The sequence below is a fragment of the Amblyomma mixtum genome, chromosome 2, assembly GCF_055824585.1.
Source record: "Amblyomma mixtum isolate Tamu chromosome 2, ASM5582458v1, whole genome shotgun sequence".
Taxonomy (NCBI): Eukaryota; Metazoa; Arthropoda; class Arachnida; order Ixodida; family Ixodidae; genus Amblyomma; species Amblyomma mixtum.
This window is the reverse complement of record NC_143013.1, coordinates 242,277,860-242,420,031: the sequence shown is the minus strand read 5'-3', so window position 1 is coordinate 242,420,031 and position 142,172 is coordinate 242,277,860. Positions and strand designations below refer to the sequence as shown.

General features: G+C 48.0%; 5 protein-coding genes and 3 non-coding genes across 13 annotated transcripts; 5 read left to right on the top strand and 3 right to left on the bottom strand.

The window, feature by feature from the left end:
- The first annotated feature begins 22,489 nt into the window (after positions 1-22,489).
- On the top strand, positions 22,490-35,807 carry LOC149363210 (protein-tyrosine sulfotransferase 1-like). The gene is made up of 4 exons (XM_089573387.1): positions 22,490-22,777; positions 23,776-24,210; positions 25,960-26,210; positions 28,925-35,807. Exons 1-4 carry the CDS (start codon positions 22,634-22,636, stop codon positions 29,250-29,252), a joined length of 1,158 nt encoding a protein of 385 aa, XP_089429513.1. The 5' UTR covers positions 22,490-22,633; the 3' UTR covers positions 29,253-35,807.
- Positions 35,551-83,174, bottom strand: LOC149363209 (argininosuccinate lyase-like). Of its 2 annotated transcripts, XM_089573385.1 has the most exons (17): positions 82,616-83,174; positions 82,382-82,486; positions 82,046-82,132; positions 80,885-80,968; positions 77,355-77,414; positions 63,424-63,521; positions 62,409-62,486; positions 60,347-60,424; positions 58,843-58,895; positions 58,653-58,715; positions 58,466-58,580; positions 56,161-56,245; positions 53,328-53,387; positions 51,420-51,503; positions 51,246-51,326; positions 43,578-43,684; positions 35,551-38,077 (listed from the first exon to the last, which is right to left on the bottom strand). In XM_089573385.1, exons 1-17 carry the CDS (start codon positions 82,622-82,624, stop codon positions 37,936-37,938), a joined length of 1,389 nt encoding a protein of 462 aa, XP_089429511.1. In that variant the 5' UTR covers positions 82,625-83,174; the 3' UTR covers positions 35,551-37,935. The 2 variants fall into 2 exon arrangements, with proteins under 2 accessions (XP_089429511.1, XP_089429512.1); XM_089573386.1 differs by lacking the exon at positions 53,328-53,387.
- LOC149363206 (histone-lysine N-methyltransferase SETD1-like) lies at positions 69,051-125,538 on the top strand. 5 transcript variants are annotated; one of them, XM_089573384.1, is made up of 17 exons: positions 69,051-69,507; positions 89,851-90,030; positions 91,770-91,864; positions 91,965-92,042; positions 92,580-92,716; positions 93,251-93,355; positions 94,819-95,089; positions 95,567-97,347; positions 98,904-99,080; positions 100,067-100,133; positions 101,449-101,568; positions 112,125-112,392; positions 113,238-114,241; positions 116,099-116,256; positions 118,578-118,706; positions 122,815-123,072; positions 124,770-125,538. In XM_089573384.1, exons 5-17 carry the CDS (start codon positions 92,582-92,584, stop codon positions 124,941-124,943), a joined length of 4,647 nt encoding a protein of 1,548 aa, XP_089429510.1. In that variant the 5' UTR covers positions 69,051-69,507; positions 89,851-90,030; positions 91,770-91,864; positions 91,965-92,042; positions 92,580-92,581; the 3' UTR covers positions 124,944-125,538. The 5 variants fall into 5 exon arrangements, with proteins under 5 accessions (XP_089429510.1, XP_089429508.1, XP_089429506.1 ...); XM_089573382.1 differs by having other exon boundaries at positions 89,718-91,864; XM_089573381.1 differs by lacking the exon at positions 69,051-69,507 and having other exon boundaries at positions 89,399-91,864.
- On the top strand, positions 80,372-86,473 carry LOC149363208 (DNA repair protein RAD51 homolog 3-like). Its single transcript, XM_089573389.1, has one exon. It carries the CDS (start codon positions 82,906-82,908, stop codon positions 83,830-83,832), a length of 927 nt encoding a protein of 308 aa, XP_089429515.1. The 5' UTR covers positions 80,372-82,905; the 3' UTR covers positions 83,833-86,473.
- LOC149363207 (uncharacterized) lies at positions 89,112-91,990 on the bottom strand. The gene has a single exon (XM_089573388.1). The coding sequence runs from the start codon at positions 90,277-90,279 to the stop codon at positions 89,341-89,343; it is 939 nt and encodes a 312-aa protein (XP_089429514.1). The 5' UTR covers positions 90,280-91,990; the 3' UTR covers positions 89,112-89,340.
- An 8,594-nt stretch (positions 125,539-134,132) lies between the features above and the next one.
- On the bottom strand, positions 134,133-134,223 carry TRNAY-GUA (transfer RNA tyrosine (anticodon GUA)). The gene is given in 2 exon segments: positions 134,133-134,168; positions 134,187-134,223. It is a non-coding gene; the product is annotated as a tRNA-Tyr (tRNA).
- Positions 134,224-136,003: 1,780 nt separating this feature from the next.
- TRNAY-GUA (transfer RNA tyrosine (anticodon GUA)) lies at positions 136,004-136,094 on the top strand. The gene is given in 2 exon segments: positions 136,004-136,040; positions 136,059-136,094. It is a non-coding gene; the product is annotated as a tRNA-Tyr (tRNA).
- A 4,218-nt stretch (positions 136,095-140,312) lies between these two features.
- TRNAK-CUU (transfer RNA lysine (anticodon CUU)) lies at positions 140,313-140,385 on the top strand. The gene has a single exon. It is a non-coding gene; the product is annotated as a tRNA-Lys (tRNA).
- The last annotated feature ends 1,787 nt before the right edge of the window (positions 140,386-142,172 follow it).

The window sequence follows — 142,172 nt, the reverse complement described above, 5'->3', positions numbered from 1 at the left end:
CCAGAGGACACCCAAGCAAGCCCGTTCTGTGCTTAAGTCTATTCATGTCACGCTGACTGATAATTTGGTTTTGAGGGAATGAAAGGCGCTGTAACTGTTTCACTTGTGGATGGTAGACCTCAACGGCGCCTTGGGGGAAGGGAGGAGTGAAGGAAGAAAAAGGTGCGTTATTGGAGAGATCCGGAATAACTTCGACCATGCCGACTGATTTATTCTTACCCTTTCCTCGGTTGAGTGAGAGCGTTTGGAGTAAAAGAAAACCGTGGTAGCTTTCTCAGGGCGGACACCGGTGCTATTACGGAAATTACAAATGGTGGAGGCGCATGATAGCCTTAGTCGCTTATGCGCCATTAAACTCAACTCAGCTCAGATCAGATCAGATCAGGTCAGATCAGGTCAGATCAGATCAACAAATGGTGGATAGAGGGTGGGAGAGAGCACACTCTGATTAAACAGCACTGGCACATCAATGCGCGCATTGACCAGTGTGGTTTGATGAACGTGTTGATCTGTAGATCGATGATCAGTGGATCAGTAGCGATGCTGGGTCTGTGGTTTTGTCGTTCACCTTCTGAGTCCAAGGTGACGAGGTCGAATCCGAGCGGTAGTGGCCGCATTTCGACGGAGGCGAAGCGCAGGCACGCCCCCAAGTGAGCGAAATTAATCCGGAGCCCTCCGCTGCAGCGTCCCCGCTTATTCCATGCGCAGCTGCTGGACTTCCTACGTCACCTGTTCCTCTCGCCCTCCGTATCGCCTTGTGATGCTGTGGGCCATTTACAGCCACCTTCATGTGAAGATATATGTGTACCCTAACTCTGAGTGGCCCGCATTATGGCGACGCTTCTATAAGCATTCATGCTGAAACGCGATCCTTCTGCACCAAGTACAAGTTAATCCAGCTCCAGGGATTAATCCAGCTCCAAGTTAATCCAGGAAAGTGAGTGCGATTCACTGCGGTGTGCTGTTGCGAACGGCGTCGCAACGTCCGATCGCAGCTCGTCGCCTGCGTGCAACTTGCTAGATGCCAACGACGAGCCGCGCGCGGCAGACGCAACGACGGGAAGCGGGAGCGAAAGCGAGCACGGAGAGCGGCAGCGTCGTGATGACGTGCAGCGCGCTCCTCAGGGCGCTCGGGGCCGAGCCACACCGGGCCGGCCTGCCAGCCTTGACGCCGGCCGCCGGCGAGTGAAAAACGCGCTAGTATTGTTTGTCACGTTTACAGCAAGCCCTGGGATAGATGCATGTCAAAAATGCATCACTTCTGACGGTCGTTGGCCAATACCGAGCTGATCGTACAAGTGATGAATGCGATACTAGCAAATTTTATCCCATAGCCGCTTTGGCGCTGCTGCGGCGCTTCGCCTGCCGCCTGCTAGCTCCGTTGCTGAAGGCGTCGTGGAAATCGAATATATATTCTATTATGGGACGAGTTCGCAGTAAAGCGATGTGAAGAGTAGGCCTTTTGATATAGCGCAAGCGACTTCCGAAGCGCCGTCAGCGATGCGAAACCATTAGGCCTAGCGACGACTAGGGCAGCCTGGGACCAGCGCGCAGTTCGTCGCCCGGCGTTGCCGCAGTCGGTGTCGTTGCCGAAAGATCCACTTTTTAACAGACATGTTGTCGTTGCTCGAATCTAGAAAGCATAATCTCTGGTAGAATGGCTGTTTTGTATTTCCTTGTGCGAATGTCAAGTACGCCGAGCATGCCGGCCGGCCGACCGGCCTGGATCAGGTCTGCCGGCGTCATAAAAAAATGAGCTAAAGAGTGTTCTTGACGTAAATAATAAACCCTAGGCCAAGAAATGCGAAAAATGTGTCATTTTTGAGGATCGCTGACCAATACTGAGCTGCTGGTAAAGGTAACAACTGTGATACGAGCAAATTTCTGGCCACAACCGCCTTGCAGCTGCCGCTGGCCTGACGTTGGGGTCCGGCTCGCCTGGCGCCCGCTCGCTTCGCGTCTGAAGGCGTCGCGGAAAGTGACCATACTATTACTTTATTGTGAGATGATGCTGTTGACTGTAAAGCGATGTGTAGAGTAAGCCTTTTATTATAGCTCAGGCGACTTCCGAAGCGCCGGCCGCTGCCTCTTCGACGCGAAACGAGCTATAGGCCTAGCGACGACCACGACAGCCAGGCAGCAGCAGAGCTCGTCGCTCGGAGAGCCCGCGAGCGGTGCCGTTGCCGAAAGCTCCCAACATAAGCAGGCATGCTTTGTCGCTGCTCGAGTATAGCTGGCAGTCTTTCTGATGACGGTCGGTGCCGCGCCGTCCAAGTTTTCGCACATCTGTCTCCTGATTGCTGCTCGAACAGCATGGATCCGGAGCTCGAAGCGCGGCTGCGTGCAGCCACCGCTGAGATGGGCTTCGAGCCTTTCAGTACACGCCATACCGAGACCCACAGGGCGACGACTGCAGCGATATATATAATTCTAGTACACTATAGCAGCGACTCGTCGGCGCAGCTAGGAAACTCGCAAAGGCGGGCGCCGAGATTTGACGAAAACACATGCTTTTGTGAGCAGACGGATTTCCTTCTTTACCGGAAGTACCACATTAATTTCAAGAAATGCGCTGGATTCTTACCTCTGTATACGTATGTTTTTAAAAAATAATAAGCAATCAATAAAATAATATTTCAAGGAGCATCAGTGCTCAGTTTCAAATGAAATGTTGCAAAAATTGTGTGTGACGTCAATTGGCAGAGCCAATGAGAAGGGTCGCCCAGTCCATGGCCAAGGCTGCCCAGTTTACGTCAAGTGGTAGGGGCGGGTAAAAACGCGCGGTGAGGTGTCGCCCTGATCGGCTGTGAGCGGCAAGTTTGAAAAATTGTTTGTAAATTATTGGTTTCACGCGCAGCTTTCTGAATCAGACTAGAACACTCGCAGAGACCACCTCTACAGAGTTGTTGCAATAAAATATGATTGAAGAAACCATTTCAGGGTCCCTTTAAAAGTCTCGCATGACGTTAGGCTTCTAAAGCCCCACGAGAGGTTCGCGTTAAGTCCGAGAATCGAGAATGGCCGCTTATAACGCTGCCGAGGCTCTCGACACCACCGCTTGGGCATGGACGCTGTGCGGAGCCGTGAAGCCGTAGTCGCTGTTGATGCACGACCGACGGGCGCGCGTCGTTATGCAACACGGACGGAAGGGAGAGAAAGCGACATAGAACGCCGTCTCGACTGGCGTCTTTAAAAACGCGTCGGCGTAGGCGACGACATCGTTAGGCGAATAGCTTCTCGCGCCCGTGGCCCATATAGCGGGCATAGTGTATGCGAGCTGGGAGCCGGGACGCGATTTCGGTCGTTGAGCGAGCGCGCCGCCGTGCGCGGGGACTCCTCATTTGCATAGCGCCTTTCTCCGGTCACCTCGCCTCCGCGCGTTCCCCGGATCGCTCTCCGCCTGGCTCCATCCCATTCCACTTCAGTACATACCGTATTACGCATCTTTTCCCTTTTTTATCGTATAGCCGTCGTCGCTCCTGCGCTTTTTGTTTGCTGGCGTTATATGCAGTGGCGCCGTTTGTTCGTCTTTGTTCTGCTTTCTGCACTTGCCCTATAGTGCTTCGTTCTTGTATTTTCTCCGTCCTTTTTTTCTCCTTGGCCTTATATAGCCTGCTTCTCTCGGTTATGTGCCGTGCTCCATCACCGCTAAACTTGTTGGTACTTTACCTCCCCCTCCCCCCTTCCTCCCCTCACCCTCATTTTGCGCTTTCTCCTCCTCCTCCATCTCTTTCGAGCAGCGAGGTTTATCATTTCCCATTTAAACCAATTTGCCTCTCGCGTTTCTTCTCCCAGACTTCCTGGGGCACGTTTTTGTTCCATCACTCTTCCGTGTGCCTGCAGCGTCCTCCAAAAATTACGTGCCACCGCGTCGTCTTCTTTACTTCGCTCTTATCAATCTAAACGCTTCCCTCACCTTTTTTTTTGTTCTCGCGCAGAAAGGAGAAAAAAAAAAAGTAATAGGAGGATGGCGTAGACGTATCGTATAGCTGAATTTCGACGCCAGCGGTTTGCGTTATGCACCGTTCAGCACTGTTTCATTTCTTTATTTCTTACTGCTCTCCCGTCTACATTTCTTCATCTTGTCTGTTTGTTCTGGCTCGCGAAAGTTATGAAAAACTTTCTTTCCCGACGCATGTCGCTTCTCTGATGTCGCGAGCTGCTCACCTGGTATGTGACGCGCATGCCATCTACTAGGCGCATGAAAAAACTAAATTCTTAAATTCATCACGGACTTTTATCGAATGGTGGAATTTTATGCAAGCTATTTCCTGCGCCGTTTTTTTTTTTCAGTTTTTACTTTCCTCCATTTTTATTTACGCCCTGTACCCGGGGCGCGCCGACGAAAGGGGGACATATTTCCAGCGAAATGGGAGAAGCTGTTCTTTTCTTTTTTCTTTCTTTCTTCTATTTTTTGACGGCTGACGTACCAGCCATTTCTCTCGTAACGGCCGCTCAGCTAACGGCGCGCCATATGCGACCCACGGCACGGATGGAGTGAAGAGAGGGGAGGCGCGGCGGCACATTTTGCTCCGTCAAAAAACGTGCGTAGCTTTACACAGCGTCGTCGTTGGTCGCTTTTCATTTGGCCGAGTAATGGGCGCGGGCAATTAGAGAACGGCGCCGGCACCGCCACCGCGGCCGTCATTCCGAGATAACGACGCGGTAATGGAATTCGCGCGCTCCACTGCTGGCCAGCGCCGCCCTCTTCTTCCTTTCACGCTCCCGTTTCGGGAATGTGGGTGGCATTGCACGAATCGCTCTGCCCCCCACCCCCCCCCTTCCCCTGTTCTATATCTCTATCTCCCCTTCTCCTGGCCCCCTCTCTCTTCGTCGCAGTCGCTATGTCTCTATCTCTACCTCATTCCTTTCTGCTTCGTCTCATGCTGTTTTCTTCCCCTCTGCTTCACTTTAACCCTTTGCGGTGACATGCTTGCTTCTGGTACTTATCGTTCATTGTTTCCTTATTCATATCCCTTGCTGCCTTTCTTCTCTCTCTCTCGTTCGTTTTATCTTTCCTCGCTCTCACTTCTTTCTTTTTTCTTGCCCTCTCATTTCGCTCCTTGTGCGTGCACCAGTCCTTCCCACTGTCGCAATATCCTCCGCGATCATCTCGGCCGGTCGCACAGCGGGCCACGCCCGTACTGCTCATCGCGAGGGGCACCGTAATACGCGTGTAGTCGATATCGCGGTCCCGATTCGAGTGTATATATTTAGTTTCCTTTGAAAAAAAAAATATATATATATACACGAATGAAGTCGTCGAAAAGGCGGAATGAGTGAAGCAGCGAACCAGCTAAAAGGAGAGGTAGAGAGGGGCCCGTTGAAACTGAAATCGTTTGTGGAACGTGCCGTCCGCGTGTGGATCGGCCCTGGTCGGAGAAGGAGAGGACGTGCGGGGGACCCGCTTGCGTGACATATGGGCGACCGGAGCAGCGCTTGTCGGCGGCGGTTTTTGCCGCGGGCGCCTCGTGGTCGCTGTTCCCGCCCTCGACCGTTTGAAACGTGCTCCTCCTTATCCTTGCCGATCCTTTCAGTTCGTTTCCCTTTTTTCTTTTTTTCGGACCGCGAGCTTCGATCCTCGCGACGAATGTGTCGCGGACGTCGGCTGGGGAGGGAGATGCTCGTGCAAGCAGCCACAGCCTAGCGTACAGTGATTGAGGACATGCGCTATGACGGGCCTGCTGCATGATTGCAACTGTCTGTGGTCAGGTGAAGCAGCTGGCGTACGCGAGAATATATTATTTCGTTCTATAATAATCTACGAATATTGTACGGTTGAGAACGACGGCTCCTCGTATGGCCTGGATGGCGTGAAAACAGAAGAAAGATAAAAAGTTTCAAGACCTTTCGTTTACTCTCGATGTAGGAGTGTCGCATCGATACCGTGCCGCGTCACACCATTGCCCGGCCTTTTCCGGGACCCATTGCTGGAATGGTCACGTGGTCTAGAGCGCCCACTGTCAGGAGTGGTCCAGCCCGCCTTGATGAAACATTCTCATCAACCGCAGTCTCTCCAAAGGCTGTTGCTGTAAAAACAAAACAATCAAAAACATAGAAGGCCATGTGCGCATATAGTGTTGTGTACCGTGCCGCCTCGCAGTCGCCGAACACGTGCGCTGGACACACGCCGCTTTGCTAGAACTCGCCGAAATTGCTTCTCGCGCACCTGGCTAACAGGCGACTCTTCAGTTTTGTTTCTCGTATGAGCCGTTGTTGTTTTTTGTTTCTGTGTTTCTTTGACAGGTGTGCCGAGGGATAGTAACATATTGCCACGCGCCTAACGCGCCGCGCGGCCTCCGCGCTGAGTCGAAGACGACGACGAAGCGGCGGTGGGCTCTCGTGGCGCGCTGTTCTGTTCTGTGTCGTGGAAGCTGGCTCCATAATTAAAAGAAGGGCTCCCGGTCTTGGGTTCTCCTCGACGTCTACCTTCACGGCTCCTCTGGTCATGACACTGGTGGAGGTGCGGGGTATGCTCCCTACTCCTGAGGACGACTCGACACGCCCGCCTCTTGTGACCACCCCTGTCCGTCGTGCCAGCCGGAGGATCCGAGGCTTGTCCCCCGAGGCCCTCCCTTTTGTCGGTGAGCCCTCGACTACCCCTACACTCATGGCGACGCCAATACCCGCCCTGCCTCCGACTGTTCCTGCAGCCAGCCCTAGCTATCTCACTCTTCAGACCCCACGAACGCCTAAGCCCTTTCACGGTGACCTGTTTGAAGATGCAGAAGATTGGTTGGCGCACTACGAACGGGTTGCGACCTTCAACTGCTGGGACGCCGCTACAAAGCTGCGTAACGTGTACTTTAGCCTTGAGGACTCTGCACGCACCTGGTTCGAAAACCGTGAGGCTACTTTCTCGACGTGGCAGGACTTTCGACGTCAGCTCCTGAGTACGTACGCCAACAGCGACCGCCGGGAGAGCGCGGAGCGTACCCTGTCCTCTAGAATTCAGCTTCCCAATGAGGGTGTTGCCATGTACGTCGAGGATGTGACGCGTCTTTGCCATCGCGCCGATCCGGCCATGCCTGAAGAAAAAAAGCTGCGGCACCTCATGCGCGGCGTGAAAGACCAGCTCTTTTCCGGCCTCGTGCGGAACCCGCCCAACACCGTCGCGGAGTTTCTGGCCGAGGCCGTCCACATGGAGAAATTGCTGCAGCAGAGATCGCAACAGTACGCCCGGCAACTGCGTCCGTCGTCGACACTGTCAACGTTGGACCGATTCGACCATGATCCCAGGACGAATCCGGACTCCCTTCGCGAACTCATCCGTTCAGTGGTCCGCGAGGAGCTGCAGCACCTTCAAGGAACCTTTGCCCCTCGCGTCGATTGCGTCACCAGCGTCATCCGCGAGGAAGTCCGGCAGGCCCTCAGAGCACCAGACGCTGCAGTTGTGCCGGCGCCGCAACCGACTCCATACGATCCCGCGCCGTACCCGACTCCTGTCCAGCCAGTCACGTACGCGGACGTCGTGCGCCGCGCGGCCCCATCTCCTGGGCCTTCGCCTTACACCGCACCATTGGTCGCGGTGCACTCTGCCCAGCCGACTCCTTACTGGGCGGATCGGCGCCAGGCACCGCGGAAGACTGACCTCTGGCGCACTCCGGATCAACGCCCATCCTGGCACATTTCGACGAAGATGCCGATACGGAGGTGCACACGGATGCGAGCAACGTCGGTCTTGGCGCCGTTCTCGTTCAGCGGCAAAACGGTGTCGACAAAGTAATTGCCTACGCCAGCCGCGCGCTGTCGCGTGCTGAGTTGAACTACTCTACCACGGAAAAAGACTGTTTAGCGGTAGTCTGGGCCGCCGCCAAGTTCCGCCCATACCTCTATGGCAGACCGTTTCGTATCGTCACCGACCACCACTCGCTGTGCTGGCTGAAAAATTTAAAGGACCCTTGCGGCCGCCTAGCACGTTGGGCATTACGCCTGCAGGAATTCGATTTCACCGTCACCTACAAGTCAGGCCGGAAACACACCGACGCTGATACCTTGTCACGCGCTCCCGTCGAATCTCCTCCGCAAGACACCACCGACGATGATAGCTTCCTTGGAGCGGTCAGCACATCTGAGCTCGTTTCCAGACAGCGTGCCGACGCCGAGCTCCGTCTGCTCATCGAACATCTCGAAGGTGGGTGCCCTGAGATACCACGAAACCTAGCTCGTGGACTATCGTCGTTCTGCCTGCGGAGAGGGGTGCTTTATAAAAAGAACTCTACTTCAAGTCCGACAACTTACCTGCTCGTCATACCGTCTGATCTGCGGGATGAAGTCCTCCTTGCCTGCCATGATGAACCGACTTCCGGCCACCTTGGAGTTACCCGCACCTTATCCCGAATCCGGCAGAACTATTACTGGCCCAACCTAACTTCAAGTGTCAAGCATTATGTCCGGACATGCCGGCAATGCCAGCGGCGAAAAAAACCCGCGCTCAAGCCTCCTGGACTGCTTCAGTGCATCGAGCCGCCACAAATACCATTCGACAGAGTCGGCATGGACCTTCTGGGGCCATTTCCTCTCTCGTATTCCGGCCACAAGTGGATCGTAGTCGCCACAGACTACTTGACCCGCTACGCTGAAACGAAGGCCCTGGCGCGAGGTACTGCCGCCGAAGTTGTCCACTTCTTTATGCACGACATCGTGCTTAGACACGGCGCCCCATCGGCCGTCATTACTGACCGAGGCAAGGCGTTTACAGCCCGACTCCTACGTGACATCTTAGCGCTTAGCCATACTGCTCATCGACCGACAACAGCGTATCATCCCCAAACTAATGGTCTAACGGAACGGCTCAACAAAACATTGGCGGACATGATCTCGATGTACGTCGACGTTGAACACAAAGCCTGGGATGAGGTCTTGCCGTACGTCACCTTCGCATATAATACCGCGACGCAGGAAACCACCCAGTTCACCCCGTTCCGTCTCGTGTATGGCAGGGAGGTCCGCATGATGCTAGACGCCATGCTGCCGTACGGCGACGCAGAGCTTCCCCCTGAAGCTGGCCACTTCGTGGAGCAAGCAGAGCAGGCCCGTCAGCTGGCCCGCTTGCACATCAAGGACCAGCAATCCGCCGATGCCCGACACTACAACCTTCGGCACAGGGACGTGCACTACGAGCCGGGCGACCACGTGTGGGTGTGGACACCAGTGCGCCGCAAGGGATTGTGCGAAAAGCTTTTAAATAGGTATTTTGGCCCGTACAGAGTCCTGCGCCGCCTGAACAGCGTCAACTACGAAGTTGTCCCCCATGGAACTGTGGTCGCCGGCCCTCAGCGTCAACGGCCTGAAATCGTGCATGTAGTGCGCTTAAAGCCGTACTTTTCGCGTGACTGAGCGCTGTGTTCACGCTGTTTCGTACCTTTTCCCCTTACCCCACGTGTGAACTTGACTCTCCCTGCATGTCATCTAGCGCGCACTGTATAGTTCACCTCACCCCCAGTCTTTTTTTTTTTGTTCCTCCTCCCCTCACTGTACATACCCCATTCCACATCGAGACGATGTTTGCTTTCGCGGGGGGGAATAATGCCACGCGCCTAACGCGCCGCGCGGCCTCCGCGCTGAGTCGAAGACGACGACGAAGCGGCGGTGGGCTCTCGTGGCGCGCTGTTCTGTTCTGTGTCGTGGAAGCTGGCTCCATAATTAAAAGAAGGGCTCCCGGTCTTGGGTTCTTCTCGACGTCTACCTTCACGGCTCCTCTGGTCGTGACAATATAGAGCTCAAGTTTTGGGCTTCGTATACTTGACTACAGTGCAGCACGGTCGGCGATGTCATAATTTCGCTCTAGCCTTAATTTCGTTCTCTTTTGATGACTGCTACGGCAAAGTGGATTTTCATGTCAGCAGTAATTATTTGCCACGAAAAAAAAAAAAGGGTGAGGGGGAACCTGAGGAGAAAGAGGGCAGAAACGAGAAAGCCGGCTCCATTACTTTTTGTTTTCTTCACTCCTTTAACGACGTTTTGTGTGGGGTAACGGTGTGTTCTGTGCTGTTCGCAGGGTAGATAATTAAGGCACGACATAGTTATTTTGTGTTTCTTGGAAGGAGTAGCTTTTTCGTTTCTTCTCTCTTTTTTTTTTTTGAGGAAAGGAGGGAAAGACGAGCGCAGAAAAAAACGATAGTCATATTTTTTATCTTTTAATTAATTTCTGTCCTGTTTATTTGCAAGCGAGCTTTGTTTTTGACACTAAAGCCGGCGACAGTGATTGCTTGCCGTCAGCTGTGATGTCGCAGGCTGTGCTGACAAAGAGTCCCGGGGAAATATGAGGAATAGCAGAAGGAACCGTCGGGAATCGTGAGAGAACACTCTGTCGTGGTCATCTTTGCGCGTTCTATTTGCAAGCTCCTTACCTTCTTAAATGTTCTACGTTTCCAAAGTCATATCGTTGTCAGGGTCATCTCTGGCTTCGGCTTCGCCACTTATTGAGAAAGCCGTGCGGCGAAGCCTGGACACTGATTGAGGGCCGCAGATGTGGTCAAATCGCCAGGAGACGCGTTGGGTGTGAGAAAGATGGAGAGTGGGTTTAATGAGGATGGCGTAGCCATATCTGAATTTGTCGACTGTCTTGTTAAACATGTGTGCGTGGTCGATCCAGGTGCTGGCCTTCGGCGCTGCTTTGACGTACAGTAGTGGTGCGGGAGAGGCCGATTTTCTTACTCATTTATTATGCCTCGATCTACCATTTGTCCGCGGGAAGCAGTATTTATACTTTTTTATTTTACTCCTACCTTGCAAACGCTTCGGCGACCGTTTTTTTTTTTTTAATTGTGAAGCCGTTGGAGGGGTCTATCGAACTTGGAATGGCATTGTTCCATGAAATCGCGTGATATGTAAACAGGAAGAGAAAATAAGCGCACAAATGCGGTGCTACTTTCTACAAAGTAACGCTGTTCGCGGAAGGAGGCGATCAAATGGCAGATGTAGAAGAAGAAAGTAAGAGCAGTGCGGTACCCACAGTAAGCGCTCTCTAAGAAAGCCTGACTCCCAGGAAGTACTTGCTTGTTTGCACTGTTTATGGGTTAAGTTTAACTCCTCGTTTTCACAGCGACTGTGTTTGGATAGTCTTAAAACAGGCTGTCTTTGTTGCCTTAGACCCGGTGGCTACGTCGTGATGTTGTAAGCAGTGTACACTTTGGGCTTCACAACAATGTAGCGCATGCTGGGTGCTTTTTGCCGATTTCCGCGCTTCCGCTCCATTATTGAGGTGAGGCTTATATATTTTCACACTTCGCCGACACTTTTAGTTCTCTGAGCTAAGTTTTGTTTTAAAGCCTTGCTTTACACGTACTTTTCCTCTCTTATCGTTAGTTGCGAGGTTTAAAGAAATTGATGAGAATTCGAAGAAGAAAAGAAAGATGATGCGGGAAACGAAAGATGGGAAAGGATGGAGGGGGGGGGGGGGGGGGAAGCACAACCGGAAAAGGCTGTTTTAATCGGAGCTAACGATTAGCGGTTTTTATGCGGTGCGAGTATTCGCCAACAAAAGTAAAATTGAAAGGCAGAAAGATAAGCCCCCTTAAGCTGCATGCAGCAGGCCAACCCCCCCCCCCAAAAAAAAAAAGAGCAAGAAGAGAAAAAAAAAACGTTTTGCGGAAATATATTAGGCGCGTCGGGCTTTGGAGGGAAATGCCGCGTATCTTATTTGTTTTGTTTCTGTGCTTTTGGCACCGTATATATATCTATAATAGCGCGTACGACGAGCCTGGGCCTTCACCTGCTTTTATAACCACGGTCGTTATAAGATAATTAGGGTGTCTGCGCTGCTGCCGCCTACTTCGCAACGGCCGCGGAACCAGCCGTGCTTTTCTTTCTTTTTTCACATTTTCTTTCGCTCGTTTCATCATCGGTGTTCAACACGTGCTTCTACGGTTCGGAAATAAAGAAAGAAAGGAGTCCAAGGGAGAATTACGGAAAAAAAAAAAGACCGCGGAAAGAGAGACAGAGGGCGAGAGCGGGAAAACAACGGCCCGGACATTATGGAAGAACGCCCCGGAGCTGTTTGGCAGCCATGTTCGCTCGTCGCTGGAAACTGCTCGGAATGGCCACATTAGGCGAGCTCTTAACCGCCTCCCCCCTCCCTCCCCCCCTTCCGCCCGCTTTAATCCCGAAGGCAGCTCACGTCTGGGTGTGCCACTAGCTGACTGTCATCGTTTCTAGCTCCTGGATCCCCGGTCTCGCTCCCGCTTCGGTATTACTTCATTTCCCCGTTTTATTTCTATTTATATTATTTTTTTTGCCTTTGGGGCTCATGTCCGAAGGTTTTTAGGACCTGAGGAGCGCCCACTAATTAAATGAGCGAAAGATGGAAAGCAGAAGGAGGCGATGGGATGTAGAAGAGCCGGAACGCTTCCCCCGTTGCGAGTACGCCCACGTGTACTACTTATGCGCCCCCTATATATTTGCACTCGGCGCGAGGCGGCGCTGCTGCGACGACGTTGACGTGCGGAGCTGGAGAGACGCACGTTCCTGGGACGCGTGATGAATGCGAAGGCGGGAATTAAGCGAAAGTGGTGTAAACTGGGCTAATTTACGAGGCTGTTTGCAGAAGATTGGAAGGGGAAGAACGACGTTGTAGAGGACGGCGAAGCTGTACTGCCGTACATGCGGGAGCGGCCCCGGGCTGTTTCGCAGGCGAATAATGTACATACGAGATGTTCGCAGGCGACTCGAAGAGCTGTTTGCAGACGGCTAGGAGTTGTTAGCAGACGACACTAATCCTTCGCGCGTGTCTTCTACACCCTCCGGTCTTCAACATTTTTTTTTTTGTTTTTGAAGAATTTAGACGAGTCGACTACCAAGCAGAAATATCTCACCTTGAGTTTCACATAGCTGTACGCACTTGGCGTTCGCTAGTTGGTAGGTGGAATGTCATTGACGGCTGGAAGGCGAATTTCGCCCGTACTTGGCTGAAACGGAGAATTTGTGCGCTGTGGCGCAAAGGTTAGGGGTACGACGAAAGGACTCGCTCATGAAGTGAAGGCATGATCTCGGAATATATGAGAGGCTGACCCATTGCAGGAGAATGAAAAGTGGACCATGTTTCACTGAAACGCACCGCAGTATTGAAGAAGTAGTCCTCGTCGCCATCATCTTCTTCATCGTGATTGTCATTATCGGTCATGTTCTGCGCTCCCTACCGCGGCGAATTTCCCGACCACCCTCCAAGAGTCTGTGTCCGCATCGACTTGTACCTTCCGTACTTAACAGAGCATTAACTAACTGTCTGTGTCCCTCATAAAAGGAATTTTGACAAATGATTTTTAATTTCTTGTTTTTTTTTTCTTTGTAATGATGTGTAATGCAGTACTATACATTGATAACCACGTGGTATCCGCCTGCGACCTCTGAATAATTTATAATCGAATTTTCTCTTTCATCTGTTTCGATTTAAACAGCCGAGCGATGGCCATGACGTCAAATGTCAGTATTGGTCAGTTTAGGCCTGAATAAAAATGCAATGTAATCGCTTCTTCGCTTAATTCACTACAATGATACAGCCAGCCCGCCTCAAGATCTGGACGCAGCGATTATATCACAGTTTTCTTCATACTTCGCGTGAGCCGCACTGACCTCTGACGTCATAAACATCGCTCGGCTTTGAAAACCGAAGCAGGTGAGAGAAGAAATTCAATTATTAATTATTTGGCGGACGTTGCCGAATACCAGGTGTTGATCATGTATAGGAATGTCTAACGCATCATTACAAGAAAGAAAACATGTAACCTAAATAGGGTGTCCATAATCCCTTGTTTTCATCATGTCGAATTTTTACGCACAAGTTCACCTGTAATATTACTGCGCATGTATTCTTTATGTAATGTGAAACCATTGTAAGTACAGCCTATGAATGGAGAGATGTGTTTTGCCTTTCCGTGTCGCGCGTTAAAAGTGAGCTCATCTAGTTTTTCCGGGCTCATCTGGTGAACAGCAGCACATCATTATCACGTCTACAATATCAGTTGAAGGGTTGATCAAGCTGTTCGTGATCACGTTGAACATGTCCGTACTTGTACACACGCCCTTAAAATCTTTAAAGAAACAGTGACCCATGAAAGCGCCCGTCGTACTTCTGCCACTGACTTCTCTTTAAGTCGACGGGCTTAGGATGGGGTTTTGTTGAGCCGCCTTAACACGCGGTCCTCTCGAAGCGTTTCGCTAAACGATCTGAAGGCAGCCCATTACAGACTCGCGTAAAATTTCGAAGTACTTTGAAGAGAGTTAGCGATAAACCCGCGAACGAGACGCCAGTAAGCCGGACAGCTATATAAATGTAGCCAGCCTGTTACTCTGTTGCTTGCTTGAACGAGCCTAAGCAAGCAGTTGATTACCCATGGTTCCGCTCTCGAGAGGTTGAAAGCCAAACAAGGGAAACGCTCACTTTCCGGAGCGAAATCTGTCTCGGAACCCGTGCCAGAAACGGAATTAAAACGCGGCCGCTTTACTGCCGTCCATTTGTCAGGGCCGGCAGCGGAGAAGCTTAAGTGACTCTCCTTTCTCTCAGTAAATTCGAAGGAGAAGTAAACAGGAGCGGCGACCGATGAGGCGAGGGAAGAAGGAAAAAAAAAAGAGAAAGTCTCGGTCCTTGGCTTACAGATGATGAGACGGGACGGGGAGTGAGTGCTTCGCGCGGAGGATGGAGTTCATCCCAGCACTTTGCGCCTGGTGCGCTTGCTGTTGGCTGTCTTGCTTGCGCAAGGGGCGAAGCCGAATCGGAGAGCTTCCTCTGGCCGGCACGGGACGCGCAGAGCGGTGGCCGTCCGGCTGCCGGCCGAGATTACTGTCATTAGGGACGCATTCTCCGTCCCCGCGTGGGCGCGCGCGTGGCCGGCTTGTTTGTCCAACCGAATTCCCTGGGTCGCCCGCCGCGCTTATGCGTACGCGTTATTATTGCTTTCCATTTGCTGCGCTTTCGCTACGCTCGCGCTCAATCTGTTGCCTCGTTGCACTCGGGAGGACCGGGCTTGGTTCGGCGGTGGATTGGAGGGGAGCCACGCTTTCCATTAGCGCTAGTGCGAGCGGGTTCCGGTGGCTTGTCGCGATTCGTGTTCGTCACATTCATACGTCGAGTATCTCTCTCCCTTCCTCCTGTCTCTCTTTTCTCTCTTGTCCCCTTCTTGTGTTTCACTGTCCCGTGTTCCTCGGTGTTCCGTGTTCCCCGTGCGTACGTGTTCTCCTCCGGTCGTGTACACGAATCATGGGCGGAGCCGTGGAGCGCAAAGCGTGGGTGGTCTTATAGGGAGCACTGCCTGTTGCTGGGCTCGTTGGTTCGTGCTTCGGGAAGAGGAACGGCAGTGTCCGTCCCCGTCTTCTCTCCACGTCCCTGTCCTAGGCGTTCGCCGCTGTTTTCATTTTTACCCCGATGTCTTTGGGAGGATGCTTAAGGTAAACCCTGTTTGTACAGACAGTTTGGTAGTCTGCCGCTTCCCGTTCTTCTGGCGCCCTTTTCCCCGTGCTGGAGATTTGCCCGATTACCCCGGCCGCCCCTCCCGTCCGCGGGGCGTCGGGGGAGATATGGTTGACTTCGGAAGCACTGCACGTGGCATCTGTATACAGCTACGCGGACGACAACTCTCGGCGCTCGTCCACGTGGCGAACGGGTGCCCTGAATTCGCGGCTGAATAATCCGCCACTGAATTCACAAATGAATTCCTGTCGTTTGCTAATAAGCTTTGCGAGAAGCAGGAACTTGAAAAACAGAAAGTGCCATGGGCTGGCCTTGTGAGTAGAGCTGTCTCTGTGCGTCCTTGACGAGCACAGCCGGAATACGACGGGCTGTTCTGATCAGTTCGCGCACGTGATTGATTGATTGATTGATTGATTGATTTACTTATTTATTGATTGATTGATTTGGCGGTTCATTGTGTGATCTTAGCGACGACAGCGCGCCAAAGCAAACATCATTCGCTCGTTCACTAACGCGCTGTTTGCGATGATGCCTGGATTTTGGTGGCGTCGGCGGGTGCGTTTACTATGCGTTGCTTTATGTCTCCCAGGCCGCGGGCAAAGCCAGGGCCGCGCACGTGCTCCCGCTGCTGAGCCGCCGTCGGCTGCTCTTTTACGATGCGCGCAAGGCTTCCAAGGCGGCAGTAAAAAAAAAAGAGGGGGAGAGGGAAGCACGTCGAACTTCTTCCGCGCAACTCTCTCTCTCTTCTGCCTCGTCTTCGGACGAAACAACCTGCAACGGAGCGTTATAGGAGCGGGAGCGGCGGTGCGCGGAAAGCTCGTCCACGCCTGGGTTGTGCTTCTCCGACCGCGAACGCGCGCCGCGTCCGGCCGCACGCTGGTCCCAGAGACGAACGGGCGTCTGTCTGTCTGCCCCGCCTCGCTGGCTGGACCCGAGAAAATAAGACAAAAAAAATAAAGACAAAACCCGGGCTGATTTCGGAGGCTCGAGCTGCGGCGGCCGCTGTTCGTCGTCGTAAGAGGGCGTGAAGGGAGCAAACCGCGCTAGGCCCGCAGGAACCCGTTTTTGCAATTCAATAAGCTCGGCACCGCGAACAAATCAGTTTCGTTGTAGTGCCACTTTTCTTTCTCTTCCTCCCCCCCCCCCCCCCCCCCCACTGTTGTACTATACGCCTATAATGTATATTTCGCTGATACGTTGCCGAAACGTCTTTGTTTTTGCGTTTCCTTTTTCTTTTCCTCGCCTCCTTGGCGCCACTCGTCTCGGGCTCCCTTCATGCCTCGTTTCGCCCGCTTCTGCATGCGTGCTTCTGTGCGGGCTGCTGTAGTCGCTTTCTCTGTATGTATACAGTGGCCGGTGTGTTCTCGTTTCTGCTTGGCCTCGTCTCTGCGCACTTTATTACCCCACTGTGCGAATTCCGGCCGCTCCTTTCTCGAAATAAACGCCGTTCTTCTCTCTGCTGATTTTTCGATTTCTTTTTTCCCCCTCTTGTCCGCCTTACTTTTCGGTGATTCGAGTCAGTGTCTCGGGTTTCCGACTATGCTAATTTCTCCGCTCAGCTGATGGAATAAATTTCATCCGCAAGCTAATTTCATTTTGCGCTAATGCGCGCTATTCTATGCACAGCTTGGAGGAAACGGAGTGTTCACCCTGCCAGGCCTATGGCCATCTTCCCTCTTCTTTAAACCTCTCATGTTCGGAAGCCCGTACGCGATTTCAGGCGTTTTAGCGCTGCAGCGCCGATGACAATGAAATGCACATATTTCGGCCAGGATTGAGGGGTGTGTTGCACGTGTTCTTAATGGTTCTGTGCACTCCGTTCCCTTTCTCTCTCTCTCTCTCTCTCTTTGAAACCATTTCATTCTTCTTTACGTTCTGATCGACTTAATGCGCCCACCAAAACTTCCGGCAATGAGTTCATCCTTCTCCGGATAAATGGAGCTCTCATTCTATATAGAGGGAAGTAGCATTGTTCTCCTTAGGATTTTCATGAGTAGATTTCCTGCGTCCTGTGTGTGTGCTTCTTTAACACGCGATATATATTACACCACGAAGCTATACGGCCGGGCTAAGAGGTGGGCGTATTCGACCACTTCGCATTCATTACGACAGCGCGAACGTTTTAAAAAGCGTGCATCCGAAATTTCATTACTCGGGCGTTTCCGTATATCAAACCGGCGACGTCATGTTCAGCGGCAGAGAGCTACAGCCGCTGAGCTTCGCAGTCGGTGTGCCGCACGAATTTGTGACTGCTGTGATTTCGTTCCGGAGAGGGTAGATAACTGGCAAGGCTTTCTGCCATGAAATCCGTGAGTTCATTCGTTGGAAAACTGAGTCTGAAGCACTGGTCCATCCGCGTCCTCTTGGAGGAACGCAGTTATCAAACGACAAAACCGTAAGAAGGAGGAGAAAACTGCTCGAGGATGTGAACGGCGAAGCCCCCAAAAGGAACCCCGCAGCGAGGGGAGGGGGGACAGGGGTTCATCGTCGTGGCGTAGAGTTAGATATACTTGCAGGGTTTTCGCGGAAGCCGGTGAAGCGCGTCGGTTCGTAGGGCTTCGGAAGCTCCTCGCCTCGCGCTTCGCGCCATCCTCCCGGCTCGTCTCGCTCCGCGGCTCCACGACTGGATTGTGTCCCGCTCTGTGTGACGGGCCCTTCTCGGGCTTCTCGGTTGCGCGGGCTACAACTCCTATGTCATGATCTTGACGGCCACCCACGCCGGATCTTCTCATCAGTGTGCCGCATTGCTGGGGCGTCGCCGGTGCGTCGCCAAGATTGGTGTGTACCGTGTTTACGCGCACAGAGCCATTACCCCCCGCCCCTTTTCCACCGTCTTCACCAATGGCTACCGCTCGAGGAATAGGAGTCCTCCAGCAACCGGCCAAGTCACGATGTCATTCAGCTCGGCTCGGTCACCAGACGCCTTTATCAGGCCCATTCAATGAACGCAGATGGGCTACGATCAGGAGCCGGAGCCGTCTCCCACAGTTGTTTATTTGCGCTCTAAAACAACAACAACAACAACAACAAACGTGCAGTTGAATTCGCTTGCTGTGAAAATGTCTACTGCTGAATGCATCTGGGGCCCAGGGCTCTTGTGTCGTCGCCCCGTCACATTAGATAATCTGGCCTTTGCGTAAAGGAGGTCGAAAGAAGCATTTGTTGCTGCTGCCACCTAGCGTTAAGTTTGACTCGTATTGCCACTCAGTCCCGTGGCGTGACTACTCCCGCATGCAGGGACGGTTGGGGCACTTCAACACCAGCGGCACGTTGTCGGTGTCCGCATGCTCTCGATTCTAACCGGGACACCGCCAGTTCGGCCAACCTGGCCAGGCTATCGCGTCATGCTGATCGTTTCTGTGCCCCCGTCTTAATCACTCGGCATCGCACACGGCTTGCGATTTCTACGCTTTTAGGTTAATGCCAGTGTGCAGAAATCCTCAGTGAGCAGGACTTAAATGCACTCTATACTAAGGGTATTAGTAAGGGTGTCACAGCGACCCCATGTGTCCCTCCCGGGTGTGGAAGTAGTCACCGGGCTGGGTGGTAATAGTGGCCAAACGTAACACTACATTTTAAGCAGAAAAGGATAAAAAGAGTAAGCTGTCCTCTATACCGTACTCCCTTTTATAATGGGAAGGACATCATATACTCCCTTTTAACCCCCATATTGGCGTATTCGTGTTTAGAGTGTCGGTGGCATTAACAAAATGCACCGTCAAAATACGCGGCCGTTGGCTGCCCCGACATAGCAACAATTGCATGCAAGCTTCCTCTGCATGTGCGCTAGGCGCGGTTCTGATTGGTGGCGCCCAATCCAAGTTCCGGGTGAGGGAAATGGATGAGTGAAACCCGTGTTTTCGTCTCATTTTTTCATTTCGAATTTTCAAAGTGCAATAGCTTTTGTTTGCGTGCTCCCATTTCAATGATTCTTTTTGCACTGGTCTCAGGAACGCATGATAAATCGATTTAAGGATATCAATTGGTACCGAGGAAAACATCGCAGTGCCCTTTTAAAATCGAAATTTCTCAATAACAAATTAGGGGCACTGTCGATCTAAAGTGCGCGAGGCGAAAGCCTGTTGCTGCTGACGAACTACTAATTAATAACTAATTACCAGTAAATACGTAATTACTATTTAACGACTAATTACTGATTAATGATCAGTAACTAATTAATTGTTACGACATACTATGCCACGATAATTCAATGATTTTGGTTACGGCGCCTTACACCACTGATGACGTCATCAGGGTGATTGACGGCTATAGTGTGACAGTTTTCACATACGGACGGACGGACAACGATTCGCCTGATTAAAATGCGTCTTTTTTCTCCGGAGTGTACATCACTGTAGCTGCAAAGAGCCAGACGATCGATTTTGACTAAGCAGGACTGGACTGAGTTGTCTCCAGTGTTCGGTTAACAATGCGGCGTCTTCCCCCTCGAAACGTTTGTAGTGGCTAGGCCGGTGTAGCGTCTAGGCCGGTGTAGCGTCTAGGCCAGGACGAGCTGGCCTAGATCGAACCTAACGACGGCGTGACCGCAATTAAATGGCGCTGGTTAAGCAGTGCCTATTTCTAACCGCGTCTGTTCGTGTTTGTCTTGATTAGTTCGTCTTCTTGCTTGTTCCTTTTCATTTCATCTCCTGTTTTTCGTTTGGCCTCCACCTAGACATGCAGCGGTAGTGTGCGTACAAACTACCGCTGCATTGAGATGCACGGCTCTTCGCTCTTGGAACACTTCCAATAGTTGTTTGTTTGCGGGGGCGAACTCGCTTCCAATCGCTTTTCGTGTCTACTGGCATTCTGGTTCTCAGCTGATGACGTCGGGGTTATTGCACTGTATAAGCCGAGTTTTCAGCTCCATTATGAAGAAAAGAAAAACGTTATTTTATTTAAGAAGTTGTCTCGTGTTTAATTTTTCTCAATCAACCCATGCCTCACCCTATTTTCGTTCACCACATTGCATACCTTCACGGGCTTTCTACTGCTGTAACGCTCGACCGGCCGTACAGCTGGAAGACAGACGTTTTTAAATATTCTTTTGTTTTTCTTTTGTTCGGACCGTCAGCGAAATGAACTCACTATCAGAGGAAGAGGTGAATGGAAACAGTGTCAGCAGCAATACCGTGGTTGTTTCTTTATATGCCCCCCCCCCCCCCCCCCCCCCCCCCCACTCTTCCACACGCACACCATTTCTTCCGGTTCCCGCAGTGATGTCTGACAGGCCTTGCCCAGTTTTCTTTGAGTGCGGATTTGAAAAATGAGTACTTGAGTTTTTTGTTGCCGTGCTTGCGGCGTAAAGTTAATCGAAACGTACGAAGGAAGACAAGTCTTTGCAACCGAAGGAAAATGTGGGACAATGTTTGTTAATCTATTTTGTTTGTTTTCCAAAGGGAAAATGAAATGAGTTTTTTTTTTTTTTAATGGTTATACCATGTTGTATTGTATGATCACTCATTATTTCCCCCTCTGATAGATGAACTCAATCACTGAAACTTTCTTCGTATACATTCCTTGGTCTTAAAGAATATCCCTTATATCCCCGATGCTCGCGGCTCGTTACTCGAAACATGTGGCTTATGTCGTCGCAGTCGGCACGATCTACAACGTCAGTGCGGCAGATTCGACGCGCTGTGCTGCATCTTGTAACGGCGTGCTGCTGGGCGTCGGGGAGCGTCGTTCAACGGCGAGCGCAGAACCTTGCAACTTTAGTGCTTTTCTGCATGCGGCAGCGAGCAGCGTTCTGCCGCTAAGCATTGCGATTGATGCTCTGTCGAAAAGAGCTGTACCGTGATTATGAGTAGTCATTACCTTCTGTCTTTTTGTAACCGCGATAGGCGTGTGCATTACATCATTAGCGCTAATTCGTGCTTTCTGGGCGCAAGTAGAACCGCGAAGAGAGCACGTGTCTGTGTGGTTGTTTTCTTTTCCCCGTCTTTCGGAGAGTAGCGCCACATAGGGCCGATCCTATGGACCGCCACCATCTGTATCTGCGCACTGGGTTGTTGAGATTTGTTGCTTGTCTAGTCCTCCGTGCTACGATTCTGCCTCATAGCGCACAGTGTCCTTTTTGTCCACGTAAAAGGCATCAAAATGTTTCAGCATTGTCATCAGTTATAAATGCTCGCTTCATGCACTCGAACACTGACAACCTTGTCTGCGCTTAAATCAAACGTGTGCAGCTTTCCGCTCTCGAAAAGTCTTGCTGAAAACGGCGTTGTAAAGCTGCTGCGGAAACTATTTCATGCGGCTGGGCTGTAAAAGCTACGAGCTCTGGACGACGACTTTTAGATCCATGTACCGTCCGTTGCAAAAGTTTACAGTGGGGTGGAGTGTAAACTTTTGCAAAAGATGGTAAAGATGGTAATGGTACCGGGCCAAGAAATTGTTTCCTGGCTTGATGATAACTTAGTTCGCATCTGACATGACGGTGCAGAATACAGGGATCCTTCGGCTAACTAAGCTTCCGTATTCGCTGCATCGTTCTTGGAAAATAAACCTTGTTAGAACAGGTTAATCCAAGTAGGTTAAGGCTGATGTGATAACCTTTAAATCACGTTAGTCTGTACAGGGTCGTACGTCCCCTCTTAGTTAGAATACGCTAGCGCATGGCCGTGCTCTTTGGAGGGTCACTGCGTCCGAAACGGATGCGCATCGAAGCTAAGCGGAAGATGACGCGAAGCACCACGTCCAGGTACACCTTCTCCGGCGCCACTTTGCTGCGATGAGCGACTGTGTCGCTCGCGGTGGCCCTCTGAAGAGTGCGGCCATGCGCTAGCGGGTTCTAACTAAAAGTGGACGACCCTGTACATGACTCGTGAGCGCGTGAGAGCAGGGAACTAGCCAGCGCACTAGAGCAGCGCATCGCTCGAGGCCTTTGCTTTGAGCTCGTAGCCATGGTACAGCTCGTAGCATTCACCGCGTAGCCACAGCATGTTGGTTTCGAGCATAAGAAGACACTTTGATGTAGGAAGTGACGCTGTCTTGCGATCTTGGTTTAGCTCGAAAGTGGGCCACCAAAGAGAGTCATTGCTGGAGCTGACCATATGATGTTTCTCTCTATCTCTGTGCAGCGGGACTTCGAGGCAGCGGCTGCGCAGCAAGCAGCCCGTGTGCCGCGCCCGCTGGAGCTTGGTAGCATGAGGTAGCAGCGCGCGGCCCGGTCGGAGCCAGCTCTCCTCTCTCCTCCCCCTCCTCCTCCTCCTCATCCAGGCCAAACACATGCGCAGCGCCGCGCTGCTGCCCAGGCCCACCCGGCGGTGGGTGGTGCTGTGCGCCGCCTGCCTCCTCGCGGGCTTCCTCTGCTACTCCATCCTCGGATCGTGCCGCTCCGGAAACCTCAACATCTCCTACGTGGCGCCCGAGGTCAGTCCTGCCCCTCTCCACACGCTTGCAGCGAGTACGCGAAGCGGTGTCTACGGCACTGCAAGCTGTTTACGATAGCTGCAGTGAGGCATTGGAGGTTATTAAGAGAGTACGCGCTTATCCGGGGCTAGCGGTGTCCTCATATCCGGGCAGCGTATTCGCCAACTGCAGCCTGTACAGCCACAAGGCTTGAAACCACGGTGAACTGATCACGGTGACTGAAGATTGTCACAATGGCTTACCTAAAAGGGATAATAACTCCTCTTAAATGGCGTTATATGCCACTAAGCATCACGATTTGCGACCTAAAAGGGAAAGAATGGAAAAAAATGAAATTAAAAAAACAATAAAATTACAGTACAGAGAGCGGAGTCGAACGGCCGACCTTCCATACGCAACACGTGCCTCTAATCCACTGCGCCATAGCGGCGATGTCAAGCCGTCGTTCTGAATGAATATTTATAACCAGCCTTAATGTGGCTGCTACCTGCCGGTGGGCGGCGCTGTCATCGCTGGCTGTACCGGCTGCATTTTGGCGAACACGCATCCGGGCAGTAATATAGCTAGGATGATGAGAATGGGTTTGACTGTACTTTTCAGGGCAATGTAAGGCTAGGAACAGTAGTTTAGCTTCGTCCCTCACGAGTAAAGCGTATAATAGTCGCACCTTGCCAGTACTCGCCTTTACGATGGAAACTTGGAGGCCAGCAAGAAGGCTTGAAACTAAATTGAGGGTAGCCTAACGAAAGGAGACTGATTGGGGTAACAGTGAAGAAACAGACGCCAGGGTCGGTTAATGGAACAAACAAGAATTAGTGTACCCTAGGTGATATAAAAAGGAGCAAATCGAATTGAGCGGGACATTTAATACGGAGAGCCGATAACCGGTGATTATTCATGGTAAAGGAGCGAACTATACGGACCCGTATTGATGATTTGGGGGCGTTGAGAGCCTCTTTGCAAGTCTTTACACACTGGCTTCTCTTTTTCTTTCGCAGCGGTTCGTGTGGGGCCGCAACGCGCAGAAGGTGCCCTACGACCGCAACATGCCGCTCATCTTCATCGGCGGCATGCCCCGCAGCGGCACGACGCTGGTGCGCGTGCTGCTGGACGCGCACCCGGACGTGCGCTGCGGCGAGGAGACGCGCATCATCCCGCGGCTGCTGTCGCTCAAGCAGCAGTGGTCCAAGAGCCCCACCGAGGTGCAGCGGCTCATCGAGGGCGGCATCACGGACGAGGTGCTCGACGCCGCCGTGACGGCCTTCATCCTCGAGGTGATCGTGCGCCACGGCAAGCCCGCCCCGCGGCTCTGCAACAAGGACCCGTTCACGCTGCGCGCCGCCGTCTACCTGCACAACCTGTTCCCGCACGCAAAGTTCCTCCTCATGATCCGTGACGGCCGCGCGGTCGTGCATTCCATCATAACGCGAAAGGTATGCGCCCCCCCCCCCCCTCCCCTTCTTTATTGCGAAAGCAATACTACTTGCACTTTCGCGCCTTTGCCGTGCCGCGGCGGTGACCACCATCGTGCCGCGGCGGTGACGACCATTGGCCTTCATTTGACCTTGATTGCATTAGATTAGATTGGATTGGACTGGATTAGATTAGATTACATTACATTACATTAGATTAGATTAGATTACGTTGGATTGCATTGGATTGGATTGCAATGGATTGTATTGGTTTGGTTTGGATTATATAACCGATGCATCGGCACAAGTCTAACCCCAAGCACCACCACCAGCTACACTACCAGCTGAACCATGGCGTAGGTACGGATATTGCTTTCGCAATTACCGGGCTTAACCAAGCTAAGCCCGTGTACTTTTTGGGAGGAGAAATTCTAGAGGCCCGTGTACTGTGCGATGTCAGTGCACGTTAAAGAACCCCAGGTGGTCGAAATTTCAGGAGCCCTTCACTACGGCGTCTCTCAAAGCCTTAGTCGCTTTGGGACGTTAAACCCCATAAACCAAACCAAACCAACCTTTCTTTTTGCTTTGATCTTAGTTGTGTTTCTGCAAACACCCTTTCTTTTCTCGTTTCGTTCTTCGAATCACGGCAAGTGGGCTGGGGAATTCTGCATTGCGCAGACGAGAACTGTATTGAGGATGTCAGTATGAGGATGAAAAGCGGAAATTCTTACCTCTCCGTCATGTCGGACAGGCTGTGTTTGAAATGATCCCTATTTGTTTACGTCCGCAAAGTGATGGGGATTCCAAAGGACTAAGCTGTGTTGCAGGATTGGGTGGATCGGGGTGTTTATATGTAGGTAACTTTTCATCTGGTGGGGCAACATACTAAGTGTAACGCTAGTGCAACGTTGGGGCGCTTATTTAGGAATGAGATCTACTTACTTGGACCATGACATATCTGGTGTATATTTTTACTTGTATTCCAGGCGCATTTTTAGGTAAATGTCTGAGTAAATGTGTGAACTAGAAACTATATGTGCACATAAAACAGTTTTTGAGAAATTGATGTTTGTTCTTTTGCCATGTAGTACACCTCTTAGAAAAGTTCCGGAAATGCTAAGGAGGTCATGGTCGATGGGTTGAAGGAATACTGTCAGTGAGCGCGATTAATTTCTGGCGGACACGCACAGAGTCCTAGGCATGATATGGTATGTTTTTATTGGCCGCGCTTCGCGCGGCTTCAATGTGTGCCAGGAAGAACGTGCAATCGTCTGCTGTGGACACAATTTATCGTTAAGATGCTGACATTTTTCTGCGCTCATCAACTCACACGCGGGGGATGCTTCTCCGCATTGAGGGTGTGTTAGCAGTGAAGCCAGCTTGCCGGTGAAGAGCGTACGCATGTGGCTGTCTCGTAAGCCACTATGCTCGGTGTTTGATTTTGCCCCCTGAAATGAGGAAGGAGCTATAAGCACAAGTATAAATGTGCCTTGTCATGTTTTGTGCTCTATATTTAAGTTTTATTTTCTGTTCTTGTGCTTGCCAGACAGTTTGACTAGGCATTTCTGTGATGTTAGAGTTCAGTGCTGAGAGCCATGCCTTGTGCCCGGGTAACTACTTAAGGCTTTTAGGAAGTGAACTCGTCTTGAAGCTGTTAGCAGTTGGTTCGTGCGGGCTTCTGCGGCTTATCGAGGCCAAGGCAAAGAACAAGCCATTGCCACTGGACCAAGCTGACAGGTTCTCTCCTCTCTTATGCCTCGCCGTGCGCAGGTTACGATCACGGGCTACGACCTCACCGACTACCGGCAGTGCCTGAAGCGCTGGAACGCCGCCATGTACTCCATGTACATGCAGTGCCAGCAGCTGGGGCCTAGTGTGTGCATGCCAGTCTACTACGAGCAGCTGGTACTACACCCCAAGCCCTGGCTGCAGCGCATCCTCGCCTTCCTCGACGTGCCCTGGAACGACTCGGTGCTCCACCACGAGCAGGTCATCAACCAGTCGGGCATATCCCTGTCCAAGTGAGCCGCCTTTTCCCCATTGCACGCCTTTTGCAGCACATTTTATTTTTTTATTGAAGGAATAGCTGCATACAGACCTTTTCTCTGGGGTTTATGGCATTATGGACATTGGAGGTTGTTGTAGTGTTATCGCAGACAACACGTTCCCTGCCTGGACAATGAAAATGTGGTGCTCATGGGCCTGGGAGTGGCGCTCTTGTGTGTAGGGCGAGGAATGGTGTTGCATGCGGCGCACATTAGCATTCTCAATTTTTCACACCAAAGGGGGGACAAAAACTTGCAAAGATGAATTTTCATAAAAAGATGTCACAGACGTAATCTCCAAAAAATGGCGAATTATGATTTTCCTCGTCTATTAAACTGCTTACTGCTTGCTGTAAGTATTAGTTCTGGTGTCCCGTTTCTGTAACCTTACAAGGCTCGTGCATATGCAGAAAATGCTTTGCCTCGCTTATGTTTTAGTAGCAAAGCCAGCCTGCTGGCTCTGTGCAGGACTCGCATCGCCGCTGTGTTTGGCATCTCGTTTTACCCCCGGTAACGAGAGAAGGATGGGTGCATTCTGTCTGTGCTCGGTGTCGTTTTCTCTGGAGTTATTGCCCATTCCACCTCTAAATCAGACAATCCTCTGGCTTGCCAACCCGAATGCACATCAAAGCATAAGTGCTTTCCTCTTCTTCTTCTTGAACCAATCTTGAGTAAATTTATGAAGTATTGGACAGAAACCTTAGTTCTAGTGCTTGTTGAAAGCAGAATTTGTTTACTTGCTCTGAATTTCACGTAAGCTAGTACAGAAAACTATAAAAAATGTTTTTGGAAAGTTGTCCAGTTTATGATGTTTTAGCTTTTGCAGCACAACCAAAAAATTTTGTGAATTGTAGCTTCTTAACTTTTATGCTAGGAATCTTAAGGCTCCATTTTGCACTTTGATAGTAGACAATATAAAGTGTGAAAGAGCTTCATTATTAAAGCTACACTTAACTGTGGTACAGTTAGCAACTTTAATGTGTTACAAAGATGAATTTCTAAACAATGAAAAATCTTTGACTTGTAACTTGTCATCAGGGACACAACTTCTGTCAATGTTTTGCAATGTTTAAAAACCCCATGCATAGATTAGCCATCATGCAGCTGCCTAATGGCTATTGTTTAGCATGCATACTGGTCTCTATTTTTCATATTCCCGCATTATTTCTCTGAAGTTTGACTTTATGGACCCGCTGCTTCATTCGAGCTTTCGCCTGAATTCACCTGTGGGAACATTCGACCGAACAGCGTGCTCTTTGCATCATGTTGGGCCAGTCCAACAGTATCAACAGTGTCTAAATTGAACTTCTATTTCCATGAAATGGAACTTTTTATAAATGCTTTTATGGGCCATCAATATTTAAAAAAATATGCATCAGTTATTTGACTGATGACTGTATGACTGTGCCATCTCAGAAGCAGGCTATCTTGTAGAAGTGCAATTTTCTTACTATGGCCATGCAGCCTGATTTTACACAGTTTTGTGGTGTTGGATATTTCTTAGTATTTTATGAACATGTCAAGGCATAGACCAAACTTGTACTTTGTTCATGCAGTATAATGTGGCTTCTTTTATTGAAACAAGACTTATATGGTGGTTGCCTGTGAGTGTTCTGATGTCATATTAATGTACTGTGGTTGTAAGATTCCATTGTTGTCTGTGGTAGAGCTTGTACTTATCTACTGCCATGGGAAGAGTTTAAAGGTTGGCATGTAAATAGCAGCAAAAACTTGATGAAAGGCGTAGTAAGGTCAACCTTGTTGTAAAGGCGAAGCCAGAGAAGAAATATTTTGCTATGGTTCATCATAGAAAGTAAAGTTTTGCATTGCACCATTACATTGCCTGCAACTCTGCCGTACAGTCATTCTTTTCTAATTACAGCGTGCGAGCAGGGCTCACATTAGCTTCATTGTTTCAGCCAGTGGCGTTTTAACGAGGTTGCATTCTAATACCTCAGTTATATTTAATTGAGAATGCCTTTTTTTATCTCCCAAGCAGCAAAATAGAATACCAGCAGTGAGCAGAAACAACAAAGAGAGGGTTTCAAAAAGCAAAAGTTTTGGGTGGCTCTTGAATGTTTAGTAAAGCTGAGATCTGGGTGAGTTGGTATGCATTCATACTGGTGAACAGCGCAAAAAGGCGGGACAACGACAAGACAAGCGTTGACTATCAACTGGGTTTATTGAAGGACGGAAGGGTACATATACGAAAACATAACACAAAGAAGTAAGAAGATAGCGTGAAAAGGGCCGTGAAAATCAAAAACTATATCACATGGGAAGTGATGTATGCTAATTCCTTGTTGCTAATGGAGGCGCATCACATCCACAGGCAAGGTGACGAATGCATCAGCTATCCTTCCGTGACACTTAGCAATAAGGAATTAGCATACATCACTTCCCATGTGACATATACTGCATCAGCTATCCTTCCGTGACACTTAGCAACAAGGAATTAGCATACATCACTTCCCATGTGACACAGTTTTTGATTTTCACGGCCCTTTTCACACTATCTTCTTACTTCTATGTGTTATGTTTTCGTATATATACCCTTCCATCCTTCAATAAACCCAGTTGGTAGTCAGCGCTTGTCTTGTTGTTGTCCCGCCTTTTTGCGCTGTTCACCAGTATCCTGAATGTTTGTTGTTTGGGGTTCCTTAATCCTCTCACATGTTTTCTTCATGCAGGCTGGAGCGTTCCACAGACCAGGTGATTAAGCCCATCAACCTGGAGGCACTGAGCAAGTGGGTCGGTCAGATCCCGGAGGATGTGGTGCGTGACATGGACAAGGTGGCCCCCATGCTGCTCGAGCTGGGCTACGATCCCAAGGCCAACCCGCCAAACTACGGCCGGCCCGACTCGTTCGTGCTGAACAACACGCTGCAGATCAAGCGCGACACGGCCGAGTGGCGCGCTCGGGAGCTCGAGCTGGCACAGCACCGGGACGCAATTCGTCGAGGCGCCATCAGGCGCAAGGCCGAGGAGGACGCCCGGTCTAGGACGCCAACGCCGTAGGAAGAAAACTGCGGGACTTGGAAGCGTTGTTGAACTGTGTGACTCAAAGTGTGCGGAACTGTGACAGCCCATAGCAGTTAGTCACTTCAGTGCAAAAAAAAAAGAGAGAGTCTTGAGGAGGCGAGAGCCTGCTGCAGTCACTTAGGCAGGAGTCGATTGTGGCTGGCATTTTCAGCATATGCCATATGGTGGTGTGTGTGTGTGTGGCTGCCATGTGGTGTTTTTCTCTTCTTTTTCAGTTTGTTTTTGTTGTGGGTGCCCTCAAGAGAAAGATGATGTTTTTATGGTTAAGGTAATAAGAGGTTTTGACTTTTCTGCACAGGCATGCTTGTTAGGAGTGTTAGCAGTTCATGGAGATTTTCTGTAGTTTTTCAAGGACTTTGGAGCTGCTGTCACTAACGTTTTTTCTTTTGTTCATGACACTCATTTGTGAAGGAATGATTAGTGACAGACTGCACAAGCATTGTCTCCTGGATGTTTAGTCATGGATCTTTTTTTGTCATGGCAAATGTGTCCAGAAAAGCGCAGCTTACAATATCTTGTTTGTTGAAATTTATATTTACTTGCTGAGGAAATCCCCTTTATGAATCTCATGCATGAAGAAGGAAGTCTCGCTTACAATGGCACTGGTTATACCGGGGTTTTCAATTTTGGAGTCTATTGACAGATACAGTCAGATACACATTTAGAAGGCATATGTTGTGGCAAAAAAATTACTTGCGCAAATTTTACTGGATGGCATTAGTCATTTGGTAACTTTCAAGGGGCATTTCAAAGATTTGTCATCATCTGACTGTCTGCCTACAAGATACTAGAATAGTACATTCCTCGTGATTTGTTAACTTCGCAGAAAATACATGCATCTTTTTTTACATACATTTGCTACAAATTATGAAATCATAAAAGATTTTTCAGCTATGTCAGATAATGATGAAGGATATCTGAATAAAACGGGACACTTAAATTTTCAAAAGAGCTGTACATGAGCATTTGCACATTGAAAATGATTTTTTTCTGATCAAGGGAGTGCCTAAATTTATTTATATACAGACGTAAACACTTCACTTCCGTTTGCATTTTTGGCTGTAAGGTCCCTATTGAATACTATAATGCTTCTGCCAATTATGAGGATTTGGAGGAGGTTATCTCACTTACAGATGAACTTGTAAAGCTCAAAAAGATTGAATTTTATTTGTACCTCATTTATTTTTCTGTACTTTATGTAGCATGTTTCTGCCTAGGAATGTTTTGACCATTAATAGTGCCTGATTCTTTTGCATTGTTAAGTATTCTGTGAAGCTAAATAACTGCTGGATGATATTATTTAATGTGAGTTGCAGATATGAATTTGTTTAATGTTAAACATATGATGCTATCAATGCTAATTTTCATTAGAGAGAGTTTTGCTGAAATAAATTTCAATCAATAGTTCAAACTGAAAATAAAAGCTAACTGACAATGCTGAAATGCATTGCCTTATTGCTATGACAGATTAGAAACCTGCTTCTAACAATGGCAACTAATGTAATTCCAAAATCTTCATTTTTACCAAAATTTAGCTCAATGAATGTGATTAAGTACCCCATTCTTCATGAGCAAATGTCTAATGAAAGGTGCATGCAGTGTGCATCTTCTTGTTTACTCTTGCATCCTTCACTGACTGCCTGGATTTCATCTCAGTGATGCAGCTTTGCTTGTTCCACGAGCTCTGCATGTGCTCCAGATTTCTTAGAAAATATTGGCTCTTGCTTGCACGTTCCAAGTGTAAGCACTTTTTTCTTTTGATAATTGGTCAATGGGATGACAGTTTTTACAGGGATACATGTTTTGACATATGTTATCGATTTCCATGTGCATTTCCTTGGGCATACTGGCATGCTCTCACTGCAATATGTTGTTCTGCATTTATGAACTTGCTTGATATTTTGTCATTTGACGTGATTTCTCAAAGTATGCATGCTTCAGCGGAGGGTTGAGTTAGGGTTTTGTAAAGAGGTCCAGTACATTTCCGAACAGTGTATTGCGTGGTAGAACAGCCAATAACGGCACAAATTGTAAGCTGTTCATAGTGTGAGACAGCTACTCTAATGTGTACTTTCGAGCTCTTACAGTTTTGTTAGTTTTTCCATCTGGTTCGTTTGGTGCTGCTGTGCGGACGGTGAATGGGTCTAGAGTTGCCATTCCTATTCTTGGTGTCTTTTCGGCCTGTGATCTTTCTTCCTATATTTTTCTTGGGAGTCTTTGCCTTTTGTTGCTGTAGTTGCACTATGGACAGGGCATTCTTTGTGGGCATACACAAATCAATCACCACCATCACTTCTGGCAGCAGCTTTGAGGCATATGTCCTCTTCTGACCTAGCGAGGCAAAAGGATACAATTCTTTATTTTTTCACATCTTCTGAAAATGGCATGGCGCACTCGATAGTATCTGAGGCTTTTGTAGACTTCCCTACTGGCTGTCGTTAGGGTGGCATTCTTCCATTCCATACAACTCTATACTGCTGAAGAGGGCTCATGTTTGAAATGAAAGTCAGCATTTTATTTTATTTGCAAAACCTGTGATTTTGCGTGCACCTTGGTGACCTTCTATTCGTTGAGCAGTCTTGTTCTTGAGCTCGGAAAGTTAATGATGGTTTATTTTGGCTGGAAGAGGTACTTGTCTGTATTATTTTTTTCTGGTCTATAGCAGCTGCATCTTAATGCCACACTCCAAAGATGTTTGAAATCACGGGGTACCTATGACAAGTGATACGCATCAGTCTTTTCTACACTCTGTAAAAATAGGTGTTTGTGTGTACGTGTACAGAAGTGTGGATGTTCATCATCTTTTTGTGCTCAGTGTTTGTGGACACTGAAAATATTTTTTCTTTTCCTTGTTTCTTTCTCCAGCATAACGGTCGTGAGTGGGCCTTGAGAAGTGAGAGGCCAGAATCGGCTGCATTCAGACAGCTGCTGACTTCGTAAAAATGGTGGTGGGCCAATCTCTATGGGTCCTTATGTGTAGTGTGTACAGTGGTACATGCAGCTGTGTGGATGGTTTGGTGTGGTGAAGTGCACAAAGCTTTCTTCTTACACAATTTTTTTTCGGGCAGAAAATGCTCATGGGTAAGTGAACTTTAGTGTGTAAACTTGGTGTGTGATTTGTGTTGTTTAAAAAAAAAGCGCGTTCATTAATGCTAAACAGAGAAAAGAAAAGTAGCGGAGACAACATGTTGAAGCATAGTGTCCATAGCCATGTTGTTGAGGCTTAGAACATTGGCTTTGTACTTGTGGATGTACTATGGCCTGAGGACTCCTCGGAATGTGTTTTATGCATACTGAGTATGCCACCGAATATCGAATGTGTAGAAGAAGTATGTGGATGTTGCAGAAACAAGTGCAAGTGTGTTCTTAGTTATGCCTGAAATGAAGGTAATGTAGCTCTATTAATCAATCTAGAAAAAATATAAGCTAAAGGTATAGGTACCCAAGTGCATGTACCTAAGTGGACAGTAGCTAAAAAGGTCATACTGTAATGCCAGTGCTGCGTTGGAAAGCAGTGTACATTCAAAGTACAGAGTTCCCAGTAGCTTACTGATGGTGGTCTAGCATGTGTTGTAGCTAAAATTACATGATATGTTCATTTGAAAGCTTGTGTGTAGAGTCTTGCGACTTGCAGTTGCTTAGCGTATACACATCATTTTTAACCAGCATAGCACACACGGTAGTCTTTTTTTTTATGTGTGTTTTCGTGGATATATTTGCCAGCATGCTTGGCAAGTGCAGGGATTAATAACAAATTTTTCTCCTTATGAACCTTTTGTAGACATTCTGTTCATTTTATGGGCATGTAGCAATTGAGAGTGTGCACTGTGGCCCAGTAATTAAAAGTCAGCTAATATAGGCCGGATCTGGGGTTGTTTTTCGGAGAAAATTCAATTGAGTGTCTTATAACTCTGGCCAAAATTTACTTTCTATTCCAACCTATTTTGCAGCCTTCAGCTTGGTTTCAATGTATCCACGAGAGCACTAGACAAAAATTTAAGGGCTTCTTGTTTGCAGTTGGCTTGATGGACAGCTTTGTCGTAGTATCAAAAAGGGCTAGCTGGGAGGTTACGTCACTTAGCATGGAGCTTAGAAACGAAATCCTTTGTAAATCAATGTAATTGAAGGATGCCATGTACTTTGAACCTCACCTCTCAGTCCTATCCGCTGTGAAGGCAGGGGGTGATCTGTGTGCGGGTGCCGACGTGAGCAAGTGCCTTTGTTCCGCCAATCCACATATCGTGTGTGCCAACTATTCTCCACAGTGCTGCGTGTGCTTTGCTCGTTTCCTTGCACAATTGAATGGGTGCATTCCGCCATCCGTTCTCTGTGCTGCTGCAAGTCTGGCTCAAGACGCACAATACAAATGCATGTGGTGAAAATGAAGAGGCACTGTAGAAGGACATTCTTGGCAAGACCTACTGAACTACAGACCTGCACATATGGCGGGGTCCTATGGAGCAGCGTGCGCCAACTTTCGTTAGCTTATTGGCCGTTGAGGGCGCTCGGTTGACCTGTTCGTCTGCTGTCATCATAATCATTGTTTGCCAATTTGAGCAAGATATTTAATACATTTGTTTCGTCTTCTTCTGCTATCTTAACATCAACGATAAAAATATCCACAATAACGACTTTTTTCGCTCTCGATGAGTACAAAAAACGTCTTTCTTTTCATCCGCTTTCTTTTCGTCAGCACCACCGTGCCTAGCATAGATAAATGGATGTTAATGATTACGTGGACAAATGACGAAACTGCCTTGTTTGAATTAAAATGATGGAGGAGGCCATCTTGTTCAACAGGTATAATGTAGCGCCACGCTTCCCGTAGGTGCCTTTTCCTAGCGGCAAAAGGCATGAACTAGAACATGCGCGCTGGAGCAGTGCCAAATGTGCAGGTCTGTAGTTCAGTAGGTCTTGGTTCTTGGGACCCAGGGTGCTGTATTTAACCATTGGTGTCACTAGTGTATTAAGCACAATGTAGTGGCGCAATATGACAGAAAACTTTATCTGCCCAGAGGACTGATGACCACACAGTCGCTGGTGCACTCCGCTTTTGTTTTTTTACATTTAGTCTACAGAAATCTGAAGCTTTCGTGGGTTCAGTAATTTGTGATGTTTAGGTCGTTGGGCTGTTTTAACAGCTATCAGGTTTTATTTCTGGAGCAAGAGAAGTGTTTTAAAGGCATGTGGTCTGTATTGGCACAGCAAGGATGGTATGTGGTGTGAGACACATCACAGTGCAGAGTCTGTCGGTGCAGAGCTTTAGCCAAGATGTGCTCTTGCTAGCCAGACTTCAGGTGGTGCAGGGGATGGTTTTTGACAAAGGGCACGCCATCGAGTAAAATGACAGAGCCGCTCCACTGATCTGGTGTATTTAACTGCTTCATTCATAAGTTCCCATGGAAAATTCACGAATTTTTAGCAGTGAAGTCCAGCATCTTGACCAGTACTAATTTGTGCTTTCTGCAAGCCACATAGTTGATGAGACTTGGTAGTAGCATTGGAAATGCCGTAGAGTGGTGCGTGCAAAATTAGGCAGAATTGTTCGCAAAACTGTGACAACTTTGCTGCTGCTTGAAGCCCTGGCTTACCACAAAGGATGACTTGCATGTTGCATGTGGAGTGAAGCTCGGTGTACTGGTGTCCCATCCCATGTTTTTTTGGTTATTCGCCTCTATTAGAAGAAAACATGTTTTCTTTAGCATTCGATATTCAGTGCTGCCAAATGCCCGGATTCTCATGGCAGGGTAAAACCTTTTCTTGCATACATGCTTCACCTGCTCATTCATTTTGTACTTTTGCTCTTTCTGTGATTTTCGCTTTCAGAGAAGTTGCACAAAGTTTAATGTAACTTGTGCCGACTGTTCATGGCTTGTATTATGCATCAATCAGACATTGGGCATCGGCCAAAGACTTTGCTATCTTAGTTTGAACCATCGTGGAGTGCTCTGTCAACCCTGTCTCCTTGGTTGTGCCTTTCTCAGCAGCGTTCCATCTGTGGGACCAAAAAAACGCAGCCACTGTTTTCCACAATTCACTTAGATGGCGGCAGGACCCTCCGTTAGCATCACTTATGAGGCGGAGGGCATATATGCTACCTGTGCATTGCATAGTCAAGCCCACTTATATCGAACGTCAGTGATTTGCATTATTTTTTGAATCAAACGAGTCTTACAACTTTGCCATGCGTGGTGTGTTGACTTGTTTCAATGTTCATTTAAATACCATTGCTTGGCTGTGTCTATCTAGCAGGTGCATTCTTTTCCAGAGTTCGATGTAAATGGGTGCGATTGTGGTGCGCTTGTTTGCGGTGAAAAATCAAATGACAATACCGATTCGATCGGCATGTGTGTCTGTGAGGATGGCGGTGGCGTGTGGAATTTCTCCGGAGCTTCTTTGTCGGCAGCTGAACAGATTGGCGCACATTTCACGATGCCATGTTATATAATATATACAAACATACACGTATATATTTTGTTGATCGTGATGTGGAGTAATTTATTGAAGAAAAAAAATGGCGACATCCACGCACCTCTCCGTGTTTGTGTCATTTCTTTCCACCAACAAACATCTTTGTACTTTCCTTTTAGCTTCAAGTTGTCATTGTGCAATTGTTTTTTGGCGCAATCTTCTAGTGCTTAGTGAGAACCGGAACTACCTATATTTTTAGGACCTATGTTGTCAGCAGCTGGCTTTGGGAACCGTTCATCAGCTCACGTGATTGACCGGCTCCTGATGGCAACCAGTACAAGATGGCGGAATCAAGTGCAGTTTCTGAATTGGGGGCCTTATTCTGCCGTTGCAGAAGCGAACTTCCCTGCTAGTTAGCTGTCATAAATAAGTGCGAATTGGTGGCACGAAGAAATAATGAACGCTGTGCAATAAATAAGTTGAGCTGTGACATTTCTAACACATTCTGTAACTATCCCCACCTTGCATTGAGGCACTTGCTCATTGCAAATTATACCGGGTATTTTGGAAAGCCTGCCACTAATTTTCAAAAATAGGCTTTTTGAGGTGACAGTATGGCTTTTGCGACCTGTGCTGTAATACACCACAAATCTCGTGAATTGCTCTAATTAGTAAGCTGCTTAACTGAATTCTAATAGTTGCCGTTTAACTATTAGAGTTGAGCATCTGGTTGCAATTAGAGATTTGTTGCTGGCTGTTAGTAACAGCCATGTCAGTCTTTGATTTCAAAAATGTGATTTCCGATGATGCTGTGGCTCAACAAACTGGTCATTGGATTTGATGGATGTCGCTGAAAGCTCACCACGTGCACGGGAATTTTGAATTGTGCCAGAAATGCCCAAAAGTCTTTAAAGGGACACTGAGGAGAAATTGAAGTTGACTTGCATCGACAGAATACCAGCTCCTGATTACAAAAACGCCATTCATACTGACACCAAAGCTCCTGTAACATAGAAAAGAGCAAGAACCAAAATACAGGTATCGCCGCCACAGGCCAAACTCGCAAGTACAAGCTTCATGGCGTCATAGAACAAAACAGTGTTGCTAGAACCAATAGTTCTAGCAACACTAGGACACGAGAAGCTACGAATCACTGAGGCGCAGCAAATGCATGTGCAAATCTTCTTGACGTCGCCAGATGGCGCCACGTACCCGATAGCTACGCGCGCTCCTGCAGCGCCGGGACCAATCAGCGCTTGCTCTCAGCGGTATGGGGGCTCCTGGTATTCCGCTAACGGTAACAAGGTACACGGTATGCTAAAGGCGTCTATTTGCGAGAACTTCGTTGACGACTTCGAGAACGGGATCCATTGTAACGCTGGCAAAACGCCGGTGCAAATGTAAACGAAGCGACGGCCGCAATAGCCGATAGATGCCTTCAACGTGCGGCCGGCGGTAGCTTTCTTTTCGGCTGCTGCTGGGCCGCACTGCTGGCCGTCAGAAATCACGGAGTCTGTGTTACGTCATGTGAATGTCATGTTTCACGTCACTTAGTTCTGTGTCGTCATAGCAGAATCCCAAGTTTGAATCAGAGCGGTGGGAAAAACTATTTCAACTTCGAATCCAAATTTCTTAGAAATAAATGCATCTTTCGCTGCCGGCCAAGTGGCAACAAAGCCATGAAATGCCAAACTATCGGATTTTGCTATAAAAAAAATATTAATAGAGCTCTCCTCAGTGTCCCTTTAAAGCCACAGCACCATCAGAAATTGCGCTTGTTTGTTTTGAAAGGCTTGCGCACTAAAACAATGAAATGGGCATTGTGTCAACGTGACTGTTGAAAATGGAAGAAATATTCTACGGGACGGAGAGATCTATTGAAGGTTCTTTCTGTTGAAGCCGCCATAGATTTATTCGATTCACTTCCATAACACACTTGTCTTTTTGTCAACCTTTTGTGTCCCACGACGCAAGAATTCACTCGAAAAACGAGGCAATCCAGAGGAAGCTGCTAGCAGCTTTAGCCCCCTTCATAAACTGATCTGGGATACTCGATGACTGTACATGAGTGGCATTGTGTTAACCATTGTGCATTAGCGTGATCATGTCTGTCAATTACTAAACGCTGGCTTACTGGAAGAGCAGGGGCTCTCGCCGAACATGCTTGTGGTATAGCTTTGCAGCTCTGTTACGAGGGACACAAAGGGCTCGCTTAACCTCAGGTGCCACTGCGACGTCAGCGTCAAACCTAGTGCCCCGATGTCAGCCATTCCCTGAGAGAGGCGATCTGTGCCTGGACGCTCTCCCTAGCGGTGCCACCAGTTGCCTTGTACTGTTCCACGGAGTGCTCGTAGTTCCATACTTCGGCCAAGTCTTCATCAAAGAGGTCCCTGCGACATTGAAGGGACGTGAGCCTAGCAGTTAGTGCAAAATTAGTGAGAGAGAAACAAATGACATTGAAAGACATGCTTGTTGGCGGGGGATGGAGGGGAGGGAGGAGGAGAGGCTCTTTAGGGGAAAGAATATTTTAGCAGGTGATTAAAAAGAGCTACAATGATACTCTGTTGGGGGCCGTTGTTGCGCATTATCCATAGCACTGCATGCTGTTAGCGCGACTTAGGGCCGTTTCACATGCTGCGACTAGAACAAAAATAGCCGGCCTAGTTGGTGACGCCGCAGTGCGATTTTCGCTCATTTCTTTCACATGCAGCGCGTACCCAGTGAATTCGGTCGGAGGGACCCGCAAGGTTGCTCGATGTTCGCATAGGCAACCCACGATTAAACGCGACAGAAACGCTGCACGGAACGTGTTGATGATGTTATGACGTGTGTGTTTTTAGATGCAAGGCAATATTTCGTATGTTTTCATTAGAATAAACAGTTTTGCTTACGCCGCGGCAACAGCTCTCACGTGACTCCACGTCACGCGCCGTCTCGGCGCTGCTCATTGGTACAGTATAAAGCAACGTTGGTAGTTCCAGTGACCTTAGTACAGTACCATTGGTCAGGCCGTCTGCGGCAAGACTGACGGCCCTCCCCATTCGCAGACCTGTCGGTCTGCGACTGGGGAGCGTTGCAGCCACGACAACGGGCGCCCCCGCCCTCCACAAATCATCCCCTGCCTTCCCCTAAATCCGCCCTGCATGGTATATGTCCCCCAACCAAAACATCTGCCACCAACGAGCGAATAAAGACTGAACTCCATGTACGCGAAAAAGTAAGCGACGCGACGAGGCGGCGACGACGGCTGGCTGTCGCTCCTTCGCCCACCGGCCAAGCTCCATGCATAGCGACAACGCGAACGCGAAAACGGAGACGACAATCAGTGTTGCTGGCATAATACACCGCAAAGCTGTTTGCGTTTATAACAAGAGTCACATTATTTGCAAGGATTAAAATTTTGGGCAGAAAAATGTCAAACAAAACGTGTTTACAGCTTTGTCATCGTATGTCATTGCATGTCATTTTATGTTATTGTCACGGGCGCCGCCATGTTGCCTGAACGTGGGGCGCACACCTGTTTGAACCTCGCGCGCTTTCTGACCTCAAACGACGCATACTCGCTAAGCCTAGCAGCACAGTAAACACAAGCAATCGGAAAATCTGGGGTGTTTTATCGCTAAAATTTTGTGGTTGACGCAAGTTCAGAGAAAGCGAAAGCTTCGTGAGCATTTAGTTTGCCGTGAACGTGGGGCACAGCGTAGCGACAACGACGAATCGGTGGTGAAGCAAGATTCCCGGCCAGAGCCAGCGCCATCTTTGCCAGAGCCGGCAAGAGGCAAGAGGCTCGGTAGTGACGTAAGCTGCCAGGTTAGCTGCTATTGGCTAATCGCGTTGGCAACTTCCGGGCGACGAGCGAAATTTTCTGTGAGTGCAGATCCGAGCGACACGACAAGCGAGTCGGGTATTTCGCTTCGCGCGACGGTGCCGCTCGTCGCTTGCCGCTGTCGCGTTCGCGTGAGTTTTCGCGTACATGGAGTTCAGCCTTAAAGGGTCAGTCTACTCACCGAGATGAGTGCATAAATAATGGCATATTCTGGTAGTTGGCACCCTATAACATCAATAACGAGGGGTCTGCGCCCGGTTTAGGCAGAAATTTATATTTTATTTCGGCGTTAAAAGTCGCGTAAAAAAGCATGGTGGCGACCCCAAACGTTCATTTTGTTCAAGAAAGTGGTAGTCTTTTTTTGTAGAAGCATAAGTGAATATACTACGTACCATTTGTATGCCCCAATGTCAGAGAAACGCACGTTTTGTTCTAGTAAACTGTAGAAGGCGTACCGCTCGCTTTTTCTGTAAATCACATGAATATTTATAGTTACACGTACGCAAAACGCAGGCACATTCCCACTTTTAGTTCAGCGTATGCTAGCAGAGACGCAAAAATAAACTCAGCCTATAGTGGCGCCATCTGGTCGTCAGGACGGGAACCATTGCTGTCATGGAGTTTTTTCTTCCTCCATGATTGCTGTAAACAAACCGACTCTCCACTTAAGCCTAGGAGTGGCAGAATCGTCACTCTAATTATTGAAATAAAGCAAATTTATCTCTTATATGTTTTATTATAGGCGAGATGATACGAAGCGAAAGACAGGTGCCCCATTTATGGCCAGTGAACGCACTGAAAAAGGCAGCAACAACGAGAATTCAGTCCGAAGCGAGAGGTCCGGCTTCGACGGGCGCCGCCATGTTTGTCACCGCGCGGCGGAAATCCAGATGGTTGCCAGATGAGACTACCATCTCATACAGATCTGTTCCCACATTAATAAATTCTATTTTAAAATGTTCTACCGCACACCTTGGCACCACAGCTGGCTAAACGGTAATTTGAGTAAAGAGCTATCGGTTGCCGCAAAGAAAATATGGTCGATAAAATTCAGTAGACTGACCCTTTAAGGTGGCTGGCGCTTCATACCGCTGGTACAGCGGCGCCGAGAGAATTTCGTCACTGGGGACAGGGCAGTTCTAGCACCAAGTGCTGGCGCTGGTTACCTGGAAGAAAGTTTCCTATGCAGGTGTCCTTTCAAGGTCATCATTATAGCTCGCCCCGGTTTGCTGGGATTGAGTGGCCGCGCCTGGCGAAGGAGAGGGTCAACTGGGGATGTTTTAAAAAATTATTTCTCCTGCTGTTCTACTCGCCTGCCTGAAGATGAAACTGATGGAGATTAGCACCAGTAACGGAAGGATTTCACACTCGGCAAGTGTCTACATCTCGTCGCTACCGCTAGAAAACGGTAGTTTGTCACGTGCAGTAAAACCTTCGATCCATGCATGCATATATAGCCCCCGATACCCGTCGTCTACCACCAGAATCATGACCGAGCGCGTAGAGGCGTAGAGATCCGCCCCTCACTGTTCCTTTCTACATTCTAAGGCGCCCCACGCCCTGGCTCCTGTGCTTCACTGCAGGGCCCCCGACCAGCTACCACGTGGTCTGGGAATGCGCGAGCGCCCTCCACCTGCACATCCGCCACCCAAGAAGAGCTTGTGCACGGGAATACCGGCTGTCCCTCATATTGCGCGGCCAGCAGCTTCTGTCGGTCCTCTATGCGCGGGAGATCGTAGATGCACACCCTCGATGGCCGATTTATAGTCTTATTCCTCTCTCTATGTTTCGTGCTGCCTTAAACCTGTTGTACGTATGTGGTGCAGCCAGGGGCTTTTTATTTTTATTTCTTTTTCGGTTGCCCCAACCTAATACATGTCTCGTGCTGCCGCTCTTTGGCGCGGATGCGAGCATAACATGGAAAGGCTGACTCCATGAGCGGAGTCAGCTGTCTCAAAAGCTGGCACTAGCAAATGAATGAAACGATGTTTCATGAAAGAATTAGGTGAACTTAAAAGAAAGAAAAGAGTGAATTGAGATTTCGCAGCTGATAATACAGAAAATCAGTGCTAACTGGCATGCGGTAATGATTACGCGCAGAAATATGCAGCCCTTGCGGGGTCCCTTGCCTCGGTGAAGCTCGGCTGCACGGACGAGAAATGACTACGAACATAAAAACACGCCTTTGCCAGGAATCTTCGCTATGTATGTATTGGGGAGGCTAGCACGGGCTATGTGCATGGGGTGGTCACGTGACCGCGTCCCCGTGGGGTGACACTCCTGCCTCTCCCTCCTTCCGGTAACGCTCGGCTGCACGGATGCTTTTTGACTCCTGCCACTACTACGACAACGACGACAAACATGCTTTGCCCGGTAACCACCGCATTAACAGCTAGCGCTGTAAAAAGAAAACGAAAAGTCTGCAATAAGGAATACTGCATGTGTAGGTTCACCAACCAAAGAGCAACGACATTCTTAACCTTGTAGTCACCTTCCGCCGCACAGCACAAGCCGATTGTTAGATTAAAGACTGGCTGGCATATCGCGGGTATCAGCCTGACGCCGTCTCACGTGTCACTTCCCAACTGAATCTGCTTAATTTATCGACTGCAGTGCTAAGTTTTTCCGTGATTGCATTAAAGGTTGGTAAAGACAGAGTACTGCGCAACGTATCACGCATACATGCAGCTGATTCTAAAAAAATAGCTTAAATCATTGTAAGAAGTTAAATTGTACACCTATTCCCCTGGGCGACGTCTTATCAGGTTATGTAATCGTAGCTCAAGGAGCCGGTCGGATCCACCCGTGCTGATGGCGACAGGTTTGAATGACTGATAGTGTCATTGTTGATGAAAAGTAGCTTTGCGGAAGGGGTGTACTAGCTGTTTCACTTCTCGGTGAACGCCTCAACCGCGCCGTGAAGGAATGAAGAAAAGAGGGAAAGAAGAAATAGAGAAAGAGGTGCCATAATGGAGGAGTTCAGAATAATTTCAATGCCTCTTCAACTCCAGAATAATTTCAAACCTCTTCTCAATGCAAGCGCGGCGCACAAGCGGTGTGAACAGCGTTTGTACGCCGCATGAAGGGAAGCCTTGAGGAAGGTGGGAGTGAAAGAATAGAGAAAGAGATGCCGTAGTGGAGGTCTCCGGAATAATTTCGACCACCTGTGGATCTTTAACATGCATTGACGTCGCACAGCACAAGGGCGCCTTGTTGTTCCAACACGACATTACAGCAGAGTAATGTAAGGCATCGTAGACACCAGGATGCACTGTGCCCTAGCGCTCTGTGTACCAAGCCACTGCTCAGTTTAAGGATTTACGCAGCGTAAACATTGCGTCACTATTTTAACGAACAGTAAAGACAAAATAAAACAACGTAAAGACGCCTAGCACTACACATGCAGTATGTGCACATTCCAGAGTCACTTGTTGAAGGCAATGCACGAGACACTGTGTGCAGTCCAGTTAACGCTGAGAGTTCTTTTCTGGCGCAAAGCGAAGCGCTGAGACGTGTAAAACGTTGCCAGCGTTGGAGTACCCTTTGTGTCCCTTGCGATCTCTCTTGAATAAGCAGATAAGCATCGAAAGGCACTATCTCTCTACTTATCCTTCGGACACATGGGATATCATGACAATCATTAGAATAAGCAGTCTTTCCTGTAAGCAACTATTCATTGCCTGCTATGCCTGAGCTGATTTACAAGCATTCGACTTTCTTATCTCATCTTCACTTCACGATGACGAGTACTGGGTGGAATCGATAAAGCGCATTGTCTATAAGACATGTGTGTGTTTTCAAATATGTTTGTAGGCGTTGTGTGCTACAACATATCCCGCTGCTGCTATCACCTCCGCTGCTGCTATCACCTCCGCTACAACTCAGCTGCTGCTATCACCTGCCCGTCACTCTTCAACGCCAACATTGAACTTCATATGTCACCGTGAAAAAATGTACCAATTTTTGATTAACCCACCCCTTATGTAATACCCCGAAAGGGGCCTTTAAGGTAAATAAATGAAATGAAATGAAATGAAATATAGATACCAAGAAACGACACTTACGATACAGACTTTGCATCGGAGCATGAGAGCGCCGTCATGGGTACCCTCTTCTGCTCGGCCAGCGCCACCAGCTTTCCGGCAATGTGGTGTGCGTCACGGAATGGCGTCTGCAGAGGAAAAGAAAAAAAAAATGACAGGATGATTACTACTGTGTAACGTGAGATTCGGCGGCAGCTGTTAAGGTATTTATATTTTACGCTAAGTTGAGGTAGAGAATATGAGGGCGACTTCATACCTGCGTAGTTCTAGACCGCTCTTTTTAGTTTTAGAAACATCCTGTTTTTCTACTATATCGCTCTTCTCCAGTCCATCGCTCTATAGGAGCGCGGCGCAACCGATGAACCTCTCCTTGGGCGGCACGTTTCATAACTGCGGTCGCATATTGATCGGTCTCAACGCTGTGCTTTAAATGGCAGTTTCTCACCGATGGTCCTTCCAGCCTGCTCCCGGCGTGGCTATCCCAATTCCTCTTCGCGCCCGGCTCTGTTTCGAAAACTTTAACGGTCGATGTTTAGGTTTCTGCAGATTGTGTCTGCACAGAGCCTATGATAGTCCGAACCTATCCAAATGTCTAATTTGTTTTATGATGCCTCATTAATTACTGAATTAAAAGCGATTAAACATAGTCACGTGACTAGTTAATATGACGTCACAAAATCACTGACGTTACCAATCATTAATTCGATATTTTAATGACGTCAGCAATTAATCACCAATTAGGTTGCTATATCGATTTACTATGGGGGTCGCCATCTTGAATCCCTCGGTCTTAGAAAATTTCACGCCGAAGGAAGGTGGTAGCAGACCCAGTTGGACTCGGGTTCAGGTCTTCCTCTTTTGTGGTGGTGGAGATGGGGGTCCGTTTGGGCGCGACACGTTGCAGGAGGGAGATGAGACGTAGACGAACTTCTTTGCGGAAATGTACAAGCTGGGTTTATTTACAACTATTTACACATATACACATCGACCAGGGTGGTCGCTAGCATTCAGGACGATCGGGAGCGCCAGGCCAGAGCTCGCCCCTACGAAACCCTGTCCTGCCTGGCCGACTGAACTCGCGCTACGCGTAGCGGCTCCTCGTCCTCCGGAACGTGGCCAGCGCAAAGCTAGACCCTGTCCGTCTCGCGATTCCGACTCTCCACCAAGAGTCCCTGCCCAAGTCTCTCCCTTTGGCGCCAAAACGCCTCCTTAAATAAGTTTCCCCAGCATTCTGGGGACCAACTTAGTGACCAATGAGAGATGGGCTTCTTACAACCAATCAGAGACACGCCGGTACCCACGAGCTTGTTTGCTCGCGAGGGCCGCATGCCTTTGAAGAAGCCGATAGCGCTTTTGCGCTTTTCCACACACAGTGAAACACTTTGACAATACCACAAAAGCACGCAAGCACCACTTCCATCAGCTGTGGCTCCAAACACTACAGGGTGCATCTGAGCCCTCTGGCCAGAGGCAGAGTAATCACAACTCGTTACCCGAATGACCACTTCCATCCGGCCTCACGACCATTCGTAATTACACTCAGCTGCCTCCTACGCAAGCTTCCCCCTCAAGTGTCCCTGAAGTTTTCTTTCGCACTGTTCGACGCCGCGGTCGAAGGGTCATTGAACTTAACCCCGACAATAGCCGGGGTACGCGACTCGTACGCACTGTCCGCGGAACGGATCCCCTTCCGGCACCCCTCGCTGCCATTGCTGCTTTTACCTTTTGGGGCGGCAGCCCTTTGACCCCAGCGTTTCCTCTGTCTGCTTAAAAGCTACGCCGCCTAAAACATCTTAAGATAAGGACCAAGTCGGCGGCGCCCGGGGGGGATATGGAGATGGCCCGCTGCCCGGCGGCCCGCAAACTCAACTCCTCCCAACCAAGATTGTTGTGGGTACACTTGCTGTACGCACAACAAATTCCATGCACTGCCATCAGCTGACGCCTCGAGGGTAAACAGTGAATAAAAGTGGCCAACCCACAGCAAAATAACACACACGTACGTCGGCTGTCCGGTCAGTCCACACACACGGACACGTGCGCCGGCTGTCCAGTCAGTCCACAAACACGCGCACACGTGCGCGCACACAGCGGATATTTCAACCCGCACACACAAGGCTGGAAACCAATCTGCACATTCCAGAATTCACCATGTCAGATCGGTGCCCAAAACTGGCATAAATAAATTCTAGCCACCTACATCTCGAAACAACAAATGTTTCTCTAGAGCTTTGTCCAGAAGATTGGACAAAAATTCCGGATTATACGCCACAGCGCCAGTTGCAAAGGCTGCCGCCGCTATTCGGTTAGTAGAGCTGACTGGCTCCCCGCGGGCTACGAAGATTGCTGCTGGCCTCGCGTCTGCATTCTCCACTTCTTTCAATTTTACATTTCGTTCAGGCCTCTCATCGGCTACTTCACATGCAGTTTTGCATCGAGATTCAAGTAGCGCTAGCTCTTCGTACAATTGCCCACCGATGTACGCTTCAAAGAAAATCGTTCCTTCGAGCCTTCTTTTCTCACAATTGACTCCATCAGCTTGCTTGCGCACTTCTGGCAATGAAACACACTGTCTCTCCTTCACGCTGATACCCACAGGGACAGATGCATTATCCCAATCCTGCAGTTCCTTATCAGCTTCGAAAACCATTGCAGTGATCAAACGCGCGTTCCTTCCTTCCTTGGCATCAAATGCAGCCTCATCGCTCGTTGTTAACTCACAATCTGCTGCCAAAACTTCTGCAGCTATCGGACTGGCCTCAAGCTCTACCGGCGTTTTAGGTTCGTCTCGAATTTTGAAATGTTCTTCAAAATCAGCTCTCTCATTTTCATCATGTAGCCGCTCTCTTTCTGTCTGCTCTAACAGCGAGTGCGTCTCAAGTGTTACCAACTTCGCTACACCATCAGCTACATCTGCTGTCACTGCGCAAAGTGTCAGCTCCGGCTGGCTAACCGATTCATCTTTGGCAGCCAGCTGACCTTCGCCTGCAAAGAGTGTTGCCTCTATTCGCGCCTGCTCTACCTCTTCGTCGAGCATTACAGCTGCCCCAGAGTTTGCGTCAACCTGTTCTGGCCCAGTGCTGAACACCTGTTGACACACAATGCACTCATGTGCCTTCTGGGTCTGCTCTATCTCAGTTTGCTCTGACAGGCAGAGCTTCACAGGCGTGAACAACGCCCCTATGCCCTCAGCCATCTCTTCTGGCACGGCACACTCGATTGGGCCCTGCTGCCTAACCGCTATTTCGGTCCCTGAGGCGACACAGATTTCAGAACGCTCACCTTTGGTACGCAAATCGCCGCATGCCTGGTCCTCTGCCTTATCTGATTGCATCTGTGCAAGCTTTGTTTTTTTCTTGCTGAATTAGAAGCTTCAACTTCTCAATCTCCAAACGTCGCATCATGACCTCCCGATCATACCGCACGGCAGCCATCTCGATTTTCCGTGCTATCATTTATAGCACGAAACCCCTACACCGACATGGTGAATTCGGAGGAAGCAGAAAGGTCTCCTACCTCGAAGGTTGCTTTCCTCTGCCACGGTAATCTCGTCGCCCTGAGTGACGACAGCGGGCTCCTTGATGCGGATGAGTTGAGTTGAGCCCCGGCTCTCACAGCAGCTCGCTGACTTGAACCTCCAGCCTCGCTCGCTTGAAGGTGCAGATCCTGGAGCCTCTTCGTAGATGTTGGTCCAGCTTAAAATCTTCTGTACAGTGCAGTTGAAGTCGCTCACCCTCCGCAGAAAGCCGCTGCCCAATCCTGTCGACTGCGCCAGTTGGACTCGGGTTCAGGTCTTCCTCTTTTGTGGTGGTGGAGATGGGGGTCCGTTTGGGCGCGACACGTTGCAGGAGGGAGATGAGACGTAGACGAACTTCTTTGCGGAAATGTACAAGCTGGGTTTATTTACAACTATTTACACATATACACATCGACCAGGGTGGTCGCTAGCATTCAGGACGATCGGGAGCGCCAGGCCAGAGCTCGCCCCTACGAAACCCTGTCCTGCCTGGCCGACTGAACTCGCGCTACGCGTAGCGGCTCCTCGTCCTCCGGAACGTGGCCAGCGCAAAGCTAGACCCTGTCCGTCTCGCGATTCCGACTCTCCACCAAGAGTCCCTGCCCAAGTCTCTCCCTTTGGCGCCAAAACGCCTCCTTAAATAAGTTTCCCCAGCATTCTGGGGACCAACTTAGTGACCAATGAGAGATGGGCTTCTTACAACCAATCAGAGACACGCCGGTACCCACGAGCTTGTTTGCTCGCGAGGGCCGCATGCCTTTGAAGAAGCCGATAGCGCTTTTGCGCTTTTCCACACACAGTGAAACACTTTGACAATACCACAAAAGCACGCAAGCACCACTTCCATCAGCTGTGGCTCCAAACACTACAGGGTGCATCTGAGCCCTCTGGCCAGAGGCAGAGTAATCACAACTCGTTACCCGAATGACCACTTCCATCCGGCCTCACGACCATTCGTAATTACACTCAGCTGCCTCCTACGCAAGCTTCCCCCTCAAGTGTCCCTGAAGTTTTCTTTCGCACTGTTCGACGCCGCGGTCGAAGGGTCATTGAACTTAACCCCGACAATAGCCGGGGTACGCGACTCGTACGCACTGTCCGCGGAACGGATCCCCTTCCGGCACCCCTCGCTGCCATTGCTGCTTTTACCTTTTGGGGCGGCAGCCCTTTGACCCCAGCGTTTCCTCTGTCTGCTTAAAAGCTACGCCGCCTAAAACATCTTAAGATAAGGACCAAGTCGGCGGCGCCCGGGGGGGATATGGAGATGGCCCGCTGCCCGGCGGCCCGCAAACTCAACTGACCCTAAGAAATCGAGAAACGTGATGAATAAGAGCTAACGCTCTTAAAAAGCGCTTCCAAGATGGCGGCGCGCGTCGAAGCCGTACGTCTCGCTTCGCACTGAATAGTCGTTGTTATTGGTTTTTTCAGTGCGTTCACTGGCCATAATTGGAGCATCTGACTTTCATTTTGGCTCATCTCACCTACAGCAAGCCGCCGCGGTGGCTCAGTGGCTATGGTGCTCGGCTGCTGACCCGAAAGACGCGGGTTCGATCCCGGCCGCGGCGGCTGGAATTTCTTTGGAGGAGAAATTCTAGACGCCCGTCTACTGTGCGATGTCAGTGCACGTTAAAGAACCCCAGGTGGTCGAAATTTCCGGAGCCCTCCACTACGGCGTCTCTCATAGCCTTAGACGCTTTGGGACGTTAAACCTCATAAACCATAAACCATCACCTACAGCAAAAACCATGAGTGATAAATTTGCTTTTATTTTTTATTCCTAGTGACGATTCTGCCGCTCCTAGGCCTAAAGACGAATGTCGGTTTATTGTCAAAAATTGTTTCCCTCCTAAAAGCCAGATGGTACCGCTAAGCTGAAGTTATCGTACGCCTCAGTTTGCATATGTAACAAACAGCGTAACAACCCGCAAAATGCTTGAGTTTAGCTTCAGAAGACGTGCATATGCTTTTCTAAAGCTGCCGAATGCTCCTTCAGTGTTCGGTGCGTTGACAGCGTCTGTTTACACTCTATTTTCCAACTATATTTGCATACGCCGCGAGCAGGCCACAAGCAGACAAGGCGCGCAGGAACACGTCTAACGCATTCTTCTGATTGGCTGAGGAGGTCTCTAGCTCTCATGCATAGTGCTGCAAGGAACTTAGGACTTATGAGATAGATTTATGTCAAACGTGCAACATGTCTAGGGCAGCCATACGGTCTTCCCACTATCCTGAGATGTGTAGTTCGGCGGAGAATATGGAACAGGTTTGGTTTCCGTGAAAAAGCAAGCTCAGCGAGGAAAACAATACAGCGTTCGTACTTAGGCTTAAACCCTTCGACGCAGGCCTTTTCGCATAGCTTTTCGACTAGTGTGGGTTAAAGTATACGCCAACTGGTTTTCGAGTTAAAACTTTGGTGACGCTGGAATAGGTTGCTGTATATTGTGGGTTTCTAAGTGGACACAGGCCACCACCCACCGCGGGTTCGAGCTTCGCGCGAGCCAAGGGCCCCGATCAGCCGTCACCACACACACACTGGGACACCGATGCAGCGCACTCAACCTCCGCTGGGAGGAGAGCGATTCGCCGCAAAGAAATAAGCCTCCAAGTTCACAAAGGAGACGTTTATTCACGTCGTCCTTCAGCTGATACACACACACTCAATCGTCACCCCGTCCCGGGGGCGCGCGAGGAGCAAGGCTCCGCTGCGCGCACGAAGCGACTCGAGTAATGCGCACCGCTAGCACGCCGCTGCAGGAGAATGTCCCCGCGGCAGTGCTGTGATCTCTCTCTCGTGTCGACCGTTGGGCCGGTTGCGAGAGAGAGTGGGCATTCAACGCAAGGTACGCCTGTGAGAGGTCGCTGGACCCCGCTGGACAGGCTCGAGCCGCTGCAGGTCAGAGGACACGTGCGGGCGAGCTCGAGTAAGCACTGGTCCGAACGGCAAAGGCCGGCACGGACAAACAGTAACGTACGCACCTTACGCTGTCTCGGAGGGATCTCTCTCTCTGGGCCCCGCTCGGACGGTCGCGCGGCGCGCGGCCGCCCAAAGCGGGGTCCCGAATTCCCGCCAAAAGGCGCCAATGGCAAAGGCCCTTGGGGAGCCGGGGCGGAGCTGTGGCTAAATGACAGTGATTAGTCACCCAGCCGCCTCTCCACCGCCTGAGGCGGGGGCAAGGGAAAGAGGAGAAACAACGCGGGAGGCCGGCTAGCCGCGCAAAGGCGACGGCGGAAAGCCAGATTCCCACATCCCCCTCTCCTTAAATGCCCTCCTACCCATCGGCAAAGCACGCGGCCAAAAAGGACACGTGCGGGCGAGCTCGAGTAAGCACTGGTCCGAACGGCAAAGGCCGGCACGGACAAACAGTAACGTACGCACCTTACGCTGTCTCGGAGGGATCTCTCTCTCTGGGCCCCGCTCGGACGGTCGCGCGGCGCGCGGCCGCCCAAAGCGGGGTCCCGAATTCCCGCCAAAAGGCGCCAATGGCAAAGGCCCTTGGGGAGCCGGGGCGGAGCTGTGGCTAAATGACAGTGATTAGTCACCCAGCCGCCTCTCCACCGCCTGAGGCGGGGGCAAGGGAAAGAGGAGAAACAACGCGGGAGGCCGGCTAGCCGCGCAAAGGCGACGGCGGAAAGCCAGATTCCCACAATATGCACTGTGACATGGGTACCGTGGTCAAGCGGTTGACCTGCGCTCGTCATGTGTTGTCTTTTCTTCAGTCTGTGTTTTTTCGCGCTGCTTGTTCGAAAGGTTGACCTGCGGCAATATGGTGCAGCTACTCGAAGGATTAAAAGCGCAAAAAAAAAAACAGAAAAGCAGCAGGCAAGACTGCCAAACAAAGCGCAATAAAGACGGGCACAACGAGATGAAGGGAGACGGCGCAACACGACGAACATGCCGCGCTTTCATAATGCCTCTCACAGATGTTAAGAAGGCAATGCTCCAGGGGCAGCTTTTAATGATTCTTCCGCGAGATCCGAGGTGGTGCAACCCAGATCATATTAACTTATGCGCAAGATGCTTCTGATCCGTTCTGCCTTGCCGCACAGAGCAGGTCAGAGCAAGTTTGCTGCAACACTCTGGAGCTATAGCAACATGACTGCGGTATAGCAATAATGTATAATGTGTGCAATCATTCGCTCTCTATGATTGGATCAGCTTCGCTGCGTCTCACCCCTTTGCGGACAAGGTAATAGGCCACATCGGTCGCCAGCATGTCGGGGCTCAGCGCAGCCTCGCAGCCAGCCTTCTTCACCTGGAGAGGGAAATCAAAGCTCGTCAGTAATCACACATCGCTCGTTTAATCACGAGAGGGATTGCGTGAGCAAGTTATTCTTGCTTTCCTTACCTTCATAGTTTCCACGTTGCCAGCTGCTATCTCTAGCGCCGCGGCTAATGTATCGTAGGCATCAAATATGGCTTCTTTGTCCTCCTTTCATGGGAAAATGGTGCAAAAAAAAAAAAACGATGTAACCGTGAATGCGTTTGAGCTGTGGCTTGTGCTCATAGGATAATCTGTGAAGAGCAAGCAACGCGTGTGCTACAGCATTTGCGGAACCTGCGTGCTAACCTTAGCTAAGCCAGGTAGGAGTCCACGAAGCTAATTCCCATGTAGTAGTGTACCGAATGACCATGAAGATTTGTTTAACAACTACGCTAATTGATGACGTCAGTTGTTTCTTAATTAACATGATTGAATATCGCAATAGAGGATATTCAAAATTCCGCAAGTGCGCTTTCTCGCATAACAATGTTGTCTCAAACAAGATGGCTGACCATGAGTTTCCAGCTGAAACAAAGCAAGAAAGACTGGTTTTTTTGTTTGATTCTTCCAAAATACGTTTCTTACATTCTATCCACACCTTTAGCGCCTGTCCTGTAGCCCACGTAGTTCCTTTATAGCGAAGTCGGCCATCTTGTTTGGGGCAACATTGTTATGTGGGAAAGCGCACTTGCGGAATTTTGAATATCCCCTGTTGAGTATGCGGGGAGTTCCGAACGGGTGAGACGTGCGCCTTTATCGCTTGAAAGGAACACTGCAAGTCATGATGCATTCTCCGTCTATAATGAATGCATTTTTATTTTTACAGTCTAAAATCATAAAAAAATATGCATTTCCTGAGAATGCACGAAATTTGGGTCGTACGAGTTTTTTTTTTATCGATACATTAATAATCCTGCTTCTTAATTTACACGGGGACGTTTGAGTCTCTGAGCAAGTCAAGGACAAAGAAATTCGACGTTTCGGATTCCATATGGAACCCGTGTTCGCAATAAGACATCTGCGGAAAGAGCTAATCCGATAGCCTTCCGGTCCAATTAAAAACGTTTAGCATAGACGTGAGATGTGTCTTGAGTCCTGCTTAATTAATGTCTCGGGCGTCGTCTGGATGTTTGAAGACTCTATAGACGTAGTCATGCGAAAGCATTCCTTCCTATACACTACCACGGTCGCTTGATCTGTGACACTACAATCGTTGCCTCATCCAAGCTTGTCCTGTGATCGGTTTGTCTGCACATGTTCCGTGATCACATTTTTTGTTGCATAGTGCCTGCTACCGTGGTTTAGTATTTTATGCACTGATAAATGCTTCCAATTTCCCCAATATAAACGTATTGGCAATCGCTGCACAGAATATTATAGATCACACCGGGAAATTTCAAGCCTGGCAGACGAAACCAAGTTCGATACAATGAAGAGGAGATAAATAAGGCAACCTTGATCACATGTGATGCTGCAAGCTACATAAGCAAGGTTTTCCTGTGGCAGTTTGGCTGTAAACAGTGCAACGACACCCGAAATATGAGGTTCATTTGCCTTTGACTTGCTCAGTGACCAAAACTTCGCCCCGTAAGAATGCTTCATCAAACCAGACGGTATTTCGTCGAAAATTAATCCACGTTTCTATCTTTTGGTTGCCAAAAATTACATCACGACCTTTTGTCCGACAGGGGCCAAAATCGCAGAATTTCGAATATGTGGATGGCGCTGCGTGGCTGGTAGCCACTCGAGAGCAGGATAATTATAACCAACAGTGAAAAAATTGCCGGCAGATTAAATCGAAAAGCTTGGCAACGTTATAAAGTCTTTTTGAATACGGGTCATGTAACTATTTACAGGCAGCACCTGTTTCACGCCTTTGTTCTAAGAGGTTCGATGTCACAGCTACAGATGTCTCGCGAGGCGCGCCTGCCAATCAAGAGTTGGCATCTCAGCCTGACGTAATATAAGCCATGACGGCATAGTCGCAAGTACCTGTATGTCCTTGTTGTAGGTGCTCGGAAGGCCTTTCAGAACCATGAGAAAGCCGACCAGCTGCGGGGTGGAGAGAAAGAAATTCCTCGACTGACTACTACGCCTGCCACGCACGCGATTTTGAGCATAAAGTTAATTATGCTTAGGGAATGTTTTTCCTCATTTGTCATGCAAAAGTAAAACTGTATGGCTGGACAAACAATTTTTATTAGTTTTCTTTGCAAAACCTCTTCTTAGCCCTCCTTTTCTATGACGACAGTTGTATGAGGGACTTCAGGTTTCAAGGGGTACAGGCCACATTTTCGGTTGCGTTTTTTCGGCTTTGCAATGCTGCTTAAGATATTAGTATACTTTGATACATACGTAAAAACTAAACTACCTAGACCCGGTAAATGATTTACGATTTAATTCTTCGTTTCATGCTGCATCAGTTTCGATTTACATGTCCGAACAGATGTTATGACGTCAAATTTGACTTCAGGTCACGTGGTTCTTTAAAAAGCTGAGGTATAGTAGCTACTTCGTTTTTAATTCATTCCAACTCTCCCCCAGAGTTGCCTCAAGAACCAGAATGACAACGAATGAATAAAATGTTTAATAACGCATAATGCATAATTGCAATAGTGACACACAACTGTTGGTAAACAACAAAGTCAGTTGGTAAACAATGAGCCATGCTCCGCTGCATCCTTTATTACGCCAATAACCAACCGCAGCAATAAACGAGATCAGCTGTTTGATGACTGAATATATCAAATAAGCCAGAGGCATCGAAATTCTTGAGCTTATAATTTCCTTTCGTGGATAGCTCTTTGTTTAGGAAAGAAGAAAAACTTTAAAAGCGGACTAATTTTTGTCACGGAGGAAATCTGCGTGCTGTTCGCTGCAGGCTTAATTTGTACCCTACTATAGGGTGACAGAACATGGACCAAGAACTAGGAAAAACGACACGACGAAAACTGGACATCAACTATCTTTACTCGCGGAAACACACGTGATATTATAAACACGTGCGCACCGGCTTTTAACTTCGCTTCAAAGATTGTACTTGCTTTGAAGCAAGAGGTAGGGAGGTTTCGGCAGTCGCAACCGAAACAGCATGAGAGAATAATTTGAATTATAAATCGTTTACCAGGCGTAGGCGACTTCCATGTGGCGATTTATGCTCACGAGGGCTTTGCGCATCAATGAAAGGAAATAACAGAAAGGCGAAGTTCAATGGCATCGCATTCGGAGTCGTAGTATGTAGAAACCGAAACCTCCCGCTTCCACCGGCTGCTCAAAGAAAATGCTGGCCTCCTGCTGTTCGAGCCTCAAGGGGCTTTACGGCAGGAAAGTGTATTGGGAGCGCGCCATTATGTAAGCCAGGCGGGCACATAGTAACCTCTGCACTTCTGCTTTGCTAACGACTAGGAATGGCATGGACAGGGTATGATAATCGATGGTACTTTGAGTGATGGAATGGATTCCAAGTGAAGACAAACACAGTGGGGGCGACAGAGAGAGATAGAGTTAGGTGGGCGGATCGAATGAGAAAGTCTGCGGGGATAAGGTGTCCGTAGCTGGCACAGGACAGGGTTAACTGGAGGGATACCGGGGGAGGAGGCCTTGTTGTGCAGTGGACGCAGTTAAGCTGATGATGGTGAGTCTAGGTGAACGCGGGAATGGGCGCACCGGCAAAGGCTATGTGTGGGATACTGTAAAGCTTTCCTTGTCACTTCTAAGTACAGCGTATGGGGAATGCCTGGCGTCATTTATTTATTATCGTTTTTGTCGCGTGAGTTTGCTGTAACGACATCCTACAACGCCAATGCCGTTTTTCACTAGTCTCTCACACACTGCTCTCGCTATGAAAAAAAGCCCACAGAGGGAAATCACTTTGCATTACTGGGCGAAAATGGTAGGAGTCTAGACAGCTCTTTTTTTTTTCTCTTGTACTTACTATTTTTGCAGCTTATCTCTTCTTCGCGTTTACAGCTACTCAGATAAGATCATATTTACACAGCGCACTCTGCTGCACTTATCTGCATACTCGTGGGGCAAACAGCAGTTTCACCTTGAGCGGCCATGGGGTGTCGCAGTGTGCTTCTATTTGAGTGCTGGGTATTTGAGCTATACTAGAACATTATTTAATTCTACCACTATAGACCTTTTCACCATCCCCGAAAAAACTGGTTTTCTGGACTGTGGGGAGATCGTGGGGGAGCTTAATCCTCATCTCTTCCTGTACTGCCGCCGCGGTGGCTCAGTGGTTACGGCGCTCGGCTGCTGAGCCGAAAGATGCGGGTTCGATCCCGGCCGCGGCGGCCGAATTTCGATGGAGGTGAAATTCTAAAGGGCCTTGTACTGTGCGATGTCAGTGCACGTTAAAGAACCCCAGGTGGTCGAAATTTCCGGAGCCTTTCACTACGGGGTCCCTCATAGCCTAAGTCGGTTTGGGACGTTAAACCCTAATAAACCAAAATAAACCAATCTTCCTGTACTACGAGCGCAGTCCAGTGTCCAAAATGGCGGCACCCGTCCACCTGTTTATGAAAAAGTCTATCAGCTTCGGTTTGCTTGTGCGTCATCAAAACTTTTCTGTCAGGGCGTCTCGAGTAAATCGCCGTAAATAAAACGCGAGGAAAGGCATTTTACTTTTTTTTCTTGCAGCCCTAGTCCCTTTTCTGAACTTCAAGTACCACATATTTTGCGACTACGACGCATGCCCATTTGGAGAGTTTTCACTGCACTCGCGAGTTTCAACGGCACTCCGAAACACACCGCAGAACATAGCAGTCATTAAATGAATGATGCGATGGTGATTAAAAGAGAATCAAAGGACAAATCTGACATCTCCGGAAATCCTCCCGGTTTTCCCGCGGACGAGTTCCAGCCCGTCGGGGTTCTTCTTCTGGGGCATCAGGCTGCTGCCGGTGCTGGAAAATGGCGACAGAGGACGAAAGCGAGAATACGTCGGCCGTCCGGTAGGTTTTGCATGCTTCACATTCAAACAGAGCATGTTCTGCCCATGCACCCATGCAGGTGGCGGAAACATATGGACACTGCCAGCTGTTCATATAACTCCGACATTACACGCCAGAAACAACGTTTACTCATTCTCGTTGAGCGCAACGTTCACATAAATCTTGTACCTTTAGGTACGCACCTGACAACACGTGCGCCGCGTGCTCGGTCGATCGGACAAAAATTTTGAGAAGTGAAAATTGTACGACACTTTAACTAAAATATTGAAGGTAATGGCCCATTCGTCTGATATGTAGCAAAATCTTTCCTTTAAAGTGTTTCCATTGAACACATCGAACAGTTAAGACTCCCACAGAAAATCAATGGGGAACGCTTTTGACGATAGATAAAACGTTAATAAAAAGGAATCCACGGCGGTTGAGCTGCTGATATATTGATTGTTAAAGTGAAATCTTACGTTATATGAAAAAATTGCGTTCATAAAAGGTTTCCCGCTCAAAAATTCTTGTGCGCTAAAAAATTATTTTGTCCAGAATTGTTGGGTATGTTGATCTGGGAGGGCTCTATATGGTCTGTTATTATGACAGGGTGTGGGGTGGGATGCCATCGTCACCGTTATGCCGGTTACATTAAATCTTGTTAAGATATTAAATCATGAGTGTGCCAGATATATATCCTAGCTATGTGCTTGAAGTGAACGCTTGGAAAGAAGCCTTCCAGGACAACCTTTCCCTTATAAAAATGGTCTATATACAGTCTATAGACTTCTTATTGACTCTATTGACTTCCTATAGATATTACTTTTTGTCTATTAATGATCTATAGACTGTATGTAGACAAAAGTCTACCAAAGTGTATGGCCATAAATCTATAAACTGTCTATGGACTGTCTATGACATTTGTATTACCTATAGACTGTTCTCTAGGATTTGTCTATGGACAGTCTATAGACTTTATAGGCAGAAGTCTATAGACACTCTATAGACTGTCTAAAACATTTTTTGTAAGGGTTGACGCTACTGCAGCAGCTCTAAATTACTTTGCCAGCTTTCTACAGCGTTCCTTCCAACCCTCGCCGTCCTAAACAATATTAGCCCGTCGTTGCACAATGTCTCAGAAATAGAACAGCGCCGTTAGCCGGCTCCTATGCGGAGCAAGAGCTAAGAGCGTGTCCGAGGGGCGGGTAGTGAAAAATACGACAGAGAAAAAAAAAGTGTACGGAGTAGCGCAGAGAACAGCGCATGTGTTGCTCCGTCGTCAACTAGAGACTACTGTCGACTTCGCCTGAAGACGGCGTTTATAAAAAAACAAACTGACAAGCCAGAAATGTTCCAGATGGATATTTCACTGCAATGCCCGGCATGTACAGAAGTAATGGAGAAGGTTAGCCTAGCATCTGAAACACTGCTGGTTGTACTGGATTCCTTTCCCTGCTCTTTGAAGCAGGAACAAGCTTGCACTTTTTGTTTTTTGTTGTCTCATATATACATGACCCTTGATTACTCAATAAGCTTTCAAAATATGTTATTTTTGCAATACTAAATGTCCCTGCTATGACTATCGCGGCCATTTGTTTGTCTTTTGTGGTTGTTCTCTTTTTTTCTGCCCCTTTCCTCCCTCGTCCCGGGGTCTTTTTGTTCCTCAGAGCTCTCCTCAGTAAAGATATTTCCTTTTCTCTTGTTTAGACCGGACGCACTGCAGCCTCTAGCATGAAGTGCCGAGTTAGTGCCGAGCACAAAGCAACAATGACAGAGGCGGTCAAGACGCATGTCAATTAAGGCACCTTTGAGCGTCTCAGGGATAACACAAGTGTAAGCGTACGCTTGTTTAAATCTATCCCTGTAGGCTAAGGGGGATATACGCGTTCATAACAAAAAGAAAGATTAAACAACCACTTTGTGTAATTTCATAAATAAATTAGGTTTCCAATTCGAGGTTGTTCTCCTAAGTCACGACGCTTTCTAAAAACGAAGCCATCTCGGTATATTAAAAATCAATCAAATGCCATAAAAATCAAACCATCTCACCATCACCATGGCCTAGATTACGCGTGACAGAATTCATGGGGTGACCTCAAGACCCGTGATCTACAAGCGTTAGCCGTATCCATCGAGCAGGGCAGCGCTGATGTTCAGGTGCATTTTGGGTGCACACGTTCGCTATATAGTCACCTGTAGGCGTCGTCAATGGTGATGTATCCGAACTCTGCCGAGGAGTAGAGGATCAGGTCTTCAGCCAGCTTGCTGAGGTGAACAGCGGTGAGCGAGCAGACGAACAGGAACTCAGCTGCACCAACCCAGGACAGGAGAAAGCACGGCTTTAGAGACACGCCTTCTCGTAAGCAGCAGTCTTACCTACCGACAAAGTCCCTGTCGCTCACAGCCGTGATGCTGTTCTGGATCACGCCGTCAAACTGGAGATCTGCATCATTAAATGATACAGGAGATTCCTTTTGTTGGCTCCCAGAAGTTGTAGCTCTTTGGCAAGCCAACAGCGTGTTCGACGCGAAAGAGGCACTAAACCGGCACCAGCAGAAATAGGGACTCACCCGACGCCAGTCCTTCCTTGTCGATTGGAAACGGATTCCCGGCAAGGGCACCGCTAATGAAAGAAAAACAATTGTGTTAGCACTGCGCTACGGACACCTTTGTAATACAGGGCTCTTGGTTGTAATATATTTGCCCCCTGTCCAAACGAGAACTTCAAGCTATGTGAACGTGCTGCTTCGGCCAGCATTGCCGTGAAAGATGGCGTCGGTAAGCGCAAACTAATAAACACGTACAAAGTGCAAGACTGGGAAAATAATATGTAGTTCGATGCGCTGTCGCAAAATTCTTTTTTTTTTTTTTTGCTGCAGGATACATGTCCCAAACAGCCCGATCGAGGTGAAAGGGAAAGAAGGACAGCAGCGAGACGCAGTTGGGAAGCCTACGTGTGCAAAGCGGCACATGTAGGCTCCCTATAGACCACCGTACCTTATAGACACAGTGCGCGCTCAGCGCCTCCTAAGCGGTCGCTTCAAGAAACGCTTAGTGAAAACAAACGGAGAGGTGGACAGGAATCGAGAAACCAAGTGAGTCCCTTAATTTCGCTAATGCAATCGGCTTAAATACGCCGTTCCAGGATGCGACGCTAAGGGCATCTATACCTCTGCACCACTAGCCCTTCAGAGCATTCGATATTCACTCTGCTAGACATTCGAACTACCACATTTTTCAACCTACTAGCTGCATTACTCTCCCCTTTTATAAGGATCTGTATTTTCTATATATTCACCGTATATGCCGCTGCTTCATATATAGCAGGCTAACGTTTCGCCATGCTGCCAGGAACAGGGAGTGCAAAAAGCATGCAAGAGGTGTTGGCCATTAATGAGTTTCGCACAAGTCCGGAATTCTGGATGAAAGGTGGTGTAACGCGTGACCCTTAATTTATTTTACAGCCATGCAGCATCGCCTTTCACTTGTGTGAGCTTCAACCGATGCAGCGAACAGCTGTAATATGGCTAAAGATGCGGATAATGGCGTTACTTTCTTCCATGGCTAAGTGGCGCCAGTTTACTTCTATAGAGGCCGCTGCTACTTAACAAGTGGATGACGACCGTATTTGTGGATTATTACACAGACTTGTTTAGTGCTTCACCTGATGAGCATAATTAGGAAATTTTGGCGCATTTCAGCGACTTAGTGAGCCCTTAATCAGAAGACGATTGTTCTGTTATTAGCGGCTCTTTCACGCACGAAGAGGTGGAACATGCAATTGATCAGTTACCTGTCTCAAAAACGCCTGGTCCTGACGGCATTTCAGGCGAATTTTACAAGGCTTTTAAATCTATTCTCCCTCCTGTCCTGCTGCGTGTCTTCACGGTGGGGTTCGATATAGGAGCCCTTCCTCAGTCTTTTACAAAAAGCCGCACAGTGCTAATTCCGAAAACTACTGATGTAGGAAAACTGCGCTCCGTAGAAGGTTACATGGCAGGAGATGCGACCCTCCGAATCATATACTGAAAAAAAAAAAGAAAGAAAAAGAGTGGAGGAGGCCTCACACCTCACCTTCCGAGAGGGCACACGTTCAGCCTCTGCGAGAGGTCGCGGAATCGCTCCGCATCTTGTTTGAGGAACCAGGCGTAGCTGCACACATGAACACTATTATCAGTATGCATTCCGGAGCGAACAATTCATTTCATTTTTTTTTTCTCAGAAAAGTGAGAAAATATGCGCTCAAGAAATGTGACTATATGCTACTGCTTCTGAAAGGCAGGCGGCTCTTCTGAAAGCTGCAGATTCGACCTCTCTGCGTTGTCATCGGCAGACTCATGCCATGTTCTTTAGCGAACGGCGGAAAACAAGAGGAAGGGTTTTGCATTGTTGCTCGAAATTTCTGCATGCAAGGTAGCATTTCGTCGTTTGGTAATAAAGAAAAAAAAAACAATACACTGTGCAACTCCGGATCAATTGTTCATTCGTACAAGGTTGCAGGTTAAACCTTCGCTTCTGCTGCCGTGAAGTACGCATGTGAACAAAGATAAGCCTGTTGCCAACCCGACGGAGCGCGTCTTTGGCACCGTGCTATAGTCGGATACAATTCAAGAACGAAGCGACAAATGTCCCTCAAAGGAGCCCCCCCCCCCCCCCACAGTCCAGAAAATGGAATCGACCGATTCTCGTGACTCTCGTAGTTAATCAGTCTGACATCGCAGGAGGTGGCAGATAAGAGGGGTTTAACCACGGTCTAATCAGATTTACCGAGGCCTCATTAAAAAGGGTTACCGGCCGCTTCGTTTCAGAGTTGTATCCGACTACAGTTCGTCACAATATGTTTCATGGTTAGAACAAAAGAAAATATTAGTCGTCTGTATGATTTTTTTTTGTATATATATGTTCGAAATTTATCTTTTCACAGTAATGCAGGTCATTTATCTTGGCCAAGTACGAGCGGATGCATACAGAGTAAAAACAGTATTAAAAATAGCGCAAAACGTACAATGATTAGCACTAAGAGAACAGATTTTCCAATTGCGGAACAGAATCGCGAAAAAAAAAACGCTTGGGTGGGAAAATTTTCAATATTGCACTGTTCTCACCTCGGGGGTTAGGCTGTGTCTGAAGACATTGATCTTAGAGAAAATACGAGAAAATGAATGTTCATGGCTATGGCGACTTCTCGCAGCGGGAGGCGATACTCGGGGGGGGGGGGGGGGGGGGGGGGGGGGGTAATTAATTTTTCCTCAATAAGCTACTATAAAAAAAGCCAGTTCACTATTTTTTTTGCAGAATTATAGTGTTCGAATGCTATTCAGACGCAATAGCTTATGCCGAAATTCTACTGTCTCAATTTTAGTAAAAACCAACTGGACTTTTATTAACACTTGCAAACTTCACAATGTCTTTGGTCAAATGTTTTAGGGGAATCCCCCAAGGTGGAGTAGATTTGTAATAAGGGAGTAATTACTCATTGGCATCCACCCAAGCGCAGCCATACGGCTACAAAGGAAAGCTATACAACTTTCACAGAAACTTCGCAGTTAAAGAAAAATTCGCCCTGGTCCGGTGTTCGAACCCGGGACCATCGCTTCACCGCAGCAGTCGCTCTACCAATAGAGCTAACCGGGACGGCAAGCTTATGGTAGGGCGAGAGCGAATTGATCAGTATAACTCGAAGTGGGAACAGTGTTGGTCAAATGTTTTTGGGGAATCCCCCAAGGTGGAGTAGATTTGTAATAAGGGATTAATTACTCACTGACATCGGCAAGTCTTGTTTATCTCCGGCAGATTGCGCTTTAACCTTGCTTTGATAAATACATTGAAAAACGCCGTTTCTGGAGTGTTAGCAATTCATGCAGATCTGTGTGCAGAAATAAAAATTATTCGTATTTTTACACTCTGTATCGTACGCGTTACGGAGTGCACTAAAGGGCTAAACAGAAGCACCAATTTGTCCGCAGAGGTGATGTACACGCGAAAATTCATGCACTGGTTATAAATTCGCACTGATATTCAGTACATTGTGTTAACAGAGAAACTGGATCACATAACTAGCAACAATATATTCCACCATTCTACTACTGCGCGCGATACGAACAAGAAGGAGGCCATGAATTGTGCGAAAACGAACCTGAGCATCCAGTGAGAGAGGCGGATGGGCTGTGCCCTCTGGAGATGCGTATAGCCCGGCATGAGAACATCGATTTCGCTGAAACATGTCAGAAGTTTAGTGTGATCAGGGTGGCAGAATAAATCTCTAGTACAGCTGAGGAAAAGTCCCACCGCAATAAAAAACCTCGATTTTTTTTTCTTTTTTTACAGACGCTCTTTCCTACGCATGTATAATACGCACGAAATATGCTTATAATACCATTAATGCGAAACGTATAAGACACCCGTGTGCTGCACGATGCCAATGCATGTTAAACCCCACGGAGTCGAAATTATTCCAGAACCCTCCGCCACGACGCCCTCTTTCTCTCTGCCTTCTTTCACTCCCTCCTTCATTGGTCTATACCACTTCTCGGTGGACGTCTCCAGGGCGCCCTGAGTGAAGGGAGGAAGATGGGAGTGACAGAAGAAAGAGAGAAAGAAGCGCCGTATAGAGGAGGGCTCCGGAATAGTTTCGACCACCTGGGGATCTTTAAAGTGCGCTGACATCGCACAGCACACGGCCGTTTTTAGCGTTTCTCCTCCATCGAAACGCAGCCACCGTGGCCAGGTTAGAACCCGGTTTTTCGGCTCAGTAATCGAGCACTCTAACCACTGAGCAACTGCAGCAAGTACCTCTCTCATCTCTTCCCTTGTGGCGCGGTTGAGGCCCGTTTCCCACGAGACTGAGATTTCCTTTCCTCAAAACTAGACGCATCTGTGTTGCAAGCAGCTTTTCTTGCTATTCACGTTCTGCAGACTACCATGACCTCCGATCTATCACTGCGGTTCGTTTCCGAGAGGAACAACTGCACAAGTCTGCAACCTCCGAAACGTTGTAAACGTGGCATGAACGGCGCAATTCCCTTCTCACCTTACGTCCCCTTCCTTCTCAATGCAAGGCACAGAGGCACAAGTGCACAAGTGTAAGAGGTTTTGGATGTGCCAGCGCCCATCAGACACAATTCATTGGAGTCGTCTGCAAAAAGCCCCACCTTTCGGCCCTTGAGCAAGCGATCTCGACGAAATTCTTGATGAGGTCAATCAGTGTGGCGACGGACTTGCGCGTCCATAGCCTCAGGTCTGTTGCCACCTGGAGAAGGTATATATGCACAAATAAAAGATATCAACGACGAGCAGAAAGCCAAATTCCAGCTCAAATCTTCTGCAAAACAGAACACACTGCGTGTCATAAAGTTGAAAAAAAAAAAAGCTTCAAAAGAAAAATTTGTTCATAAGATCTTCCTTTTCTTCATTATTTCTTTATTCTTAATTTTTCTCCGTTATGACTGAATATTTCCAATGGACTCCTTAAATTTTTTCGCAGGCGTGAGTTTACCAAATGCTTCCGCACTTAAAATATTAATGCTAGTAACCCATAAAGTCAGTCATCGCCTCATCAGAGAGGGATGCGGGCAAGTATTGTCTCAATACGGCTCCAGCTAGGAATGTTGAGTCAATGGGTGTTCTTCATCATCAGCCTGACTGCTCCCACTGCAGGGCAAAGGCTTCTCCCATGCCTCTCCAATTAACAGTGTCTTTGGCCAGTTGCGGCCACCGTATCCCCGCAAACTTCTTAATCTCATCCGCCCACCTAACTTTCTGCCGCCTCCTGCTACGCTTGCCTTCTCTTGGAATCCACTCCGTTATCCTTAAGGACCAGCGGTTATCTTGCCTTCACATTACATGCCCTGCCCAAGCCCATTTCTTCCTCTTGATTTCGACTAGGATGTCATTAACCCGCGTTTGTTCCCTCATCCACTCCGTCCGCTCCGATCTCTTAACGTTACAGCTATCATTTTTTTTCCATAGCTCGCTGCGTTGTCCTTAACTTAAGCTGAACCCTCTTTGCTAGCCTCCACGTTTCTGCCCCATAGGTGAGTACTGGTAAGATACAGCTGTTGTTGACTTTTCTCCTGAGGTATATTGGCAAACTTCCATTCATGATCTGAGAGAACCTGCCATATGCGCTCCACCCCATTCTTATTCTTCGTTATTTCCCTCTCATGATTCGGATCCGCGACCACAACCTGCCCTAGGTAGACGCATCCCCTCACCACTTCCAGCACCTCGCAACCAATTGTGAACTGCTGTCCCCTTGCGATAGTGTTCAACCTTACTTTGTTTTTCTGCATGCTAACTTTTAGACCCGCCGTTCTGATCTTCCTAACTCACCGATCATGCTTTGCAGTCTATCTCCTGAGTGACTCAGCAAAGTAATGTCATCAGCGAATCGCAAATTTCTTAGGTACGCAGTGCGCAGTAAACAAACGCAGCGCCCACGTGCATGGGAAAGTAGTATGGCATTTCGCGAGCGTTTGTGATGGAACCTAGGTGCACTACACCCGAGGAACTTTTCAGAGCTTTTGTTTCGTTTTTCTTGATTGCAATCCCATTTGTTTGGCACCATTTGTGCTCCTACTTGAGGATGCAGTGCGATCCGGTATTACCCGGGCCAACTCGTCAATCGGGAACGTTTAGCAGCGGTGCACGTGGAGAGCGCAACGGAACTCGATCGGTGTCGGAAGCATGGAGGAAAAAAAACTAAGGAGGGAGCGTGACGTCACGCGACCAGCGTTCGCAAGCCGAGTGTTTACGAAGCCGTTTTCTCAGTTTTTCGCTCTCCGAGTCTGTCCTTTATGTTTTGATTCTGGTATGTTTTAGTGAGCGCGTATGTGCGACCCGCTGCGCGGGCGTCTACAGCAAGGAGGTTGATCTACAGTCAGTCTGCTGCGCTAACCTGCGCATGCGCACGCGCAGCGAAGCTAGAGTTTACCGCACGCTATCACGTGGTGTGATCACGGGGGACACACTCTCTTTTTTTACTATATCTTTACTTGTTAAGACTAGGCTTCAAGGTTGTCGCCGGCCACTCCCTCCTTAGTTTTTTTTCCTCCATGGTCGGAAGCGCCTGAAATTTAACATAGAGCGGGCATTCGGCGGAATCTGGTCCCAAGAACTGCGTAACGGATTAGTTTCTCGCCCTTCCGTTTAGTGGCGCCACCAGCGTTGGCACGCGCATGAGCGCGCGCGGGTAGCGCCAGCAGGAGACGGTCGTCTGCGTGCTTTGCCTAGCGGTTAGTTTCGCATGGTTGCGCGTTGAGTTTTACGGAGACGCGGAGTTTTATGCGAAGCATATTACTAGAGGTACACTACAGCCCAACGTACTAGAACCTACTCAGTTTCGCAGCTCCCCATACCGCCCAGCGGAGGAGTGTGTCCCAAGCGGCGGTCACGAGAACTAACGGCGCTGCAGTCGAGTCTTGCTCCCTGCCGGGCGCGTCGTCTGCTACACGCAGCGCGGAAGCGTGGAGCGGCCGGCACATATGAGGTTTTGGCGAGCTGCATTCGCACTCTACATGGCTGCAGTAAAATAATACTTCCATTACGGCAGCTTTTGCTTCGAAGCTGCGTGTTATCTTGGAGAAAACGTTTGTGTGATGCGAAGTTAGGCTGTTAATATTGTGAAAAAATTGCAAAAACGCTGAAATGACTGTCCGTGGAGTCATCGTTGGGATACCCGCTATTGCATCCCGGTGCAAAGCAGGTCAGCATGAAGAGGCCCGATGTCACAAAATACTAAAACAAAATTCAGGGGCCACTTTGACGATCTAAAGTGCGCGAGGCGAAAGCCTTTCCACGCAACTTTGGCCGCACGGCCGTTGGCACACACGAGGCGGCTATGGGGCGACTTTGTTTGGTCATGACTAACCAGTCATGACCAATGCGTCATTACTCATGGTTAGTCATGGCTAACCAGTCCTGACTAATGACTAACCAGTCATTACTAGTAATGACTGGTTAATGAATAACTAGTCAATCATGACTAACAGGTCATGAGTGATTAATGACTGACCAGTCATGACTGGATAGTTAGTCATTAACCAATCATGATTAACTAGTCATGAGTTAATGGCTAGTTTAAATACCAAATGAGTAAGTGACTTCAAATGCCAAAGGCCCTGGTTCGATTCTCAGCCTCGACAGTTTTTTTTAAGTAGTGACGCCGAAACGAGGACACATCTGCCGACACGGCTGCTAACGACAGTATGAGGCATTAAAGGCTTTCGCCCTAAAATTAACCGAGAAGCAGACGACACGTACAAAACGGCTGTCGCGAGCGCTCTCTTTAAAAAGGGCGCAACAGGGCCAGCGAGCCGCACCGAGCGGCGACGAGGGAGCAAGACTAGGGGCTTTAAGCACGACTCGATCGCAGCGCCACTAGTTCGCGCGACCGCCACTTGGGACAGCTCTCCGGGCAGAGCTGTGAAACTGATGGTGTCTTCGGCTGACGGCACTCGTGGAGTTTTCTGCGCACTCGTGCGGTGCCCCACGTTCGGCTGGATGCCACTCGTGCAGTGCCGTACATTCGGGTGGGACGAGCACGACACGCGTGCGCGCCACCGCGCCACCGTGGAGACCGACGGTGGAGCGCGGCGCAATCCCGTCGTGCAGCGCGCGCTAGCAGACGACGCTGTTCACGCTCGTTGGTTGACGCCGCATCGACGAAGAGGGAAAACGGACGAAGCATTACAAGTGGGCACATTTTAAAGAAATGATGAAATCATAGCAGCTGCAATGCATTTATTCGCGCTGCAATCACGCAGCCACCGGCCGGCGAGCCATGTGCCTTCCGTTATGAGGAAATTAAAGGTTTGTCAATGTTTTTAGTCTTGCAAGTTCTGCCTTACCTCTTGCAGCGAACGGCATATGCTGTTCATCCGGCATGCGTGCACTTTATAACATCGTACTTTTTGCCAACGTATGCGCAGGTTAAAGGATATCAATAAAGCGACAACATGGGGCGCTTATGTGGATTGAGACTCACTTGCTGATATTTTCGGAAGTTACTCTAGCTGAAGCTCTAAAGGCGTATGCATCTCAACCGGCAAGCATAGCCTTGGTGTGGCGTCTTACAAACCTCGCCCCCATAATTAATCGCAGTATCTCACGAGCAGGCTCGTGGGCCCTGCGTTTCCCGCTGATTCTATCAACGCCTGTTACAAGCGTATACTGCACTGTTCTGAAGAGGCTGTTGCTAATTGTACAAACTTGCCTGCGCTCGTTGGCGTCGGCCGCTCGTAGGAATAGCCTCTGAGATTATCGAGAGTCTCGGAGGCTTCGGTTAACAGGTGGTAGAAAAAGCAACGGCATTCTGCGAGTGTTTGGCACGTTCGGCTGATGTGCAAGGAGACGTGCCACTCGTGTAGTATTTGACGTCCCGTCCTGCGCACCGGCACGGAGACAGTGCATGTCAGCCGAAGACACCATGAGTTTGTTCTAGTAACTTTGCTACAGCCCTTCGCTACAGTGAACTAGAATCTAGTTCACTGTACCTTCGCCGTGGTTGCACGCCGTGCAGACCGCGTGATACAGTGACGTCACACCACGTGACACATGACGTCACGACAGATCGCCGTCACGTGCTGGGAGAGGGAGAACGATGCCATCGCACAGACACCGGAATGTCCTCGAGCGGCATTCCCGCGCATTTCGAACGCGCGTTCACACTCGGTGTAGGTGAAACGCTCGCTCCACGGGGCAGGCGGACGCGGCTTCCGTGGCAATCCAGGCGCCCACCCAACGCGCGTCTCGGGGATAGTCGGCGTTCCGCTGTAGCCATGCCGTTGTCTTCCCCCACGACGAAGGCTTCTAGTGGTTGTATTAAAATGACCAAGTATTCAACCAAGGAAAGCCATGTATTACCAAGCCTAGCCATCAATATGCTTCGCATCTGACCAGGGTTAACCAAGTTAAGCCTCAGCCATTTTTTTATGGCCTCCAACAATACACAACTTCTTTCGTGTGATATTTGTTGATGGTCGGTTAAAATCTGGTCAACTTGGAAAAATAAAAGTGGGCAAGCGTGTCGAAAACGAGCGTTTCGTGTAGTTAGCACAAGAGCGCAATTTTCAAGACTGCCAGGAAAAAAGGTACCGCATGAAAAGCTCAAAAAGCATAAACAGAAGCAGAGTGCAAACTTTTATCGCGAGCAAAGATGCACGTATCCTGCCCCTCACCCCGACCTGGACGGGTGCAAGCCACGACACTCAGACGCCTACAAACAACGGAAATTCCTAGCCCCTGCCGATTTTGTCTAATTACACACGGTGAATATGACCTTGCATGCCCGCACTGTGGTGACAGGACGCACGCCACCCCCCTTCCGACGAGGCTCTTTTTCAGCTCCCTCAGCGGAGGAATGGGACAGGCTCTTGGCCAGTTGAAGAAAAACAACGCGAGCTCAACAGGTCGCACCCGACTGGAGGCCACCCTGGACTCGCCCCAGCACCAACTGATCCCTTCCATTTCGTGGCAATAAAGTTGTAACCACCACCTAGGCCGCAGCGCATGATAGCTTTCAAACTGCGCGCGCCTGGAACCGAAACCAGAAGTTTGTCACCAGCTGTTTGATGCGCTGCAGTTAATTGGGCCGCTGGGCACTATGGGAGTGTCTGCACTTTACGCGCCTTTCGTGACAGCGGGCTGTCATTGCGCCTTTCCTCAAGATAAATTTTCGTTTTTTCAATGACACCTACGTCACAGCGTCTAATCTCTACTGAGGTCAGGTGGCGCTATCAAGTGGACAGTGTTATTGTCACTCTAGGCGGCATTTGGCCTCGTAGCGTGCACGTGCAGTATAGTGTACTAGAATTACGTGCAGTGTCGGAGAGGTACAGTGAATAGTAGGGTGTCTCGATCTAGCTGCACAGAAGGGGATTATACACCGTCATGGCAGGAAAGTGTTGCGTGTCCGAGTGTAGCGGCGACTACGACTCTGGACGAGAGGCTCATGTGCTTTCCTTCGTCAAGAAAAACGTGGATATGTGCCATTCCTCACGAGCACCTTCCAGTGTCGACGGTATTGTAGAGTCACTCCAGGCATTATTTGGCCTCACAGTGTGCGCGGTGTGTGGTGTCGCAGAGGTAAACGGAAGGGGAAAACAGCGTCATTATGGGAAAGTGTTGTGTGTCAGTGTATAGCGGCAGCTACGAATCTGGACGAAAGATGAACGTGCTCTTCTTAAAAGAAAAGCTGGATACGTACCACTCCTCGACAAAACCTTCTAGTGTCGACGGTAAGCAATTTTACAAGTGTTTTTTTTTCCTCCAACATTTTACCAGCCTGTTTGTTGTTGCAACTGAACGAAGGATGAAAAGGTAACTGCATGGGCCTGCGCACTGGCTCGAGCTGAGCCGCAGTCGCTGTCACGTGCAGTCAGAGGAGAGAGAAAAGATTGAAAGAACAGACGCGCGTCGTAACAACCGCGTCTGCAGAAGCGACGACGCCGGCTGTAACAGATGCCCCATAAAATTAACCAGGAACCTACTCTAATGCACTTTCTTAGGTAGAACGTTTGGACGCTTGTTATGTTCAACGAAACGGTTGGCAACGCCACAAACAATCATGCCGCTCTCAGTGGAAGGACCGTGTCCTCATAATGCTGGCGCGTTGCTCATTCTTGGTGACATTATGTTGGCTTGTCATATCTATTCTACAAAAACTGAAAGCATATTGTGCTCTCCAGTGTTTAGTTTAGTTTATGGGGTTTAACGTCCCAAAGCGACTGAGGCTATGAGAGACGCCGTAGTGAAGGGCTCCGGAAATTTCGACCACCTGGGGTTCTTTAACGTGCACTGACATCGCACAGTACACGGGCCTCTAGAATTTCTCCTCCAAAGAAATTCCAGCCGCCGCGGCCGGGATCGAACCCGCGTCTTTCGGGTCAGCAGCCGAGCACCATAGCCCCTGAGCCACCGCGGCGGCTCTCCAGTGTTTATCATGGTACTGTTTTATATGAGCCAAAGAGTACTCTGCACATAGCATGAACGTCTTGATCTAAAAAATCGACGTCAAGACGGTATCCGTGCTACAAGAGCACTTTCGCAGTTTGTGTTGTACTGTACCTTCTCCATCTGCTGACCCGAAAGACGCGGGTTCGATCCCGGCCGCGGCGGTTGCATTTCTTTGGAGGAGAAATTCAAGAGACTCGTGTACTGTGCGACGTCAGTGCACGTTAAAGAACCCCAGGTGGTCGAAATTTCCAGAGTCCTCCACTACGTCGTCTCTGATAGCCTGAGTCGCTCTGGGACGTTAAACCCCATAAACCAACCAACCAACCAACCATTTTCCGAGTTTCTTATATTTTCGATGGCAGACCGTGTTTCTTAACGTAAGGAAAACAACAGCGTGCGTATGTCGTCTGCCGTGAACGCGGGTAAATTAATTTAGTGTTCCATGAACGCCTGATGGAACGCTCACCTCTTGCACGTGCGAAACGCGTCTACTGTCGCCGAGAACGAGAAACATTTGCTCTTTCTAGTTGTTGTGCTTGAGCGGGGGTCCCAAACACACGGTTGGTTCGTTTTTTTTTTGTTTTTTTTTTAGGAAAGGAAATGGCGCAGTATCTGCCTCACATATCTCGGTGAACACCCGAACCGCGCCGCTAGGATGGGATAATGGCGGGGGCTTAGGTTTGGTTAAGCCTGGTAGGTTGCGAAAGCAAAAGCGCAGCGCCTCCAACAGAAGGAACGCAGTGCGCCGTGTCTACTGGTCACGCGTGGTTACCGGCCGCCGCTGCGCGACGACTCGACTTGGCTCGACTGAGAAAACGATGTGGCGCAGTAAATGTCTCGCATCTCGGTGGACACCTGAATCGCGCTGTAAGGGAAGGGATAGAGGAGAGAGTGAAAGCTTAGAGGAGCTGTAGTAGAGGGCTCCGGAATAACCGTCCACCTGGAGCTCGTTATCGTTCACTGCACAGTTGTTGTTGTTGTGACTGAGAGAAGGATGAAAAGGAAATTGCACGGGCCTGCCTACTGGCTCGATCCGAGCCACCACCGCTGCCACGTGCAGACAGAGGAGAGTTAAACGATCAGAGGAAAGAGAAAAAGGAAAGAAAAGACACGCGTCGCAGCAACAACTGCGTCCGCCGGAGCAATTTTGATCGCCTCAAAGCCGTCAAAAAAAAAAAAACGTCAAAATGCGCCTGCATAATTAGGCGTGCAACGTCACCACTTGTGTCATGTCCGTGACGTAAACGCCAGCCACTCATGACGCAAGAAAGCAACATGGCCGCCGGCCGCGGCCGACCAATAGGAGCGCGGCTACGGCGGGGCTTTTTGACAAGTTTTTGACGAGTTTTTGACAAGTTTTTGATTTGACAGTTCCGTAATACGGGCCCAGATCACTGCACAGCACACGGTTGGTTGTTGTTATAGTGGCTATTTATTGTTAAGAAAACCAAAAAAAATAAATATGAGAGGAACAGATGTTGCTAGCAGCGGCGTCTGCCATCGAAGCCTGAAGCACCTGGGCTGCGGCTAGCGGGAATAAAAGGACAGGGAGAGGGAAAGAAAGGGGAGAGCGATAGCAAGAAAGGATATGGGTAGGGCGGCAATATACACTCTACAAATACAGGATATGTGCCTTTTTGCGTTTCCACTCCATCGAAACGCGGCCGTCGCGGCCGGGTTCGAACACGGGAGCTCCGGCTCAGTAGCCGACCACTCTAACCACTGAGCCACCGCGGTGGTTTTTCTGTCCGTCTTTCTGGGTGGTGGACACAACCGTGGCTTAGTTTTTAAGAAAGTAAAGGGCGCAGTAATGTCACTTTTCTAGGTGGACACCTCAACCGCACCATGTGGGAAAGCCCCGCCGCGGCGGCTCAGTGGTTATGGCGCTCGGCTGCTGGCCCGAAAGACGCGGGTTCGATCCCTGCCGCGGCGGCTGAATTTCGATGGAGGCGAAATTCTAGAGGCCCGTGTACTATGCGATGTCAGTGCACGTTAAAGAACTCCAGGTGGTCGGAATTTGCGGAGCCCTTCACTACGGCCTCCCCATAGCCTCAGTCGCTTTGGGACGTTAAACCCTAATAAACCAAACCAAACCAAACCATGTAGGAAAGTATGGAGGAGGGAGTGAAAGAAGATCAAAAGATGGTTGGTTGGTTTGGTTTATGGGGTTTAACGTCCCAAAGCGACTAAAGCTATGAGAGACGCCGTAGTGGAGGGCTCCGGAAATTTCGACCACCTGGGGTTCTTTAACGTGCACTGACATCGCACAGTACACGGGCCTCTAGAATTTCTCCTCCAAAGAAATTCAACCACCGCGGCCAGGATCGAACCCGCGTCTTTTGGGTCAGCAGCCGAGTACCATAACCACTGAGCCACCGCGGCGTGCCAGAAGATAAAAAGAGGTGCCGCAGTGAAAGGTGGTAGTGGTGATTTAACTGACCTCGTACGTCACACGTGGACACTTGTCGGGCTCAGTAGTCTAGAGGCCTAACCAAGCTCGTGTCACTGACAAATAAAAGATTGCGAGACCGTGTGATTGGAGATAAGCCGTATTCCTAGGTAACCTTTTCCCTCTAGCTTCCTCGATGACCTTTGTTTTTAAAGCACGTGATCCAAAGCCGACGATGTCTAACAACTGCATGCCTTCGTTCGATGTTCGCTTGCTGCGGGCAGTCGGCTTCGTTCGCGTTGCGTCATGGAGACAGCACCCTGGTCTTCCCTGCTGGAACGCCCCAGTGCGGTTAGTGCTTTGCGCGAGAGTAGCCGCTCCTTTTATTGCGAAAGCAATACTGCTCGCAGTTTGAGCCCTTCAGCGTCGTCCCGGTGGTGTAGTAGTAGTAGTAGTGAAAACATTTATTTTTTTTTTCAGAAGGAAGAGTTAGGGAGTAGGGGGATGGGGATAGATAGATGTGGAGCTTCAGTGGTCGGTCTTCCCTAGTCCAGGATCCCGTTGGCCTCCGCCGCTGCCTTGGCCCTCGTCACCAGCATAAGCTGTGTGCTCGGGTCGGAGTCAGCCAGGAGGGCCTCCCACTGCCCTAGACTAGGGCTATTTACCTTTGGTAGTAAAGGGCTTTTTTCGCAGCCCCAGGTGGCGTGGTACGTTGTGGCGTAGCCCCCACACCACACGCACTCTTTCGCGTATCTGTTCGGCCACATTTTGTGATACATGGCTCTGCTTGGGTATGTGTCTGTTTGTAGTCGTCTGAGCGTGGTGGCCTGCTCTCTGTCGAGGATATCCGCCGGAGCCGAGTACTTCTTGCGCGCTCCCAACAACGCCTTCATTGCCTCCCCGTAAGATTCTGGCGTGCTGAAGGGTTCGACAGGCAAACCCGCCCTCCGGTTCGTGAACCCTCGGACAACGGTGTCTGCCATGAGATTTCCCTCAACCCCAGTGTCAGGGACCCAAATGATGGTGTGTTGAATGTTTGTATTGTTTGATCCATCTCTGTGTTGTTTTTGTTGGAAGAGAATACTCGCGGCTTTTCGGCCGATCCTTCCATCTCTGTATGCCCTTGCTGCAGCCTGAGAATCCGTGGCTATCCAGTAACTCAGTCCCTGCCGATGGGCTTCAGTCAGGGCTAGAGCTATGGCGATCTCTTCCGCTGCTTGTGTTGTCCTTGTGCGCACTGATGCACCAGTAACTATATTCCCATTGGCGTTCACTACTGCCACCGCCCTAGCGTTTTCCTTCGTTCTGTACTTGGACGCGTCAACATACAGAACCATCTGTTTCTTCTTTAGGAACCTGTCCAACTCCAATGATCTCGCCGCCCGTCTTCCTTCGTGGTTCTTCGGGTCCATGTTTCTGGGCACTGGTTTAACCAAGAAAGTGCTCCTAATTTGGCTGTCAATGTCTGTCTTGTCTTCGCCCTCGTCTTCTGCCGGGCATCCTAGCTTGACCAGTAGTGCGCGGCCAGCGGCTGTTCTTTTAAGTCTTTCCATTTGAAATCTGAGCATGGCTTCGCTGTGCTCCTCATAGGTGCCGTACACACCCATGTTCATCAGCTTCTCTGTCGAGGCGCAGGTCATGACGCCTAAGGCTTGCTTATACGCCCTTCTGATGCATGTTTCCATTTTGTTCTTTTCCCCTTTGTTAGGTTGTAGGTACGGAAGCGCGTACGTCATCCTCGGTATGATGAGCGCAGAAGTGATCCGTAACGCATCTCGCTCCTTCACTCCTTTTCTCTTGTTCGTAATCCGGCTTAACATCCTGCATATCTGTTTCGTGGAGTGTTCCAAGAGCTGGATGGTATGGTCCCGTTTGCCTTTCTCCTGCAGCCACATTCCCAAGATGCGAAGCTTATTTGTCCTTCTTACGGGTTTTCCATCTATCTCTAATTCTATCGTCCCCCTGTCCTCTTTATTTTTGTGAAGTCTAATAAATTCTGATTTTTCTGGGGAGCACTGCATCCCGCTAAATAAAGCAAATTGACCGATCTCATCCGCCGCTCTTTGCAGTATTTCTTGCTTGTTTCCCGTCGATCCTTTTGTCGTCCACACTGTGATGTCGTCCGCATAAATTGAATGTTCTACATCTTTGATGTTTTTCAGTCTCCTAGTTAGTCCAATCATTGCTATGTTAAAGAGCACAGGTGAGATGATGGATCCTTGTGGCGTCCCTCTGTTTGGCGTCGTCTTCTTTTCTGACCTAATGTTGTTGATGCCGATCGTTGCTGTTCTGTTAGACAGGAAGGCCTTTACGTATGCGAAGATCCTCTCCCCACAGTTTGTTGCCGAGAGTTCTGTGAGAATGTCATTGTGGCCGGTGGTGTAACCACGTTTGACCTTTAGCATGACCTCCGCTGTGGCGTTACGCCAGACGCAGAGACAGAGCCCCAACTCGTCTCGTCGCGGTCGTCCCAGCGTAACCACGGTGCGGCGAGCAGCAGCTGCGCGGCGCTGCCGGGAGGAGGCACTCGCTGTGATGACGTCACGCCAGACGGAGAGAGACAGAGCCCCAACTCGTCTCGTTGCGGTCGTCCCAGCGTAACCACGGTACGCCGAGCAGCAGCTGCACGCCGCTGCCGCGAGGAGGCGCTCGCTATGATGACGCCAGACATGCGCCAGACGGAGATATATCGGGCTCCGACCCGGCCCGTGCAGCATGACCACGCTGTGCGTTTCAGCCAGGCCATGTCATCCGACATGCACAAGGCAAGACTGCAACGATTTCTTTCTCTCAGTAGCAACAACATCAAAAACAAAATATAAAAAAAATTACCGAAGACGCTTTGAGTTGCCGCGCAGCGGCGGCCGGTAGCCACGCGTGACCTGTAAACGCGGCGCATTGCGTTCCAAGACGCTTTCAGTCGTCGCGCAGCGGCGGCCGGTAGCCACGCGTGACCTGTAGACGCGGCGCATTGCGTTCCTTCACTTGGAGGCGCTGCGCTTTTGCTTTCCCAACCTACCAGGCTTAACCAAAGCTAAGCCCCCGCCAATTTTTCTTGACCTCATGCACCCTCGGCTCTGCCGCGAGGAGTCCATTTCCCACTTTATATCACACCATCTGGGCCTGGCCATCCCGTCCCGAATGTAGACGGCTGGGAGCGTGCCATCCGGTCGCCCGACCTGGTTGGTCAGCACCAGTGGCCTCCCGGGCTGCGGCGACCACGAGGGCTCTTGGGGCACTGGACCAAGGGCTCCACTCCCAGACCGAAGTCCCCGTCAACCTGCACCACCACCACTACCACCTCGCAACCCAGCGAGGAGATGTTTCGCGCCGCACCGTTCCCATACCTTTCCTGTCATTTTTAACGCGACAGCGTCCCGTCCAGCGGATTGGATTGGAAAACGCTCATTTCGTCAAAATGCAGATGCAGACGGTCCGCGCTAGATGGCCTCCAGCCCATGGTGGCTACCTTAGCGGCCCTAGGGTCCCTAGAAATACTTGCTTGCTTTCTAGGGACTCTAGCGGCCCACTCCCTAGAAACTGCCGTGATTGACGTTGGCGCGTCGAGGAGAAACTCGGGATTGGTAGAGAGAGCCGTGACGTCACCGTCACGTGACCTCGCGCGGGTTATTCAATTACCCCGCAACGGTCACACAGTGCAGCAGCGATGACGTCAGAACACAACTGCTCCGTGTTCTGCAGAGTCTCGTGACGTCATTTCATCACCCTTACATAGTGCTTCTGAAGAAAGAAAGCAACTGCGCTCTTGGTGAAAGGGAGGCCTTGTTTCGTGTGGTAGACAAAAAATTAAAATCAAATGAAATACAATAAGAAATAGGTTTGGTTTGGCTTATGGGGTTTAACGTCCCAAAGCGACTCAGGCTATGAGGGACGCCGTAGTGAAGGGCTCCGGAAATTTCGACCACCTGGGGTTCCTTAACGTGCACTGACATCGCACAGTACACGGGCCTCTAGAATTTCGCCTCCATCGAAATTCGACCGCCGCGGCCGGGATCGAACCCGTGTCTTACGATAAGAAATAGAATGAATAAATAAATAAGGACTGTGTCCGTGCCGGCGAACTTTACATGCAAAGATGACCCCCAGGTCCTCTGCATATCACTTCGCGCTAGCCGTCACCAATAAAGGACGTAGAAGAATGGGGACATGGAAGGCATGTTAGAAAAGCGGCAGAGGTTAGGTTAAGGTAGATTAGGTTAGATATCGACCCAGCCATTGCGCGCAAGGAAGCTTACAGAATTCATTACAGGGTGGAGTGGCTGGATGTCTTTCTCACTTCTCGCACAAAATGTACCCTCGCTTGCCATGGTTTTTTCCAACTACAAAAAGCGCTGTTACTTCGAAAGAATGAACTTAATGTCGCCAGTTTATCGGTTCACAAATAAATAATAAATATTCACGTGCTAGCCGGCTACCAAATATATGTGAACTTAGAACACGTATCTACGCAACGTTCCACTTATCGATTACGTTACACACTGCAGAGACCCTGAATATATCGCGAACCTAGTATCCACGGGACTTTGCATAGGTCGCAGTGGTGAACGAAATCGGTGTCTGACGGCTTTTCACCACTTTATTTTCCATCTCAATACGGTTCGGCTTACCTCCCATAAGAAAACTCGCGATTCAGTAAATCACCCGGCGAAGCCAGTTGCTGCATTTGGCGAAACCTTCACTCTGCAAGGATTCGCACGCATCGCGCGCGTGTATTATTACCTGGTCATTCCGACTTCGGCCTGTGTGAAGCTTGCCTCCGATCTCATGGCCGACGATTTCCTGCGAGGTGAGAAATGTTGACTTTGCACTGCACGGCAGATAAGCCCGGCATTCCCGGCGCTGCGATTATCTCAGTTCTTTCGGGCTTTATTGTCCTCGCGAACCTGCCATTGTTATTCGGCGCAGTTTCTTTTTTATTTCATTTTTATTCCCACACATCTTTCGCATCTAGCTGCGTCCATCTGACCCTAGATAGTACAGGGTGTTTCACCTAAAGACTTTACACAATTTTTAAATATAGGCGTTGTGAGTTAGAAGAGCGCTTTTTTTTGGCGTAGCATTCTCAGCGGTGCCAACTAGCAGTCTGGTTAACTAATATTGAATAGTTAGTTAACTTTTTAGCTATTACCGTTAGGCTTTTTAATTACTAAGAAGCGTGTAGTCCGCCGTAATTAATATCCATATCAGTTTCTATAAATTCGAAAACGCGATTGCTGTCTGCGCTGTGGCCCAACAAATTTTGGCTATTTCGACGAGTTGCTTGCACTGGAGAGGTTGCTTTGCCTACAAGCTTCTCGAAAGTGCATGCATTTTGGCGAGATTTAGCCAAAATTTGTTCGGCTACAGCGCTGAGGGTAACCGCGGTTACGAAATTCTAAAAACTGATATGGATGTTAATTAATGTGGGCTGCACTCCTCTTAATAATTAAGGAGCCTAACGGTAATAGTTAAATAGTTAACTATTCAATATTATTTAGCCATCCTGCTAGTTGACACGTCTTAGCTGTATTCTGATGTAGTACACCGCTTACAATGCTGTGCCAAAACAGCGCTTTTCTAACTCAAAGAGCCTATTTTTAAAACTTATGTAAAGTCTTAATTGAAACACCCTATATATATTCACTGAGGCCGCGCTACCAGACGGCGCGAGCGTCGTCGCGGCAAGCGCGCCATGTTTGCGGTCGTTTCAGGCCAGCTCGCGCAGTGTCACGGTGCGCCGTGAGGTACCCGGCCTGAACTGTTAGTGATCCGTAACATATCTGTACGTTGTTGAATACGTCAGCGACCACTGATCTTTGTGGAGCGCGTATTGTGCATGAAGTTTGCAGCAGAATTCTTCTGCGCCGTGATATAACCGAGCTGCCTCAACTCGGCAGCAAAACTGGCTGGCTTCGCTGCACGCAAGAATGTGCACGACTTGCATCTTTTAATATCAGTTGATAACTGTCAGCTAGTCATTCACGGCACATCGTGGATAAACAGCACGATTAATTAACCGAAATTCCTAAACTGCCGCAGCAGAAATTGATAATTCAAGCGCCTGTAGTCCGCGAACTGCCGACGCTTCTCAGACGGTCTTTCAGCAGAAAGGCAAAGCGTCATAGCTGCCTTATTTACACGACAGAACGGTCAAACAAAAATACTGCCATGCGCTCGCAGCACGAACGGCAGACACAGCGAGAATGTTTTGCAGTTTTGATTGTAGCTACGTAGCGCTGCTTCGTATGCACAAGAGGTCTAACGCTTTCGCAGCAACGCAGTGTGCAGCCATTCCGCTAGATTCAGTAGTAACACGTCACTTTCAGCAGATAGAGATGACAAGTTAAGCTACAGCTAAGTGAACAGACCCTTCGAATTACTCACCTCTTCAAAAACGTCACTTCGGCCGTCGCCACCGCGGACGTCGGCACCCACAGCACGGCTCTTGGACTCACCCGCTTGTCAAGTAATTGCACCCTCTCATAGGTTTATATCCTTTAATTCCTTGGCCTGCCAGCAAACCTAAGCCGTGCACAAGGTGGTCCTCGATACCGGTGAATTCAACCCGCGGCAGCAGTCCTGTACGTCTCACACTGCGCCGGCGCCTCCGCTTTCTTACGGGCCGACCTTTTCACAAAGTGGAACCTTTTGAGCGTGGCCGCTCTTTTCTGCTTCGCGCAGTTCCCGGAACACCCTCTCAGTAACGCGGTGTTACGGGCCGGACAGTAATTATCTATGGCGAGACGCGAAATACACGCACATTTCACACATCACCGGCTATTTAACGCTGCGGCTGGCTGCGGCGGCCGCGCGCGCGACCACCAACATGGCGAATGCCGCGCCGGCCGCTAGCGCCCCTTGCGGATGACGTCATGTGAATACCTCCTATATCTGATGTAGTACACCGCTTACAATGCTGTGCCAAAACAGCGCTTTTCTAACTCAAAGAGCCTATTTTTAAAACTTATGTAAAGTCTTAATTGAAACACCCTATATATTTCGTATGCCTTGCACCGCCGTTAACTGTAACAGCTAGGAAGACGTAGAACATGCGTAACTCTAAGTCGTAAAATTAATTATGCATTGGGGTGCGCGACAAGGTTGTCCACCGGCGACAACGTCATTTGTGCACCGATATCATTGGTCTCACATATACCAGGTGTTTCAGGGAAGCCGAAGTAATTTTCAAAAATAGGCTTTTTGGGGTAAAAATATGGCTTTTGCGGCATAGTATTACCAGTGTTGGCGGACACCGGAAAGCCGGTGAATTGTCTTAAGTAGTCAGCTGGTTAGCTAATTTATGATAATTAACTTTTTAACTATCACAGCTATGAAACTGGTTGCAATTAGAGATTTGTAGCCGGTCGTTAGTGATAGCCATATCAGTTTTTAGAATTTCAAAAACGCGATTATCCTTGCCGCTGGCTCGACAAAATTTGGCGACATCGTGCCAAAATACATGCACTTTCGAAAAGGATGCAGGCAAAGCAACCTTTCCAGTGCACGTAAGTAGTCAAAAAAGCCAAATTTTATGGAGCCACAGCGCCAAGGGTAATCACGTTTTCTAAATTCTGAAGACTAATATGGCTATTACCTGCAATTACAAACGATCGGCTACAAATCTCTAATTGCAACTAGGCGCCTAACTCTAGTAGTTACAAAGTTAATTATCAAAAAATAGTTAACCAGCTTACTTCTTAAAAGGGTTCACCGGTACGCCAACACTGGTAATCCTATGCTGAAAAAGCCATATTTTTGCCTCAAGAAGCCTATTTTGGAGAATTATTTTAAAGTCTTCCCAGCAACACCTGGTACGTTAGCAAAATGTGAGTACTTCAGTCGCGCGCTTCTAATGAAGCTGCTTTCGCATAAACGAAGCCTCCATTCGTTTTTGTACAAAGCCAATCACGGTACGTCCCACAAACGCATGTATTGCACTATTGCCGGATGAAACTCGAATATGAAGCAGCAGATCCCCCTCAAGGAAGGCCCTCCAGTCACTGGCGTCGGCCGGTTTTCATGACATCGTGGTTGATCTCATGAATCGGTGGTTGATGCCGTTTCCTTTCCAAGCTCCCTCTGGTGTCAGTCTACCAATCACCAGGGGATTAACCGTGACGTCATGACAATCGGGCGACGCCATTGGCTGGAGGGCCTTACATGAGGGGCATTTGCCGCCTCGCTCTTGAGTTCTGCTTCTTTATACTAAACATAATATGCATGTGTAGTTTAAGAGTGCAGTTAAGTGTTGTTAAAATATGTCAGCTTACCTTCAGTCGACGTTCGTTCGCGGAGTGAATATCTTCGTCATCCTGGCTAATATGAAATGTCTCCGCGCGCCATTCGTTTTCCATCTGCAAACTCAGAAAACATGCAGTTCTGTTAGATATTTGAGCATGTACGGCTTTTCCACGCATACATAATTTATTCGCACAGGAGGAACTGAAATAAAAAAGAAAACTGAATAAAAAAGAATAATGAAAAAAGGGTCAAGAGAAGACGCTTATTCGTCATCTTGCATGGAGGCCCAGATAGCAACGAACAATAATTTTATAGAATTATGTAAGCTGCAGTAACGTTACATGTTACACTGGAACGCTACCTTAATTTTAAAAATGAACAAATAAATTTTGTACTCAATGGGCATTGAAGCTCCCTCCCTTGGATGTTCTGGGGACGTCTGGCACGTCCTACGGACGTCCACTGAACGTCCAGTGGAGTTTCAGTGCCTGTTGGGTATATTTTGTATCATAAAGACTACTTCGACGTTCACCGCAAGCATTGGTTAATGCTGTGTTCCATACTTTATTGTGTCAACAAATTTACAAATCATGTTGGTCTGATATTGCGCTCTAAATGGTGAAAACATTGCAAATATATTTCAAGCATTGTGTCCAGTAACTTTTCCCGCTGTTTTTGCAGTAAAGATGCTCAACTGGCAGCACTTTGCGACTAAATCTTTTAGATTGTGCGTGCCATCGATTGCATGCAGACCCTGTTTTGTTTTGCTTATTACCCACCCACCCCTGGCACTCTCGGGAAACCCTTAAATAAAGGCTTGCGTGGTGTCCGTTTGGATGTACCGAGTTTCATGCATTCGTTATGGTGTGTCTAGTACTCATGTCTCGCCCCAGTTGTTATGGTCCTTGCAAAGCGTTAAGTTGTGCACCTTCACATATATTCACGATATTGTTTGGATTCCTGGGCATGTAACCAAACCAAGGCTGACCCCAGCACTGGTCGAGCGCCCGCTCTTGAATTCATGATACTCAAAATTAATAATAAAGGAGACGAGTACGTTACATACGGGTATAACGTACGTTAACGGTAGCGTACGAGTACGTTATATACGGGTATAACGTACGTTAACGGTAACGTACGAGTACGGGTATATACGGGTATATACGGAATGAAAGATCGTGCATACGTACTTCGCTCAGGCCGCGGCAGATCGCGTCTGCCTCTTGTTGTGATATAATCCCTGCGCGTTGCAATGCTTTGGCGTATGCCATGCTGCCCTGTAATGGCAAAAAATTGCATTCGTAGATATTTATTACATCAATTGCGTGCTATACTATACATGCACCACTATGCGTGTCGTATCATATTTATTTAGTTATATTAAGCTTTCAGAGAAAGGCAGGATATAATGCACGTTAAAAGCTGCAAAAAAAAAAAAACAAGGTGCACCAACATGCTCGTGTTTTACACATCAGAAGAGTTTGCGATGTGCCACACACTCAGTGTCTGCGTTTTGCATGTGTCACCTCTAGGTCCTCTTTCCACAGCCTTTGATCGAAATGGACAGAATTATTGAACTTCAGCATGGTGTCACTTGTCTTCCCGGAAAATCGTCCACCCCATAGTTTTTTCTGAAAGTAATAAAAGAAAACTTGATCAAATTTAAATCACGCGCAGGAATGCAGCAATTAATTGAGCTTCCGTTCGCGGAAAGAACGCATTGTAAGTGTTGAGAGAAGAGAGAAAAAAATTGGACTTACGGTTTCCATCGTCTTTGAGGCGTTGACACAGTGTTTTCTCTACGCCTCGTAGCAGAGGAACTGATAAAACAGAAAGGAACTCAAGAGTGTCCATGCTCGTCTTATCTACGCAAGCAACTGATAAAGAACAAATGAAGCGCGAAATCAAAACCGAAACCAAAAACAAAACTCGCAGCCAAGCGAAGTCAAGCCAAGTCTGTCACAATTGCATGGCGCGAATGCAGATAGGAATTCTGCGTGTTGGTTGATGAAAAGCCGTTCCAGTTCCAACGCTTTGTCTTCTGATTACTATGTCGAAGAGCGATTTTTGTTCTCTGATTCTGCCGCAACGAATGCGTCGACGTCTTCAGGAGAGCGGAATCGAGAATGACGACGATCTACTGGCAGCCGGTTCATCTTTCGCGGTCGAAGCGAGACTGGTGCTCGAGCGACGACGTGACGCACCCGTCTTCACATTTCACACCGCACTGGACAGTCTGAAGCAAAGTGACAACTTTCAGCGTATCGCGACGTGGGTTCCCAGCATCGACGCCATGCTCGATGGAGGCGTTCCCCGGCGGAAGATTATAGAAGTGACCGGGGCCGCGGGTACTGGGAAAACTCAGTTTTGCATGCAGGTAGCGGCATCCAACGAGCTTTCGAACAAGTCGACGGTGTACATAGATTCTAAAGGGGGCTTTAGGAAGGCGCGCTATAGAGAAATCTTGACCGGGATTTCGAAAAGACAAGGCTGCGCCGTGCCGAGCGGTGGAGCCGGCTTGCGATACTCGTTGTGCGACTCGTGGCAGCAACTGGTGTCGATGTTGTGTCTCTTGCCGGACGAAATCAAAAGTTGTGGCGTGAGGGAAGAGATAGCGTTGGTTGTCTTGGACTGTTTCGACTTTCACCTCAGGAATCAGCTCGAGGACCCCCGCGAGAGAAAAAAGGTGGTCAGCGGCCTTACCCAGAGGCTTGTTGAGATCGCTAAGTGTGGCGCTGCGGTGCTAATCACTAACCACTTGTCAATGAGACCCAGTCATGACGACCCCTCCACGCTGCTGCTTGCTCCAGCTTTGGGACAGGCTTTCGGACACGAGTGCGCTTACAGGGCAACTTTTACGGAAGAGGACGGCCTACATCAGGCTGTCTTCTATAAAGCGCCTACGTTTGGACGCACCGTGGTACCCTTTCGAATACAGTGTGATGGGATTGTTGAAGAAACTGATGTGTTGTTTTAGATGCCCCGTATATGGGCAGTGGATAGAGAGAAATGTCTGCAAGTTCCCAGACCACTTGGAAGGCTTATCAGGCCGTATCATAAGTCTACTGTCGTGGTTGTGGCACTAACAGGACTCAAACGTGGAGAGGGACCTTTTGTCCTCACCAAGCAGGTTATATATATAAAAACTCGGTCCTCACCAACCCTATTTTCAGGCTGGGGAACATCTGTTCCCAGCATCGTAGGCACTTTGTCAAATAGTCCAGCCACTCACCTCGTCTCCGCCAAGGACATGTGATGTGTCTATTTATTTTTGCATCTTTATGTCGGTGCATTTTTTTTACTTGTATTTTAGGGGTGTTTCTTTTGGACCGTAAAAATTTTATGCTTTGGCGGATAAAGTGGCTGGCGGCGGCATCTGCCCGGATTAGCGGTTACAGGTCTTTTCTTGTACCACTTTGACTGGAGATAAATTTTAAATAGAGTGAAGACGGTGCATGAGGTTGTGCCCGGTTCACAGCTCAAGCACTTTCAAGTCACATAGTGTTCTAGGAACTTTCGAAAGGCTGCATAAGTGCTCATACGTGCGATGGATGTGTAGTTGTAATGTTGGCTGAATGGTTGTGATTTAACCTATGTGTGCAATTTTTACGTTGTGTGATGTTTGTATGATGTGAGTTGTGCTGGAAGATTTGGTACTCTTCCAGTGGATTTTGACAAGTGCCAAGCCAGCACATTTACGTGCTAATATAATGCTCGTGACATGCTTGTATGAAATGCTTTATTTGCCGTCTGTTGAACAAACAAGTTCCTTGTTCATTTTGGCTGTACGGTGTATCTGTAAATAGCAAGCATGTGGTGTCATAATGACCCCTTAGTGTGCAGCACAGCTTTTTTTGTTGTTCTACCTATATTGCTTATGACCAAATCACACAAAAGGAGAGAGTTACATACAAATACAAAGAGATTTATCAAGCAAACGAAGTCTGACAAAGAGCAGTTATCCTGCGGGGATTTGTTGCTGCCAGGATGTTGGTTCATCATAGTGCAGGAGCAGTGCACTCCCTTTAGTGCAGGGCTGGCAGCGTTGCGCCCATTCCCACAGTATTGCAAGTTTGGTTTGGTTTATGGGGGTTTAACGTCCAGTAACGAAGGAGGAAGTAAAGAAAGCTTTAGGAACAATGCAGAGGGGGAAAGCAGCTGGTGAGTATCAGGTAACAGCAGATCTCTTGAAGGACTTATGGGAGATTGTGCCAGAAAAACTAGCCACCCTGTATATGCGATGCCTTATGACCTCAAGCATGCCAGAAGCTTGGAAGAATGCTAACATTATCTTAATTCATAAGAAAGGAGACATCAAGGACTTCAAAAATTACAGACCGATTAGCTTACTGTCTGTTGCCTTTAAGGTATTTACTGAGGTAATCGCAAAGAGAATCAGGACAGCCTTAGATTTCAATCAACCAAATGATCAGGCAGGATTTCGAAAAGGATACTCGACAATAGACCATATTCACACTATAAATCAGGTAATAGAGAAATGTGCAGAATATAACCGACACCTAAATATAGCATTCATTAATTACAAGAAAACATTTGACTCTGTGGAAGCCTCAGCAGTCATGTAGGCATTGCGGAATCAAGGTGTAGAAGAGTGTTATGTGAAAATACTGGAAGATATCTATAACGACTGCACAGCTACCATAGTCCTTCATAAAGTCAGCAATAAATTTCAATAAAGAGGGTGTCAGGAAGGGAGAGATGATCTCGCCAATCTATTTATCAGCTTTTTACTGGAGGTGTTCTGAGGCCTCGATTGGGAACAGTTGGGGATAAGAGTTAATGAAGAGTGCCTAAGTAATTTGCTATTCGCTGATGACATTGCCTTGCTAAGTCACTCACGAGATGACCTACAAAGCATAATCAATGATTTAGACAGACAGAGCAGAACGGTAGGTCTTAAAATTAACATGCAGAAAACCGAAGTAATGTTCAACAGTCTTGTAAGGGAACAGCAGTTCACAATTGGTAGCGAGGTGCTGGAAGTGGTTAGGGAATACGACTACTTAGAGCAGGTAGTGACCGCTGATCCAGATCATGAGAAGGAAATAACTAGAAGAATGAGAATGGGGTGGAGCGCATGTGGCAGGTCCTCTCAGATCATGAATGGCAGTCTACCAATATCCCTGAAGAGAGAAGTATACAATGGCTGTATATTAGCGGTACTCACCTATAGGGCAGAAGCATGGAGGCTAACGAAAAAGGTTCAGCTTAAATTAAGGACAACGTAGCGAGCTATGGAAAGAAAAATGATAGATGTAACATTAAGAGACCGGAAGTGGGCAGAGTGGGTAAGGGAACAGATGCGGGTTAATTACATCCTAGTCGAAATAAAGAGGAAGAAATGGGCTTGGGCAGGGCATGTAATGCGAGGGCAGGATAACCGCTGGTCCTTAAGGGTAATGGAGTGGATTCCAGGAGAAGGCAAGTGTAGCAGGGGATGGCAGAAAGTCAGGTGGGCGGATGAGATTAAGAAGTTAGCGCGGATACGGTGGCCGCAGCTGGCAAAGGACAGGGTTAATTGGAGAAACATGGGAGAGGCCTTTGCCTTGAAGCGGGCGTAGACAGGCTGATGGTGATGATGGTGAATCCCATAGCGACTCAGGCTATGAGGGACGCCGTAGTAAAGTGCTCCGGAAATTTCGACCACCTGGGGTTCTTTAACGTGCGATGACATCGCACAGTACATGGGCCTCTAGAATTTTGCCTCCATTGAAATTCAGCGGTCACAGCGGGAATCGAACCCGCGTCTTTCGGGACAGCAGCTGAGTGCCATAACCACTGAGCCACCGCGGCGGCTGTAGTGTCCATCTGCTTCACTGAGAGACCATGTGGTGGTGTGAGCCTATTCCCTCCCTTCGTAACCTTTGCTTTTTTAGCATTATCATTTATAAATATTATTAGTGCAGGTAGTCTTTGATGATTATTGAAAATACATTGTTCGATAGAAAATGATCAGATCTCTGCAAGGCTGGTAGAAGCATCTGTTAGAGAATAACTCGGCATCGTGGACGCGAGGTAAAGCTGCACAATCACCCCATTTGGCAAAGGGAACAGTAGAGAGTCAGGCAGCTGGATAGACCACCAATGCTGCAGGCATTGTACTCGAGGAGACACTGGCATCAACAGGGATGGAAAGGGGGGCCGTCGTTCCTCCAGCGCTACTCCCAGGGTAGGGGGGGGAGGGGGGGGCAGCGCACTTTCAGTTTACAACTACTTATACTCGTACCAGATTATTTACAAATGCTTCTATCCTAGGACTTTAGTAGTGGAAAGCACAGTGGGGCTGAACTAGTTGGCCGGTCGTAAAACGCTTCGTTTGAGCAGCCTAAACCAATCATGTTCCAACAGAAGTAGTTGATTGATTGACCCCTGTTCATGAGCATAATGAGCAGAATTGAAACAGACTGTCCGGAAGCTCTTTTAATGCAGTCGATCACTCCTTGAGTGTGCATTTTTATAAAGCTGCTGATTTCAGTGCAAGCATTATGTGCACTAACAAATAACCCTTTGGACAGTGCAAAATAAGAAAAAATATGTGCAGATCATTAAGGCCTAATAAGTATATAAATACAACACGATAAGAATAAATAACATAGCAAACTTGAAGACTTGCCACCCCCCACCCGATGATGATGATGAACACATTTATTGGAAGCCACAATGCCTTAGTTGAAGTTCAGGAAGGCTGATCGGGTCCGTAGTCCGGGACGCCGTTGGTAAAAGCCGCTGCCCGTGCTCTGGCGACAAGGGCTCGTTGTTCCTCGAGGTCCGAGCTGGACAGGGCCGCCTCCCAGCCCTCTCGCGTTGGCTGATTTATGATGTCAATGCTGTCATTTTTATGACAAGCCCATACCAGATGGTATAGGTTTGCCTTCTGGCCACAAAATTTGCACTGTGCCGAAAAGGACTCGGGCTCAATGGCGTGAAGCGTAGCTGGGTTATTGAAAGACATAGTTTGTAGCCTGCGAAGGTGACATTCCTCTGATTTACTGAGACCCTTAGCGAGCCTTGGGAGTGTCTGCCTTTCAAAGCGCAAATGTTTTAATATTTCTGAATGTGTTGTTAATGGAGAGGGGGAGCCTGAATCAGTAAGGGAGGACGTAGAAGGATTCCGGGGAAGAAAAGCTCGGGCCGAAGCGTGTGCGCGCTCGTTTCCTTCAACTCCCTGATGACCTGGTACCCATATTAATTCCTTCCCCCCACCCGAGAAAATTTTCCGGAGTCCTCATAGGACAGACCCAGATGCCTGCTTCTACATAGTGGCAATGAAACGAGTGGCATTTGGGGCAGGCAAATGAGCCTTGAGAGTTAGCATGTAACAGTTTTTCTGCCGCCGCGGTGGCTCGGTGGTTATGGCATTCTGCTGCTGACCCGAAAGACGCAGGTTCATTCCTGGCTGCGGCTGTCAAATTTCGATGGAGGCGAAATTCTAGAGGCCCGTGTGCTGTGCAATGCCAGTGCATGTTAAAGAACCCCAGGTGGTCGAAATTTCCAGAGCCCTAAACCATGGCATCCCTTATAGTCTGAGTCACTTTTGGACGTTATAAACTCTCATAAACAAACAAAGCTAAAAAACTGTTCTCCAACCAAACCGTGATAAGTAGGCACTATGAAATACCTGTCATCATACTTATTTGTATACATGTCTTCGAAGATAAGCTTTGCATCAGTGAGAGCATAACTGCTCTCTACCAGCATAGTATGCTTTCACAGTGACCCAGGTCATCGGGATTGACTAGTGGCTTTTACTGTACACATTATTAGCTAACAAGTAGCGGATTTTGTAATGTTGGTGGAAATGAGATTCCAGTTCAGCGACTGCTTAGCAGCTTGGCTAAGCTTGAATTTCTATTGATTACTGCTTGAGGTAAGCCTCTTGGAACACTTGGCTATCACATGCTCTTTCACAAAAGTCCACAAACCTTATAGCCAGTCTACTATCAGGCTTGAAACACATCCATACACTGCCTGTGTACAAAACTCAATCCTCCACCCTTTTTCATTTAGCTATGGTGTGCAAGTAGCATAATGCAAAAGGTGCTATGAAAGTTCATTCATCAGCTGGAATATGTAGACATCTATGTTGCACTGCAAACTTCGCAGAGCTTGCTTTTAAAACTGGCCTGGTACTACAGCCTTTGTTTAAAGTGTCCAGACGACAGGTATTTTTGGAAAAGGCTCCATGTTTTTGACAGTGTTCATTTTGTCGTACAAATAAAGGGGCACATTCGTCAATGAATTTATTTTTCAAATAAAGGTAACGCAACATTACATCAATACAAAGAACAAGAATGAACAAGAAGTTACTGTCAGTTCATAGCTGCTTGTAACGACAGCATTGTCAACATTTATGCAGCAGTCATTGTTGCATTTCATGGCATTAAATATATCACAGGTTTATCACAGTAAACGAGTCCTCTTCGCCCGGCATGTGGGCTGCGTCAAGCTTGTCTGTTGGTGCTGTCTAGTCGTCAGAGTTGGGAACCCACTCCGCGTGAGTGGCCAAAAACCATGGCTCAGGGAGCTGGCACGCATTTAGCTCGTTTTCGGACGTTGGTAGGCGCTCAGAAATATTGACGCCAGGCACGGTGGCAGGGCTACCAAGAACCGGCTCTCCAACGCTGACTGTCGCGGCAGTACCGCCGGCGTCGACGGGGTTAAGGTCTTCATATAGCTGTGGAATGGGTACGAGATGATCGTCGTCCGGGTCCGACGGCGTAACGGCCTCGAAAGTTATGATGTCGGGAACTAGTTGCACAACGTTGTTCTCGTGCGAAGGAAGGGAAATGTCGTCGTAGAAGCTCTCCACGAGGCATTTTAGTGTGGGGGACGATGTTACAGCGGCCTCAACGGCGCGGTTGCTCAGCCAGGCTTGACAAAGGGTCGGGCTCGACGGCACGCTGTCGGCTGCGGCGGAGACGCTCGCGCTAGGCTCACGCACACCCGTGAGCACAGCCGGATCCTGTCCCTGTAGGTCTTCCAGAGATGCCTGCAGCTCCTGCGAGCTGGGTTCGCTCTCGAGTTGCGAGCGCCGTCCGGGCCTTAGCGACGGCGTAGTGGCGTCTTCATAGAAGGCTTGCCGCACGGCCTCAAGGGTCTCCGGTTCGCCGGGGAAGTGACTCTCCTCCAGGAGCTGAGAGACAATGCCCTCGAGGTAACTTACGTGTTCTTTCGCCGCCTGAAGCACCGCAAGTCTAGATTGCCTCCTTCGGTTACGCAGCGACGAAGAAGGTAGCAGACGGCGCAGCTCATTGAAGCTGTTGGCCATGTCGGCTCGCCAGAGCGCGTCAGACGTGCGCCGGCGGCGGTATACCTCTTCCGCGTCGAGGACTGCACGTCTCCCACGTCTTCGAGAGGACGATTTAACTTTGCGTTTCAGAACACTGCGACGTTTAGGCGGCATAACGGATCAGTTCGCCTTTTGAACCACCCGCTACAGTCGAGAGAAACGGACTGATTTGAATCAACCAATCCGAGGGCAAGCTAGTCAACTATCAGCTGTTTCCTCCTATCGTCTGATACTGCATCATTTACAAACGTACGTGTATTAGGACTCCTAATAAATAAAATTTAATGACGATAATTTCTACACTGAAGCTTTCTTTAGTCATAGCAAATATTGATTTATTCTATCGGAAGCCACGTCAATGGTCGCGCCACCTACTTTATTGTCCCGACGGTTAGCGAGGTCACTGGGCGAGTTCTCGGCTTCTCGGTGTGCCGTCTCGTTTTTACAGTATTCATTGTTTTTTTTTCTTTCTTGTTGTTGTATTGCCGCTTTGCGACTTTCCTATCTATTCTTTGCAGCTGCTCTGGGCTATCGGCAGCCGCGATAAAACAGCTATGCCACAGCTACCCATCGACGAGTAAATGTTTTGCTGACGAAGCCACGTTCAATACTACGGAACGAGTCCGCCGTAACAAGTTTATGATGGCGTTGGGATCTTTCACGGTGACCGCAGTGAACTACCAAGCAGCTTATATAGTTGGTGTGTGGTTGACTACGCTAAACAAGTGGAAGCACAACTTAAGGGCAATATCCCTTGTATCACATTTACAGTGAACTGTAATCACATTCATCTGCGCTGGTGATTGCTTTAGCCGAAAATGAGTAGCCACCGTCTCTCACTGTACTCGAATCGCCTCGGCATCTCGATGTCGACGAATGCACACCTTTCCTTCGAGGCCGCGGCAGTGCTCGTGTATACGCAACATACAGCGCAGCTGCTTCACATTTCACTCCGAACCTACGCATTTGCCAGCCAGCTGAGCATCAGGCAGACTGCAGGCAGCTGCAGACAGGCGTTCGCAAGGCAAAAGCGTGCAAACAACACTCGTTTCCACGGCTCTCGTGCGTACGCAGTGTTTGACCGGTAAGATTGGAATGTTAGGATTGTGCAGCGAAGTTTCTTAAAACAAGGACTATTAACACAACGTAAATCGAAGACTGAAGTCACTACACAGCTATAACGCGCTACACCACCGTCCTGGTCAAGCGTTGATCGTCGAGTGACGTCCCGAGCACATGACTGCGAAAAACAAAAACCAGTGACCTCAACAACCTCGACGGCAGTGCTCTCTCACGAGCAGAAATAGAAACCGCGGTGGTCGAGTACTAACGTGGTCAACGTAAAACCACTCAGTTGTCCTAAGAACGCGGTCACTTTTGTCAGTCTTTTCTCCGGAGCGACACAGGCGACGTTCGTTTGATAACCCATTGGCTGCGGCGTCACCGCTGCGTTAGTTACCCACGGATGAAATTCCACAATGGTAGAGAGGTACTGTCTTGCATCATGCAATGCGGTAGTTGCATGGAACGGCCGATAACGCGCTTTTTTCACTTTAAAGGCCGCCTGAAAGGCTTCGTGCCACGTGCCGTGAGGCTTTTTCCAGGCATTTAGCCTTTCAGGGGTGACCAGAGAAAAGCCTATGCAGCACCACCAGCCCCTGCAGCTGCCACTGTGGGCGTCCAGCCGCGGTCACTCTAGGTAGAACTGATCTTCTGCCTGCCACTTTTCTGACATTTGCCACTTATTACCGCTCACTTGAATGTTGAAACGTGCCTGTTTGTTTCACTATCGTTTGTAGATTCCGACTTTCCCTTCTCCGCTGGCCCGAATCCTTTGTCAGTTTCCAAATCCAAGTAGTAGTGCCGCACTTTAAAACGTAAGTTCCTTTCCGTAATAAATGTATGTATACCACACGCTTGTTTATCGACCAAATAAATAGGTGCCAAAATCGCCGCTTATCAATGCAGAAGTAGGCTGTTCTTGTAAAAATTGCATTTCGCATGTACGAAACTTCTGCTGTGTACACGCGGCTGTTTACCTTTAAGTCCCCGAGTTTGGTAACGCCACTGTGATGGAGAGGCGAACTAATGTGTAATGTGTACCAGTTGGGATACAGCTTTTGGTCGTTATTGTACAATAAGCAGTACTTCTTTACTGTTTGAGCCTGCTTGTGTTATGGCAAGGACATCGCAGAAGTGTACTTTATGAGACAGGGCCACCCTGATCTGCGTGGATGCGAAGCTAGCCAAGCTTTCAGGTGGTGTATTTGCTCCAGCCCCATAAGCGCACAATGCAGCTCGCTTAGTTGATCGCAGCTCATAAAAGCCGGCAGCTGCGTTAGATCGGGCATTTCTTGGAGCGTCTACATGTGTGTGGAGATGTGTTCCAACTCTTGAAATTGCATTTTTTTCAGCAATGAATGGCGTTCGACCCGTTCAACAAGACGTCAGCCATGGGGAAAAGAAGAAGAGGAACTACAAGCTTCTGGTGGATCCAGCGATGAAAAAAGGGGCCGTGAAAGTCTACAGATACGATGGAGTCGTGCCTGGGGTACGATGCCATCCTGACATCGGAGCTGTCTGAGCATGCGGCCGCCGCGATCGCGCTGCCAAACAGCGCACGTCGTCCGCTGGCGCAGCGCTTGCAGTCGCGCACTCGTGGCCGTGTTTACATTGCTGCTGGTGCCTAACGCTGGTAATCTAGTACGGTGGTGGCACCTTCGCTTGTGTACAGCCTGTGCGAAGCCAGATCTGGGCTTGTAGCGCGACGTGTACTTTGATGAGTGTGACGCGACTCGCATCAGGTGCGTCGCTTTGCTCGCGCTGGCACCTCTCGCTCATTTTGCTGAAAGTAGCGCTTGTAGCGTAATCGAGGGCTTGACATTGGTGTGCACGTTAAGGCTACTATGTTAGCATCCTGGGCGATGGTTCAGCAGTGAAATCGTGTCCCGATCTCGCTCGTTGCACTGATCACCGCGGAGTGGTGGAGCGCACTGCGGACGACTCGGGTGTGAATATCGCGCTGCTACCGATGGTAGCGCATTGGGTGCGGGGATGACACGTGACCCCTGTCTTCTATTTCCAGCAAGAAAACCTGTATCCACCGGTGCAAGTTCGAGACCCGCGGTCCCGTCTGTCATTGCTATGGGCAAGGACGGAAGTGGCAGATCTACCCGTTCCTAAATTCAAGGTGCGTCGTCGATGAAGCCCCCGGGGTAGACGGCAGAGCCGGCCCTAGCCGCGGAACGTATTGGCAGAGGGCACTGTACGTTTTGTCATGCATTAGTGCCAAGGGTCTTGACATTCACAAGGGGTCTGGGGCCTGGTGAAGAGTGTACATGAACGTTGACAGGTCTTTGAAAGTTTTGAAACTGTTTTGTTGGCTTTGCTAGCCATTCCGTCATCAGTTTTAGCATGGACGTCCCTCGCGGAGTAAAAATTTGTGCTCTTAGCATCTGTAGTAAGGTAACCCACATGCCCGTCAGGTAGCCTCATCAACACCGGACGAGAACAGCGTACAAAATGCAGCTCATATGTTAGTGTGGTAGCATTATGTAATTGCAGAGTGAGCACCTGACTTGTGTCAAAGCCCTAAAAGGAGCTGGTGAGGTTGAGAACTATGTGGCATTTAATGTTGATGTGCTTTTTTAGTGCTTAAGTTAGATTCTTGGGAGCTGTTTTAATGAAAATAACACTGTAATGCTTGCCACAACTTTCTCATTTGAAGTTTTTCATTAAGGCTAATGTCTGAACACTGTAAAGATTAGATAATTAAGCAGTAGCATTGCGGACTATAACCTGACTTGCACACTTTCAAGGATTTTTCTTTCAACTGGTTTCCAGTGATGTAACAGTTGTTCCCCTGTCGGTTTGCCAAGAATGCCATTGCATGCACACAACTAGGATTTTTGTTTTGGTTGTTGTTAGCTGCACTTGTGTGTAACCTTTGATTGCTTTGTAAGCGTCAGCAGGGAAGTTACCATCATCAAAATGGAGGGCTGTAAAGCAACTGAAATACATGCATTCAGTGATATAGATTGAAACCTATGAACAGAGAACCTCACCGCTGAACAGAAAAAAAACTAGTGTTCCGGTCAGCATCGGCGTGTATTTATACTCATTTCATCATGATCCATTCTGACAAGACAGGAGCTCCCTTTTATCAAACACTCAGCTTCATATTGTGTCACATTAAGGAAGTTGTTGCAGCTTTGTGTGTGGCTAATAGTGTTGTCATGAAGGTAAAGAAGCTGAAACTGTGGCTTATTTGTGCTACTCTACTAGTTAAAGAGACGCTTGGGACGAGTTGAAATTGGCCTGTATTGATAGATTACTGTGTTCTAACGACAAAGAGGCTGGTTTCACTGAAAGCAGATCATTTATAAACTGGGAAAAGAAATGCAAGTAGTGAAATACACGTATGGCTGTCAGTGGCTGCTTCCACAAGCAGACTGTGATGGTGTCGTGACCAGTTTTTGTACGTGGATATCTGATGCCAGGTTGCAACACCAATAACTTCCAAACAGTGATTGTAGAATAAAAATTGTATGTTGTTATCTTCAGAATCTCTTTAAGTGTTGGTTGCTCTGTGTAACGGAAGTGAAGCGACAAATACATCAGTGCACATAGTACAAATTTCTTAACTTTCCGCAGATCGACGAGCACTATGTGGGAGTACCACCACCACTGGAGGTGACACTGACCAATCTGAACGACAACATTGGCAAAGCGTTTTTGGATGACTTGCTTAAGAAGTTTGGACAGATCGACGAGTCCATCGTTTACTACCATGCACGAACGAGAAAGCACCTGGGCTTGGCCCGTGTCATCTTTTCCACGACGAAGGCCGCCCGTTACTGCGTTGAGAAGATGCATCTGTCTTCAGTCATGGGCAACATCCTCAACGTATTCCTCGACCCCTTTGGTAAGCCTGCCTGTCACTGAGCACCATCTGTTTCAGTTATGTCACTTTATTGATGAAGGTCGAGAAACTCTGAAAATGTAGTTTCTCTTGGTAGGTGCTAACAAGAGGGTGGCATCATCTGCTGCTTATATTCTATGCATTGACTCAGAGTTTAAGTAGGATTAGAAATGCATTCTTTGGTGGAAAGGATGTTTTAAAGTTGAAGACACACCATACGCACATGAAGCGGAAATGCACTATTGAAACAGAGCACCTTTACTCGTTTGCAGCTTAGGGTATAGAACACTCGCATTTGTTGTTGTTTTTATAGTGCAGTCCATTGTCTGGTTGTTTGCATGCTTGCTGGTGCCACTGAAAAAGGAATAAAGGTGGTCATTCTTTGTGAAAGAGTGTTTCATGCTAGCTTATGTACTTTGCAGAAGTTTTCATGTTTTTTAACTAGAATTTCACTTGTTTTTTCTTTTGCGCTTGCAACAGGTCGAGAGTGCCAGCGGATGTGCGAAGAGCTCTCCCTGGACCGTCCCAAGTTTGCCGAACCGATGCGGTATGCACCGGATCCCCCTCCTCCTCCTCCGTCGCAGATGCTGCCGGCACCACCGCCCGTGGCGAGAGTTCCTCCTCCTTCCCCGGCTGCCCCCCCTCCACCCTCCGACTACAACTACACCAATCACTCCGACTACAGTTCGGGTTCGTACCGCTCCAACCAGTCCACCCCCATGAGCTACGATAGCGGCTACTCCTACTGCTCATCGTCTCAGTACCCACCACCACCCTCACACTCCTGGGAGGTGAACCACTCTGGGGGATGGACGGCTGATGGAATGGCTTGGCAGCAGGGTTCCTCCTCATGGGACCCCCACGCCGATGCTATTCCCCCGCCCAAGCAGAGCCCTGCACGCGAGAGCCTTGACAGCCGCATTGAGCTGCTGCTGAAGCAGACTGAAGGCAGGGGCAGCTTTCTCGACGCTGGTGTGCCTCCCTTTGGAAGCCCACCCTTCGGTGACAGCTCGGCTCCGCAGCAGGATTCCCCTGCGTCGTCCATGACGCACGGTTCCGATGGATTGACCGGAGTACCACTTCCACCCTTGCCTCCTGACTCTTCGCCGCTTCCTCCACTGCCAGAAAGGGATGAACTTCCACCACCACCTCCCGAAGAGGAAGACGAAGCCATGGAACTGCTGTCAACGCCGCCATCTCCGTTCCTCTCTGTTCAAGAGTACCATCACTGGGCCCGGGTAACAAGGGAAGCTAGGTCGAAGGGGGACCTCTCAGATTCTGAACTTGACGACCGGCGTGCCGACACGACGCTGCAGTCGAACGACGACACCAACCTGTCAGTGCCGAGCACACGGGACTCGACACCCGTCCACGATGAACTGCCAGAGCCACCACCTGAGGATGACAGCATGACGGGAAACCAGGTGGTCGATGACGACGACGACCGCATGTCGCTCTCGTCACTCAGCAGTGGTGAAGAGAAGCTGCAGGTGAATGCCCCGTTACCCGAGCCGCCGGCTCCCAGCGTGTACCTAGCGCAGGAGGCTGTCAGCTCGGCTCCGGTGGCGTACCAGGCTGCTCCGGGGACGTCTTCAATGTACGCACCTGTGTCGGTCTATCCCAGTGCACACCCCATGTATCCCAGCCAGGAAGTGCAGATGATGGCGCAGATGGGAATCTGGAAGCCTGGCATGGGTTCTGGGGTACAGGCGGTATCCTCCCCGCACCAACAGCAGCCACAGCCGCCCCACCAGCCACCACTGCCACCGTCACCGATTCGTTCCGGCTCGGCCTACCCTTACGGGGGTGCCTCCGCTCCCCCGACTGTGCCCCCTCCGCCTGTGCCAGCATACAATCCGCTCTACCCTCCGCCACCTCTGCCGCACTATACCCCTGCCGCTTCAGCGCACTCGCATCACTATGCGCCACCCTACTACCCGTCAGCCTCGACGCCGCCGCAGTACGGACGCAGCAGTGATTACCTGGCGGCACGGCTGCCGCCGTCGCCGTACAAGTGGTACAGCAGCGGTGTGGTGCCTGTGGTGCGCCCTGGGACTATGCATCGGCCCAACAGCCCGCCCATGCCTCCGGGCACTATGAGTACGGACCCCAACGCGCCGACTGTGCGTGCTGTGTTAGACGCCCTGGTGGTGGAACTGAGGGAAATTGTGAAGCGGGACATTTGCAAGCGTATGGTGGAGAGCTATGCATTCAAGCGCTTTGAAGTCTGGTGGGACGAGCAGGTTTCGGCCGCCTCTAAGGTATTCATATTGTTCTGCTCTCTGGTGCTTTTTGAGACATGCTGTGTAGGCTGCTGTATGGGACGTGGCTGCAGTGAAGCTGAATTTTCTCGGCTGAAATTAAATACATCCAGGAATTGGAAGACTCTGTTTGCACTTTTGTGGGGTAGGCCTTGAAGTGCTCCCTTTTCGTCCCAGCTCAACGCTGAGGCTGCAAGAAAATTTGCGTTTTTCACTGCTCCTTATGTGATAAAAGTTTTTCAACTCTTTTGTACATTGGAGGAGAGCAATGAGAGATCTCCTCACACCTTTTGTTTTGAAACTATTTTTGGTCCTCACCCAGTAATGCTGCTGCTGCTGTTCATCATTGTTGGTGTTATTTAGGCAGCAAGTTTTACTGTTCGCTAACTGGTTTGTCATTTAAAGCTCAGATACTGTATGAAATAGGTTAGATGCCTCTCATGCTATCAAGAGTGCATGCATAATATGCCTTTAAAGGTTTGATGTCCTTCATGACAACATATGTGGGCTGCAATTTAGTCTCCTTCCAGCTTTTTGTATCACTGACTACACTTGCGAAGACAATGTGCTACATGCTTTTGAGGAAAGTGCTAAAGAGCTTATACATGCTGTTTTTCTTTCTGCTTTAGTAAATCAGTCTTAGTGGCTGCTGTAACTTTGAACTCCATTACATGCTGTTCAGATGGTGAAGCTAAAGAGAATAGGGTGGGGTAATTTTCATAGCCACATGTCACAATGCTCTTCTGTGTGATCCTCGTTCTGCTGCTGTTCTCGGAGCAGAAGCTAATGGTTTCACTGAATTGCATGCACTCATGTTGCGCTGGCTCTGGTTTGTTAAAGGTGCACTGAACAGGAATCTGAACTTGTCTTTTTGCCGCGGGAACTCGATCTACACGTTTCTAGCATTCTTAGAAACTGCGACTTATTGCCCTGTATGGCCGATTTCCCTAATTAAATCGAATTAACGGCCGGCTCCCGCCCTTTTTTTTTAATTCTGCCTCGTACGGTGGGCGGAGTCAACCAACGCGTGGAGTGCCTTTCACCCAGTCCCGTGGCGGCTTGCCGCTCTGCCATCGGCGGAGTAATACGTAGTAGTCCGTAGTAGCAAATAGTCCGTGCGTATTTTTATTTCTGCGGGCTTATTTTGCGGCTATATTATCTGCGCATGAAACTATTTATTCGCGGAAACCTAAAAAACAAAAAGCGAAAGCAAAGCCTCCACGGAGCTGGCTGAAAGGAACTTCACGCGTTGGTCGACTCCGCCCACCGTACGAGGCAGAATTAAAAAAAAAGGGCCGGAGCCGGACGTTAATTCGATTTAATTAGGGAAATCGGCCATACAGGGCAATAAGTTGCAGTTTCTAAGAATGCTAGGAATGTGTAGATCGAGTTCCCGCGGCAAAAAGACAAGTTCAGAATCCTCTTCAGTGCACCTTTAAACGATGGTAGGAGAACTTGGTTAGTCTGTTCATTTATTGTGCTCGCTTTAATGCCTGGTGTACCTGCATGGTGCTGAAAATGAAAATGTAACCATCTCTTTTTCTTGCTCCTGACAGTCAAAGACCTCTGAAGCTACTACACAAAACAATGCAACCAGCAATCAAACTGTTTCCTCATTGTCGTCTCTATTTGATGGTTCGCGAGGTGAATCTGGGTTTTCCATCGGCGAGGGATTCGGCTCCGGCTTTGGATTCGGCCTTCGTGCAGCCATGCCAAAGATGCCATCATTCAGGGTAAGCATGACTCATTTTTACGCAGTACAGCCTCGTATGTGATTGATGCATTAACTGGTGCAGTCACTTCTACACATTTGACCCCGCCGCGGTGGCTCAGTGGTTATGGCGCTCGGCTGCTGACCCGAAAGACGCAGGTTCGATCCCGGCCGCGGCGGTTGAATTTCTTGAAGGCAAAATTCTAGAGGCCCGTGTGCTGTGCGATGTCAGTGCACGTTAAAGAACCCCAGGTGGTCGAAATTTCCGGAGCCCTTCACTACGGCGTCTCTCATAGCCTGAGTCGCTTTGGGACGTTAAACCCCATAAACCAAACCAAACCGATATCAGTACCCCCCCCCCCCCATCTCCCGCCGCTGCTGACCTGAAAGGTGCAGGTTTGATCCCGGCTGCCGTGGTCGCATTTTGATAGAATCGAAATGCTAGAGGCTCGTGTTGTGTGCGATATCAGTACACGTTAAAGAACTCCAGGCGGTCTTAAATATCCAGAGCCCTCCAGTACGACATCCCTCATAGCCTGAGTTGCTTTGGGACGTTAATCCTCTGAAAGCATAAAACAATATACCCCCTTTCATTTTCCAAAGAAACTCACAAAAGTGAAGCAAATCTAAAATTTTCCGGTTCTAGAATTTTTTTGCAATTGCTTAGAAAGCAAGCATTATCAAAGTAATAAAGGGATAATGTTAAGTGGCTCATTAAGTTGCAGTAGCTTTCTTTCTCATGGTGAAAAAGTTGTCTTTCTTGTAGAGGCTGCGAATAGCCGATGGCTGGGGTAGGAGCAGATGTTCTTTATCCTTGACTGCAACAAGTGGGCTTGCAGTCAAGTGACTCAAGTTTAAAAATAGGAAAATTTCTGTGAGATTGAAATAGTTGTGCTTTGCAGAACTATTGGGTACATCAGAATGACAGGTGTTGCAACTTTGCTGTGAATGTTGCTTGAAGAGAAAAGACTTGTGTGAAGAAAACTAAAATTTGCCTTCATTTTGCAGAGGATACGAAAACCACCGTCACCACCTCCTCTTGATGATGAGGATAGCAAAAAGCCCGATGATTCAGGTAAATAAGAGGATTAACTCTACAAGATTCATCATTGAGTCCATAGATTTCATTGGGAGAAACAGGTTATGATTGAGGATCACCTTATTACATTCTTACAGTTGCAGCACCTGTTCTGAGTGCTGACAAAATGGGCCTTGTGGGGCTTGCTCTGTTCTATGTTCTCATACTGGAAAACAGCCAACAAACGGACGCCATGCGGAAAGGAGCACACACACATGAGGCTGACTAACTGCTGAGCTTTTATTCAAGCGAACTAGCATATAATAGTGAAATGAGGGGGAGGGAGTAACAGAGGGGAAGGTATGTTGCGCAACGGCAGGCTAACAGAAGTAATCGCATCACTAGGATAAAACCATAAAAAGTGAAAATTATACAAACAACAAAGGCAAGAAACAGCGGGGGCGTAAAGGGCCACACCGGAAATAAGGTAAAAGGTTAAAAGCAGCGCTCTTAAAAACAATAAAATTTTCCAAAGTAACTAAATTCTTTATCTGTCAATGCGAGGGACGGAGTGCTAATACAGGTATCCTTGCAATTCGCAATCTCCACTGCTTCCAAAACTTCTCTTGTTAGTTCGTCATTTTTTCTCGCCTGAAATGCAGACTCGTGAAGAGAGGGTGTGCATCCTCTCGGCCCACAGGGTCTACAATGCTGCCGCAGGTTTCTCCCAGGACTGTTCTTGGCAGATCTTGCATGTTCCATAGCACGTTCATTGTAGCACCTACCAGCCTGGCCAATATACACTTTGCTGCACGACAGAGGAAACTTATAAACCATGCTGACTTAGCATGACATGTATGGGCTTTGATGCCTCGTGTCACACTTGCGCCCCGCTGTAGAATTCTTGACCTTTGCACACATTGACCTGGCTTCCCTGGGTGCCGTACGCGTCATGCGTCTGTTTGTTGGCTGTTTTCCAGTATGTCGCACCAACTAGCCCAGACTCAAGTTGTTCTATTCTATCTGTGGTATGTTTCTTGTCACTTTGGATGTCGTGAACGGTGGCTTCAGAAGTGCCCTGCTTCAGTGTATAACTAAACAGCATCCTCGAAACTGACATGTTCGTGCTAAAATATATCTTTTTCTGACCGTGCAAGGGGCAGTGTAAGATGAGTTGTAGTGCTTGTGTGCAGCCTTTCATTCTGCTACTTTGTGTTTCTCCAATTTTGTCTCTGTAAGTAGGCTTGTAGTGTGGAGTCGCACTGTTTTGCCAAGATGCTCCAGCTTGCAGACTGGCTCAGCAACTTACACAAAGCCTATCTTCAGTGTTGTCTTTGTTCTGGCTAACACTGGTCCTGCATCACTTTTCCAGATGCGGAGAATGACAAGCTGTCTGACTCCGAGACGGAGTCCCCGAGACGAAGGAGGATACCGCCACTCATTGAGGAAGAACAGAGTGCCCAGGAGAGTGACAGCGACAAGGCAGACTCTGGTAAAGGATTGAGCCGTGCCTCTTCTGTCTGTCTGCGTGTGATTGTGTGCGGGCATCTCTTTTTGGCTTTATCACTGTGTTTCTTCACTGTCGCTTGAACTGGTCAGAGATTGCTTTACAACAGTTTGGTGCTCTTACTACAACAAAGCATAGCTGGCCCTGCATTGTTACAGCAGTGTGACATTGGTACAGCATCACTGTGGCATTAGTCCAACATCAGTGTGGCATTAGTGCGGCATCTTGCATCAGCCTCGCAATGAATGCAAGCTACAAAGCTTCTCTAGCTGTTCGTGGCCCGCATTTTGCACAACATTGCTCAGAGGGTTTAGAGGACACTGAGGACGAAATAAAGTTAGCCTATATCGATTAGACTATGGCATTCTAGCCACACAGACAACTCTCAGAGAAAATGGACCTTTCATAAGCTAGACAGTACCGAAAAACAAAACACATGTGTCGCCATTACTGACCGATTTCACAAGTGAACTGCGTGCGTTGGCACTTAATTTTGCCATGCATTTTGCAGGTTATGGCTTAGTGCCATGCACTTCAGAGTGGCGGCAACAAGTCCTTGCCATAGACATGACAGGTTTGAATCGAGTGGTGGGAAATCTTTTTAATCCAGTTTTCTCAGTCATGAATGCGTGTTTTGCTGCTGGACAAACATTAGCATGTCCAGAAAGAGCCTGAGAACAGTAATTTGAAGGGGTTGTCATGAGTGTCCTTATAAAGCACTTTGAAAAATTGGCAGGGAGGCTGGCCCACTTGTGCGGATTTCTAATTAATTGGTTAGTTCCGTAATGTTCGAGTAAATATCGCTAAAACGCAAGGTAAAACTGCAGTATAACTTCAATAATTTACTCTAATAATTTGAAGTCCCGGATAATTCCAAAGGTTTCTGTGGTCCTGTAATTCCTAATGTAGATTTGACTGGGTAATTCGAAGCGGCGGTGTGCACCAGCCCGGTTAATTTGAAGATCTGAGGTGCTGTGCGAGGATGTTCGATCTCCCGACGGCCCTTTGGAGCTACGAGATGCCACTGCATAGTGACGCCGATCAGTAATGCTGATGCTTGATATGCGAAGCGCCCTGGCCCCATACTCTCAGTGTAAAAAGCAGTCGGTACGGCTCGCGGACCGCCTGAGCACGTGCCTGCAGAGGAGAAGACGTGCTTCACTGCAACGCTGGCATGGATAACAGTTTCAAAGCAACCTGCTCTCAGCGCTATGTCAAGGCATGGCCAGACATGACCCCATGAAATTGCTGTGCATGTTGCCCATGGTCAGCAGGAGAACCTGGCTCTCCCCTTTCCTGGACACGGTCCTCTTACTGGGCATGTCAGAACAGGCAGGAGTCTGGTCGAGGTTGTCGATTTGGCCAAGCAGGAACAGTTGTTCACTCATGTAGCGAACAAACGCACGCTGTTTCTCTTCACTATCACCCTTCTATGTTTCTCTTTGTATACTTCGGGCAACCTTTGGAATTTGGTCGTGCGTCACCTTAGGCTAAACATTCTGGTTCATGAAATTGGGCACTCCTTTCTTTGACACCTTAAACTCAATACGCGGGATGCACATGTTATCATACCGCTACAGTGCCTGCCTTCACTTCTGTATCGCCATAGCGAACACTAAGGCTCGTACTTCTTTGATCGGGAACCCAGTTGTGAACCGCCTCCTCGACGGCAGGTTATCGTCTGGACTTCAGTCCGTGAAAGGAACGGCATGTAGCAACGCATGCAAAGATTGCTTCTCTATTTCCTCCATTCCCTCACGCACTTTTCTAAAACATCAAGCTTCCGCCCTGTGGTGACGCTGTTTTCAGACTCGGCACAGAGGATTGCTTGTCACTTGAGAGCCGCGCTGTATTGTTGCCGAGGTTGCGTTGGCGTCTTGGCGTCCTTCAGGCAGAGACACAAACCACACACGCCACTGCGAGTGACTGTCACCTTGGCTCAGTGAAAAACAGAAATGCTAAAAAGTAGTGCAAAAGCATGCGGAAACGTCTCTGCGTGCATGTGACTGGTCAAGAGGTTTACCATATTTACTATTGTAATTTGCACACCCCTAATTTATTGTCCGGGTTTATAAGAAAAAAAAAAATCAAAATTTACTCGCATATTTTATGCTCACTACTACGCCAGGCCAACAGAATGCGCGGAGGTGCGCTCAAGGCAGGATTGGGAATACTGACACGGCCGTGTCGCCGTGTACTTGTGATAACTTTGGCGCCAGATTCTGAAACCTTTGAACCAACCGTTGGCTGTTCTGTTTGCCGTTAGTCAACTGGCCCGCAGACAACGGTGCTGGTTTATCGCCTGTTATCTCTGTTGGTCTCTGACTGCTGGCTTTGCACGTTTATTCCTTTGAGCTGCGCATTCAAATTGGTGTTTTTTAATCAAACTCGCTTTCGTATCGTGTCTGACAGCTGTAACGTAATTATGTGTGCACGGGGCGTGGTATTATCCGCAGCCCAGTCAAAACTACGTTTGACCCCACACATAGGTTGGCTTTACGAGTTCACATATAGGTCGGTGCTGATTATAAGTCGACCCGCCCGCCACCTTTGAAAGGTCATTTTTTGAAAAAAATGTCGACTTATAAATTAGGGCCCGGAAATGTAAGCATCTGCCTAAACACGCCTACAAATGCCTAAACGGGAGATTTTGGCACTTGCCTGCCTTTTTGTCATTTTTTAGGAAATACTACCTATTTAACCGCACTTTTTGCCTATAATAGCCTAAATCCGTCTCTTCAGTCCTCGGTGCCGTTTTTCAATTTCGAGACATCTGCCCATGTATGGTGGAAGGCGCGCGCCGATGCGCGCACAAAAGTCGCGGGTCTCGCCGAACATTTTTGTCGTATTGTAACTTGAACGTAACACAACGAAGGGTTTATCTCGAACTGTAGCAAGAGGCGAGTTTGGAAAGAGACCTTCTCAACATTGACGGAAAGGATGACAAAGTTAGAAAAGGCTGGACTCTCAGTAGATGAATCATTGAACGCAGTCGAAGAAGTACCAGCAGCACTTCGGGGACTGGAAGGAAAGGGCGCTACTGCTTCTACGAAGATGCAACAATCGGTAGAAAAAAATAGATGCCTAGAAACAATTTCCCAAATCAGAGACTTTCTATGCGGAGACGATACGGCCACACCACCTGAAGGCCTAAGCCTTTATCAACTCTCATGTTTAAGGTTCGTGCCACTAAGTTCATGTGATGTCAAAAGAAGCCTTTTAAAGTACAAAGCTATGCTTAGCAAAAACCGAATGAGCTTCAAGTTCGAAAACCTCAGAATGCGCTTTATTGCTTCAGTTGAGGACTTCGTACGCTGCGTGCTTGACTTACAAATCTTGTGCGTACAAATAAAGAGTAATATTCAAAGCGCCTATTTTTGCTTTATAGCGCCTATTTCAAAATTTTTTAGAGCCTAGATGCCTGCCTGTTTCGGGGTTCTTTAGTGCCTAAATTTCCGGGCCCTACTTATAATAGGCAGTATATGGTACTCCACACTCATATAGTACGTGTTCAGTAGTTAGTGAACTGTAGCTAGGCTGGTAGCTGCAAAGCAAGTGCCTTAGATCTGCTTTTACAGTCAGACCACTGACAATACTGCTTAAGTTTTGCTTTTTTCGCAGAGTAGTTATGATTACAAAGAAAGCCTTGGTTCAGATTGCTGGCACGTGCTGTGTAATAGACTGGCATCACTACTTCTGCTTCCACAGGATGAACTCCGCCGTACCCGCAGTATAGTACAGTTACGTCGTAGTCCATCGTAGTCCATGCTGGCAGTTGTCCTTAAGTGCTGCCTTTTCTATGGTTCTACATCTTGATGTGAAGGTTTCCAGATTGAGCATTGCTTTACTGGCTTCACTTTGTTTTCGCCCATTTGCTGAAGCGCGTAATGTCAGCAGCGAATTTTTGCTCGCTGATTAAAAGAGCAGGGACCCTTTAGTCGCAGGTGTTTTCTTTTGCATCAATATGGGATAAGTTTAACATTATGCTTTGATTTTCATGTTCCATATGTAGAGATTTTGGGTGCAGTCTTTCATATAGTCCGCAGTATTTTTTGTGGGTTCAGTGTGTTCGGAGCTAGGCACGTCTAGTGTCGTTGGAGAGGATACGAGCAAAGCAGTTGTTTGGCATGTTTCATATCAGTACGATTAGATCAGGTGGTTATCAAGGGGTCTAAACATCACAATAGTAACAAACCATCATTGATTGTGGAGATGCATCGACGTTGCAGCGGCAGGTCCGTGCATGGCCAGTAGGGGTCAGCACCTTGCTTAGAGGGAAAGCATTCCGTATGGTGCATAGTCTGAGGGCAGTGGCATTTAGTAGTGATTACCTAGTGCTGCAGAAAATTCTAAAAACACACTTGTTTGGCAATACACCCCATTTTTATATATGTTTTCCACAGTTTTGTTCAACACGGTGAACAATATACTGCCACCTTTTTTTTTTATTTCGCATGCAATAATGGCTCCTTTTTTCTGAGGCTACCATTTGGAAAGATCTCACTGTTGTGCTGTGGTTCTACTGGTGCATGTAGCATTAGAGTATTTCTAAACAAATGAGATTTTTTCAAATACTGTGTTTTGTGCATGGTAGCCTCAGCTGCTTATGTGCCATAAAACCCAGATACCACCCAGCCAACCCCGTTTTTTTTTTTTTGCTGTGTGTGTGTGTCCCAGGCTGCAGGGGAAGTAGATTGCCTCTGGTAAGGCTTTCATCATTGTTTTTTTGTAGCGAAAGCTACACTAGGCTAGCAGAAGTGCATTTCGCGGTGCCTGCCAAAGGTCACTACTACACATGCACCGTTACCATGGCAACCAGTACCATGGCAACCATGGCACTGCTCGGACTGTCAATCATAAGAAAAGAAAAGAAAATTGGGGTCTAGGTGGGAATCGAACCCGGGCCGCTGGCGTGCGAGACGGGGACGCTGCCACTCTGCCACGACACTTTGACATTTGAAGCTGAGTAAAGGCGCGTCTAGTGAATGCACAGTTCTTAAAAACATATCTTCGAGTATGTATTGAGGCTTACATGAATAATTATGAGCGTGTTAATTGCGAGCGTGTGTCGCAATCAATCAAGCGAGTACCAAATTTCCTCTGTTTCCGTAAAATTTCCTCTGTGCTTGACATGTAGTAGAAGCGCCATCCAGTGGCATCCGCTGAAAACCCCTCTCGCAATGTACAGCGCATGTAGAAGAGACGCTGCCAAACTTCTGAATGACAACAACGATAATGTCTACCATAATGTCAGCAGACGAAACTGCTTTTGCTACGTATATCCTGGCCTAGCTAAGCTAAGCCATTGCCTGCCAATATTTGGTTATGCGACCAGTGCAGCTAGCTGACAGCTGCCGACAAAACACTCATACCGTATTCACTCGAATGTAACACGAGTTTATTATTTATTTTTTTTTGCCGCAGATGAAAGTGAAAAGACACTGTCGCGTTACAATCAACTATTCACGTTAAAATTAAACATTCATCATCATCATCATCATCATCATCATCATCATCATCACCCTGACTACACCCACTGCAAGGCAAAGGCCTCTCCCATGTCTCTCCAATTAACACGGTCCTTTGCCAGCTGCGGCCACCGTATCCGCGCTAACTTCTTAATCTCATCCGCCCACCTGACTTTCTGCCGTCCCCTGCTACACTTGCCTTCTCTTGGAATCCACTCCGTTACCCTTAAGGACCAGCGGTTGTCCTGCCCTCGCATTACATGCCCTGCCCAAGCCCATTTCTTCCTCTTAATTTCGACTAGGATGTCATTAACCCGCATTTGTTCCCTCACCCAAAAGCACACTACGCGGTATTTACTTGAATAATGGTTGATGGATGCGTCGTGCAGGTTGGCCTCCAACTTTGGGAAACGGAAAAAAAAAGTTAAGGGCCTCATTGATTGACCAGTGGAAGCTTCGAGCCACAAATACTGATCAACACATGTCGGAGCAGTGGCCGAGCAGTCAGAAACTTCTTCAGGAGGCGGTGCACTTGCGTACCAAGCGCGGATTCGACACATCCTCCCGAGGAAATGCGGTAGAATGCGAGCGACATGAAAGACGTTCGTTTCGGTCACTGTGAACACGAATGCGCCTATATGGGAGCAAGAAGAGAGTGAGCTGTCCTTTAGCACACTCCGTTTTATGCACTAGAGGATAGATAACTCCCTTTTTATTTATTCCTTTCTGTTCAGAGTGTAGTCTGAAAGTTCGACAGACTCCCTCAGCGTTAGCAACACTGCCCATGCTGCACGCTAATGGCAGTAATCCATTATAAATGTAAGGGCGCATTCACACTTGTCCAAAAATCTGGCGAGTGAACCGGATTCGCTTGCCACAAAAACTAGGAGCTGTTTTCATCTGTTAAAGCCCAGGCGAGGCGGAACTGCCGCGCAGCTGCTGTTTCTCGCTTTTGCACACCACGTCGTGGCTGGCAGCATACACAAATATAGTGGGAAAACTTTACACTTTCTACGTACCATAAGCGTATGCATGCTTACATGCATTAAATGCAGGCGCATTCCAATTTTTAGTTCAGTGTATGCTAGCACAGACGCAAAAATAAATAGCCTATAGTGGCGCCATCTGGTTGTCAGGTTGTCAGGACGGGAACCGTTACTGTCAACAAACTGACTCTCCTCTTAAGCCTAGAAGTGGCAGAATCGTCACTCTGAATAAAAAATAAAGCAAATTTATCACTTATACGTTTTCTTAGAGGCGAGATGAGACGAAGCGAGAGACAGGTTCTGTATTTATGGCCAGTGACCGCATTGAAAAAGGCAGCAACAACGAGAATTAAGTCAGAAGCGAGGGGTCCGGCTTCGAAGGGTGCCGCCATGTTTGTCGCCGCGCGGTGGAATTCGGTCTGGACCGATCGGCCTCGCCGCGCCGCGCCGCTTTCTGCCTCACTCGGGGTCAAAAGCTGCCAAATTCGCTTCACTCGCCGGATTTTTGGGCAAATGTGAACGCGCCTTAAAGGGATACTGAACCAAACTTTTGGAGCTGCTCTTTTGCATGTAAACAAGAGCTTGACTGCTAAAATTGATAAATATGACAAGCATTTTAGCAAGAAAGGAGAATAACACGCTTTTTTTCGCGATTTATTGCCGTATCGTTGCACCTGGTGGCCGCCTGTGGAAGCTGCGACTAGACGTCATAACACCCGCGCTCCCACCCTTCACGCAGAAGCACGACTGCCATCGCTACTCGCGGCTTTTCCATGTCTGTCGTCTGCTCACGGAGTACACAGATATGTCAAAATGTTAATCGATGCTGTCTGCATACCATAACCGTATGCACGCTTACGTCCGCTAAATGCAGCTACTTTTTCCGGACCTTGTGCCATTTCTAGCATTCTCGCTTTTAAAACAGAAGCGCGACAATGTTCAGACTAGTGGCGCCATCTGGTGGTTAAGAGGGGAAGCATTGTTGTCAACAAACCGACACCCCTCTTAGCCTAAAGGGGGCAGAATCGTAACTTTAAATAAAAATAAAGCAAATTTATTACTTGTAAGTTTTCTTACTGCAACAGGAGATGAAGCGAAAGACTGGTGGCCTATTTATGGGCAGTGAACGCGCTGAAGAAGCCAGTAACAACGATGCAACCAGTCCGAAGCGAGGTTTCATGCATCGAAGGGCGCCGCCATATTTGTCGCCGCGGGAGGGTGCCATGACGTCACGCTTTCCACCTCGCGCCGACCGGGAGGACTTGGCGCGCGCTCATGAAACATAGAAAATAAAACCATCCGCTGAAAAATATGCAGAGTGACGACTAGATTTCGGTGTAATCACATTCTGAGAATCTGTGTTCAGCCTTTTTGTTCAATTTTCAGATTTTGCTTCAGTATCCCTTTAAGGCTAGCGCTTGACATGGACGTAGAAAAAGAATCTGACAGGATGAGCGCTAATCCTGATTCTGTCTGATTCTTTTTCGATGTCCATGTCAAGTGCTAGTCTTGCGTTTGTAATGAATCACAAGCAACTAGCCCAGATTTCTGCTTTGATGGCAGTAATCCGCTTCGGGTGCATGGGAAGCTTGGCGCTGCTATTGCACACGAAAAGGCGCTCTCGCTACTTTCCTCGATATCGCTTTCTGACGCACTTTTCGGCGACATCGAACTCGCACAGTTACCTGGTGGCTCCGTGCAAGATGACGGTGGGTTTAAATGTTGCCAAGAACGGCCACCGATGTTCGGGAGGCGTGGCTAGCCACTCAGTCATCTCGGTTGAGCGACCGGATAAGTTTTGTTCCTATAATAAGGCATTTGAAATGCACGGTCATCGCAGTGACTGCGCGATGGTTCTCCGTATTTATCTTCTTATCGGTCTTATCTAATAATGTTTTGTGCGGCTCTCTTGAAACAGAAAGGGCACATGAAAGCCATTTTTTGAGATACTTTTGTTCGGCAATTTCTACTCATCCTTTCCTGTACTGCGGCATCGTTCCTCACGTTAACATTCCTGTTCTTTCATTTTCTTTTTTTTCCTTTACGCGCCCACTGAGTTGACCCTTGCATTACATTTGGGTAAATCGGTATGCACAGTCAAGCCCGCTTATAACGAATATGACCGTCACGCGCCGTTCCTTAGTTTATATATCGATGTTCTTGGTAAGCGGACGAGACATAACAGATCGGACTTTCGTGAGGTGGAGTTTCTGGAGGGGCATGTTACTCGATGTGTGAGTGTTACCATTGGCCCGGCAATGTTTTGGCACTGGCTGGTGCGTTTTCGCGTCGCTTCCCGTCTCTGTTTCTACTCGAAGGCAACTCGAGCAGTGCGCGCACCTTGATCGACATGCCGATCGCCACATTCTGAAACGCGCGTTCAGGCCTGCAGCGCATATCAAAGGCCGCTTTTAATTCTGGCGCATATGTCAGCCAGTTTTGAAATTTGCACGTGCAAATGTGTGCTGTTTTCCGCGTCTTACTACGCATATTTTCTGTCGGGACACCGTCTTTGCTGAGCGGTGACCGCGGTGGCAGCCTTTCTGTGAAAAGCACTTCGACAGTGGCCGGATTTTCGCGCAGAGAAAGTGTTCAACACCGTCTATGCTTAGTCTTATAGTGGGAGCCAAATTTTGGTCCAAATAAAAGGCAGGGGCACACATCGAGTTTGGCACAGATGCAGCGAAAAGAAGGTGGCTTTGTGGAATTCGCTATTGCCTTGGTGGAGAGCGAAAGTCTCGGGGTGCGCTATTGCCCACCTTGAAAAAAACGCGCTGACGAAGTATGCATACGTGCTTTTTCAGTCGTTGTAATGTTTAATTTTGTTTTGAAGGGACCAGTTATCGATGCATACGGAAACAGGCGATAACTGGCGCGGCCCAAAAGCATGCATCAGTTTTAGGTGCGATTGCGTCAATTAATCCCTGCCGTTGTTCGGTTCCGACGCCGGAACCGCGGGGTCAGACCTCGCGGAACTTGAGCGCCCAATTTGTTCAAACTAATATTTTGGTCCAATCAACGTCAAGAGTATTAAAAAGCATCTTGTATAATTAGTATAACTCGTCATGATTCAAACACATTTGGTCTGCTTCAAGTCTAGGCTATCGAGAATCAACTGCACGTCATATCAACTTGAGAGTCTAATTGGACATTAGAATCGGAAGTAGTGGTAGGGCAGCATAATGCTGATAAAATATGAAGGAATCGGCCTTTTCTCTTCCATAGCCAACTATGGATGTATGGTGTGGGAAACAACAACAGCTGAAAATGTTAACAAACTCACTGTCTTACAAAAACATATTATATGCATTGCATGTAAAGTGCCGTATTTCTTCCACACTGCGAGCCTTTTCTATCAACACAACGTTATACAAATGAAGTCCATGTATAACTATAGGCTGTGGTATAAATATAAGCTCGCCATAATGAAAAATGATGACCCCTTACTTACACTTGCTGGGTTAAAGCAAAGCAGGACTGTCTATGATACCCGCGCTGCAGAGCCTTGGAATGTTTAGAAATGCTGCACAAACTATGGCAAACAAATGTTGCAGCATAAGTTACCGACACCTCTGAACCAGTTGTACTGCCACAAGAATCTTGATGTATCCAATATTTCTCTGAAAGAATTGCCCCAAATGTTCATGTAGTTTTTTTTTTCTTGCTATATTACCATTTTGGGCGATTAATACCTCTTTTTTGGGCTAGTTGGTGCATACTTGAATTACTAATTCATTTTGAGCAAACCTGTCAATTTTGCTGTCCTTTATATTCTCCTCCCCATCCTTGCCTTTATAGGCTCTTTTATCTAATGCAGTTTTTTTTTTCCTTTGCAAGCGCAATGTACTGCGTACTGAACGTGCATGTCTCATTCTCTGTACCGAACATGCGTGTTTTTTCTCCTTACATTTTGTTTGATGTCGTACTCCGCCACCATCAGTGCTGCACTGTAAGAGGAAGCCAGGACCTCTCAAGCTGTCTATACAGCTTTTTCCCTGGCTGTCCTCTTAACACCCAGTTGTGGAAACAAACCTTCACCCTTCAACCTTTTCGCCAACCATTTCCGGCGTTTTTTTTTTCCATGCAGAGTCTGAATCCGATTCTGAAGATAGCTCAGACTCTGACACCAGTTCAGAAGGTGAAGAGGAGGACGTCTCATCATCATCAGAGAGTGCAGAGTCCGATTCTGAGTCTGAAGCTGAGAAGGATGCAAAAGCTGCCAGCACCAGTGATGAGGAGGAGCTCGTACCTTCCAAGCCAACGGGAAAGGGCTCCAAAATTCTGTTGGAGTTGTCCGCATCCGACATATCGGAAGATGAAGAGCCAATGCTCAGTGGAGGCCTTGTGCAGCAGAGGTAAGTGCTTAAAGAAAACAAACAAACAAAAATAATGAAAGTATGGCACATTCAATTTTACAAATTGGTTTTAACCTAGAAAGGTCATTATCCATGGTATGCATGCCAAAAGTCGCTGGCTATTGAGTAAGAGAAAAAATTAACAAAGTATACAAGATGGACGTAGTTAGACGGTGGTACCGATGGGTTAAATGGTGCAGTCATGCGTTTGTAGGCATTGCTTCACAACATCACATGCCTCTGTAGACCGGGAAGCTCGGCCGCTTCGCCAAATGTTCTCTGTTAGTGTAGCATTGCTTACTGTCATCACCCACCTAGGGCAGCTACTTGATTGAGTAGGTGCCTCACCCCCACATGTAAGGACACTGACATAATACCATGCACAAACATCATGAAAAGTGTCATGTTCTACTGCGATGATTAGGTGCCAGTTCCATCGCTGTCATTGGCAGGCAGACCATGTGAAACCTCGTCCTCTCGCTCAACCCAGCATAGCAATCCAATGATAACACGACAACCCACTTTTGGCTGTCAACTTCCACTTTAGTTTTTGTCTGATGGTTCCATCAAATAACTCCATTGATGGAATTAACTACATTTAGAGACCCATGTACTGTGCGATGTGAGTGCTTATTAAAGAACCCCAGGTGGTCGAAATTTCCGGAGCCCTTCACTGCGGCGTCCCTCATAGCCTGAGTCGCTTTGGGACGTTAAACCCCACAAACCTAAATCAGTTAACTCCATTACAGTTTTAAATGTGATTGCACTTCCTTCTACAAGCCAATCCTCCTTCTACCAGTCCAGGACACATCTTTAATGCCCGCCTGTTGTAATGCTCTTTACAGGAAAGAACCACTGGAGCAGCAAGCTTCAACGGCTGCAGAGGCTTCGTCATTGCCTGCACTTGAAGGACACCTCAAGGATGAAGTATCTGATCTCGAAGACATTGAGCTCCCTCCCACCCCTCTGTTCGATGAACGGGAAGAAGAAGAAGAAGAACAGGCAGAACAGGAAGAACGAGAATTGCCCACTGAAGTTGAGAGGGAAGACGACACTGCCAAAGATTCCAGGCCTGTTGCACCCGCTGCAGCAGAGCTGTCTGCGGATATCGCCAAGGATATTCTCGACGACCTGCCGCCATGCAACCTCGAGTACGAAGCGTCTGAAGCACTCATGGCCCTTGCCGCTAGCTTTGCACCCCCCGAGGGCGCCAGCGACAAGACGGACGCGAAGGCACCTGCGTCACCACCGGTGAAAGTGGAGGAGAAGGTGAAGGAAGAGCCTCTTGTGAATGGTGATGCGTCGAAGCCGCCCAAGGCGGATGTGTTGAAAGGAATGCTGGAGAAGGCGGAGGACAAGCAGGAGGAGGAGGGCGCCAACGAGCCCAGCTACCTCATTTCCGATCACTGTTACTGCCTGCCCCAACAAACGGGGGCGGCTCTGCCGGAGGCAGTTGCTGGCGATCACGAGTACGCTTCGGCACCTCCGCCCGTCGTCCCCGCCGCCGCGGCTGCAGTCACGGCGCCGGCGGAGCGGCAGTCGTCACCGCCTCCTGCTGCTGTTCCTTCGCCTACCAAGACGAAGCAGAGGAAGAAGCGAAAGTCCAAAGAAGAGACCATCTGCGACCAGCTCATGTTCGATGTGCCGCTTGAGCCAATTGAAAAGCTGTCGCGGGAGGTGGCGTTTGCTCGGCGCAATGTGGTGGAGGAGATGAACATTCTGTATGAGTTCCTAAGGACAGGGGTGGACTCGGAGGATGTGCAGTACCTGAAGCGCAGCTACGACGCCATGCTGCAGGATGAGGTGCAGGGGTACTGGCTCAACGACACGCACTGGGTCGACCATCCACATATCCTTTGCTGCTGCTGCCTGACTGGTGCTTACGTCTGTTTGCTAAGTTTTCTTGCAGGAGAGCTGCCTATGGTGTGTAATGATAGTGCTTTAGTAACTGTCTGCTATCATATGGGCATTCTGTGAGTTTGAACTGCTTTGCTTATTTTTAATACTGGGAGGAGGAGTTAAACAGTATACCTTGGGCACAAAATTTTCCAAGGCACCTTAAAAGCAACTGAACTGGATGTCTGAATTGTCTAGTTTTCCAAATTTAAAGGGGTCGATTACTAGTAGTGACGGTCATTTCTTCCTTATTTACTGTCCCTCGCTCGGACATGCCCATAGAAAAAAAAAGGTGGGATCTAGGGTTAAGGGGACAAGAATGGCAAACCAGCAGAGGTGACGGACAAACAAGCGGGGGAAAAAAACCGGCGTGTATGACGTCATTCTTGTCAATTATATGTTTGTTTGTCTTTGTCTTTTGTGCTGTTTTTGCATTCTTCGCACAGCACACCAGCAAGCCTAATTCAGCCTTCTTGTGGGGTTGTAATATTATGGAATTCTTGCAATTTCAGCATGCTGGCACTAATGTGATTGGAGTACCTGCAGCACAGAAGGACAGTGCCTCCATGCGATTACGTTAGTTTTACTGGCGAGGTTTGCCGCTGCATTTTTGAATACTCCTTCTGTATGGGAGTATCTGACGATTATGCAAAGTATATCAGTAGAAGTAAAAGCCACTAAATGCCTGACGTTTGTCTTTAGGTAACTTGAAAGGAGAGCTGCTATTAGCTCACAGCCATTGGTGCTGTAGATGAAACGCTTTTGTGGTCCAGTTTGTATTGTGTCATGGGCTTTAGTGGCTGTTGATCTTAGATGTAGATGTTTTGTAGGCTAAGTTGCAGCTAGCTAGCTAATTGGCACTGAGAGCTGTTCCGTGGTGGTAGTGTCACGGGGTAGTGACAAGTATACTCACTGGAGGACCGTTTATAGCAGTTGTTTGCGGTCTCTGTCCGCAAGCTGCATATAGTGATTGTATCAGCCAAAGGCAGAGCAGAGGTTTAGTAGCGTTATGAGGGTTTGCAGTACTATAAATGCTTTCAAAAGGCATGTGTTGAGGGATAAAAAATAAACCATGTTAACGTGATGGACCCTGCATCCACCTTAGTTGCACAGGCATTCTTGCATTTTACTACATACAATGATGCATCATCCTGCATTGTGTGCAGCTTTGTGCCAACGCTGGTTCGGTATCCTTGAGACCTGCTATGCCTGAATAGCTCACTTTGCCACTCTGTAGATATTGCACTATGTTTCAAAAGTTGGTCGCAGACATTGGTCACTGTGGTGCAGTCCTTTAGGTATGCTTGCTGGCATTACTCATCGTTGCTATGACCTGGACAACTGAAGGCTTGCATCCTCTACCGGCATGCGTACAGAATGGCTGTGTAGTGTAGCTTCTGGATTTGCCGTGTTGACATTTGCCATCAGGTGCTTATTGTGAGACAGGGGGCAGTAGGGAGTCAGGTAAGCAGAATGAAATTGGGAATTTTGTGGGGATAAAAAGTGTCAGGAGAGGGCTTTGGATATAGTTGGGCCAACAAAGTACTTAAGTTGAAGCATGTATGGGTAACATTAAGGTGAAAGGAGCAATTGGTTTTTATACAAGGCTGATTATTCCTGTGTTGAACTTGCAGAAAAGATTTACTTGTGCCCCATACATATGGGGAAACACGCAAATGTTCACAATGTGTTCCCTTTCATGATTGCCGCTAGCTGCGTATGCAAAGTGACATGGCGTCGTTTTGGAGTGCTATGGTGGCTGCCTCAAAGCAGGCGTGTCATGTGTGTGCCCCTTAACCGTTCTGTGCACCGACCAACATACCGAATCCGAGCAAGAAGAAGAAGAAGGACGAGGCCCGTGTCCACGTGACGGGCTGTGCGCGCAGCGAAGGCTACTACAAGATGGACGTCAAGGAGAAGGCGCGTTTCAAGCAGTCTGGCAGCGCCATACCTCAGCTGGAGACACAGGCAAGCCCCTTTGCATGTCTGCTAGCTGCACGCTGTGCCACACTTAGTGTGGGCCTCGATTGACCCATCAATTACAAATTACTAGCTATAGTGGGAGGAGAATTTCCGAATTTTTGAAAGGAACAGGTCTAGATTGCACATGAAGAAAGATTCTTCTCTCTCTGATGATTAATTGTTCAATTTCTGCTGAGTTCTCATGTGCCCACATCATGACTGTACACTGCTCTTACTGTCTCTATGCTTCCTTTGACTCGTTTTTGTCAGTCTTGAGAAGTCATTATGCAAACTGTTCATTTTATGTTAGGCCTCTCACAGTGCTGATCCATAATGAGACAGAAAGGTATAAACGCACACTCTCGAGCCAGAGTGATGCTTGTAATGTAAAACACAGGCATCTGGAAGGCAGCTTTCTGCATTCAGGCCGCACTTCTGGCTCGAAATGTCTCTGTGTGGCCAAGGGTTCCAAATATGTGCTCCAGCCATTAGTTGCACTTTGTACCCTAGCAGTAGCCAAGACTGACACGAAACAAGATATGTATACATGTGGTGACACTGTGACTGAAGCAGCAAAAATTATGTAGCATTGTGAATGCATAGGTAGGAGGAGGAGGAAAAAATTTTATATCGAATATGAAATGCTGATGTCCTCAGTCCAAGGCCCCATTGGCCGCTGCAGTTGGAAGTAGGCGTCAGAGCTAAAACACACCTCCAGTGCACCATGGTATTATAACGCAGACTAAGCCGCTTTAGTAGTATGATTCCATTCATTTTCATATTTCCCGTTCTTCGTAAAAGGCAGATGAGAAGCCGTGCCCCGCCATTGCTGGGCTTGAACAAATATATTCTTACAGCGGGGCTTGAACCAATAATGAAGAACAGATGCATTGCGGGGCATAACTTCAGCCAATGACGAAGGGCAGAAAATGCAAAAATGGAATGGAATTGGTTTCAGAAATGTTATATTATCCATTCTTGGTAGTTGCGATTCACACCATTTCCCCTGTGAAGTACAATCTGATGGTGGTGTAAAGATACACAAGACCAGAGCGTCATGTTATTGGTTATTATTGTCACGTCCTGCAGCTTCACATGTGGCCCGGGCAGTAGAGGACAAAAAGAGACTTATAAGTGCCAACACATTCCTTCAGAGACAAAGCACTAGTGGCTCAGGCATGTGCAGTGTACTGCACACACACTGTAGAGGCAGCATTCAAAGCTTGGTTGGGCTTTCTTTATTGCGTGGTTGTCTTTATACTAGTGCTTGTCTGAGCATGCCTGCTATCTTTGTTGATGCATGGTTGTCTTTATACTAGTGGTTGTGTCAGCATGCCTGTTATCTTTATTGAAGCATGTGTTTGGCGAATCAAAGCTGTGTGTACTGACAGCTATTAGCAGCAGACTTCTGCTTTTGAAGTTAACGCCGTCTTGTTTTCCACTTTGTGTAAGTGTGAGAGCATGATGTCTGCAGAGTGTGGTACTGTTTGTGGAGTGCAATGTGTAAGACGGTATGTAGGGAAACAACGGTCATTGGCCTTAAGTGTCAGAGTAATGACTGAAACTATTTTAAGGAGAAGAAAGCAGGACATGTGCAGCATTGGATCGTAACACTGTCAGATATGGTTGTATAGTTTCTTGCTGCAGCATGGTAGAGCAGCATCTTACCTCATACTTGTGTGCTACTTACTTGAAATCTAACGCAGCTCTTAATTTTTTTTGTTCTTTTCCATGGGTATGATATTTTTTATTGTGATTTTTTGGTTTCTCATCCAGGTTTACTCTCATGCTTACTAACTTTTTGTGGGAAGTTTTTTATCTTCCTGCTGGTTGTGTACTGACAAGCCTAAAATAAGCAGTGTTTACTGTCTCTGAGGCTAGGTTGTCTTGTCTACGGTTAGAAGACATTTTTTTTTAATGAGCTGTTTGGCAGGTTATTGCAAAGGGGCATGCTGGAGTAACCTTAGTAGCTAGATAACTGACCGGGCCTTCTACTGACATTCAGCACTTGCTGTTTTGATGTCACTTCTTTTTTTCTTTTTTTTTTTGAGGTAATTTGCGTCTACACTTCCAACTTTAAAAATTTTTCAAGTTTTTCTAGAGTTGCCTCAACACTCCACTGGTTGAAGCACTGCATTCAAAGTCCTTGGTTTGCTCTTAAACATTGTGCTAGAGAAGGCCATAATCACTCAAAACATTTTGGAGTCTACTGCCACTTTTGATATCTCGCGTGGCTGTAGAACATGTTACTTTCCAGTGCTGATGCTAGTACTTGTTTTGGCTTATCGTGATTACAGATTAATCGGTATGTCTCATTGGCACTGCAGGACCCAACAAGCAAAGCTCGCCTTGCCGCCCAGTCAAGCAGGGAAGCACGGTCCAATCAGCGGAGGTTGCTGACCTCTTTTGGAGAAGCAGAAGTGATTAGCGACTTGCTCAAGTTCAACCAGCTGAAGGTGAGAAGAGATGGTGCAGTTGATGATGCTGTGTGGTGTCCCCTCCTTCACAAATGTAATGGCAGAGTGCAGTCATTTGTAACAGCCTTTCAGTTTTGAATCACACTCGCAGTGTACACAGTAGAGTTTCAATGATACGAATCTCACAAAAAACATTCCTGTCACCTGAAATTCATATAAATTAAAAATTGAACAGTGAAAAATGCATTCGCGCAAATCTGTGTGTGGCTAACTGAATTTAGTTAGCGATGCGTGCAACCATTCGGTGCTTGTGGTGCATACTGCATATTAATGCGAAAGCCTTTAATGCTTCATCGTTGTCAGCAGAAGGTTGTCAGCAGAGGTGTCACGCTTTTCGGTTGGTCAAAAGGGTTATGACGTCAGAGTGCACGGATTCGCAGTAATGAGGTCACCCACGGATGCCTGGCGCCCCCTTTTGGAGCAAACTACAACTAATAAATATAGTTGTCGTCCGCTCCGACAGGGGGCGTAAGGCGTCCGTGGGCGACCGCATTACATACCTCATTACTGCGAACAGAGCCATGGATACAACCGAACTCATTGAAGCAGAGAGAGAGTCGTGCTAAAGAAGCAGTCAAAGTCGGCAGTTAAAGTGTGTAGTTGTAATGTGTAGTCAAAGTGTTTAGTCAAATAACTAGTGCAGCACAAACAGCCTTGCAGTCAATGCCAAACAGTGCGCCAGGAAATTTCGCCTTGCAGCACTTTAGAGAGCCAAGGTGCACCCTGAATTTTTTATTGGACTTCCGTTCGATAAACACGCACATTAGGGCTGTACCTTGGTGGGGGATTTTGAAAGGAATATTCTAACTCTTCGATGCCAACAGTAATTTAATACAGTCGAGCCCACTTATAACAATACTGGTTATAACAATATATTGGATATAACAATGGTCAGTCGTGGCACCATCAGCTTTGCCATGTGTTCTATGGTAAAATAAACTGCTTATAACAATGCAGTCAGGGCACATTATTGGTTATAACAATTAAATCTGGTAATTGAGTGTCAACCATTATAGAAAAAAAAAACAAGGAAATGCTACGACCACACCAACAAAAACATGCTTACAACACAAACGCGCGCGCATGTGGGGCTGACCAATGGACTGAGCTGGTGCAGCAATGCCACGAAAGCAAAAGAACCCGTGAATGCGTTCCCCTGAGCAAAAGGCCCATGCAGAGAAGAAAGTAGGGAGCATGGTAGGGAACCTTGACGGAGCAGTCCATTATTAACGTTTCTGAGGGGTGCGCCGCTCGCAGAAAAAAAATGTGAAGAAGCATTTTTCTTTGTTTTTACACTCTGAGCTACGGCTGGCACTGGCAGCGCGTACGTTGTCCCATCTTCCGCTGTTCTTCGCTAACTTCCCCACGGTCCCCGCTTCACAAATTTCCCATGTCCCAGGGGCAGGCGTCATCGCGTCAGGAGAGCTGCTGCATTGCTGCATTGGCTACGCACGCCATGCGTACCCCCAATCAGTCGCTGCAGTGCGCGTGCGTGCAGCCAGCGCGGTTTTTCTCACGTCAGCTGTTGCCGCACCCTTAGTTCTGCATGCTTCTTGAATATCCGATAAGAATCGCTTCCGGAAAGCCGGCTTGATTCCTGTGATGTGGAGGTGTGCGAAGCTCCCGGTGGCGCAGTGATGGCGGTGCTTTGGTCATCGGTGAACGGTGAACATTGTTCCGGTTCCCTGAAGTTCGAATTAATGACCTTTTACAGGTATTAGGACAATCAAACCCCTCCGGGTATTTAATGTCAGTAAATGCTCTGAAGTTTGTCATCTTTTCTTTTTCTCAGCACATCCCTGTTATAACAATTATTGGGTATAACAATGGTATTTCCATGGCACTTAAATATTGTTATAAGTGGGCTTGACTGTATATCTGGGAATGAATGTATATTATTGCAAAGTCACGCGATTTAGTTTGCTATTGGTGCGTTTGGTGGCACATTTATTGTGAGGATAATCATTTCTGCATCTTGACATTGTCACTAGTATCCCCATTGTGTCATGGTCACAGGCCACATTTCTTTTCATACTGCATGATTTTGGTTCGAAAACTAAGATTGGTATATTTGCCTGGCTGCTAATGTGGCAAGGATGTGAGGGTACAATCACAGCTCTTTATGAAGGGTAGAAAATATGATCCTTTGATATTGTCTTCAATTTTTTTAACCCTCTTGGTTGCTGTGTGCAGAATTATTTAGATAGTGGTAATTGTGTTCGCATTTGCATAGGCTTGTTTTCAGTGAAATTGCAACTTTTTGTGTTAGTGTGCAGTGCCTAAGAGCAATTTCTCTCTTTCAGGTGAATTCAGCACTTATTTTTGTCTGAACTGAGATGTTTTTTTATGTATGTAGCTAGCAGATACAGCAAATGATATTTCTCTAAATGATGAGCTTGACAGTATATGCTTGGTTTAATTATCGAAGCCGATTTTATCAAATCTTTTTGTTCTTGGTTTTTCATGTTCTGATTCCTTGAGTGCTTATTCTTTCGCTTGTCAGGAGCATGTTAGGAGCATGTTAAAATATTGCTACCATGGTTAGTGCTTTTCACACAGTTGTGAACATACCTGTACCAAATTAACAGTGGGCTTTTTCAGATTTGTAACAGAGCTAATTGACTTTCTTTTGGCCTGCATGCATAGAGTTATTAAGGCAAAAGGAATTTTTTTTTTAAATAGAAAAGACGAGGGGTGTCTGAAAGTGTTACCCGGTAGTTTGCTTTGACGTGCTACCATTGCTAAAAAAATACAACTTGCCAAGTTTGCTTGCGGGCCATTCAGTGTGGCTTGTTTTGAATCGTCACCATTCTAATCTTCCAAAGGGGAGATGAACGAAAGCTTAAGACTTCTAAGACAGCTTGCCAGCACCACTATGCACCTTAGATGCAGAGACCATGGGCTGTATATTTGGACAAAGGCTTTATATGTGACAGATTGTTTCCATATTCTGAATTCTACTGAGGGAATGGAATTTTTTTTTTCATGTGGTGTTTTTACTCCTTCCCTGAGGTGTGATTTATGCACAGGTGTTGCACGAATTGCAGGATCCTTGACTTGGTGTTTAAGGCAACACAGTACTTTCGATAACCTGATCCACTTGATCAGCCTTACAATGTGCATGCAACATTTTTTTCCGGTTGCCTTCTTGTAGAGTACATAGCTGCTATATAAACAGCTGAACCCATCACATAAAAAAAAAAATAAAATTCGATATCCTTTGCCCTATCTTCTGTGGTAGCCTTTGATGGCGCTGAATTGCTGTCACGAGAAGTAGACTCAGAGTGCGAGTCAAAGTCTTGACCGCAGCCATCACTGTCACAGTCACTGCTTTCCAAGACTTCTATATCGTCAGGCCCATCGCAGTCCGAATCAGTGGCAAACACTGCAGTCACTGGCGAACAGAAGCACATGAATCTTGGCGTCCGCGATGCTCTGGCTTCTCCTGGATGCGATGTGCGACTCGAAAATTGGCAGGATGACAAGTTTCTTTCTCCACCTAAATATATCGAAACTAGTGGGCAACTATTGCCATCTGGTGTATAAAGTACTAACTAAAATAAAGTGTTAAATGTGGTAGCAAACATTTTTCCTGGCAGATGGCGCTCTGCCATCTTTTTTTTTTCTTTGGCTGCTGGGCGGACAGTCACTGCCTTTGGGAGTGAATGGGTTATGTGCCCTCGGTTATTTTTCTTCTCTAAAAATTGATTGTATGACATTTTTTTTATCTGTGTTGCTGTTTATTTTTTTACAGCAAAAGATGAATTTTTTGCTGAAGGGCTCTGTAATCACTGCTTGGAATTGAATGGCATTGCATGCCTAGCCTCAGAGATCTGTGTTAGAAAAATATTTTGTTGATGTCGTCACAGTTAGCTTGTTAAATGGCTGATGGCAGTGATGTGTCTCAATTTTTCTCCTTTTTTAGTTAATAAAAGCTCTATTGTCAGCGAAATTAACCTTTTTGTCCTTAGAGTGCTTTAATCTTACTAGCCGACTTTGGTATGACCTGAGCGTCCTTTTAATGTAGGACCTTTTTCTCTCACATGTCACTCACGACCACTGTTGCCTCTGCCCTTTGTGCTTTCAGTTCCGGAAGAAGCAGCTCAAGTTTGCCAAGAGCCGGATCCACGACTGGGGCCTGTTCGCCCTGGAACCCATTGCGGCCGACGAGATGGTCATAGAGTATGTGGGCCAGATGGTGCGTCCCATCATGGCTGACCGGCGGGAGCAGTACTACACGCAGATCGGTATCGGTAGCTCGTACCTCTTCCGGGTAGACGTCGAGACCATCATCGACGCCACCAAGTGCGGCAACCTTGCTCGCTTCATCAACCACAGCTGCAACGTGAGTGCTCTATGTAGAAGAACTTTTAGTGCGAAGCCACTTGTACGCTCACCAACACCGGCCAAGAATCTTTGTCATCATTGGATCTTGTGTTGTTGCCTAGCAACAGCGATGCCACATCAACATCCACGACTGAGAGTCGAACCTGCGGTGGCGTAAGCAGATCAGCTTCAAAGGCCGCTATGCGAGATCATCAGGCTATCACCGCAGCCAAACACACCTTGTGTTAAACTGTAGCACACTCTCGCTCTGTGCATTGCACATAGTCGTCTTCATCAACTTCCACCTGTGGCACGAACAGATCAGATCAGCTTAACCTCGATCAGAGCTTAACCTGAGTCTGATACCGTTGTCAGGCATGCCAACTACCCAGCTAAGCAAAACTAAGAGCCAATTAGGCTAATCACACGCTTTGATACGTCTACTCGGTTCAACTAGGTTTTAAAACTCTACCAATTTTTTTCTTTCTTTCTTTCTTTTGCATCACTTGGAAAGCTAGCTCACTTGTAGCTCACTTGTGGATTATGGGCTCACTTGTAGAATGGCAGTGGCAATTTCATGCTCAAAATAAGGGCCTATAATTACTTAACATGCAACTAAGGTATTCACTGATTGTAAAATTGTCACGGGTGGCTGGCAGTTTTGGCCTAACACATCCACAGAGCGGGCATTCTTAGTTTCCCATATATGAAACAATGTGAAACAGAACCGTAACGAATGCAGACTATGTTCACAGTAGTGTAATCTTGTTTAGACTAGCAAAGTAGAAACCAAAGTTTGGTGCTTCCAGAAGCCTAGCCATCCCACCTAAAATACTTCTAGTACCATGCTCAGACCTCCTATACTGCCAATCCACTGAACTTGGCTGTGATATTTTGCATTACACTCGACTAGAATGTGTGCTATATTTTGACAGTCAGCTTTTCCTTTGCATCTAATGCCCCTGTCAAGCACTAAAGTTAATTGCACTTATGGGGAGTGTGCTTCAGCATCTCGAGAGACACTTTGGGCTACGCGGTGCTAGATGGGAAGGCAAAGTGCACGAGTAGTAAAAAAAAATGGCAATGTTAAATGAGTGGAATTTTTGAAGTGGTCGATGAAAAAGAACTTAAAAATTGACTGTTTGACATGACAGCACAAATAAAATGAGCTTAAATAGTTTCTGAAAATGAAAAAAAAAGTTGAAAACTTGAAAAGCCAAGATCAGCTGAGACTATCCAAAATTTTGACGACAAATAATATGGCGGTGTGCAGTAGAGCTGTATCTGGTCGCATTCCTTTGTTCTGTTGCTTCGCTTATAGCTGTAATGAAGAAATATTCTTTAAAAGCAGTGTTATAGCAACTAAAATATACTTTTGAGTACTTTTTGTGGACCGTACATATTGTGCCTTCAAAGTCGCTGCTGTCGAGGTTACGTACTTGGCCCTCAAAGTGTGCTCTGTGTGAACGCGCTCCAACCGGAGTGCACTTTTCTGCGAGTGACACTCCATTTACGATGCTTAGATTTGACAAAGTGCACTTATAGCTGGTGACACACTCCGTAAGTGCTCTCTTTGCCCGCTTGACAGGGGTATTAGTTTGTCCAAATGCTCACATTGGCCAAGCTTACAGATGAACTCTCCGTGCTGTTTTGTTCTTAATTCTTGTGAATCTAACAGTAGTCCTTCGTTTTTTGTTGTTGTTTTTTTTCGTTCAGCCAAACTGCTACGCGAAGGTGATTACGGTGGAAGGACAGAAGAAGATTGTCATCTACTCGAGGCAGCCCATCAACGTCAACGAGGAGATCACGTACGACTACAAGTTCCCTCTCGAGGATGAGAAAATTTCATGCCTGTGTGGAGCACCCCAGTGCAGGGGCTTCTTGAACTGACTCTTGCCTGTGCTGGCATTGTGTACAGTGTATAGTATGGACTTCACCTTCATTTCAATTGTGTCAGAAAGGCAGGAGTGTGGCAGCATCGTGGTCCTCCATCTCCAGTCCTTGCCTCTTTCTCTGTGTGCACTTTGTACAGCTTCTCCCCCCCACGGTGTCACAGAGGAACTTCATATTGTACATAAAAGGAAATCATTTACTGAGGCTCTTTAACTCACTCTATTTTTTGCCAATGTTTTCGCTTGTACATTGAACGATTATGCCTGAACACTGTAATAAATGGAATGCAGCCATTTGTATAAAATGTGCTGAGGTATGTTTGTGTTGCTTTAGAACGAGGCTGGTTTGTTGGGTGCAGTTGTACTTCACTGGTGTGTGCAATAGATTGCAAAATTACCAGCTTGGTTGTATGAGGCTCTTAGCTGGTGGTTTAGAATGTATGTGTGCTGTTCAAAACTGAAAGCGAGTTGGGTTAATACAGAACCACGCTGTTGCGTTCTTTTATGAGACGGCGAAAAAAAAAAACGAGTCAGGCAGAAAAAAATTAGTAGCCGGGAAGCATGTGTGAAATAAATGCACCTTGTTGTCTGCCGATCTGTTTTTTTTTTACTACCTCTAGAGAGGGTAACACGCTTCTGTGGAATTTGCAAGGCTTTGAGTGGCTGTCGCAATTGTTCCCATACACGGGAATTCCAATACGTTCTGCAATGGCTCTTCCAGGAAGGGAGGCGGCAGCGAAGTCCGGGAACATGCTCGGAGCGGGTGAAATTTGGACATCCATTTGAAAATTCTGTGCTGTTTTCATGGCAGCCGTTTTAATCCTACAGAGTCCTCGCCTATTGGAACCTAGTAGTTTTCTTTTTAAGTTTTAGGCGCTACGGCGAACGCAAATGACCGAAGCATTCCTTGGAGTCGCCCAATACAAATGTGTATGTTGTAAAGCGCTGCCCGCGTGGCATAGGTAGTTTCGTTTTCGCGTCTTCGACGGCTCACGCCCGGCGATGGAACAGCGCCAAAAGCCGCAGCAAGAGACGACGTCGGCGTGGATGCAACTCACCGGAAGTTGTCGACGGATTCCTGAATTCCGCTTTAGCCGATGCGTGCTCTGCATGCGCTAAACAAGCTGTCAAAATGCCAGCACAGGAAAACCACTATCGCGGAGTGATATTCGCGGCGTAGCTTGTGGGAACGCTGCCACAATCGCGACGTAACAGCTGGGTCTGTATTGCTTTTTTTTTTTATGGGAGCTTGGGCGGCACTCACGCAAACCGTAAACGTAGCAGCCTGGCAGCCGGAAACGTAACGCCATGGTTCTACCGTACGCGTTGTGCCAGCAGAAGGTATCGTTACATACTTTCTTACATTCCAGCCATGCATGCCTTCATTACATACCAGCCAGTAGTTCCTTCAGTTGAAATGTGATTCCCAGCAAAATACGTTCTTGCAGGACTTTTGACATTAATTTAATCTCCAAATGACAAAGACCCCGGTGAGGGGTATTGCAAAAGGGGTGGGAACAAACATTACGATGTCCAATTGCATTAAAAATGTTCTTCAAAACATTGTAAAAGGCCCATGTTCACCCCATAGCAGGCTGCGCGTTAGAGAAAACAAGAAAGTGATTCCAGTTACGATTAATTCATCTGAAATGAAACTGTTTTGAATGTTCAATTGCAGCCCATGAAAAGTAATGATTGCAGGTAAATAAACTGATTATTACGTTTCTTTGTAAACACCTCCACAGCGACACTGAAGAGTATCTCTACGTTCACGCCAGGGGCAAGTGTGTTGTTTTAAGATACGAAAACCTTGAGCACCACCACAAAAGTTACGCGAAGCACTGCGCTTCATTGTTATTCGCACTGAGAACAAATCCAAAGTATACTAAATACGGCATTCCGTTGTGCCGGGTGGAAGGTGAAGCGCGGAACACGGGGAGAGTCAAATGCAGGTGGCTTGCATGCGCAGACGTCCTCGCGTGCGCAGCTTCTCGATTCGCGGCTCGATCGCTGTCGCTCTAAAACCTGTTTTTATATGCAAGCGAAAACGCGACGACTGGAGCAACGAGGTTTCAACAAGTTGGAAATTTTTGCTGCGACGCGCTGCTGAATCTTTCAATTCGCTCAGTCGCATGTGAACCAGCATTGACGCGGAGGGATTCCGTACAACACCATTCTTAGTCATCGAGTTCAGGTTCTCGAAATTGTTTTTGGAAAAAAAAAATGCAGCAGATTCAAGGGCGTCCGCAGAATTTTTTGCAGGGGGGGGCCCCGTTGGTGCCCCGGGGGGGGGGGGGGGGGGGGGGGTATGTTCGTAGCAGAAAGGCGCTATTTGCGGAGTAAATTTATTTATTTATATATAAATAAAAATTAAACAAAATGCACACATGAAAGAAAAATTACAAACAGGAAATTAAAGCGCGGCTAGGAGAGGTACATTGGAGTTTATCAACGAAGAAACAACTAAAATTAATAAAAATGCAAAAAGATGCTATATCACTTCGTGGAGAAGAGTGCTTAGTCTTGCTGCATACGGGTTCTCGACTCACCCGGATTGATGACCAGCACACAGCACAATATGTTCACAAACACGCAACTACAGTCACTCAGTCAGTCTTCCTTGAACAGCAACTGTAGGCGCCTCGGATTTTTCTGGGCGAATTGCGTAATTACACGTGTGATAAATTCACTTCTGTGCTTCATTACACGCTCTCGGTGCACACTCATCATACACATTGATTGGAAAAACTGTTGAACGCGTACGTTGAAAACAAAAGATGACTATATATACAACGAAAACTTATTTACAAGATAAATGCACGCTCGCAGCTTCATACACCTCGCTCCATCTTGCTTGCGCATCCGCACAGTCGAGCAACCGCACACACACTGCTCTCCGCTCGTCGTTTTCTCGTCCGCTGTCTTGGTTGTTCTCAGCTTCGCTGACAACCGGCCACTAAAAACACCCAAGCACAAACACAGAGGCGCGCACACGTGCAAGGGCTTACTTGCCGCAGTATCCCCGAATGCGCACTTTGGGGGTGAAAGGAATGCCGCGCAACTTCCGAGGGGAAGGGACACTCGCCACTCCAGTCGGAAAATTTGTTTTTGTGTTTTTATGGGGTTCAGAGCCCCAAAACGACTCAGGCTATGAGGGATGGAGTAGTATACAGAGTTCCGGGTAATGTCGACCACCTGGGTCTCTCTACCATGCACTGACACGCACAGTACATGGGCGCTGTTGTGATTTGAGGCCCAGCCAGAGGTGACAGGCGAGCCAGGCAGGCGCCATCGGGCTGCGTTGACCAAAGGCGCTGGTTTTCGCAGAAGACGCAAAGAACGCTGGTGTGGGGGCGCCTCGGGAGACTGCGTCGCCGTGAACAAAAGCAGCTAATCCCCTTTGCCGGAGATTCTGAAAGCGGCGCTTCTACCGAACTGCGCTACCCGTGGATCGGAGGAGACAGCGAGCGGCGGCGGCGCCAACTCATCGCCCGCTTGCCCCTGAGCAGCCCGACAAAGCGGGGGTGGACACGGCTGATTTTACCTTCCCTCCTTAAGAATTCATCGGTGACCGGCGTAACGATAGGCGAAAACAAGATGCCCCGTGCACTGTCTGCCTCCGTGTCGCTATCTCTCTAGAGATCAAAGAAACAGACACCCATCTCAAGGCGGCTCGAAACACATGCTCGCCGGTGCCGCTGTATGTCTGGAACAGGTCGCCCTTCAGTAGAGCTAACGATGGCGTGGTTTGAAAACGGCGGAACGACGCACGCCCGGACGCGGCATTTCGCAGATGTGACCATGCGGGGCTGCTTTTACCCTTTTGACTGAGCGCACCACCGCCCCTGGCGTGCGGCCATCACTCACGGTTCGAGTGAGTGATTTTCCAGGGGGGTGCAGCCGCCCCCCCTTGCCCCCCCCCCCCTCCGGACGCCCATGAGCAGATTACTGGTAATTTGATTACTAAAAAAATAATTGGATTACCGAAACGCTGCACTGTACATATGTAGTTGATCCACTACAAAATTAAAAGAAAACTTAATTTATTGCAACGCGTTCTGTATAGATATCGTAAGTCGGCAATGAATTTTTGGTCTCCAATAATACTTCAATGCCTGGCAGCAGTGTTAAACGGTTTCATGCCTCAAAGATGCAAAAATGCTGCTTTCTGCAGATATATATTTGTGTGTTTCCAATTTGAGCCCCTGATCTAGACTGGTGTAAGCCCTCGCGATGGCTCAGTGGTTAAAGGACAACTTCGGCGTTTTTTCTACCTCCTCTGATACTACTGAAACTTTGGTACGTTTCAGCAGTTATTTTGTCCTTTGTGCCAAGTCTTGCAGCAGGGCAATGTTTTGTTGCAGCTCAAACGAATTTTAAAATTTCCCATTTCGTGTTCTCTATCCGGGAGATTTCTACGGGCATCTTTGTGCGTGTCGGAGGTCCCTGGACGCACGGCCCTAGATGTTCGTCCAGTGTTTGTTGGATGACAAAATTTCAAGGTGGCTTTTGGTCATTTAAGACGCATGGCCAAGCTCCCTCTTGCAGTCGCCAGTTTAGCCAATCAGTGCGCACACAATGGGTTTTATTATTGTGATGATGATAATAACTTTATTTTCCGCACGTAGGCCTTGGTGACGGGGACCGGGACCTCCGCGATTAGAAGCAGGCGAAGAGGTCTTGATTCCTCGCGGCTTCTTCCGCCAGGCGGATGGCTTGTTGCTGTGAAGCAGGGGCCTAGCTCCCCAGCAGGGCTTCCCAGGTTTTTCTACAATTTGTTTTCGTTAGCCCCTGGGGAGCTAGCGCATTCCCAGATTATGTGGTCGAGGGTCCCTCTCGCCCCACAGTGCTTGCACTTATCGTTTTCTTTGTTATCTCTATGAACATGAAAGGCCCAGACCGGGTTTACAAGTTCCCAGCTTGGAGGCGTCGCCATGCGATAGCCTCCCTATTGTTTAGACTTTTATCCGGTGGTGGCACCAGTCTCCTCTGTAACCTATAATTTTCAAGAATTGTTTGGCGTGACGTCATCGTTTGGTCGAAACCCAGTTTCGGTTTCTTGTTTGTTGGTCTTTTTAAATACTTCTGCTTGCTATTTAGGAAAACAGATTTTTGTGTCGGAGCGTGGGGACTCTAAGGATAGCGATGTGATCATCACCTCAAAATGTTAAAAACAAAACAAAACAAAACACGCAGTAGTACGCGCGTTTACAACCGCTGTCGCGGTGCCTGCGTCGTGACATTGGAGGCGAAACTCGAAAAGCGGCCGACTGCTGTGTAGTGTCAGTGCTTAAAGAACCTCAGGTAGTCGAAACTATTAGTGCAAAAACACTCAAACGCTGACCAACACCGACCAAGAATCTTGCCACCTGCGTACGTACAAATAAAAAGAAATGAAATAAATGTCCACGACTGTGAGTCGAACCCGCGGCGGCGCGAACAGAGCACTGGGATATCACCTTTTTTTTAAGCATGATACTAATTACAGTGAAGCAATGTTCTTTGTACATGAACTATGTACAAACCACGAAGAAAACAATCGCAAATCAACACAATTGGTGCATAATACGACACACCTAAACAACCAAGCACGAAAAAAGACGCGACACAGGGCACATCACTACTGCATCATCCTACGACACACGTAAGCAACGACGCACTAGAAAGAAGGGCAATGAAGAGTACAGCACTAGGAGGTTGCCACTCCGGTTCAAATTCAGTGTGGGCATATTAGGCTAATTAGGCTATCGCCGCAGCCGGTCACGCCTAAGGTTGTCGTTGCCTTGGTGGCAAGGCACATACCCACGACGGGGGATTGGCCAGGTTTCTGTGAGGAGAGCCCAAAGAAGGAAAAGTGGGGCCAATATAATGGTTTAACTTTGATTGCCATGATTTAACTTTGGGTAAGAAGTCAGAGGAATTAAAGATGAAATTGTAAATAAAAAAAATACAGAAAAATGAATGGGAAAAAATAAACAAACAGCAACAGACTCTCGCGCTGTGCATTGCACATCGTCGTCTTCCATCAGAGACGCGAAGACATCAGATCAGCTTAGCCTCGATCAGAGCTTAACCTGAGTACAATATCGTCGCCAGACGTGCCGACGACCCATGAGCCAGGCTGCTTTCGCATGTATAGTCGGTTTAACTATGTTAAAACCCTACCAATTTAACCGGAGCACCGTGTGCCCCTTTCTCTCTTCCATTCGCGCCCTTCTACTCTTCTTCTCTCTCGGCGTGGCTGAGCTGTCCACCGAGAAGTGAGACTGTTTTTCCGTGCCTCAGAAGTAATTTTCATATGCACAAGGCGCCGAAATCAGCATCTGGTTGGTAACACAATCGCTTAACAATCGACCGTTTTGACGGCTGCCGGACATGTTCTCAACGAGGAAGTTGTGTTAATACTCTCATAGCTTACAAACAGCGACTGTGGTGTTTTTCGCCACAGTCATCAGATAACTTTTAACTTTAGCGCCTCCGTGCAGCCGTGCGGCCATGGAGGAAGGAAAGTGCGTGCGGCAAATATGGTCACGCGTTGCAGTTGCTACCGTTGCCAGACTTGCCTAATCACATTTGCCATGCGATTGCAGTTACCGTATAGTTGCCCTGTTTACCGTACGGCGCTGCTAAAACTATCTATTGTTATCGGGTGGGGCGCGCGAATGCCTGTCGAACGCTCTGTGTGCATTTGTAGAGGGATTAGGCACTGTAACATACCAAGGCACCATAGCAGTACGTGCCTGTTACAATGGATGGTCCTGCTGGACTCTACCTGTGAAGGAAACGATTAAGGGATGAAATCGGCAGACATATAGCTTCAAAAAATCACAGAGACACCTAATTCTATTATGTGTTGCATACCCAACAATTTGGACAAAAGCGTTTTTGAACTGGAAAGAGTTTATGAACGCAATTTTTTCATATGATGTAAGATTTCACCGATCGATATGTGCGCAGATCTCCCATGCACAGGCTTACATTTTTCTTTTTCGTCTTAACACTTTTGCGATCATAAAAAGCTTTCCCCACTGGTTTTCTATGGCAGTTCTAACAACTCCATGCGAGCGATGGAAAAACTTTAGAAGAAAGATATTGCTACACATCGGAAGAATGGACCATTGTCTTCAATATTTCCGTAACAGCACCTTACAATTTTCCAATATTCCAAAATGTTTGTCCAAACAATGTTGGATGTGGCGACGCAATAGCATTAGCAGCTGTCGATGCCCGTTTTCGCAGCGGCTGCTTTATTGCTTGGCTCCATGAGAAGTCGAACTCTGCAGAATTATTTCTAAATTAAGCATTTAGTCCGACACAATCCTCGTGTCTTGTAATCTACAAACTGTCCATTTTAAGCCGCACAGGAGAAGAAAAAGGCGGATGAAAAAAGCGGATGAAAACAAAAGACTCGGAACCAATTCTAGCAAGCGTATCCTGTGCAGCGCTGCCCACGCGCCGTCTCTCGATGCGTATAGTTTCGTTTTCGTACATTCGGTCCGTCGCGATCGCGTCGCAGGGGCGATGGAACTACATGAACAGCAACACAACTGTAATCGTGTGTAGTCGGCCTAGAGCAATGCGCTGGAAGCCGCCACGGACGCCATGCCACGCAAGTCGCCGTGCCTGCCAAAATGGTTTGGTTTGGTTTATTGGAGTTTACCGTCCCAAAGCGACTGAGGCTATGAGAGACGCCGTAGTGAAGGGCTCCGGAAATTTTGACCACCTGGGGTTCTTTAACGTGCACTGACATCGCACAGCACACGGGCTTCTAGAATTTCGCCTTCAAGAAATTCAGCCGCCGCGGCCGGGATCGAACCCGCGTCTTTCGGGTCAGCAGCCGAGTGCCGTAACCACTGAGCTGCCGGCACGAGGTAAAACACTATAGTGCGAAGTGATGTACCATGCGGGTACGCTGCCACAATTGCAATGTAAGAGCTACTTTGTTATGCATTGGATGAGTTTATATGGGAACTACAGTGAAACTGTCTCGGGACAGTGTAGCAGCCAGGAAAACGCAGTGCCCTGGAGCTTACGCGGCTTTGAGCGAAATTTTTTTTGGTTCTTGATGTATTTGCATAATAATATTTGGGCTTATTAGAAATAAATTTTTGACTGCTCTCACAAAAGTATTTCTTAAGAACATTTTTTTTTCTGCAATTTATTTTTCCCCTGAATCTCGTGGAAAGCCTGCAGGGTTCAGAGAGCTAGTCCAACGTTCATTGCGTTCGTACAGGCACCATACTAGGCAAGACATGCTACGATTTTTTTTTCGCATAACGCAATTTTTTAGTGTCGAATTTTTGCGATGCAGTTGCCGTCGACATGCCTGTAGCAAGAAAAAAGATTTCATGCAAGAAATTTTTAACTCACAAAAATTAAAAACAAAGAACGTCTTGACCTGTAGTACGGTTCTTGGAGTGCGACAAAATAAACGCGGTCAAAATCAGTGAAACAGACCCGAAGAAATCGGTTGCACAAATTGAGCAACAGGAGGGAATAACGATATTGAGAAGAAAGCATTCGAAGTTGACCACCACATTTAATGCTCCTGAAGGCCTCACGTTTGTTATCCTTGGCGTCCTTTTGAATGTAGTTTCGTGTTTGCCTATTTCTGCGCATGTCTTCCTTTCAAGCTGGCTGTAGTCGGCTGTTGCGTACTAGCACGGAGAAGCCGGCTGCACATATACAGGGTGTTTCACCTAAGACTGTACAGAATTAGAGTGCTTTTTTCAGCGATGTGCATCATTGTCAGCGATTTAGTACATCAGAATATAGCTAAGACGTGCTAACAGCAGGCTGCTTAACTAATAATGAATAGTTAACTTGTAAACTATTCCTGTTAGGTTCATCATTTATTGAGAGGCGTCTGGCCGGCCCTAAGTAATATTCATATCAGGTTTTAGAATTTCGAAAACTTTTTTACCGTCGGCACTGTGGCCCAACAGAGTTTGGCTGTTTCGACGAGTTACATGCACTGAAGAGGTTGCTTTGCCTACAAGCTTCTCGAAAGCGCATGCATTTTGGCGTGATATCGTGGCGTGATAAAAAGAGAGGCGACAAAGCGAGAGCTGTGTACAGCTGCCGAAACTTACTCGGTGGCATTCCTACATATGTGCGTCTAACAAAACAAAGCACATTGAGAGGCTCAGCGACAGTTGCTGGCGGCATTTATATTTAAAAAAAGCACTCCGTCGAGCCGGATTCGAACCAGCGACCTATGGATGTCCGTAGCACGAGACCTCTACAGTCCACCGCTCTACCAACTGAGCTATCGACGGGGACGGAGGCGCAGGCAACTTCTTTTCCTCAGGTGCGCCGTGTGCAAGCGTTTGCGGCTAGGTAGGCTGGAAACGCTGATTGGGCAAAAAAATGTGACGTCATACGTGTTACGTCAAAGGTCACGTGATATTTAGTGACGTCATTCCCGGTTGGGGACGTTTATCCTAGAAAGGACAATGGCTACGATGGCTTGCGTATCAGTTTACTCTCCTTGCATCCTGCACTGGGAGATTTTCTTTTGTCGTTTTGCTTTGTCTTGTTAGGGTGCGTAGCCACTTCAGGTCATCCGATTTTTAAATTTATTTTCTTTAGTTTTCCGCGGTCGTCATTACTTATTCAGGATCCGTTTTTCACGAGCGCACGAGAAATACAAATGGAGATTTGTAACTGGCTGTTAGTTATAGCCTGTTTGTAGGAGGTGTTCAGAAGGCTGGATTGAGAACAGCTGGGGATAAGAGTTAATGGAGAATACCTTAGAAATCTGTGATTCATTGATGACATTGGCTTGCTAAGTCACTTAGGAGATGAACTAAAAAGCATGATCAATGATTTAGACAGGCAGCACAGAACGGTGGGGCTAAAAATTAACATGCAGAAAACCAAAGTAATGGCCAATAGTCTCTGAATTGAACAGCAGTTTACAATCGGTAGCGAGGTGCTGGAAGTAGCAAGAGAACACGTATACTTAGGGCAGGTATTGACCGCAGGTCCGAACCGCGAAAGCGAAATGACTAAAAGCAGATTGGGGTGAAGCGCATATGGCGGGTTCTCTCAGATCATGAATGTCAGTTTACCAATATCCCTCGAGAGAAAAGTATACAACAGCGCTTTATCTTGCCAGTACTCATCTATGGGGCAGAAACGTGGAGGATAACGAAAACGGCTCAGCTTAAGTTAAGGACCACGCAGCGAGCTATGGAAAGGAAAATAATTGGTGCAACGATAAGAGACCGGAACCGGTCAGCGTGTGTGAGGGAACTAACATGGGTTAATGGCATCCTAGTTGAAATCAAGAGGAAGAAATGGGCGTCCGCAGGGCATGTAATGCGAAGGCAAGCATAGCAGGGGGCGCCAGAAGGTAAGGTTGGCGGGTGAGATGACGAAGTTTGCGGGAATAGGACATCCGCGGCTGGCACAGAGTAGGGTTAATTGAAGAGATAAGGGCCGACTACGCCGACTTTGCCCTGCAGTGGGCGTAGTCAGGCTGATGATGGTGATGATAGATATAGCCGTGAACTTCTCTCTCCCATCTGCTCTGAAGCAGCAAGCAGCGATGGCCACCGCAGCGTGGGTATCTATAGGTTGCCCAGTGCGCCATGGAGTAGCGCGTACTGATAAGCGTTGTAGCGCATGCGTCAAGGATGCGTGACTTTATGAAAGGCACACGATATGGCAAAAATTTATTCAGCCACAGCGCCAGGAGATTCTAAGTACTGATACGGCTCTAACTGACGGCCAGTTACAAACCTCTATTTGAATTTCTCATGCGCTCGTGAAAAACGCATCTTGAATGAATAATGACGACCGCGGAAAGCTAAAGAATATAAGTAAGAAAATAGGACACACTGGAGTGGCTAAAGAACCTAACAAGGCAAAGCAACATGACAAAAAAAAAGCTCCTAGTGCAGAACGTAAATTGCAACGCAAGCCACCCGTAGTCATTGGTCTGTCTATAGGGCACGTGGTCTAAGGTACACGGATAATATGGTACAGCGACTCCTGAACCAGGAACTGTATATGGCGCATTCAGAGAAAAAGAAACCAGCCTCGGCTCCGTCCCCGTCGATAGCTCAGTTGGTAGAGCGGTGGACTGTAGAGGTCTCTTACTGCGGACATCCATAGGTCGCTGGTTCGAATCCGGCTCGACGGAGTGCTCCTATTTTTAGATACATACACGCTCAGTGTAGCACAGCTGCTAGATTTTTACTGTCACTAATTCTTATTATCGTCCTACAAACGCTGGTATTGTTATGGAGCGCACGAAAAGCTATATCTTCTTTTTTTTCTTTCAATTTCTGAGGTGTTCTTGCGCAAACTATCATTGCTAAGTAGTTACAGGCGACTTCACCAAATTTTTTATACAGGGTGTTCCAGCTAACTTAAACCAAGGTTTATAAAAAAAACTAAGCGTTCTTCAGAACTGAAATCGCGTGGATGTTGTTAGGGTTTATCTAAAGTTACAGTACCATTTTTTTCGTTCCTCCTATTTGATTAATTAGTGGAGATAAATAAAACAACTTTTTAAATATAGCTTGAAACGTTCAGGCGTGAATAGGAAAGTTGTGGAGCTCCACAAATATTGTCCAACCCAGGCACTTCCAACGAGGTAGACTTAGCGTGGCCATTTTTATTCGGGAAAAACGAAAGCCCACGGAGTTTAAAAAATACCACGTGACAGCGCGCTCCGTGCGCCTGAATTCGCCGCGATTACAGCTCTCTCATCCTTCCTTTGTAAAAAGCATCACTCGCTTCGCGCCTTTTGGGCTGCCCAAGACAGAGCTTCGCGTTGAGTTTGGTTGCAAGATAAGCACCAGTGGGCACGGGCGGCAGTTGAAAGAAAGCGCGGCTCCCGTTTCTGCGCCGATAATTGCGCTCTGACATTAGCAGGATGCATGCGGAGGAACGATGACAATCTCATGAGTTCGAATTTGGGAGCAAGATCCCAACAAGCAAAGCCGCATATAACAAGCATCATAACGTCGTGTGAATCACGATGAAAAACGGAAGCCGCGCTTTCAACTGCCGCTCGTGCCCACTGGCGCTTATCTTGGAACCAAGCTCAACGCGAAGCTCTGTCTTGGGCAGCCCGAAAGGCGCGAAGCGAGTGAAGCACGGATGAGAGCGCTGTAATCGCGGCGCATTCGGACGCGGAGCGCGCTGCCACGTGGTATGTTTTAAACTCCGCAGGCTTTCGTTTTTCCCCAATAAAAACGGCCACGCTAAGTCTATCTCGTAGGAAGTACCTGGGTTGGACAATATTTGTGGAGCTCCACAACTTTCCTATTGGCGCCTGATCGTTTCAAGCTATATTTAAAAAGTTAATTTATTTATCTCGACTAATTATTCAAATAGGAGGAGCGAAAAAATGCTACTGTAACATTAGATAAGCCCTAACAACGTCCATGCGATTTCAGTTCTGAAGAACGCTTAGGTTTTTTTTTTTCTTATAAATCTTGGTCCAAGTTAGCTGGGACACCCTGCATATAAAACAGGTTTCCGCACTCGTAAACGTTGCCGTTAACCCTGTAGTGCGTGGTTAGCAGCTAACTAAAATTGTGGAAAATAACTTCTGAAAATCTCAAATTGTGGGTTTTAACTTCCCTGAGTGATACCTGGGCTGTGAGAAACGCCGTAGTGGAGGGCTTTGGATTACTTAGACTCCCTGGTGTTCTTAACGTGCGCTGATCTCGCACAGCATATAGTGGTGCTTTGAGCGTTTAGCCAGGAAACGCTGGTCGGTATTGAACACAGGCGTTTGCGATGAGCGTATATTCAAGTGACGTACTGCCGCGGCTGTCTTGGTGCTGCTTACCGTGTATCAACGCATATGTCGCTGCTTTTCCGTCGCGCGACTTTCTGCATGCATGACTTTCGGGGCAATGCGGGCATCGTTAAAAGCAGGGGCGGAAGACAGGGAGTCGGGACGAACAGTTTGCTCAGCCGAAGCTCACCGCCGTCAAAGTGTCTGTCGCAGCAGTTGCCCAACCCTGTCATATGCCGGGATGCTGCGGAATTCTTTGTCGCTATCTGTTTCTTAATCCGTGCAAAACAGACCCAAGCAACCACCGATATCCTTCGGACGGCCGACAGAGGTCTATTTCGGATGTTCTGTACGTCCGCTGAACATCCGCAAAGAGCCGGTAGACGTCCGTAGGCCGTCCGAAAGGTGGCCAAAGGTATACGGTTCGCCCGCCGACGGACGTCCAGTTGAGTACGGCCATTGGCGGATCTTTCTCGAATATTCGCATATATGGTGCATGCGTGCTTTTTTCACTCCGCGCAATGCAATAAAACCAAAAACAATTTGATGCATAGCACGCATATTTTATTGTGGTTGATGATACATCAGCAGAGCAATGGGTTACATTCGGAAAATTTCTTAAATGTGACTCTTCAAATGTGGCAAACTTGGGACACATCCGTAATCTTCCCACCCACAGGATTTCTGAAATAAAAAAGAACGCGGCAAACATCAGTCATGTGAAACAAATGGCACAATGCAGCAGCCAAAGTAAAAACATTGGAACCAATTAATAGAAGTGTTTAATGCTGCAAGTATAACAGACAATGCACTTTAACAAACACCTCAATAAGTATAAGGCAATAACAGCTCTCAATTTTCCACACCATATTTGACAATGTATCTGTTCTTTATTTATTTTCATGGGCCTTAGGGCACTAACCTGCGCAGCACTGTACGCGACTGTGCACAGAAAGCCGCAAAGCTTCCGTTGCGAACCACTGCGACCTCACGTGCTTCCTATGGTCTGCCTTTCGCGCGTTGTCACTCTTTATATAGGCACAGTGAACATAGCGATGCCTTAAAAATTAACAAGATGCGAAAACACTCCGTCCCACAACTTTGAAGAGGAGTGGGAATTAGTCGCGCGAGTTCAGGGCTGCCGCAGCTGTGTGATGTAGGCTCCCGAAAGTGTGAGAACAGCACACACTTGGGGAAGCCATCTCCTCGCGCTTACTGCTCCCACTGTCCTGTGAACGAATGTTATATGAGCATGCTGCATTGTCCTAGAAGCAAAGTTCCAAGAAGTGTACTGGATACATACCTTCGTAGGCAATCACATGTGCACTAAGCCTTCTTTACACCAAGGTCGACGCAGTACGGGATTCCGGTGTTCCAGAAGAGCTTCAGGCGCTTCCCGTACCTTTCGAATTGCTTAAGTTACATACAACTTTCGTCCACAGACAGAACAAAGCCACATTTTATAATAACAGAGCTATAAAGATCTGCGCGACAACACTACGCGACATATCAACAACAGCGCTACGGAGCCGTACTGATGGATTGGATTGGTCTGACCGCGAACTGACATCTATGATGATGGTGATAGCAGAATGCACGGGAGTTTTGATCATTGGTTTTGATGCTTACGAATGGTTTCAATGGCAAGTTTAGCTAGCAAAACAGTGGACATGTCGCGCAACTCCTCTAATTTGGAGAAGTTTTATAAACATAAAACTAGTCATTGAGTTCTTGCAAAATTCTGCAACACCTGCTTCTCTTAGATAAATTTAGCTCGTTGGCGGCTCTTGCACTGCAGGTAGGAGTGGAATCGTACCAATTTACAAACGTCTTCGAGTCAAACCCTCCAACTGATGCAAATAAAACAGTATACATACACGAAAGACTCGAATTTTCTGTGAAATAAAAAACGTCCATACTCATGGCCTGGGAAAATACTCGACCTTACATCCTTCGGACGTCCACCTCGTCTCTCATGCGGATATACAAAAGTGGACACTGTCCGTACGTCCAGCGGATGCACGAATACGGATATCCGAAATCGGATTGTGTTCGTACGTCCGATGGACATCCGATCTCGGCAAAGGACGTTCGGATCTAGCTCGTACGTCCGACGGATATCTGTGGTTGCTTGGGGAGTGCTGATGAATCGGTAAAATGCACACAGACTTAAGGATGCAGTTCGGCTGACATCATGCTCCGTCTGTGGCGCTCACTTGGACGCGGCTGCGCTGCTCTGTGTGTCGAGCGAAACCTGAGCGACCAGTCAGTTGTCTTAACCTTACCGAAGCGTGCAACGTCGACGAGGCTGCACGCGATAGTATACAGTCAGCCACCTTACTGGGCTTCCTAGAAGTCTTGTTTTTGCTTTCTCCTCTGCTGATCAGTATCTCCGCTTCCCGTAGCAGTTGGCAGGGCTCCAAGTGCTGAACGCGCGTGCCCTGAGAGGTAATTAAATGATCGAGAGTCCTGTGCTCTACCGCGAATAGAAGGCCATAACAAGCACCACCTGATCGTCGAGGGAAATGTGCACTAGTACGTCCTACTCTCTGGCACTACCCATCGCCCGGCTAGCTCAGTAAATAAATACCATGAAAGAAAAAAAAAGCCCGGCTAGCTCAGTCGGTAGAGCATGAGACTCTTAATCTCAGGGTCGTGGGTTCGAGCCCCACGTTGGGCGATTTTTTTTTCTGAATTTTTGAAAATTATTGTACTTGGTTTAACCCTGTGATGCCCGGCGCATCACTTTTAATACAGATCGTAAAAATGTAGATAATTTAATTTCTGCTCACATGACGTCAAGTATTGCTGAAATACTAGAAGACGCAGTCTTTTCCAACATATTAATAAAAACAAGGCCTAAGCTCTAGCTCCCAGAGATGCTGCTGATAGTAACGCTGCATTAGCAAAATATGGAACGGTTTCGAAATGCGGTCTTGATTTACTTCATGGGTCTGCGTATTTATGCCCAGTTTTGTCGACCTTGAAGAAAAAAAAAGTTACGAAAATTAGCTATTGTTAATTATGTTGCGGTGTTCTGATATACTTCGCAAGTTTTTAATATTTCTGCTCTGAACGGACCATTAGAGAATAAATACTGGACGTTGATAACTTTTTGCGACATTTTCAATCCCTTAACATTACTGGGCTAAAACTGGGCTTAAAAAATTTTGGCCAGATTTGACATGAGCCGTTAATTTTTGCCTCCGTAGGGCTTTCCAGCCACATCTTTAGCTTGGATGAACGACATCACATTTTCGTTGTCGGTGATGAGGTAACTATATGCCGCTAATTCTGTAATAATGAATGTGGGGAAATATCATTTCTTATGCAATAAAAAAAAATTGAAAATCAATAGCGCACTGAGGACTTCACAAAATCTAAATTAGCGATTTTCTTTCACTTGATTCATTCCTCTTAGCAGGACAAAAATAAATACACCGTGCTGTTTGCAGAAAATATTATTGCCCGTGATGCTGATAGTTAATAAACGACAATGAAGTGTGTCACTCATGGGGCCCATGAAGAGAGTCCCACTGTGCCTCAACCTTGATGATGGCGCGTTCGCGCTGTTGTTGCTTCGTTGTTTGATGAATTACTGTCGTTTATGAATTACCGACATCGTTGAGGGTACGGACGTGCAAAGTGTCTCCAAAATATGAAGGCGACATTGACGACAAATAGAGGTGGCCTGTATCGGTAGATTATCACGTTCTAAAAGCGAGTACGCTACTTTCACTGAAAAATGAGCTTTCATAAGCTAGAAAAAAAAGAGAAATGCGGGTGTCGCTACCACCGGCCGATTTCTCAACTGCGGTGTGTCAATACAGCTTTTTTTTTTTGGTACTGATGGACGCTATAGGCTAAACCGCCACTCACTTGGAAGCGGTCATCGCACCGGAGTCCTTTTCGATGTAGACGCCACGTGTTTGGCGTAAGTGGCAAGGAATATTTGAAATGCAGTGTTCTCAGCAATTAACGCGTCTTCTCATGCACACCCAGGAACAGCCGCATAGAATCAGTTTTTACTGAAAGTGAAAAGTGGATGCGTTAATTTGCCTCAGTGTTCCCTTATGATGACTCGGGCCAGCTTTTGTTTTGAGTGAAAATTGATTGTGTGACTCGCTCTGGCTATGCTGACGTCTGTACTACAGCAAGAGGCACATTTATTGCTGATGAAATTGTATTTGAAAGTTTTCCGCAGCTATATTCAAACCCTTGACGCCAGCGCCGGAGAAGGACCCCGTGGATAGCGGTGTAACGTAACTTCAGCGATCCGCGAGAAATAAACTATCTTGACACACCGCAGTTTACTTGTAAAGAGGCCGGTTATGGCGGCAGCTATATTTCATGCTTTTACCTTCTCCCGCTTATCGAAGCTTTGTTCTTGATACCGTGAACGAATAGTGGTTCCACATCTCGCGCCAAGCTTTGAATCTGATTTCAGCCCAACTGCAGCCTTAGGGC

Excerpts from the sequence above, each read along its gene's own strand:
- LOC149363210 (XM_089573387.1), top strand. The coding sequence starts at position 22,634 with ATGCGCAGCGCCGCGCTGCTGCCCAGGCCCACCCGGCGGTGGGTGGTG. Across the intron at positions 22,778-23,775 it reads TCTCCTACGTGGCGCCCGAG|CGGTTCGTGTGGGGCCGCAA; the intron begins GTCAGTCCTGCC and ends TTTCTTTCGCAG. Across the intron at positions 26,211-28,924 it reads TCGGGCATATCCCTGTCCAA|GCTGGAGCGTTCCACAGACC; the intron begins GTGAGCCGCCTT and ends TTCTTCATGCAG.
- LOC149363206 (XM_089573380.1), top strand. The coding sequence starts at position 69,384 with ATGGGAAAGTGTTGTGTGTCAGTGTATAGCGGCAGCTACGAATCTGGA. Across the intron at positions 92,717-93,250 it reads ACGATGGAGTCGTGCCTGGG|CAAGAAAACCTGTATCCACC; the intron begins GTACGATGCCAT and ends TTCTATTTCCAG. Across the intron at positions 123,073-124,769 it reads TCATCAACCACAGCTGCAAC|CCAAACTGCTACGCGAAGGT; the intron begins GTGAGTGCTCTA and ends TTTTTCGTTCAG.
- LOC149363209 (XM_089573385.1), bottom strand. Across the intron at positions 63,522-77,354 it reads GCCGAAGTCGGAATGACCAG|GTGGCAACAGACCTGAGGCT; the intron begins GTAATAATACAC and ends TACCTTCTCCAG. Across the intron at positions 53,388-56,160 it reads CCGGGAGGATTTCCGGAGAT|CTGGTCGGCTTTCTCATGGT; the intron begins GTCAGATTTGTC and ends TCCACCCCGCAG.
- LOC149363208 (XM_089573389.1), top strand. The coding sequence starts at position 82,906 with ATGTCGAAGAGCGATTTTTGTTCTCTGATTCTGCCGCAACGAATGCGT.
- LOC149363207 (XM_089573388.1), bottom strand. The coding sequence starts at position 90,279 with ATGCCGCCTAAACGTCGCAGTGTTCTGAAACGCAAAGTTAAATCGTCC.